This window comes from Paramisgurnus dabryanus, chromosome 1 (assembly GCF_030506205.2).
Source record: "Paramisgurnus dabryanus chromosome 1, PD_genome_1.1, whole genome shotgun sequence".
NCBI lineage: Eukaryota > Metazoa > Chordata > Actinopteri > Cypriniformes > Cobitidae > Paramisgurnus > Paramisgurnus dabryanus.
Genome location: NC_133337.1, coordinates 64,865,858 through 65,010,036, shown reverse-complemented (window position 1 = coordinate 65,010,036; position 144,179 = coordinate 64,865,858). Strand labels below are relative to the sequence as shown.

The following is a 144,179-nucleotide window of genomic DNA, read 5'->3' as shown; positions in this document are numbered from 1 at the left end:
ACAGATAAGCCGTATAGATATATGTTTACATTCTGCATTTATGCATTTGGCAGACGTTTTTATTTAAGGCAGCTTAAGGTGCATTCAAGGTTTTCATTTTATCAGTATGCATGTTCCCTGAAATTGTACCCATGAAAGTTGTGGTGCTAATGCAATGCTCTACCAATTGATCCAAAGGAACATAACTGATGTTTTAAGACTATTGGTATCATAATTCAGTGATAAGCACAAAGTACATTGTGTGTTCGCAAGATTTTCTATTACCCAGTATCTGCTCATAGTACTAAATTCCATAAAAAAATCATTTTTGTGATAAGCTGATCAAATCTGAGAAATTGTCTTACAGCAACCCTCTGAATAAAAGTAACTCTTTGACTGCAAAGCTGTTTTAAAGATATCCTCATAAGATTTTCAGCTGAAAAGACAGCACAAAAATAACTTTGTGTATTACATAGTTTTCTGGAAGACCTGATTCTGAAAATTGTTTTCAGGGGGGGGTGTTTTTATTGTACATTTTTCCTTTAGCAACATGTTCCTATTAAATTATGCTCTTAATTCAAGCTATTGAAGCTTCCTTTTTTTGCTACACTCTTAACTATTAACACAGTTTATCATTCAAACTTCTTTTTTTAAGAAATTATTTTTTGGGGAACTAAAAATTGTGAAGAACCATTTTTATCACATTTGTTTTACAACAAAGATTTTTTCTAAACAGACATAAGACAGATCAAACTAGGGGTGGAACGGTACACAGAAGTCCCGGTTCGGTTCGTACCTCGGTTCAGACGTCACGGTTCGGTTCATTTTTCGGTACAAAGGAGGGAAAAGCAAAACAAAAATGCAGAAAGCACATTTTTTAGTACTTAAGATAATCTTAAAAACATAGGTGTCCTTATCTGTGTTATTTTGAGATGTCATGAATATGAACTGAAAGGCATTTAACATACTATCTCGTTTAACAACAATAACCTTGTACTAATCTTTCATACAAAGATTTCAATGTATTACAAGTTACCTAAATACATTTTTAAATAACATTTAAGCACTTTTATTTAATATTAAATGTACCAACGAACAAAAAAAAATGTAGGCTTGTAGGATGCATTAACAGGTGTGTACGACTTCATGAGGCGCTGCAAGAAACTACAAGTGGATGACGTCAGAGTAACGCGAGATCGATTTGAAATAAGCCTCCTCTGATAGAGCGCATACATAGGCGGAGCTCGGCTGCATCGGCGCCAATCAGAGCTTCAGAGCTAAAGCGGGGCTACAGATTAGCTGTCCCTAAAGAACCCGCGGATCTAACAGTAGTTCCGCATTACATTAATTATTTTGCACGCAAGTTTTTTTATTTTCATACCGTGTATTCTCCGTTTAAATTCATGCACCGAACCGTGACCCCCGTACCGATTCGGTTCGAAACGAATACATGTACCGTTCCACCCCTAGATCAAACCATAATTTTTTTAAATAATGATAAAATTGTTAAGCACTATAGTGTTGCTTACAATGCCGAAATAAGGTATATAATATATATTTACAATCTGAGCTCTCCAAACCTCCACAATAAATATACATATATTAGGAGGTTATAGTAAGTCCATAACTATTGGGACAGAGGCACATTTTGTGTTATTTTAGCCGTTTACCAAAATTTATTCCAGTTACAGTTATATAATGAATATTGGCTTAAAGTGCAGACTCTTTAGACATCTTTATTTAGAGGGTATTTGCTTCCAAATTGGCTGAAGGATTTAGGAATTACAGCTGTTTAATATGTAGCTCTGCTTTTTAAAGGGGCCAAAAGTAATGAGACAGTTGACTTTAAAGCTGTTTTATGGACATGAATTGTTTATTTGTTAAATCATTTTCTCATAAAGGAAAAATGTTAAAGGTCTGGAGTTGATTTTAAGTGTGGAATTTGCATTTGGAAGATGTGGCTGTGAACCCACATCATGTGGTTCAGGGACATCTCCATACAAGTGATACAGACCATAGGTTTCAAAAACGTCCATATAAGATAACAGTGGTGGATTATTGCATAATCCTCCCCATGATAAACGAAAAACTCCTTTACAACATCCAGAAATAAAAAAAATAATCTGTCTTCTGTTACATTACCAACAAACACCAGCGACCCAGTGCCTTAGGATGCATTGAAATGCTATCACACTGCCAGAACACTATTTTAATATTTTGTTTAACAAATAAATAATTAATGTCCATAAAACAGCTTTTAAGTAAACTGTCCCATTACTTTTGGCCCCTTAAAAAGGGGGGGGGGCTACATGTTAAACAGCTGTAATTCCTTAATCCTTCAGCCAATTTGGATGTAAATACCCTCTAAATAAAGCTGGGAGTGCACTTTAAGCCAATCTTTTTATTATATAACTGTAACTGGAATAAATTTTGGTAAACATCAACACAGTCTCACACCCATGGCGTCAATATTTGACGACACTTGACCATGCGTCAATATGTTGACGCGGAGGGTATACCTTTCGCGTCACTTTTTGACGAACTGGGGACTTCAATACTATTAGGTACGCGAAATTAAACAGTTGTCAACTGACATTGGGGTTAGGGATAGGTTTGGGTAGGGATGTCATTATGTAAATCTAACCCTAAACGACGCGAAAATGGTAGAAAATGGTAAGAAAATAGGAAAGAGAATTTCGCGTACCTGATAGTATTGAAGTCCCCAGTTCGTCAAAAAGTGACGCGAAAGGTATACCCTCCGCGTCAACATATTGGGGGCCCTGAGGCAAAAAGTTTGGGAACCACTGCACTACACGATATTGTTTAAAAGAAATATTGATATTCAGTCCAATGTGAAGACTGGGATAATATGAAGATATTTAAGAAAGTTTTCTTATTTTATATGTAGTCTTAACGTGTGTCCTCTATTAACCATTTCTGTAAAATTCTAACCCTAACTGTAGCACTTTTACTGGTCTATTATACCAAATTTCTTGGTTACACTTTATTTTAAGGCATCACTGTTACATTGTAATTATATATTTAAGTACTAAGTAATAATCATCAACAACATGTACTTACTGTAGGGTTGGGGTTAGGATTAGGGTTTGGATTAGGATTAGTTGCATGTAATTATGCATAATTAACTTTTATTACAATAATAATTACATGTAACATGTGTAACCAAGACAATGTAAAATAAAGTGTTACCAATTTCTTTTAACAATTAAGAGAAAGAGGAAAAACCCTTCAATGGGTGTCATTCTTCAAAACGTACACCCATGCATTCAGACAGTAAAATAAGCCACCAGCAAAATTGTTACGTTAAAGTAGACAATATAAAGTTATGTATCATGCATGGAAATTTGCCAAATATTAGATGATGGGTGAACAAAGTTATTATGAAAAAATATTAAGCTCTAAATGTCCAACATGTTAAACGTAAACCCGTAAAACGCCTCTATATAGGTAAACAGTCATTTCCACCTGTCCTGGGATAATATATTGGTATGATTAGGAGAGTTTTAAAGCAAGCAGGCTTTCATCAGCCTGTTCTTCACATGGACTCATGGATGCAGGGCAGGGAAGAGGCTGCAAAGAAAAAGAAGAACAAATGAAAATAGATTACATGGATTCAGCCATTTATCAAGGGCTAGCAGACAGATATCTACTCAGAGATAGCAGAGCGATTCAAAGAGGGGGGAGCGCTTCTAAATCCCAGGCCAACTTCAGCCCACTGGCTGTGCTGCATTGTGCATCTGCAGTTGCATCAACAGTGCATGTTTTTATTTAATTTTTCCATAGGATTTGGGGGAAAACATACTTTAGTGGTTTTGAAGTATCTTTGTTCTTCATGCTATTCTTTCAAGTGGGAAATCACTTTCAGAATGACTATCAAGTTTAAAAAGTGTTACACATTCTCTCTCTATATATATACCACATTTTCTCTCTCTAGGCCTGTCAGACATAATATTCTCTGTGAGATCATTTAATCCTTAAAACAATTTGTCAAGATATAGTAAAAATATAAAGAGATGGTTAATGTGGTGTCACCAAGTAGGACACATTCCTGAATGAAAAATCCTATCAGATTTTAGGATTCTTTCAGGGGTGATGCTAAAGAGCTAGCAGTAAGGGCTTTGGGCAAAGGGTATCAATTGCGCTCGGCACGGTTCAAGGCAAACATTCCTAATGTGAGTGCGCTCTTATGGCCAAAGTATGGTCCACTTTTTACGCATACGTGAGGGTCCGCATACAGTTCACGTACAGGAGAATGTAGTATGTAGCCCAGGAGATGCATTGCATTTTATTGATATAGAGGAATGGTACTGTTGGGATCACTTTATGCGTTTTTTTTTTTTCTTTTTTTATATTTTGAAACATTGACAGCCAATCAAAGTCCAATTAAAAGGGCTTTGTAAAACTGCAGCAAGAGAACGTAGATTACACATAACTTTATCTTCTGTTGGACTGGATGCATGGTTACGTTTATCTGCATAATCATCATTCTTGCTGTAAACTGACCTTTAGTAACACATATTAATGGACACAATCTTAGCAACCATTAAAGTCGCCATGAAACGGAAGTAGCGATTGCCTTATTTTCCCCGTGGTGACGTATATCCGAATGAAACGGCTTTTGAGATGAAATAAGGCAGGGCTGGATTTGAATTTGTCCATCGAGATCTGATTGGATCGTTTGAAGTTGGGTCGTGTTGCTAATTGCTAATCGCTGCGATCTTCTCCCGGACCCCGTCCACCTGCCATACTTTTGACCGGAAGTGAAGAGAGATCATTTTGAGGAGGGGAGGAGATTTGCATTTTTGATTAAAGATTATGAGGACACACAATTTTTTTTAAAATAATGAAGCTCACAAATAAGTCATTTGTTAATAATACCACAATATTAAATATATATATAGTTTTTCATTTTTTTTTATTGTGACTTTAAGCAATTGTCCTAAAATGAGTGTTGTCTTTAGAAGAACAAAAACAACATGATCTTACGCTAAGTTGTGTTACAGTCCATGGCACAAAATTCAGGGTTAGATTTGGGGTTTGGGATAGGATGTACTTTTATGTATTGGTTTCTACATGTTTTTCTTCAGCTTTTAAAACTATTCTCACCTGGAGTTGGGGTTAGAGTTGGGGTTTGGGTTAGGATGTCTAAAAATGTAACAAAAAGTGATTCAAACCCCAACACCAAGTGACAATGGTAAGAAAATAGAAAAAAACAAAACATAAAATGGCAAAAGAACGTTGTGCAACGTACACGAAAAACTATTTATAGAAACTATTTATTTGTGCGAGTGACACGACAAAGACATTTGTGCTCACATACGAAAAAAGCTGAATTTCGAGCCATGGACACAAATAAATTAATTAAAATTTTCCGTGACTATAGCACAACTTTCAGTGAGATCAGTCTGAACAGAATATATTGTATATGTTTATGTTTTCTGTTTCCTGCTTAAATCTTTATTAGGTCTGCATGCATTTTTTGACATGGAAAATGTGAAGGTTTATATTAGTCTGTTTGGTTCAGCTATGAATCACCCATTGATGTTTAATAAAGCTACTTCATAACAGGCATTTTTAGAGGGTTTACACAAATCTACTTTAAGAAGAGCCACAACAAAGGTTTTATAAGGATATTGTTAGACACGCGTACAAAAGGATGTCCTTGAATAAGGTGTTAATAGGCCAGCCTACAAGAGAATGACGCATTGGAGCTTTTTAAGAAGACAGATATGAGAGACAGGAGAAACACAAATACACATACGCACACTGCGAGAGTAAAAGAGCTTCATTAAAGACAGTGTGTTTAAAATGTGGCATCCATTCACATCCCAGCTCATCTCCCCCCTGCCTGTGGATACTAATGGGGAGGTTCACTAGTCTCTGATGAATGCATCGCGAGGTTGGAAACTCTCATATTCACCCTTAACAGCTGTTTATCTGCGTGACTTTCTCATTCATAAGCAGAGATTTATCATTTGGCTTGCCGTCTGTTCTTTTTGCATTTAAAATTATGATAAAGAAAGCATGCCCTGTTGCTATAGTTATTGATGTACTAGTGTAATAAAATGTTTAATAAAAATACAAATGAAACCTTTAAGGCACTCTTAGTTGCTATTTCAAAGGCAGCACAAATTTGGAATTTGTTAAAGCCAATACCGGAGAAATGTTAAGGGACCATGTAAAAAGTTCACATGCATTTTGATAGGTAAGGACTTGATGTCACGCATCACTCAGGGGGGAACAGGGAGCAATTGCCTTGGACCCTGAACTACTAAGGGCCCCCATTTTCCAACATATTCACCTGTCCCTGACAAACGAACAAGCGTTAATGTCAAACCCTGATAACAATAACACTCTCTTAATTCTTATCTTACACACTGCAGTTTTGCGTCACAAAAATGTATATGTAAAACTGATATAAACCCGATCCTATAACATTATCATTCCTTGTATCTTTATTGTCATAGTTGTGGTGTAAATTCCTCTATTCTTTTAATTTAGAGCGATTTATAAAACTATATTTATCATTGTTGTTATATAATTCATGGTGTGAACAGCCTTTAAGGCTTGTCACATATACTAGCAGCAGAGTGAGATAATGGAACAGACAGATTCAGTTGTGGGTGGGTGTATATGACAGCACAATGCCTCATCTTTTGACCTGATGACCTTTGGGAAATTCTTATAGCAAGAGCCTTATAACCCTACCCCTCTCTCCTGTCTTTTCAGATGAAATTAATTGTAAGCAGTCCATCATTCCCTCATGCCCTGGGTCAGGAGTCAAAGACAGTTCAGGTAGGAAATAATTATTCTGAGGAGAACTTTCTTTTTACAGCAAGCTTCACCTAAGCACATGCTGTTCATAAAAAATGACATAGGTATATGTGACCCTGTCTGTAAAGTCCAGGGTAAAGTCTCATAGTTTGATTTCTGTCATTGATATTGATTTTCTTACATGCTAAAACAACAGTATTTTGTGTATTTGGTATAATAAACAATGTGTTTGTGTGGTTTATGGTTAAAAACACATTATTTTCCACATACTGTACATTATTGTTGCTCGTCTAAGCCCTGCCTCCCTTAAACACGTTGATTCCCTTTCAGTCGGTCACTACGACGTCACGTCGTGACCGACGAATTGGGAACCGCTCCGCGGGTGACCTATCTACTTCGAGAAACTATAAAAACGCCAATGAACTTGGCATGCAGGTATTTGCATAATGCCGGCGCCGCCCCGCCAGGTGCGTATATAAGCCGCAGGTGCACAATACCTAATTAGCTTTTATTGCTTCGAAGCCGGCAGACATCTGCTCTCGAGAAGCTTATACTGATCTTCGTAGATCCCTGTTCTTGGAGGAAAAAGATCTCAGCTTGCTGAAGTTGGTTGGGCAAAGACACCTCAGCGGAGGCTCGCAGTGTTTTCTCCACCCTTTCTCTCCCTCTCTATCTCTTTCATTTTAGGATTTGAGTTCGAGTGAGTGCGTTGCCTCTCCCTGTGTGTTTCACCAGCTTGCACAAAGAGTGATTTCTCTAAAAGAGCAGCACGTCTGAGCTTTGTGTCTTTTTAAAGACAGCCACTCTTTCGTGTCACGGTCGGGTGCGTCTTTTTAAAGATGGCATTCCGCCCGTGCTCCGTTTATGGATGTGGTGTGTTCATCGCTCCCCGGGATGGCCACGAGCGTTGTCTTTCGTGTCTGGGGCTCCAGCATGCAGAGGCAGCGTTGCGTGATAGCTCATGCTCCGTCTGCGAGGGCATGACTATGGCGGATTTGCGGAGACGGGTGTCGTTTCTCCGGGAACGGCCCCCGCCTTCCAAGTCTGGTGCTGCTAAGAGCGCAGTTACCAGACGCAGTTACCCACTATCGTGGGTTAGGGAACAGGTAGTGACCGGGCTTCTGCATTTCGCCTTATGTGGAGGGCGAAGGGCTTTTACAGACACTGGAAGGGTTCAGCTGCAGTGGCGTTTTGGTAGGGATTCCCAATTTGTCGGTCACGACGTGACGTCGTAGTGACCGACTGAAAGGGAACGTCTCGGTTACGTATGTAAATCTCGTTCCCTGAAGGAAGGGAACGGAGACGTCACGTCCCGTCGCCACAGTTTGCTGTTCCATTGCTGTTTTCAGGCCGGACACTGTTGCTCGGCTTCTCAGCAATAATATAGCTAAATTGGTATTGTGCACCTGCGGCTTATATACGCACCTGGCGGGGCGGCGCCGGCATTATGCAAATACCTGCTTGCCAAGTTCATTGGCACTTTTATAGTTTCTCGAAGTAGATAGGTCACCCGCGGAGCGGTTCCCAATTCGTCGGTCACGACGTGACGTCTCCGTTCCCTTCCTTCAGAGAACGAGGGTTACAGACGTTTTGTACAAAGCACATCGTTCTGAAAAGTGCAGTGTCCTTCGATTGGCCAGATATCTCTGATGTCAGCTGTAAATGTGACGCTCCTTAACATATTTGGAAAATTAGCTCCCAATGCAATACTCAGGGACGGATTGGCTATCTGTGCATTCTGGAAAAGTCCAGAACGAACGTTCAACCAAGGGCCGTCGCTCAGCTGTCGGCAAAAAAAGTCTAATAACGTAATATGAACAGCCAACAGCAGGGGCACTAATACAATCCCTTATATGCTTATACTTGTAAAAACAAAAACAAGGAAGAAGAGTCAGCCTACGAGCCATGATTGGTCATCGGAATTTGCGAGCATGAGCATCCACAGCCTGGTCATGATGAGGGACAGACAGAGTTAACTTCACACCAGCAAGAGGTCCTGGTAAGTGCCAGTAGTAGCAGGACACATTATAATATACAGTAATACACGATATAAAATAAATAAAACTCGCGTGAAAATTAACGTAATGCGCAACTACTGTTTGAGAGAAACGTGAGTGTGTGTGTGTGTGTGTGTGTGTGAGAGAGAGAGCGAGAGAGAGCGAGAGAGAGAGAGAGAGAGAGAGAGAGAGAGAGAGAGAGAGAGAGAGAGAGGCGCGGACGCAATTGACCAGAGTAAACATAAAAACAGCATACAGTATACTCCGTCATTTTGTTCATAAATTCAAACTGCAAAGTGTTTGCTTATATTTGTGTACAGTCACAATAAAACAAACCATTATGCTTTTGTCAAACTGTAAACTCTTATCACCCCGGATTTCCACCGACTGTGGAACGGCTGTGGATCCGCTGCGGAACGGCGGCGGAGTCAATCGGTTTCCATTCAAGTCAATATGTGTATTTCCACTGACTGCGCTCCGAATCCGTCACAGCTCCGGCCATCCGCAGCCCTTACAAACATTACATACACACAAATAAAGTCATTAATACAGAGACAACAAATAATAGACAAGAACAGAGCCAGGGGGGAGTTTCAAATAAATACATTAAAGATAGAGCATAAATAAATGTTTTAGCAGCCTTCTTATTTTTTGAATTTTGGATGGATTTGATGTACTGCTCTGTCTACGCGAGATCTCGTGTTGTGATCTGGGCTGGTTTGTAAAAACGTCATAATTCAACGGCATAATGGGCAGAGACAGAACTAGGTATCGCGCGATCATCAGGTGAATTTGCGAGACCTCATGGGTCCTCGTCACTTCAGCACGCAGCCGCTCTGCAACAAATACGGATCTGGTGAGTATTGGCGGACGGCGGAGTGCGGAGCCGTAACGCAGCGGAGCTGATCTGCAGCTGCTCCGCAGTCGGTGGAAATCCGGGGTCAGACTGTAACCTACAACTGTCATCTAACCAAAATCACACGCACTCACACACACACACACAGACGTAATGCATTTTATACTGTACAAACTGTATATTATATTCCCTTCCCCTAACCCAAACCCTAACCCCAACCATCACAGAAAACTTTCTGCTACTTCACATTTTCAAGAAACATCTTTCTGTTTGATTTTTACGCTTGTTTCCTCATGGGGACCTCAAAATGTACCCACAAGGTCAAAAAATGCTGGTATTCCTATCTTTGTGGGGACAATTGGTGTACACACACACACACACACACACACACACACACACACACACACACACACACACACACACACACACACACACACACACAGTTTAAAAGCAAAAAATATTTATCCAACCCCATTTAAAAACAATCTGTGGGTGTCAATTTTTTGGACATCCATCGTAATTGCATTGGTTTTCATTTCTTTTATTGACTTTGATATGAGAGGTTTTAGTGAGCTCACAATTTCTGCTACAATGAAGACTAAGGTATTGAATTAAACGTTAACATACAAGAAAGGGGGCTAAATATTTGAAAGAAGTAAAGTGTCAAAGTGTAATATGACATTGACAAAATATTAAATAACCTTGTATGATAGTCTGACAGTATTGTGGCATAGTATCGGGACATCCTAGTGTCTGTTATTATCCTAGGCAAGGATAATAAAACATTAAAACCATGTCTGCATTTATGATCGTAGAATGGACAAACAACAAGTGCAAGAAAGTTGTTTTTGAATCATGATTTAGTCAGTAGTAAATTCTTTAAATATTACAGGCTGTGAGTCAGAAGCAGGTGGGATTATGATAATGACCGTCATGTCCATCTCAAAAGGACGAGGAAGTAAACTGAGATTTGTACCTTTTGCATATCATTAACATTTACTAACACACACTTACACACCAAAGGATGTGTAAAATCATAAATCAGAAAATAGGGGCTTTTGAACATTAAGATATCATGACTGTATGTGGAAAACAGTAATCACAAAAAAAAATGCTGCATTTTAACAGAAAAATTCACCTATTTTGTATGTATGTGATGCAAATGGTACATTGCGTAAATAATAAAGTCTGTGCGTTATTTTTCATTAACGTAAGCAAGGCCGTAGCCAGGATTTTTAAAATACAGAGGACAGTATCCCCGCCACCCCCCAAAAACATTTTTATATTTTTAAAACAACATATTTATTTTAAAATAACAACATGTGCAAACTGTGCACCTTTTTTGTGTTTTCTGGTATCGGAGGGCCCTTCACCTATTATTTCCCTATTATTCTTTCTCCTCCTCAACTGCCTGACTTCTCTCTCCTGTCTCCTTTGTTGAATTTAACACAATAATAATGCAGGCCAGAGTTCAGTTAACAGGTTTATTAACATACACAAAATTAACAAGCACAAAGTGCAGGCCATGCTTATTAAAAGGTAACAAGCTATCCATCACTTCACAACACATTAATTATCCATATAATATTTAGCTTAATTGTCAGTGTAGATTAGCTAGCCACTGGATTTCAGCATTTTAGTAGGATATATGTTTGAATCTCATTGGTAGTCCTGTTCCATCTAATATTGTAGGCTATTTGCTGCATAACCATTAACTTCCTCACCTTCCCTCCTTCTCTTTGTCTGCTCATCTTCTGCTGGCTTTCCAAACGATAATTTTGTTTGTTGCAGCCTTTTCATTTCCGGTCATTTGAATGAAAATTACAGGGAGAAATTATCATGGAGTCAACTTTATGTTGAACAATGGATTTGTGGGTATTGTTTATGTGAGATGAGACACTGCGTTGGGTTCTTTAATTGGTTTAGGAAACAATCCGCTATAGTTGACTACTTTTGTTGTGAGATGACAGTGGTATCTGCAAATGAGTGTGTCATGTGACGGTCCGTAGATGCAAGGATAATTGTCTTATTGGCTATTTTCACATCAAAATTAAATGAAACTTCAAGAAAAAAACTACCGAGGTGTCCTCAATGGTAGCTACGGCCATGAACGTAAGGATAATAAAGCTTTGTGATGTTTATTTTTAGTATAACATGTTCTCTTCAAATACATATATATCAAAAGCTGAATAAAGGGTTAACATCTCTGTGTTATTTTGACTCATTGATAAAAATGGGGTAAACTCACCAAGAACAAAATGTGATTCTGATATCATTGTTTATTAGCGTGTCTTGCCTGTCCATAACACTCTTTACCATTACGAATAACTGTGGGAACCAATAACAAAATGGTAATTTTGTCAAAGAAATACCGCTGACTTGTAAATAAGGTGCATAATAAAATATGCTTAATTGGCATATAACAAAAGGCATGTTTGCACCGCTAAGACTGACATAATTTAAATACAATATTTTAACAGCACCTAGTTTAACAGGATTATATGTGGTTACAGAATAAAACATTGCATTATGAAGAACTATTTATTGAATCGAAGTTTTCAAAACAGCATTCACTAAATCAGATGTCTTAATTTAAAGAAAGGGGGTGTTGCGTTGACTTATTTACAATAACTTTCTAAGAACAAATGTCTTTTAAAAAAAATAGTTTTTCATGTCCGTTGCACGACCTTCTTTTTTGTTTCATTTATGTATTGTTTTTTATTGTTTTTTTCTATTTCCAAACCCCAAATCTAACCCCAAGCAACAATGATTTTAAAAATAGGGGAAAAAATTGTGCAAGTGACTTGAAAAAGATATTCGTGCCATGGACACAAATAAATTAATCACATTTTTCATGACTATAACCAGGGTTCTAAATTAACTTTTTTGACCACCAGCCAAGCATTTCCACTAGCCAAATTTTTTCCGGTGAAAATAAGATAAATTATGAGTGCCACTGAATGCAACAATGATTCGTTTTCTCTTTCGCGTGCATGCGACAATCCTGACAAAACATGACAACATTTTTGTGATGAAACATAAGCTTTCTTCATTTCTCTGTCGATAGACATAAAGCTTTACTGGGGCACAGGCCCCCCATTTTTTGAAAGCCTGCTGTGTGCAAGAAGTGTGCAACACTTCTATACAATGCCCTTTGCTTAACCCACTATTCTACAGTGCAAAAGGTACTGCGAAAGATAAATATGTATTTAAAAATATTTAAGTGTAATCTTCATCATACCTAACATTATTAACATGTTTGGAGGCACACATAGTATAACATGTTTGGTAATAATGACAGCAGAGAAATATTTTCTACAATATACAATGATAGCAATGATTAATAACTTATTTTTACAAGAAATTTTATGACTGCTATACGCAATAATCTCAGTCATAGTTACTGCTAACTGTTTATGTAGTGTCCTAGTGTTAAATATTAGTAAACTAAATATTAATTTCATATCTAAAAAATACAGAACAGTAACACATACATCTGTTGATTTTCTCAGCAACAATGCAATCCTATAGACTTGACAAAAGGTTTTCCTGAGATTTTTCTCTAATGTTTGAGACCTGACAGGGTTAGGATGTAGTTTGTCTTAACTCCCTTAAACTCATCATCTCTCCTTTCTGCTTCCCTTGCCCTGCTTTGCACAAAACATTTCTGATGTCCATTTACAGAAGCCAATAATGATCGAGTCAAAATAAGATTAGCATTATTATTTAGAAACTTACTTCTCGTCATGTTTTCATCATTACTCACTCGCGTTGCGTCCCTTTTTGGATGCAGTTGCGCGCGCGGATGAACGCAAAGACGCGCGTGGACATGCGTGCACGCGTCAGTGCGACTGCTTCGTCCCTTTACAAGCGTAAATTGGGTAACTACATTACATATATATCTGTTTTTGCCGCTATTATCTTTGTAAGGGAATACACTAGTTAACTGCTAAAATTTAAACTTGAGATTTACACCTGGGCACGAAAGATTTACACTGGAGCACATGCCCCAGTAAAGGGGTGTGGCGACACCGCTGTCTTTTAGTCTATCATCCCTGCTCTGCCCGTTCGTTCTCCTTCTCCCTTTAGTTTTCTGGTGGACGCGCTCAGTTCGTTTCCATGGTTTCTCGCGCTGGTTTCGCTGCAAACTGCGCGCAGCCAATTGGTGTATTAAACACCATCACGTAGCATTACGGCACAGTGTTCATGGGAAATGTAGGAAGTACTGCCAGAGGGATAAATGACCGAGAACGGAGCTTTATGTATCTTGCATGCAATGCCTCATGCATCACCTGCCAAACTGGCTAGTAAGTTTTATTAACACCCGCCAAATTTTAACCCGCATTTGGCGGGTTGGCGGGTGTTAATTTAGAACCCTGACTATAACACCACTTTTCATGAGATCATGCTGTACTAAAATAATATCAAATGTTGTATCTTTTAAAATTTGTTGCACAATGAACTAACATGAATGAAGTATACTGCCCTCCAAAGCCTAAGTGCAGTATCTACGCAAACACTGAAACTGAGAAAAATGGCTTTAAAGTTTTTACACTAGCCAGCCAAACATGTTGTAGGTAGATTAGTGGTAATGCATTCATGTAATGCCTTGTTAGGAAGAAATTTTTTAAAGATAAAAACCATGACCACCGATGTGACCTTTGACTCCCAAAATGCAGATACTGCACTCTGCCTTTGAAAGACCTTACACAACTAAAACACTATTGCAAAAGCAAAGTGCAGTATCTACGAACTAAATGTGTTTATTCAACTTTTTCTCATGCTTCTTAATACATTTTGATTGTTTTTAATAACTGTAATAGTTTTATTTATGTTTTTGAATGCTAAAAATGCTCCTTTTACCACAAAGAGAGTATTTAACTGACTTTATTAATTTTTATTTATTAAAAAAATTACATTAGACGAGGTTTACTTTAAAACAGTAGTTAAAAATTATCATAATTTAAAAATAGAAGAACATGTTTGTCCCGAAGACATTATTGTTTCAAATGTACTATAAGTGGTAACTAACAGTATGTACATTTTAGTTAATTTTCATCTCAAAGTAGCACAGTTATGTAAACTTAGATATTTTTAAGATTAGCTTTAGAAGTACTAAACTAAATGTTTTAATATTAAGTAGCCTACAAAATTAGTTCGTGGAGAAAGAGCACTTATTATGGAAGTGTACTTTTTCACATAGTGTGCTTTCTGCTGGTCCGGCTGCGCTCGTCAGGTTGACTGGGCTCCGCTATCTTTGCCTAACAATAAAACTTTACCAGACTCTTATCAAACTTTTGAAGGAGTAACCCCTGTCAATACAATTTGATTAGCTGCCTAAAAAGTGGAGAGATTTTCGAATCAACAAACACCAATGCGCTTGAATCGGATTATATCATTATTGTCAGAGGATATTGCCTTCAATTGACGAGCACAGGTAGGTCAAAACTTGCTAGCAGCTGGCTAGTCAATGTTAACTACTTATAAAGCTGTAATTTGCCTTAGCATGAGTTATTATTTAGCTATCTTCCTTACCAGTATTTGTTTTTTTGCGTTTTAACGCGAGTTCAACCATCATTTGGCCGCGGGATTGTGCCATGGTTTGTTGTTTCTGTGTGTTACGTTCGGGGGAAACCGCAGTATCTGCGGTATCAAAGCCGGAAAAACAAAGCCAGAACGCAGTAACATCACTTACTGCGGTTTGCCTTGGTATTAGCATGGATTTTGTAGTTACTGCAATTTTGACACCCTCATTTCTCTGAAACGGGACAAAATTGAACCAGGAGACTTTGTCACAAGACAGAACAGATGTCATAAAGCTCATTTCAAGCCTTAACTCAATTTCGACCAAGTGTGTAGTTACTGCGCTTTCGCTTTGGACGGCAGTATAATCAACTGTATCTGTATTAATTAAATTTAACAAAAACAAATAAATACCATAAAAATAATTAACTCATTGTTAGTTTGTGATAATGCTTTTCCTAATGCAACCTTAGTGTAGATTGTTACCACAAAAACCTAGTTAGATAAAAAAAGTTTCAGTTCATCAGAGCCATAGAGATTCATACGCTGTCAATTTCCCGAATGACAGCTCCATTCAATTCTCATTAGAACCCTGCATCAGTACAAGGAACATGAGGATGGACACTGATGAGAGAATGGACAGACTCTGTCTCCATGCTGCTGGACATGCCGCTGCTTCCATAGTAACACACAGAGGCCGCCGCAAGCGGTTAAAGGTGAGGGCTGGCACACGTCCACCACTGGCATGTCACAGGGCGAATTGCAGCAGGGGGCTGATCGCTTTTTGATGTAACAGCTGCTGGAGCTTGATAATGGAATATGCATGACATTTTTTTGGAAACAGCTTAGGACAATGGCACATAAAATCACTTGTGGACACTTGCTGCAGGCTACCCACTAACTTCTGGTGGATTGTGATCATTTGTAGTCAGAAGACATGCTTGTTTGTAATGGTTTGTTTAGGCAGTTAATTGTGGTTTGAAAGAGATTTGCCATGGTGGTAAAAGGTGTTTGTGTAAGTCTTTCACAATCTGCAGGGCATCGTCTTAATTTAATTTCTACACAGACGTTTTAAATCATCTTTTATACCTAATCACTTCCTACTTCCCACTGATAAGACAGTTTAGCTCGATAAGGATCAACCTTGGAAGAAGCTACACAGGCTTATTCGTTTTTTCCCACAAATTCGTTTGCTTGTGACAACACTGCAGCTCATGTTCCTGGTTTCTGTTTGTACAGAAGTAGTTTGAAAGTTTTTCATGTTGTCTGTTTTTGACATACTGCATAGTCACAAAACATAAGTGCAGTGAACAACAACAACATCTGAAACTAATGTTGATGAAGGTATTAGATTATGTAGGCGGGGAAACACAGAATACTGGCTCCAGCTCAAATCTGATTGGCCATCAAAGTGATCTTGTCCTCAGCTAATGTAGTAATAAAATCAGTGGTCATTAGCCGCCTGACTCACTTCAAGGCATTTTATTAGCTGCATCTAGAACAGAACAAAGATCTGAAAAACTAAAAAAAGTTTCATTTTCATTTATTTCAATAGTTCGCAACATAGTGCCTTCGAAGTGTGTGATATTGAGGCTTCTACCTTTGCTTATAGGATCTTAGTCCTGGGATTAAGCATCATATAAATTACTGTGGAGTCATGGGAAAATTTACTTTTCAGAAATCATTTTAATAGAAAAATAGCACACATCAACATTTTAATTCAAGAGAAAAATACTATATTACTGTAATTATCTTGCATCAACATGTCTGCCAAATGAATGAATCTAACTTTTTCCATGCTTAAGTGCTATAATCGGGTCCTGAGTGTGAGGAACTGGAGACATGGAACGAGAGAACCCAAGCGCAGGCGATATCGGGGAGTGAACATAGAACATTTATTAAATATAAACATGAAAACCAAAAACCCGCGAGGGGGCAACACAACATAAAACATGAATTAACAACACTGACTTTACATAAACACTCTGATAAAACATTTAACTGAATGAACACGAAAGACTGCATAACATAACATGACATGATTTCAACACAATGATCCAGCACAAGACAAGAGACAAGAGGAGATTAAATAGGGGAAACTAAACAAGATAACAAGGGCAACACAGGTGAGAGGGATGAACTGATAATGAATAATTAACAGGGAGAACAAGGGGGCGGGACTAGAGACGAGACACCAGAGGCACATGCCACAATAAACAAGGCATGGCCTCCACATGAAACAAGAGACTGTCAGAACTCTGCCACCACTATAAAACATAAATATAAAACAGACTCTCGTGGCAGAGTCCTGATAGTGAGTGCTTCTATCAACTTAGAAAATGTGTTATAGATCAACCCAGTAACTTAGTTTTGGTAAACCATTCTCTGCAAGCATGTGAAAAAATAGGTAATTTAAATTTGGCTCCCCTTGTGATGTCAGAATGGGATAGTACCGCCCCTTAATCTGCACCATCCAACCATGACACTGGTATTTAGTGCAGAGATCAGCTCATTTGCATTTAAAAGGACACACCCAAAAATGCCAATGTTTTTTGCTCACACCTCCAAAGTGGCAATTTAAACATGTTATAATAAGTGAAGATTTTGGTTCCAAAATGCAATAAATGCATTTTGACTAAATTCGGTAAAAATATGTTTTCTATACCAAGAAAGTGACAAGATGAAAACCACTATTTTCTGTTACAAACTTACACATAGCATCTTTAGGTTATAAAAACATAAAAATTTCAAATCCATAATTTGATTTTTAAAGATTATAAAAATTGATAATTTTTTCAACAAAATGCTATAAATCTATTGAATAAATCTATAAATTTGCATTCATTTTGCCATGTTATATTCATTAAGTTGACTAGTGGTATCCACTGATTAAAAAAATAAACATTAATCGCATTAATTAAAACACTTATTTTGTCATATTAAGAACACTGTTATTGCTGCTGTCATCCTTGGGACATAGTCACTGAACTTTTTTTAACAGCAATCAGCTGTAAAATGTTTTTGTCCTGCTCGATTTTCTTTGACTTTAAGTAAAATAATGGAAAGTTTTTCATAAGATCCCCTGGGGTTAGTGTGTTAGCATGACAGACGCTTCATGCTGTCATGTGAGAACAAGCAACAGCCGCCATTTTTCCATCGCCCAAGTGCCCAAGTGGCTAACGTTTCTTCCCTGCCACAGAAAACCACCACAGGTTTATAAATGCCATCCAAAGTATTATAATTGTCTTTTTTTTTGTTGATTACAAAGTACAAAGTAGATGAGGAAATCTAGGAGTCTGTGTGTATACAAAGCGCCCCATTGTTGTTTACAATGCGTGGAATGGTGCACCGTGATTTGATGAGAAAATGTATTGCATTCTGCAGAGAAGGAGGACTGGCGTTTATCGTGTTTTGGGAAAGAAGGGAGAAAAGATGACAGAATAACATGGCGGATATCAGATTTTGCGTAAAATTAAGAATTCACTTTTTAACCCTGGAGAACGCACGGGTCAAATTTGGCCAATGTTAATTAATGCTAAGAGAAGGGTTCTTGGGTTCTCCAGGGTTAATACTTACCTGATACTGATTTTGGTGGTAACTCATTTTTTAAAATGACGTTTATTGTGTTTTGGAACCATACTCTTCAAATTATACATATGGTATTTTGAGCTAAAACTTCACATATGTACCCTGGGGACACCAAAGATTTATTTGACATCTTAAAAAAGTCTTGTGAAATCTCCCCTTTACATGTACTGAAACTACACATACTTGCAAGTACATTTGTAAGTTCTGTAAAGTTGTAAAGTTATGCTACAAAAATACTAATTAAAAGTAAAGTTCTACTTTATTAGTTGTTCAGTGCACATAAAAAATCTACAATACTAGTAATAATTAAATAGATTTTTAAGTGTGCTGAAATAAACGGTGTCTCAAAATAGCACAGTTGTGTACAGTTAGATGTTCTTAAGTTAATCTTAATAAGAACTTTAGACACATTTGATATATTGGTATATTAGCTAAAACATTTGTGTGCAAAAATAGTATGCATTACTACCTAAAAAAGTTAATTTTAGTACACCCTTTTCACCTAGGATAGCGTTTGATAACTCTTCGCACCCCATCCTGGACCTCACTTATTTTCAAACCTTGGATAGGGCCATGCAAGTACTATTATTTATATACAATAAATTACTAGTAAACTAATAAAAATATTATAATTTGTTCAATAACATGTGAAGGTGTCTGTGATACCCAGGTTTCATAAGTCTCATATATAAGATTGTAGGAGCATCAGTTTGATGCTTATTCGTTGATTTTGCATTGATTTCCACATTTGACATGACCTTACCCAGTGTACATTAAAGATATCAATATTAAATGTTACTACATTGTGTAGGATGTTTTTATGTAGAAATTAATAAATTACAAAATAAATGGCTTTAGCTGCGTTTCACCAGTTCACATAGTACTTTGAAATAAGTGTAAGCCTTTTTTAAGTGCATAACATAGACCCATTTATGAAAAATGAATACAGTAAATGTTATTACATCATTAAACTGACAATTACCATTTACTAAGTTATATATTTCATAGGTGTTCATTTAGTGATGTCTGTAGGCTATACCACACTTTGTGGAGAGCATAACTCTTCTATATGTCTGAAAAAAAAATAAAGAAACGTCTATTCTGGCGAGTAATCATCGATCTGCACGGACGATTATGTCTTAAGTGAATGTAAACAGACAAGAAAAGTCCGAGATTTTTCAAAATATTGAATTTGTGCATTAGACCTTGCAGCATGAATGCAGCCTAATAGACCTGCTGTTGATATTAATCGGAAAACTAAAGAAAAACAACCACTCGCTGATCTTGAATGAATAACTGAAGTAGCTTTAATAAAGATGCCCACAGAGACAAAACACAACAGCGTTTCCTGTTAACTTCCATAATTGCTGTATATATACCATGCTGCTTTGTCAGTAGAAATGAAAGACACAGCAAATAGTTGCACAAATAATTTAAGTTTTAAGTTTTGTTTGAAGTTTACAAAGTATTTGAATATAAAGAGCTGTAACGTATACATTTACAGATTTCAATTGTGAGTATGAGTATTTTTAAAACCAATGAGTATGTGTATGTGTGAAATGTATATGCATTCATTTGTACAAATGTTATTTTATTATTCTTTAACTTTTGTTAAATTACTTTATGTTTACTTATTATTGCATGTGTAATCTGCAAAATATGTTTAAAAAACTATTTATCCAAAATAAAGGAACTTCAACATGGTAAACAAACACAATTTTGAAGGATATAAAGAAATTTCCTATTAACAAGACAAAATAAAGGCATTCTTGTCCAAATAAGCCAGTATTTGTGTTAACTAATTAACCCATTATGCTGGATTTAATGAACAAGCCAACCTTTTAGATTAGTTTAGCCCAGCATGTGTTCTGTCCTATTTAAATAGCACTTAAGTAGCTTTTTAGCCCAAAGACTTTAGTAAATCATTGCAATATTCTAGAAAGTCTTGCGTTCTCTTGAGTTGCGCATCTCAACTTAAATTGCATCATTTTTATTGCAAATTTCTGGTCAAGAAATAATGATGGGGTTGCTGCTTTCTATAAGTTGATGGTGATAAAAATAACAGTGGGCATTATCCATGCAATAACCAGATCAGAATGATAAAATAATTAATGTTAAAGTACAGTAAATGGACAAATCTCTTTAGTACTGATTATCTGCTGCTATGACAATTACAGAAAAGATGTTGGCCAGTGTAGTATCTCTGATCAGACCCTGCCAGTTGAAATTAAATTTGTCCAATCCGTATGTTGTATATTTTTAAATTGACATCAAATCGTTAATTCACAAGGCTTCGGCATGTCTCACAGAATGATGTAAGGTCCACTGATGTGTCCTTCAGGCACTGTGTAATTATTGAAATTGTCCATGTGTTCAAGAAGTGTGACACATACTGTATAATCGAAAATACTCCCCTGCTTTTTTAAAAATGTCATCCCTTAAGGCCGATTTGACATGCGACAGGCTCATAACCTTGTGTATGTGTAAATCCTGGCCACACACACAAACAAACACACGGTGCATTTGCATTTATCTCATTATAAATTTATTTTCTGATTCATATTAATGGCAGTCGATAAATTATTTAGAGTCTTTTCTTTATTTCTCAAGGGTCATATGAAAGGCCATTTCTGAATCCTTTCTATTATCTATTCAGGAATAAATTGTCTCGGTCCCAGCGGTCACTTTTTGACCTTCCTGCCCTAAAAACTTTGAGAGGGGAAATAATCAAGTATTTTTGGTGCACTTTTTTCTAAATATGAATAGCATTCTTAATGACCTTTCAAAGCTTAAAACGCCACAAAGAATGACAAAAATAAAGGACATCTCAATAAACATCTTAGTGGGTGATGGTCTCGTGGGAACAATAGTGTTGATTCTGCACCAATAAAATGCTGTGGGGTGTGTTTTCTAAAGTAGCTTACTGGTTAACCAACATAGAATGATACCTAATAAAAAAGTAACTAGTCAGGGGTGCATATCCCAAAAGCATCGTAAGCCCACTACCTGTACTGTCATACGTTTTGTCGTTACTGATAAAGTTAAATAATTTGGTGTTTCCCGAAACCATAGCTCAAATGAACATTCGCAAACTGCATCGCAAACTTGTGTGGTTTGAACGTTAGCTATTCACCTGTCGTTAGAAACATATAATAGGGGTGGTGATGGTGCAGTGGATAAGACACACGCCTTTGGTGTGAGAGACCCAGGTTCGAATCCACTGTGACCATTGTGTCCCTGAGCAAGCCACTTAACCCCTGGTTGCTCCAGAGTCGTGCAACCTCTGACATATATAGCAATTGTAAGTCGCTTTGGATAAAGGAGTCAGATGAATGAATGAATATAATATAATATAAATATATAATGATAACAAGGAACTATATGTACACTTACGTTAATCATGCTTTTAACAAAATAAGCAAAAAAAAAAAAAAAATAGTACATTCTATATCCATCATTCTAAATATATAAAAATTGATTTTACGTCTTTGTCCCTCTCTGCTATTATAGTTTATCAATACGGCGGAACGACATGGAAGCCTCCTTGGACTTACCCGTTCAATCTAAGTAAAAAAAAAGAAATTCTAAGCTTACAAAGAAAAGTCAGCTCATTGGCAGAGGTCATTTGACACCAACGAGGACATATTTATGAATAAAGACATTGATTTTGATTAATAAAACACTTAAAATCCTACTTACAGTCCCTTTAAAGTGCTGCATTTGAAAACTGTGCATGTGTGCAGTCCTACAAGCTATAAGACCCAGGGGAATCCCTGGGAATATCTTAAAAAAAAAAAACAGGTAACTAAATCAGGATAACAAAATCAGTTGTCTGGTGCAATATACGTTATTTACAGCAGTAATTAGACATTAAATCGATTTAAACAGAATAATTAGTACTCCACCTCCCACGTGACATCATCCACTATATTGTTGAACCAACATGGTTCAAACGTCGAATGTGCGACAAAGTTACTATGTTTCCGCGGAACAGTCTTGACAAGATAGTTAGTTTCTTCAACAATGCATTTTACCATGGTTCAGCAACGAGTTACGTTGTTGTTCGGGAAACGCACCCCAGAAATGTTTTCCCAAAACTGCAGTTACTTTGATTCAAGTCTGTTGTTCAAACAATATTACTTCAACTATACAGTATGGAAGTGACGGAGTTTGGAGTGGCATGGGAGGTAGCAATTATCAATGGCAATCATTTTGTCTGGGATATGAATTAAATAAAAATAATATAAAAATTTTTTTCATTTATTTGTCTTCAGTGATTTGCTGCACAACCAGACCTCGCAGTTAAAACCCCTATAAAAGCACTATATAAATAAATGCTTTATAGACGGTTTCAGCAGTAACAACATAAACAAGCGGCGTTCGTGGTCAACACATAACTTACGGTAAACTCCACTAAGAATAAATAACAACAAAGTATTTTAAACGTAGTTTGTTTATAAAACAAGCAAAATAAACAACACATAGATTACCTAGGAAACCAAAACATGTTATTTTTGACAAGGTTGTTCAAAAGATTAACTAGTCGGACCATAAAAAAACTGAAACCGGAAGTAAAGTTCGGACAAGATGCGTATTGCGTCACCGCACATGCATCCGATGAAACCGTCTATAATCCATTTTGATTGATTGATTGATTGCACTTAAAACATAAAAGGTGACTTCACAAAAAACTACATTTTACAACAAAAGAACATCAAAAATGCTACAAAGAGTGTAAAACTCCCATCAGCTGTTATTCTTTGACCAAAATTAAATCATTCAAAATTTTCAGTTGCAAGAGCTTATGGCTATTCTTCATTTTGAACTGATAATTTTAAGTTACATTTTACTGGAAGGGTGTTCATAAGACTGACATAATACATTCATAATCATGACATGATACATGCTATGAACATGACGGAGATTTATGTATTACAACTGTCATTAAGTGTCATTTGTTTAATTATGTTATTTTTAATGCAAAGATGACATTGTTTGAGACGTCTTTGTTATGACAATTTGACATAAACTAATACATCATAACTGGTCATGACAACTTAACATTATCAAGAACAGAATTATGAATAACTGACCACATTTTACCAGTGATAAAAATTAAATTTGTCATTAAAATGTCTTTAAGTGGTAATACTCTGTCATATTGTTTTATAACAGTGTCACAAATATTTTTCTTGACCTCAACTACAGTGGTACCAATATATTTAGGCATTAAAATGTCATTAAGTGTTAATACTCTGTCAAATAGTTTTATAACAACATTATGACAATTCTTCAGTTTATAATTTTTTTAAGTTTACACCATGTGTTAACGAATAAAATCAACCATTTAATAATAATAATAATAATAATAATTAAAATCGATAACATAATATTTCATTGCATTTAAGCCATGCAGCATTGGGCGCATATCGCTGCAGTTAATTACATTAAATTAAATTGATTAAATGTTTTGATCGTTTTTTCTTCTATGTTATAAAATTCCAGAACCCTCTGTGTGAGGAAGAACAAGTTATGTTAGTTGTCAGTTTTTTATATATTGTGCACATACATAAAGCTTTTATGACAAGTTATGATTTATTGGTTTATGTCAAGTTGTCATAACATAGACAATTCAAACAATGTCATCTTTGCATTAAAAATGACATAAATGAACAAATGACAATTAAAGGTATAGCGGAAGATTTTCTTTTTCGGGTGGATCTAGACTATTGGTCATCCCAGTTGTCAATTATTCTGATGATATGTTGACGTAAGGCCGTCATAAGTGCTCGTCCCTAGGTTCGCTTTCTGCAAATGCGCACTTTCAGGTGTATGTGTGTTTGTTGAACCTCGCATTTTTTCAAAATGTATGAGGGTCGCAAGAGAAAAAGTGTCTACGAATTGAATGACAAGAAGAGAAAGGACTATGAAGAAAGAAACAAGACCAGAGTGTTTTTGGGAGCCTATTTCACATGCTGGCGTGCGCTAATAGGACAGGTTGGGCTTCCCACGTGAAGTTACTCAACAGGTAAAGTTTGGCATGCTATTTGAAGAAATCAATTTAAAATCACTGCTAGTAAAAGTTGATGTAATCTTTGATTAGCGATTCTAGCCCTGGCACAAGTCACGAACCGCAAAGACACGGTAAACATGACAACAGCAACTTGTAAACAGAGCGGATAGAAGAACTTGGCTCGTGCATGCTCTATTGTGCACGCGTTTAATAGACGTTCCCTCTCAAGAGGAGGTAGAGTGTTGCGCATGTGCATTTTTTTTTTAAGTGGAGGGGCGGTTCTTTTAAATAATTCAGAAAAATCTTCCGCTATATCTTTAATGACAGTTGTCATAAATGTGCATAAAATCTCCTTCATGTTCATGACACGTGTCCTGTCATGATTATGAAGGTCAGTCTTATGAACTAAATCAAGTGTTACCTGAATCCAAAATGCAACATTTGAGTCATGATTGCTTGACTTTTTAAGTACAAACAGCATTAAGGCTTTTAGTATGGTCGTTCTTCCCGCAGCTCATTAAGAGATTCTTTCAAACTCCATATGTTCACAAACTCCATGCGAAACAATGGCATTTGATACCACCGATGTCAAACCTGGAGTGATGCATACTGAGGCAGGCGACAGGTTTGAATAAGCATAAATTAGATTTGACAGCTCTTGCAGAGGCAAAGGTTCTTAGGAAATAACAAACCCCTAGCTGACAGTAAAAATCAGCGTCCACCTTAACGTTAAGGAAAACCAGTCACATTTATACTTAGAAACAAGTAGATAACAGTACAACAATGATGCTTGAAACACTAAAGTTAAAAGTTGGCAGATTGACGTTTTCTTCTAAGAGTATGTCAGTTATTTTCTCAGATCTTCTTTGCTACCTCGCTTTCTCCTGTTCTCAAGAGAGGCAAATACATTGCGACGCATCTTTATGAACTCAACTACAGATTGGAAATGCTTTGGTTTGCTGTTTTGAAACACTCAAATGGAAAGTGCCTGGACCCAAAGTGTTTCATTATTATTGTAATAAATGTAGTAGATTAAATGGATCTGTTGTATTTAAGGGAAGGATTTTTCATATACTTTCTCCCTACCTACAGTAAAAGGGATTTATACTCCAACCGCCCACTCCAATTACAAAACCCATATTTCCTTCATTTCACCTTTATATCTCTAATACTGCACGTCTCTCTCTCTCTCTCTCTCTCTCTCTCTCTCTCTCTCTCTCTCTCTCTCTCTCTCTCTCTCTCTCTCTCTCTCTCTCTCTCTCTCTCTCTCTCTCTCTCTCTCTCTCTCTCTCTCTCTCTCTCTGTGCACTCTTTATATCTACATGTACAGTGATCAGAGCACTCAGTATGTAATCAAGTGTGTGTTCTCTGTACTCAATAGAGATTCACTTGGTAAATGTTGTTGTGCATCTTGGGAGCGTTTTGATTGCTGTTGGAAGAGGAGATTACCCTTAATGAGTCTTCCTGTCATAGAAATAATCAGTAATTATGGACACTGAAGTATGCACTTCATGCTGAATTTGGAAGCATCGGTTATGTTAACCAAAGTGCAAGTAATGGAATTAGTCACTTTCCAATTCACTGGATGAACTTTTCTAATAGATTAACCTAAGGGTATCAAATTGTAAATGCACATGAAGATTAGAGTTACAAATTCATTACAAATGATATAATCAGCATTACAATTTGACTGAAATGTTACCTTAAAAATGTGAATTTCAGAATTTAGTATGTCCCACTTTATTTAAATGACCATGCACACAAGCTTGCATGACCACACAAATTTATGCAAGACCTGATTTGTACTATGAGAACTTTGAAGCTACGTGCACACCACCAGCGACAAGCAATCGCAAATCGATGCAGTCTCGTTTATTTTAATGGAAACTTGCTAACTTCTGTTGTCAGGATGTTGGAGATTCCAGTTATGCGACAAAGTGGAGAACAATTCAACATTATGCAAATGACAAGCAACTTTCAACCTCAATGGGTGTTTCTTAATTGCGAGGACGCGTCCTACACGCAAAAAATTACATGTATAGCATGACTATAGCTCATCATAGCACAATATGGATCTACACAGGTTCTGCAAAGGTGATGGTTCCCTTACTTTACGTTCACACCGCTGCCGGCGAGAGTGTCATAAAACGCTCTGGCTGTCCTACCAAGACGCATGGAAAAAGAGTAGTGGACACTCTGATGCTCAAATGCATTCTCTCAAAACCGGCTCGCAATGAGAGTTAATGACTTCCGGCCACTTTGACGCTCTCGCCAGTGGCAGTGTGAACGCACAGTTATGATTACGAGCCAGTAAACCACTTTTAGTGCTATTTAGCACCATTATTTTAGAGTGTATGAAGGCTTGCATATCTCAGCTGCAACATCATCATGCATAGTCGAAGGACATCTTAATTCAAAGAATGGTTCGGAGGAAGCCTTCGTTTCGTGTCCTTTATTCTGCCTCTTTTGAAGGATGCATAAAGTGTATGAAATCTTTGCACACATTCCAAAAACTTGGCAAGAATCAAGTCAGCACTTACTTTGCCCAATGGGATATATGTCAAACGTCACGTGACCAAAGGGGAACCCTGAGTTAATCACTTCCTCTACCAGCATGTGCTATTGTGCTTGTTACTGTTATTTGTAGTATTATTATTTGTGTTATGTTCTTTTTTTATTCTAATATCTGTATATATGTGAGAAGAAAATGCCTTTGGCAAAAGCTCCATCTTATTTTTGGTGTAAATGCGGGCGCCGCCATCTTTGAGCTCATATGTGTAAAACTTCCGGTGAGCCACTACAGCTTATGGTAGTCCTATAGCGAGGATACGAGTCTGCCGTTTTGACTGGCTTTTTAATGCTTACTATGAATTTGTGTAGTTAGGGGTTGCCGTAATAGCTGATACAAATGAAGTAAATCTCTACAAAACATTTGTTTTAACAATAATATACGCACATCCTCACACTGGCTCATACAGTACATGAAATTATGACCGTAATCATCATGGAAAACGTTGGTTCCAGTTCAGTGACAGTACACAGATTTTCTTTTACTTAGGTTTAAGACGTTAACGAGCATATCCAATAGACATTGGTTATTCTCATCTTTGGTCTTCATGTATAAAAACAGCACCATGGCAGTGTACAGCATACAGATCTACTATGGTTAGCAGGCATATACCACATTTCATTCTGAAATACAAGCCAAAAAATGGTAGCAAACAACTTGGCATCAAGCCCGCCCAATTTTGTTATGACATACAAGGCAAAAACTTATTTTTATAGACAAAGGCATTTATGTTATCTTCCATTTTGTTATTAATTATTCACATAATGAGACCACAAACGATTTAAACGTTTGTACTGCATTAATGTAAAGTTGTAATACCTTTTTGTGTTGATACCTGTACATTGCATTATTTTTAACTTCTCTCTTTAAAGTTTTCATGCCAGGACTATTGGGGCAGAAACCGTGACAACAAAGTAGTTTGTGAGGATGCGAGTCTAAAGACAGTCACACACTGACGGAGAAGCACAGCACCACATCTTGGACAACTGACAGGTACCCGCACTGAACGCGCACATTTTGTATGCTGCAGCCCGAGTCTTTCCCTGATGCAAGATTGGAAAAAATCTTACATTTTATTTGTCTTTAAACTTTGAATGTAACTTAATAAATAGGCTCTATGTGACCTTGATAAATCTGTTACCAGTTTCTTGTATCTGTCAGGATCTTGAACAGCATCCAGAGTCACAGCTGTGTACCGCTGACAAACTATGAATGCCACCACCGGTGTGAATACACTCATAGAAAATGTTAAGACGTGGTGCAACACGATGCGGCACTTCACTTCTTGTCTGGTGTGCGACCCCCTTAATTTATGTAAAATAAATGTTTGAACAATTGTTTAAGAATCTGGCTCATAAGAAATGTTTTAAAATGAATGTGTACATTTCAGTGTTGTACAATAACGCTCATGGTTATCACTTTAACCTGACAACACACTAAAAGCCCACGGGGGCAGTAAACAATATCTCTGCCGCTTCCTACATCTTACAGCTGGGGCATGATGGGAATGCTGTCAGTCACTGGCATTAGAGCCCATGCCTTCATCCTTCCCCTCTAGGACACTGACTTATTCCTCTTCTTCCTGGACCAGAGGACCCTTTGATTTCAGAGGGGTGGTATGCTCATAAGAGAAGCAGTGCATCAAAACGCCTGCACAGGGGCTGCAGATAACAGAGCTCAGCCTGAGGAATAATAGACTTGATTGAATTAGCCATCCATTTCTCGCCATGTCCGTAAATCTGGAATGCCTTGATCTCACTGGCAGCCAAAAGGGGCCTGGATTGAAAGGAGAGGCAGCCTTTCAGCCATGGCAATCACAATGTGCCTGTGCCCACAGAGGGCCTTGTGTCATGGAGTTAATGCATGGCTGCTCTGGCTGTATCTAAAAAGCTTCTCCCTTTAATCTGGAAGAGAGAGGACAGGGACGTTCCCTTGCTCGATTGGGAGACGTCTGGATCATCTGGCCACTGGATGTAAGAGGATATATGTCATTAGAACGTCAATAGAGATTCAGATTAGCACAGATGTAGGAAATGTGATAAACAAACATGCTTGACAACATATCTAGCATAGATCATATCATAAATAACAGGATATGAATAAGTCAAGCAACTTTTAACCAATAGAAATGCCACAATTGAACTTGCATGTTTGTAAACTCTAAAAATTATGGGTTAAAGCCACGCTATATAGATTTTCAGCACTAGAGGTAACTATTATACAATAACAAAGGTGAACCTTAAAGACATCATGAAGATGAGTGCAACGATGGGAGATGTTGTTTTCACTATCCAGAGACGTATAATCGATAATCATGTTCATGGATGAGGTAACGAATTATTGTTTTTTTGCCTTTACGTTTGATCACATTAACCTTCCAAGGCCGTATTTGAAGGCAAATGACATCACAGGGCCGCGACGAAGGCTATCCCAACTTCGAAGGCTCTTTCACATACAAGCTTCCAAATGTGCCCTTTTTTCCCCCTGAAACCAAGGATCCATAGATGAATCCTTCACAGCCTTGGCTATCTCAAGATTCAATGCGCGCCCGTGATGTCTGGGAATTTTTTTAATAAGCATTCAAAACTGTAGTTATATAAAAGTATATTTTGCAAATTAAGGGTCCTTGTGACTGTTTTACTATTATAAATGATGTTTTAGTGATGTGAATTAATATTATTGCTGCAATATTGTGCGGGTTGCGTTTTGCTTTTGTATATTTCTAAGGTTGGTGAATTTTACATACTGTTGGCTAGTTTAATTTGCATCAATGTGTTATATTTTCTAAAATAAAATAAAAAAGTGTACACTGTAAAAAATACTTTGCTGCCTTAAAATTTTTTGTTGAATCAACTTGGATTTACAAGTTATTTCTACTTACTATTATTTATCTTGACTAGAGATGAGTTGTTATAACTACAGATGAGTTGTTATAACTTATAAAATTAAGTTGACTTTTCTCAACTACATTTTATAAGTTGTGACAACTCATCTGTGTTGACATGACTTGTAAATCTGAGTTGATTTAACAAAAAAATTTAAGGCAGCAAAGTATTTTTACACTGTAGTGGGTGGGAACAGCAGGTGACGCAACTCCCGTCATTAAAAGAGCGACAATCACAAGACGACAAGGGATGAGACATTAGTTAAAACAAGTTTTTCTATAGATTTAAAAAAAACTTTTGGGATAATGTAAGTATACAACTGTAAATCACACTATGCTAGTGGCTTATTTTATTACAATAATCTTGCATAATAATGAGTACGTTTACATGCACAGAATAAGCGGATAACTATCAAAAATCTGCTTATTACAGAAAACTGTTTTCATGCGTTTACATGCAAATCAATAAGCCGGCTATGCAGTTATGCAGTCAATTGCGTTTACATGGGACTTGGACAATTATCAGTTTTCTTGCAGGCAGTGACGTCACCGCCTATAGTACATAATAGTCGATCAAAAAGCCGACGGCATATCTGTCTTAAGCTGCACTGTTTTATCTCTTCTCGTGTCTACAGCACCTGCAAATGTAACATGAGCTTCTATTTTCACAGTTTCTCTGCCAACTGCTTTAGTCCAGCAGAGACTTTTATGCGTTACTTTGCTCTTACTTCCGCGTGTGACGTTTATCTTTCCTACGCGGAGACATGCGCACATGGACAAACCGTGAGAAAGCCGGTTAAGGTGTTTACATGCCACGCGAAATCGGCGTAATGAGCAAAAAACTACCTGTGCCGATCGGTTTTTGCTTACGCTGTTTATGGCCTTTCCCTGATAAAGGAAAACCGTTTTACGCGTTTACATGACCCACGTGTTATCAGTTTATTAAGCATAATCGGCGTAAGACTGTGCATGTAAACGCACTCATTGCTTTAAACACCTGGTTGGGCAACTAGGGACAAACACAATCAGTGGTTTAAATTAAGCTAGAAAATGAACATATGTGACCCAACCATGGCTTAAAACATCCCTTATCATTTAATTTAAATGGTTGAGAGTCTTCGTTTTTCACCCAACCATGATGTTATGGGTTAAAAACAACCCAGTCTTTTGTAGAGATGTGTTGCAGAGTGAAGTTTTGATAGGGCCACAGAGCCTTTATAAACTGTCAGAAAAAATGGTCCCTAGCAGTCACTGGGGCAATAACCTTTCAAAAAGTATGCATTTGTACGTAAAAACTTTCATATTGGTATCTCATAGGTACATACTGGTACCAAATGTATACAAACAGTATTTGTAATGGTACATATTAGGATCTTTTAAAGGGGTACTGCCCCAGTGATAGCTTAAGACCATATTTTTGACAATTTTTCTGACAGTGTACAATTATCAATTGTTACTATTTATACTATAATATTTCTCTATGCAAATGACCTGCATAATATAGGAACATCATTTAAATCTAGGATTTATTTGATATTTGGCACTTAATGACAGATGGCCCAAGTTTAAGAATTGTGGTCGGTAATGGTGGCCGCCAAAAAGCTGTGTTTTAAAAAGTAAATGAAAAATGTATGGTCGGAACAACAAATAGCAAAAAAAAATTCTCGCTTGTTTGTCAGCGGTGTTACGGAGTGTCTGATGCAGAGACCAGTGGTGCATGAAGAACTCTGGAGTGCTAAAGAAAGTGGAAATAGTCTGCCTTTTATAAACACACCATAGCTCTAAATCCTGTTGGGCCCTTTAGACTTCGTCTCTGAAACTGTGCAGGCCTATCAATATTCTTGTCTTACTATGCCCTTTCAAGAAGGCCAAGCTGGGGTGGGCTCCACATAACTAAGGTACACGCTGGTGAAATTTTCTGAAACATGACTGGCAAGCTAAGCCAATCGCAACAGTGCCCGGTGAAACAGTGTTTATTACACCAACAAAACTATTCAATAGTTTCAGAGTCTGAGTTTTATTTATTGTATAAATGCAGCAGGACTGAATGTAGAAACATTGCGCTATTGTGCTCTGCTACATTTTAATACATGTCAGCCGGTTTGTCATCCATTTTTGTTGGATTAAAACTGAGACAGTTGTTGTAATGCGTGTTTGCCCCACACTGTGAGGTGGATGGCGTGTATCAGGAAAATGTGTGCTGATAATTACAGGGCCCTGGGATGACAATGATTCAGTTAATTGCTCTAACCTTTTCTTGCCAGGCTGGAGGCTGTGCTAGAGGTGAAATTTGGCTTCTTGTTGTTCAGCGTCATTGATTGCTTTATTTGCTGATTTATGCACTGTGTAATATAATCTGCAGTCAATAGGCCATACTGAGGCATGATGCTCGCAAACAAAATCATATCCTCATAAAACAAGCATACACATTCATACACAAAAAGACTAGGTTGTCTGATTTAGCTCATTTAAATGGTAAGGGGTCATTGATAACAAGCATTATATAATTATAGACATTTCTATCTACAAAGTTATTTCAGTCATGAAAACTCTTGGGATTAATTTGAGCATGTTAATGGTCATGACATGCTGCATGGTTGCAGAGCTAATACACACTGCAGTGAGTCCCTAAGTCAGGGGTGTCAAACTCAAGGCCCGAAAGGCCAAATCCGGCCCACCCCTTCATTTTTTTGTGGCCCGCGGGAGCTTACAAATTATTATACTTATGTAGCCCATGAGAGCTTACAAATTATGTTACTTATGTATTATTTTATTGTTATTATAAGTTTTAGTTCTGGCAGGGTATTTCCTGCATAGATTTTTTCTAGTGGCCGCCAAAAATAAGTCTTTTTTGGTAATTTAATGTAATTAACTCATTCCCTCCCAGCCTTTTTTTTTAAGTTGCCTGCCAGCATTTTTTTTTTTGTGATTTTCACAAATTTTTCAAAAATTCTTTACATAAGCTTATAAACATTCAATATATTTAAAATAAAAGAAAAAACCCTCTGCTTTTAAAGTCGCCATGAAACGGAAGTAGCGATTGCCTTATTTTCCCCGTGGTGACGTATATCCGAATGAAATGGCTTTTGAGATGTTGAGATGACATAAGGCAGGGCTGGATTTAAATTTGTCCATTGAGATCTGATTGGATAGTTTGAAGTTGGGTCGTGTTGCTAATTGCTAATCGCTGCGATCTTCTCCCGGACCCCGCCCACCTGCCATACTTTTGACCGGAAGTGAAGAGAGATCGTTTTGAGGAGATTTACATTTTTAAATAAAATATTAAAAATATAAAATATATTTTTGTAAAGGACTTAGAGATCATATTCAGAACTATGTGCAAAACATGCAGATGTGGTTTCCCAGACAGGGATTAGCTAAAGCCAGGACTAGGCCTTATTTTTATAATGAAATATAACTAGTTTTAACAAACATGCCTTACTAAAAACATTACTTGTGTGCATTTTGAGGCAAAACAAGGGGGAACTAGTGTATTTTTAAGATCAGTGCAAGTTGTTTTCAGTTTGGACAGCTCTTACATTTATTTTAGTCTAGAACTAGTCTAATCCCAGTCCGGGAAACCCGACCCACACTGTGTTTACAATGTTGTAGAAATAATTGATGCTTCAGTTTTGTATAAATTGGGTAAGAGCGCCCCCTAGTGAATAATTGTGGAATTATAGATTAGCGCAAAAACTCGCCAGGGACGCGTCATTGGCAGGGAAATGTTTTCTCTTAATTGGTGAGATAAGTCGTCAATGGCGGGAAAAGAGTTAAGGATCAATGATGTTGATGAGGAGAATGAGTGAATTACAGGTAAGCACAGTATAAGTCTCTCTCTCTCTCTCTCTCTCTCTCTCTCTCTCTCTCTCTCTCTCTCTCTCTCTCTCTCTCTCTCTCTCTCTCTCTCTCTCTCTCTCTCTCTCTCTCTCTCTCTCTCTCTCTCTCTCTCTCTCTCTCTCTCTCTCTCTCTCTCTCTCTCTCTCTCTCTCTCTCTCAATTTTAATGAACGATTGAAACTACTGATCTGTACAACACTGAACTCATGAGACGTTTGTCAATCAAAGCCAGGTGAAAAAAATCACAGCTTTTTTCAAAGAGGGCAAGAAATGATGACAGGTATCCGTTTCTAATAAATGCATGGCCAATGTGGTGGAGGTTGTAAAATTCTTTATCTCAACATGCCTCTCATTGTATTACCTGCACAATGAAGTATCACAGAGAAATCTGAGTGTGTCCTCACATACAACATGTGAAGAGTTTGGTTCCAAAACACGATAAACACCAATTAGTTACCACCAAAATCAGTATTGGATCATGTCAGTATTAAAAAGTCAATTTTTTCTCCCTTTTTTCCAAACCGCGACAAACGCTAGTCCTTATTCTCTGCAGAATGCAATAAATCTGCTTAACCAATCACAGCACACCATTCCACGCACTGTAAAGAATAATGGCGCGCTTTTTAATAGAAAAATGCTGGCTTTTGCTTGTTCTCACACGACAGCTGATGTGGCCTGAGATGAAATTGAGTTTGACATGCCTGGTCTAAGTGAACCTGCTGCAGATCTAGACAGGTGGAGCTGGGGGTGGAGGAGGGTGCTTTTAAGAGTTCTGCACCATTCAGACTATCCACATGTATGCATTGGCATTTACTACGAATATCTGAAAGGCCAATCAATGTGAGTCACAATGATGTGCAAACTGTCTGACAGCCGGATCACAAATATAGAAATCAGCCTACACCACTAGAGTTTCATGACTATACTTGATCAGCAAAGAGTGCAGAACATCCCAATTTTCATTAATTGGCAGTCAGGAGAGCTCTTAAAACACTGTGACATTTTGGAAATAAGGACAAGTCCAAGAATCGGTCTTGGCTTGTCCTGGCGGGGTACGGTAAACACAACAAATCGTGCTTATTCACTGAACCTGCCAAATGCTACAGTCTAGAGTACACGCTAGTCAGAGGACAAATGTGATAGATGATACGTCTGCATTACTGTCAGTGGATTTATTCAACAATTAGACATCTCCAGGTGGTATGTGAGTTTGGTGCAGCAAAACAAAGCAGACTTGTCTTTAGGGGTGAGGCTTGTTTACCACAGGCTCAGGTGAGTATCTGACAGTTAGGTCTCTCATAAGTGTTGGTGGAAATCTCATTATGCCAGACCTTCGCCCCTGTTTCTGATGAGGGTTTTACCACATGTCCTTGGCACACAGATATACACGCACTGATATAGAGTCGCAAAGGAGGGATGTAATTGCATTGGGCGGCAGAAGTTTCAAAGCACAATGCAGCTTATTCAAAACAACTTGATCCTTGGGTAAACTGGAGTATGTGTGAATATGAATACAGGGAGCAAATGCCTTTTATTATTATCATACTTATGAAGTGATTATTCATGCTCAGATTCAGATCCCCTATAGTCCCAGAATAAATGAAAAGAGCTTAATGCGGCATTACACAGACCGCAGCTGAAACAATTCATAACGGATCAATTGTGCAGTTGCTGAGGTTTTTACATGAAAGCAATGGTGAAATGCTTCAGTCTAATTAAATCAACAATGGCATTCAAAGCTAAATAAAATTGTGTTTATCATCTCAGAATATGTGATCTCTCATAAATTCATCTAAACTTATAGGGCATGGCACTAGCCAATGGCATTGCATCGATTCCCAGGACATGCATAATATGTATATTCATAAAAACGTATAGCTTGAATGCACTGTAAGTTGGTTCAGAGCATCCGCCAAATGCATAAAAATGCAATTTCCACATGAAGGAAAATCTTCTTTATGAAAAATACTAAGAGATTTGTGTTCAAGCAGAATCACCAAGATAATTCCAATATCCTTTTGAGTTACGCCAGACCACTCGAAGGTCATCTTGGCATTCCCCTGGGCAGCAATTTTCTATCTCGGCAATAGGGATGAAATAGGTATGCAAGTACAGCTCATATCTTCTTAAATGGGGAAAAATCATGTGCTATCCAAAACTGTAAGTCAAGATTATGTTTCAATATCAGTAATCAGCTTTTTAACCTTAGTGAAAGAGAGAGGCATGCATATCCAAGTAGTTTTAATAGGTGCTTATAGGCAAAGGAAACATATTGAGTAAATTTGAAAGCTCTAAAATCTAGTACAGTTCAATAATTACATTTATTTTCTACCACAAATTAAATTGAGTAGATGTAATTAAAGATCTTAAAGTAATGCAATAGAAATTTTTCAAGTGTATGAAAAAAGTAATTATAATAAAAAAGTTACGTGGATGTAGCTAGAACATTTTTGAATATTATTTAACTAAAGAAATTAGTTGTATGAAAAGATTATAAAAGATATAAAGCCAAGAAATCCAATGTGATATTTCGCTTGAATTTTTAGTTAATGATATTAAAACCATGATTATTAATCACTCTCAAGCATCCCGAAATGCATATGTTGGTCTCTTCAGAAAAACACAATTATGCGATCGCATGATTTAACACATTTTCAGCCAAAGTCTGCATATTTATGCGGGGGATGCATTTTGTCAAATCTGCATAAATTGCAGATTTCCGTGCACAAAATATGTGGGGCTTGCATGATTTCATAATCCCTGCATTTTTGTAGCAAAAGTCACATATATCTTAGCAGAAAGTTAAAAAATGTTGCATTAACCTCACACAAGCGCAGCCATGTCCCCTGTTGCCATGAGTTATGAAGTGACGTGATTATGTGACGTGAACATCACTGAAAAGCTGCAAACAGTTTTTGCAATTTCCCTCAATTTTTGCAAGTTCCTGCAATTTCATTGAATAAAATTGCATAAGTATCCCGCATATATCATCACATTTATAAAGAAAACGTGCTGCAAGATCAAGGCTTTTTGCCCGCAACAATCACAAAAAAACTCAGCGTTTTTCTGGAAGGACTGGTATTCAATTATTTTTGAAAATGTCCTAGATCTTTCAGTTTATAAAGATATGGGGTCAACATCCTTCAAAAAATGTGCATCCATCCTTTACAAAAGTAATCCAACTGGTTCCAGGGGGATAAACAAATGCTTTCTGAAGGTAATCCGTGCGGTTTTGTCATAGTAAAATCCATATTTATAACTTTATAAACTAAAAGAACTAGCTTTTGGGTACGCCGTATGTACGATGTATGACAAATGCTGAGGGCAGAAGCACAGAGCAGCAGCAAAGAACCCTCCGCAAATAGAGGCATTTGCATTGAAAGATCTAAGACATTTTCTAAAATAACTAAAAATGTGTTTGTCTGAAAAATGATGGATATATATATCTCAGATGGCTTGAGTGAGTTAATCATGGGTTTAATATCATTTTGGGCTGAACTATATCTTTAAACGGTCATAAACAGTCAAATGTTTTATTCATCATCATGACTGACGGTCCATGCAGTCATTATCAACATAAACATACACTGTAAAAAGTGAAATGTTGAATCAATTAAAAAAATTACAATTAAAAGTATTTTTTACGTAAAAATATAAGTTTTTTAGGTGTTATCACTTGAAGTTGATCTAACTTTTCACTTTTAACAGTGTAGGTGGCTCATCATACCATACTCGTACCTGTTGTGCATTAATAAAATGATTAGTAATTGATTCTTTTACACACATTTTAAATAGCACAGCTATATTAACACTTTGGTGACCTGTAAAAATACGTAAAAAAAAAAATAGTCACAATTATTCTAGTAGTATGTGCACAAAAAGCTGTTACTGTAGCCTACCCAGGTAACATGATATGGCTACAAAAGTATTAAGATAAATACACTTTAAGTTGTTTACATAAGGACCTAGCCAATATGTTATTAACAAAGTACACACTGTAAGTGTAAATATTCATAAACTCAACACTTCATGAGGTGCTTGTCATCCCACTGGAGGCACAGTTTCCTTTTGCTGATTAAAAACCATTGGCTCTATGATTTTTAAATTAACATGTGATTTGTAAAAAATCTTTGCTGCCTTAATTTTTTTAAACCCTCATAAGCCCCTATTATCCTGTATACGTTAGAGTTCATTGTGGGTAAAATGACCCCAGAAATGAAAAGAGTGATTACAAAAAATATATACATTTTTAAAGATACAAATAATATATTTTTTTTTCCTTCCCATCTTTACATTAAAGCTATGCTTTGTTTTGGGAGATATGAAGTACTTTTGTACCTGTTAACCACTCAATTCCTCAACTACACCTTTAGATTGCCTGTAAAATATCAATTTTTTTAAAGAAATTCATATAAATTACTGTCTAAATTTGAGTTAAATTGTTTTTAGATATTGATCTAGATGTTATGTGTTGAATTCAATCATTTGGTGTTTAGAAAAAAACAGAACTACAGTTTAGGAAATAAATCATTTTGACCAGCAGATGCCCATAGAGACCCATTCATTTTACATGTAAATCTGAGTTTATGTAAATGTAAGGCAGCAATTTTTTTACCGTGTACTTTTTAAGAATGTAAAAATGTTTCACCAAAGAAATTAAGTAAATCATAGTTAAAGTTAGGCTCACGCTTACTCAATTACTCAATTCTTTAAGTTGATGTTAATACAAATGATATTATTTTATCAAATAGGTAAGAATCATAGTTTTTAAAAATTAAATACACTGTAAAGAAAATGCAGCATTTTGTTACTTAATGTAACTTTAACTTAGAAAAAATAAGTTAAACAATTTCATCTTGATTTTATAAGTTATGTCAATCTATATGTATATCTATTAGAAATAAGTTAAATACTTATTTTATTTGATGTATAAACCTAAATAATATATGTACATTTTACACAAAAATATCTGTTCAATGGTTAGTCATTTATTTTGGGTTGTCCGATAAAAAAAAAATCACTTTCATTTTTTATCCACTCAATAATTTTTTTCCTGTATGGTTATTTTGTTTCTTGGGCTGACAAAGATCTTTATTAATGGAAGCATTGCTTTTCTAAATACAATTTCTAAGTAGAAATTGCTTTTCTACTTTTTTAAAATAAAAGAAAAACTAAAGAGTAATACCAGAACTTTAGGCCTTAATCCGAGATGAATAAATGTAAAAAAAGATTTCCTGAAAAATTAGTAAAATTGTGTTTTCCAATCGTTAAGCGGTAACTCATTCTGACATCACAATGCTGATATTATTTTTCCCCAGCACATAAAACCTGCGATGATACAGCAGAGTACAGATATAAACAGGTTTACAAACAGAATGTCCCTTGCCCAAAACCAGAAAACTACATCTGTTTTGGTCCTAAATTTGTTTTATTATTTTTATTTCCTAGCACAGGCACGCTGTCTCTTAAGTTATGCCACAGGCATGTAGTGTTCAAAAGATAAGAAGCTCATAAACGATCTGTACAGAGAAAACAACAACAAAGAAATAAAAGATGATGCAAAAGAGTATATGGTGCAATACTCAAGATGAGAAAGCCTCACTTATTTTTAAAACCTACCCTCTGACAACTGGAAGCCCTTTAACCAAATCACTTGTCTTGCTTCCTGAGGGGAGACATGATTTTAGTTTATAATAAAGATCTCAATGCCATTTTTATAATACATGTCTCATGAGAAACCAGGATCAATTGTGTGTCAAAACAAAAGCTGGAAAATTTGTGATAATTTTTGCACTTAATAAAGTCACATACAATCTATGTAGATATCAAAGAACAATTTAACGCACAGTGTATCAATGCATTCTTTGGCATCTTAAATCTAAAGACACATGCACCTAATGAAGTTCAATGGGCTTTTCAAAAAAAGATGTATGTTGTATTATCAATAATACGTTATCGAATCTTTTGTATGCCCCTCTTTCATAGGTGAAGATGATTTTTTTCCTGTTTTAACAGGATATAAATTGGTTATCATTTCACATGAATGCAGTGGCAACTTATTATTGTCTTATTCAATCAATTACAGTTGGCAACAAAATACAGAATTTCTGTCAGCAGGCAGTCGTCACATCTCTTATGTGTAAGATGTGGCTATATCAAAATAGATCGAGCTAAATGCTTCCTGTAGACCTCATTCACATATATTCCCAGAGCATGAAAAACAATAGGCGAGAATTATGACAAAATCATAATCATCACAGTTGGATGAGTCAAATCATCACATGCGTGTCTGCGACGTTAGATAAACCTGCCGTGTGTGCAGGATCTGTTCAGCGAGATAAGGCTGATCTCGCTTTCTCTCCTCAAGCTACAAGCCTTGTGTTTATCTTCACTAAATCAAAAGCGTGGGGATCAACTTTTGTGTGTGGGTTGGACAGCGTTGCACTTGACGCTGCTCCAGGGTGGAAAGCTATTCTGCTACTCGAGGTGCACTGAACACATGTATTTAATCTGTTTTATAGTCAGCTGATGAAAATATGGGTCCATGCATACCTTTCTATGTCACAGTACACCACCCTATTGTCTTTCAGAGCAGCAAAAACATGTATAAAGTGACATGCATCACACCACCGTCGTATAAGATAAATGGCTTTCGAGCACATGCATCTGTGCGCACAGCAAAACAGCAAATGCAAGCGGACGCGCCCTGACACTTTAGTTATTATTCGAAGGATTGCCTCAGCAGCCACACAAATCCCACGGAGTAAGCCGTCATTGAGAAGGATAATAAAAAAACAAATTAGCCCGCTTGCTGCACCATTTTTTTCCTGAATTATTGCACTGCGCTTGTGAACTGGTATTGAATGCTCATAGGCAGGTGATGAAAAGAAGAATCCTCTTGTGTAAACTGTGATTATTAAAGATGAGAGCTAATTGCTTCATGGTCATCCTAAAAAATAGCATTGGTATTAAAAGACTGCATGTGATCTTCATTATATCAAAATATTAGCAGAACACTAAATACTTTAAAAGACACATAATTGGATTGTTATTATAGATTACATGATGATAACATATGGATTACCTACCAGTAAAATGCAACGAATCGAGCTGTGCCTAAATTCGCCCCCTCCTAGTGCACTACATAGGGTGTCATTTTGTAACTCCTCTTTTCTACATTCCTTCACTCCTTTTTACCCACAATGCACTCTGATTTGAAATGAACATTCAATGTACATTGCTAGTTCACTATTTTGAATGGTATAAAGTATGATGAACATGTGACTAGAATCAGATGGAGAACACTGCCAGTAATGTTGATAAAGTTGTGCTTGTTCTTGTTGATAGTAATTTTCAACTTTTGACAGATTAAAGCCTTTTTCACACAGATATGCCGTAAGATACACGGGACAGGCATCCTTGAATTTTACGGGACCGCTTGATAATTTATTCATTCACACTGCCAAGTTTACACGGCATCTGATGGTCCCGGAAAGACACGTGACCTGTTGAAAGTCCCGCCCTCTCTTCTACGCAGCGTCTGAAGTTTGCAAAGTATTTATTATTCCTCTCTCCAGAAACAACTCGCGTGCATTTTTGTTTATGATAAGACTACAAAGGAGCGCGTGAACGCACAGTTCTATTCTGGTGAATGATCTCAGCTTCAGAGTGGATATTTGACGAGCTCCCCGATTTCTGCTTTGATACAGTTTTCAGACATTTCTCACCGTAACTGTTTATATGCATTTAAAACCCGCATTTTGAGGAGCTGGACGATATATCTTGTTGGGATGACGTGCGGGTATTTTCGTTTATTATGGCTCAAATGAGCAAGTGACGTGATATTCTTTTATGCTGCTGAATGATCTCCTTTTCAACGAAGTAAGTAATGATCTAAATTACCTGATATCTGCTTCAGTCCAGTTTGCTGACATTTCTCGTCGTGAATGTTGTAAATCCCTCATTTTAAAGAGTTGAACCAACTTCATGTTGCCATGACACGCGCGTCCTCACTACGGCACGTGCGTCATTGTTTATGCGTCTCATTTATCATTTCCTGATAACTGCTTCAAACTAGTTTGCACCATTTCTCGTGGTGAATGTTTATATGGATGTTATCTCTCGTTGTAAGGAGCTGAACCATAACTTGTGTTGTGATGATGACGCGCGCGTCCTCACTTCGACACGCCCATTACTGCATTCTTGCGGCTTCTTGTTCACACAGAGGGTTACCCGTGTATCTTACTAGGTCCTCTTTCCGGCAGATTAACGGAACGAGTTTTTGTTCACACAGACGCTTGTCTGGCAATTTTACGGGTATTTTCTGGGACCAGAGGTCTGTGTGAATGGGGTTTTAGAGTGCACAAAACAAAAAACTCTTCCTCCATTACAGAAACCAATAACATTTTAGGTAAGACATGGGAAAAGCATGCAGGAACTCTGCTTTAACCCTTACAGAACAGAAGTGTATTGAACAGCCACAAACATAATTTTATGCATTGCTACACTGCTCCCCCCATAAAGTTCCTTGTCCCCAAGGGAACCTACAAAATCTTGTAACCGCCGCAGCGGCCTCCGATTCCTCTGAGGCCGTGGCTGTTTACCCAGTGCTTCTAGAGCCAGGGTTCCCCCAACTAAAATCTGAGGTGTGCTACCAGATGTAGCCATAGGTGGAACCGCCGCAGAACTGTAAGTGTTCTGCTGAGGTACCCTCTCCCTGCTCACGGGAGGCGTGCTCACAGGGGTGGCCAGTACGGGGTCTGCAATCATACCTCCTCTAAAAGGCGCTAGCCTATTCTGATGTATAGCTACCTTCCTCCCCCTGGGGGGCAGCTGGACACAGTATACAACCTCCCCAATTCTTTCTAACACCCAGCATGGACCACATTATGGGCAGCCTTTAGCGAATATTGCAGCTTCTAGCATAATCAGGGCCAGGAGTTCCTGTTGGCACAACAGGGGGCATACCGAAAACCATTTCCCCAGGTGTCCAAATCTCTGCCCCAGCATAAGAAGGGTGTTTGGAGGTTAAAATAGCCAACTGTTCAGCTACATCTGATTAAACAACTGGGATTCAAAATTCCGGCCTTGGTCATGGGGGGACTACTTTCCAAACCTGAACTGGCTAAACATGCCGTCTACTAACGCATTAACCACTGTCTCAGCCTCTTGGTCCGGTAGCGCGTAAGCTTCAGGTCATTTAGTGAAGTAGTCCATGGCCGTCAGCACAAACCTATTGCCACTCTCAGATTGGGGAAAGGGCCCCATTAAATAAACCCTCACTCTCTCCATTGGGCTCCCTACTGCTGTAGGGGAGCAATGGATTTACCAGGCAGCCTTTTACGGCAAGAAAGGCATCATATCGCAGACAAAAGTCCTCTACATCTCTCCTTACCCGCCCCCAGTAGAAACCCTGTCTGACTTGCTTGAGGGTTTTTAAACAACAAGGTGTCCAGACCCTACCCTACCATGGGCAGTCCGAATGACCCCTTCTCACAAAAGGATTTTGCCACCAATAACTGCCACTTCCCTTCCCCAGAAGCGGGGCCTTAATTTCCCCGCTCTAATACCCCCTCTTTTAAACGCAAGTCCATGAACTTGGCCCTCAAGCCTTTTGTAGAGGGTAAGAGCCTGGCTATTCCCTCCCAAGGAGGCCCCTTCTGGGTTTGAACCCACTGAATATATGATATTCAATAGGGATGTAGGTCCCTATCTTCTCCCTGCAGCCAGCTCCACTCCTATACACTCACAGTGTCCAATAAGGAACACGCAGATGTCTTGTCAGGCTCGCAAGCTGGCGAAACAATGCTGGTATCTGTGCTCCCAACTATCTGTCCTGGGCCTCTCTTTTGTCACAATAGTGACATTTGTCAGCTGCACACGGTCGTCTGGAGAGCACATCGGCATGTCTTGCGCCTGCCCTGTGTATCACTTTCATTTTGTACGACTCCTCAATCCAGCATGCCAGCTGGCCTTCTGGCTCTTTGAATGATATGACATGAGCCACTGCAGAGCTGCATGATCGGTGTACACCGTAAAAGGTAGCCCACACAAATAATACTTGAAATGCCAGACTGCAAAAAGCACTGCCACAAGCTCTCGCCTGGTCACACAGTCTCTGTGCTTGGCTTTGTTAAATGCTTTACTGTTGTAAGCAACGACTTGTTCACCCCCAAACCCCATCTGTGAGAGAATGGCTCCCATCCCCACATTACTGGCGTTGGTGTCTAGAACGAAGAAAAGTGCTGGATCGGAAGGGGCCAAGACAGGGGCTGTCACCAGAGCCTGTATAAGGGCATCAAAAAGTTTTGGCACTCCTCCAACCAACATAATTGTTTTTCTTTATTAGCAGACAGTAGAGTGGGTCTGCATGGTTGGAAAAAACCCACACAAACCTCCAGTAATAGGAGGCTAGCCCCGGAAAGCTTTTGATCTGTTGCATGTTCTCAGGCACGGGTCAGTCATTCACAGCCTGCACCTTTTCCTCCGGTGTGCCCACGCCTTGACTACCAAACTTATGCCCCAAAAAGGTAGCTTCACTCCTAAAAAATGGCTTCAAAAGCTCCTATAAATTTCAGCCTGAACTCACTAATCCACCCAAGCACCCGTTGGAAAGCTTCTAGTGATGCCTGAAAGTAGTTCCCATGGTCCAGGATGTCATCCAGGTAAACCAGACACTCAGCTCGAGGAATGCCAGACAACTCTCTGTCCATGAGCCTGGCAAAAGTGGCAGGTGCATTACAGAGGCCAAAACAGAGCACCTTAAACTGCTATAGCCCCCAACCTGTGCAAAAAGCAGTTTTTGGTCAAGCCTCGGGGGCAAGCGGTAGCCTACCTGCCAATTACCAGTGCAGAGGTCTAGCGAGGTGAACCAGGATGAGCCTGCTACTAAGTCCAGAGATTCATCCAACAGTGGTTACCTCATTAAGGCATATGTGGTCAATGCAAAACCTCCACTGGCTACCCTTTTTAAGGCACCATCACCACTGGTGCAGCCCAAGCACTCTCGGCCGCATCACTGCCTGCCGCATGTCCAATTAAGCCTTGTAGGCAGCATCCTGTTGGGCGAAAGGGAGCCTCTGAGGCCTTAGTTTAACGGGCATGACATCCCCGGTATCAATTTGGTGCTACACCAAGTGTATTCGCCCCACTTCCTTCTCATTAAATGCAAAGCAGTGTTGGAACTCCACCAACACATCCAAAAACTGGCCCTGCTAACTCTCATCCAGTCCCTCACAATTGCTTAACAACAACTCTCTCAGAGCACCCGGGCCCTGCTCGGACGAAGGCGTGTACCTGCTTCCCCCATACCTGACAGAGAGGTCTGTAGTTAATTCAGAAGAGATCTGTGGGACAGCACTGGAGTCAGGGTCAGCAGGGTTGTGAGTCAAAGGGACAGGGGGATCATTTACTGATGGTAGACTGACATCACTGCGGAAAGGGGTTTCCTGATGCAGCGTGTGGTGGTCCAACTTCCCGGGAGCAGTTGCTGCTGCCAGTTGACCTGTAAGAGATACATTTTCATTACATTTATTGGTCATAACAACTTCAGGGCCCCCTCAAAACGAAGGAGACCACCACTTAGGTATAACTTGCACCCCACAGCTCTCAGAAAGTCCAGCCCGAGGATACAAGGATCCTGGACCGCAGCCACCCACACTACATGACGTAATGTCCTTCCCCCTATTTCCAGCCTCATCTCCCCTTTACCTTTCATTGGCGACAGTTCATCTGTCACCATGCAAAGTCGAACAGAGGTGGGTTCCAGCTTGACATTTGCCAGAATGCCATCAGGTCTTAACACTGTTACAGTTGACCCTGTATTTACCAATGCCAAGCAAGGAACCCCAGCTACTAAAATTGGTACATGACAAAAATCATTAACATGTTTGCCCCACAACAACAACAGACATCCCCAACCCACAGTATTTCTTTTTCAAAATCATACGAACCCTTGCACTTTTCAATGGTCCCTGCTAAGTGCATCTGCACGCAACCCCAGCAGATCCTCGTATGAGTGCATTGGACAGGTTGTAGGGCTACACCTCTAACAATTCCGTAATCTCAGAGACCCAAGCAGGTTTGTCACATGACCCCTCCACGACGTCCTTCGACCTCACTGGCACAGCATTTTGTTGTTCCTCATTCACCTTGAAAGTCTCGTAAACAATCTCTCTCTCTAGGGCCATCTCCAACGTGTTCTGTAGGGTTTGTGGGAGGGCCAGTTGTGTGTGTCTGCGGAGCTCCACGGGAGTGAGAGTCTGGATAAACTGGTCTCTGGCAAGCTCTCCTTGACAGCTGGCGGCATACCAGAAGAGTCAAACTCTCTATGTCATTTGCCAATGCGTGTAGTTCCATGCGCACCGCCAATGACTGCTTACATCCCACGGCAACGCTGTTCCATGCCCGCCACCATTACTGTTTACATCTGAGGACCATGTGCCTCCATGGGCGCCGCCATCTTTTTTTTCGACCTCGTTAACATTCGGTGACTCTCAGCAATGTTCGGTTCAAGCCCCGAAAGATCAGCTTTTGCAGCCATCTCCCTAGTGGCTTCTTTTACCTGAGCTTTGTGCAATTCCAAACTGTCCCTCTCCCCCGCAAACAAGTCGAAAGCCGATGCGCTCTGAGCCTTCAGAAACATCTGCCTCTCACCCGTTCAAACTTCGCTGGGGTCTAATTTGTTTACTTCTGACACCAGTGTAGCATCCAAGAAAAATGTCCAGACATTAGTTTAAACAGCTCTTGCTGAAGGTTTTATTCAGTCGAGCAATCGTAGGCCGATGCAAAAAACAAAAAAACCCTCCCTTCATTAAAACAACCAATAAGATTTTTGGTAAGACATGGGAAAACATACGGGAACTCTGCTTAACCCTTACAGAACAGAAGAGTAATGAACAGCCAAGAACAAAATTTTATGCAATGCTACACTACCTATCTTTTTCAATGTGTGTTCTGTGTTGTATCTGCATTTACAGCAAACTACCACCCCACTTCACTGTTTCGTCCAGTCTTATGTAGCCTCAAGACTAGAGGCACCAGGAACGTCCATTTGAGACACACGTGCGATCAGCGGAAGCTCGTTTCCTGGTGGGGAGCAAAGCGTGAGTAACTTATAAACAAAGCTTAGTATAGGTCTGGACATAAGAAACTTAAAGGAACAGTATGTAAGAAATGTATATCAATTAATCATAAAATGGCCCTGATATGTCACTAGACATTAGGAAATCATTTTCATTTCAAATACTTATATCACTCACAACAGTTGTCCGGCCAGGATATTTTCATTTAAAAAGTGGAGTTGCAGCCCTCAACTGATGTTTATGTTGTCATTTTGTGTATTGGCCACTAGTTGTGTGATTGCAGTACCTGTTTTAGCCACAAGTTTTGTGATTGCAATACCAGTTTTGGCCACAAACCTACATATTGTTCCTTTAAAGAGACTGCAGAGGTCAGAGTGAGAGAGAGAAAATGTGCTGGCAATTACACAATATTTTTTAAAGAAAGGTAACTTAACAGTTTATATAACTTATTCACTGAGCTTTCTTTTGCCGTAAGCGTCAGTTATAGCCAACCGCTAACAGTACCTAATGGTCAATTCAATAGGTTACGTTTACACCATTAAAAATGAGAAGGATTTAATTTTTGTTCAGTTATAGATATTGATTTTGTAGCCACTTGCCAGCATTCTCCTTTTAGCAAATACTGTTAGCGGACTTATACACATGTGAGACTGCCTGTGAAAACCAGACTAAAGTCTCAAATCTTATTGTGAGATAAAGAGCATCACAGTTTGATTTCAAGCATTAATTTCACTATGATTTCAATTTCTGACATGACATTACTCAGTCAATATTAAAGATATCAAGTTTATATTTTCACAGAATGTTCATTACATTATGTAGGATAATTTTATGTAGAAAACCGTAAATCAAAAATTAAAACTTCAGCTGGGTTTTCACAGGCAGGCTCAAAATGATAGGAGATTAAGCTAAAGGTTTTTGGGTTAAGGTTCATACCACACACCATATCATGTATGTTTAATCTTTGTTTAAGAATGTTGCATTTTCTCTGAATATGGAAATACTGTACTTTATTTTTCCATTTGCATAATAAATTATCTTATAGCTACAGACATGGTTGGTTTCTGACTTAACACTGATTATAGTGGTCAAAAACAATAGCAAACGTTATAGGTTTGTATTATTAAATTGCAGCCGACAAAGATTTTAGATAGCTAGGTTGGCTTGTTTTTTTGGTGCAAAATGGGAGTGGTAGGGGGCCCAACCTTATATTCTTTCATAGGGCGTAAAATTGCTAGTGGCGCCCCTGGGAAGATCACAGCACATCTTAATTCTCACAAAGATGCTTTCTCTGTCCTCGCGTCCTTCCGAGTTCATTCTTCCAAGGTCGTCTGGCAAGACTATTCTTCAGAAGAGCACAAGTCTTTTCTTTGCGTTCTTGGAAATCAAAAATGGTCATTATGAAATTGTACAAAAATTACTGCTTTAATAGCATATTTTTATGACTTCATCCTTGAAATCTTAGAATTGCTATTTAACTTTGATTAAAATAACTGTTCTAAAAACCTGAAATATTCCCACTAGGTCTTGATGTGATTTATGAAGGAAATAGACAGGCATTACTTATGAAGATAGAGCGTTATCATTCCCTAACTCACTATGTGAAGATATAACATTTAAAGGTGCAGTGTGTAACTTTTAGAAGGATCTACACTCTAAAAAACAAACGGTGCTATATAGCACCAAAACAGTTGCTTTGGATCGTAACGATAGAAGAACCATTTTTAGTGCCATATAGCACCGGTGAAGAACCAGTGAAGCACCAGTGAAGCACCTGTGTAGAACCATATAGTGCTATGTAGAACCATATGTGGTGCTATATGGCCCCTATATGGTTCTACACTGGTGCTTCACTGGTGCTTCACTGGTGCTTCACTGGTGCTTCACTGGTTCTTCACCGGTGCTATATGGCACTAAATGGTTCTTCTATCGTTACGATCCAAAGCAATTGTTTTGGTGCTATATAGCACCGTTTGTTTTTTTAGAGTGTATATCTTATAGGCTAACTTGTGTTGTTTTTGTTACTTTTTATTATAGGTCATATATTAAAATCATTAAAAAAGATGCATACTTCTTGTATCCAGTATTTTGCCTTCTAATGACTCATTTTCTTTTTTAATCTTTTAAAACAATTTCAGTTTAACATTGGAAGTGCCGATTGTTAAGTGCTGTCACAACAAAATAAGATTTAGATGACCTAATAAGTGTTAATGACTAGTAAGTGATTCAGTCTCCAATTTTAGTTGTAACCAGTGTTCCTGTAGCTCTCTTAGTAGAGCATTATGTTAGAAATGCACAATCACAAGAATTAATAAATGCTGTACAAGTATTGTTAATTTATAATTTACACGTAAAGTGTTACCAATAATGCAATGTAAACACTTTAGATAAAATAATCTGCTAACTACATAAATCTTGACGTGAAATGTAAATGCAATCAATACAGTACATACTGTAAGTGATAGAAGTGAAGAAGGCATCTCACTACAAATGGCTGCGCAAAGAAGCTGCAAACTTCGACCCCAGTGCATCTCAAAGATACTCACTAAAACCTGCTTTCTCACTCTTTGCCTGCAGCATCAACAGTCTGATACAGAAATTACAACCTTGCCGTTAAACTCTCCGCGATGCGAGCCATAGACTTACTACGATTTATTGCCGTAGTCTTCCTGGGGACCATCAGATTCTTAAAATTACTTTTTAGAGTCTGTCATTCATTATATAAAACATCCCCAGGTTCTTACCGCAACTTCACTGCAGGTAAGAAGCAGAAAGAAGCAGAAGCGGAAGCAACGGTGCCTTTGATAGCAGAGAACAGGGATGTCTGCTTAAATGCTCGGGGAAGCTCAAGCGTGTCAGGGCTACAGATCCTGTGGGAAATCAAAACTTGGAAGGAGGCAGATTCTCTGGAAAGATCTCCAGCTCTAAGTACTAAGATCTGACATTTCGAAATGTGTCGTTTTCGACCACCTGCCGTAAACGGAGGTCCGTTCTGAAGCATGATTAGAAAGAGCTGTGAAAGACCTCATTTGTCTTGTTACATCTGGCGCCTGGCTCTGTGATTCTTCTATCTGTCTGGTAATGAGCACTGTGTGATTTCTACGTCTTTATTCATCTTCTGACGCTGAATTATTCAGCGCAGATCTGTTCTTCACAAGTTATGGGAAAATAAATATTTGACCTCGTCCTCAATAGGCATTAAACAATGAAGATGCTGAAAAACTGCTACCACCAGATTCAATTTGCTTCAGTAGATATTTCACAGATGTCAAACACAATTTCAAAGACTTATAGGGCTACTTATTTTAAGGGATGCATGGATATATTGACCTATAATCTGTATCGGCGGATATTTTTTCCCACTTAGAAGATTGGCAGATTGTTTAGAATCAGCCGATGATCGAGGCAAATTATATCCTGGCAATCAAAAGGGGCAGGAAAACCCATCTGAATTCAAGCTTTGTGATTATTTAGATTTTTTCTGCGAGCCACACTTCTAGGATTTTACGACATAATAATTCAAGGAGTAGAAAGCAAAACCATCGGTATCTAAGTAACTGAACATCAATATGGGCAGAAAAATGTTGTATCAGTGCATCCACACTGCTTATAACAATTTGAAGTTTTATATAGTATGCTCTTTAAGAAGATTAGTTATCTAGTTATCTCAAAACTAAACAGACAAATCTATTAAAATATTAATAAGACAAAGTACTTTACTTGAAAGATATTATACAATCAGGTATTAAAAAAAATCAATTTGCAGGCTCCAATATTTTTTAAGACTAAAGAATGGTTTACTGTGTCTCTTATCGATTAGTTCACAAGTATAGCTATTGTGATCTTTGTTATGGCATCCAGCAAAATGGACAATCTGACCCTGCAATGCAGTTTTACTAAAAGAGTCAATTTTGGTTTATCTTAAGTTGAAAATCTTCAACATAAAATATGTAGTGGTTCACTTTGAGCACAGAACATATTGTTCCCTTTTTGACCACAGTGCACTAGTGAGGAGAGCCGTATTGTCCTGATTAAGTTTTATAAATATATTTACTTAATGACCAGTTTGTCACAATAATGGTCACACTGTGTCCCTTGCAGATTAAAATTTGTGTTTACCATTTTAATGTTTCTGGGTGAAGCCAAACATCTTTGACTTTGTGCTTCTCGCTATAAGCATCCTTCAAAATGAAGAGCAGCTCTTATACATTTCACAAGAATGCAGTCATTTAAATATATAGTCCCCTGGGACATTATTATCTCCAACTGTTTAAGTTTGGCCCCTTTGTGGCATTTGTGGGAGAACATCTCCACACTGTGGTGAGAAATAAAACGTCACTGAAACTTGATAAAGTTAAGATATACACTAAACCCCATGTTAACCAAATTCATAGTGGCCTTAACCCATTTGTTAGAGCATGCATTTTTTGCCAAACTTTAAAGATAAACTTCTCACTAAAACACACATTTAACATTCCAACGCACTTGTTTTATAAATTCTAAATACAGGCAGGCAAAATGTAAACAACTACATAGTTGTAATCAAGCAAACACAACAACTCAAAGCTGTACACACTTTTATCAAATGGCATATTTTACCAGTTGTGTGGATTGGAAACAGTCTGAGAGGCAGATGAAGAGTATGAGGACACCAGAGACGCTGTAATTGGCAAAATCTGCGGTTGGATTGCTGACTTTATTTTATCAAAATACAAGTGCTGCTTACAGTAATATTGAAAACTCACTATTAAGTGTATAGTATTCACTATTTTCACTGAAATAAACTTGTGATAGGGATTTTTAACTGTATTTGTCAAGTGTGTTGTTATATACAATAAACATGTATTTTTCTGTAAGCAGATGTCCTGGATGTTGTGTTTTCATTTTTAAGGTAGTGTCTAATGGATGCCCTGTAGTGTTTTACATTATAGACTTATGTGTGTGATTTAAAAGCTTATTTTGAGTACAGGTGAAATGGTTTTGAAGTAATTGTTTGATTCTGCTAGAAGAATCAGGGGTTCTGTAAATTTAGTTTGACAATTTGGATTTGTGTTTAAGGTTTTGAGAAAATTAGTGATGGTTTCCAAAAACAACTGCTCGTGCTCGTGCCTTTCAAAGATTAGTAGCGCCATCTGTCGGTTTCATAATACACGACAACACCATAAGCCTGTTGTTCACACCGTCAGTGAACTACTTTGTAGTTACAGAAACATTTTACTTTTTTCGGTCGCTTTGGAGCATTTCTGCTAACTGTCACCACACCTTTTTCAGTGGGTGGGGGGGGGGGGGTGAAAAGTTGATGTGCATCTTCAAATGTTTTAAAGCAAACACAATAGTCTGGAAAAAGTCTGGAAGTCAAAATATTAAACAAAAAATAATTACATTTATTTTAATAAATAAAAATAATGCAACAAAATATTCATTTTGTAAACAAAATTGTAAAAATGTAAATGTTTCACAAAAGAAATACTGTAAACATGAAGTCATAAGTCTCAAGTAGTTGTGATGCCAATTTCAAGATAAAAGGACAAAAAAATGAGGTTTATGTCACACTTTTAGTGGTTTTACCAACGGCCACTAGGTGTCAACGTTTTTTTGCATAATCACAAATCACAAATAAATAAATGACTGTCACTGCTTTAATATTAGTGTCAAAACTTTTGAAATATGAAAACATTCTTAGAGCTTTCCAATGATAGGCTATATAGTTTGTCACGGCATGGGTTACAAATAAGACATTATAATTTTCAAAATAATGTGTGCATGTCTCAGAACAATTCATACAAACTACACAACATCATAGATGTTTGTGATGAGTCTGTGAGTTGCCCGCCAAAGCACATTCTATAGATGGTTTCATTGGACGCACGTGATACACGTCTGGATCCGAACCTTACTTCCGGTTTCGTTTTTTTAATGGTCTGACTGGTTGCTAAACTGATCTCTTGAACAAATGCCTCGTCGAAAATAACAAATGTTTAGTTTCCTATGTAATCTATGTGTTGTTTTGTTTGCTTGTTATATAAATAAACTATGTTTAAAGAATTTGTTGTTATTTATTATTAGCGGAGTTTTCCGGAAGTTACGTGCGGACCGCGCCAGCGGCTTGTTTATGTTGTTACCGCTGAAACGGTCTATATAGCCTCAATTTTACAAGTAAAACAAAAAAAGTTTTGAGTAGACTATATAAAAAAGTAGCCACCAGATTGTTTTATCCATCGTTGCTCACAAAAAGGGTGGAGACCCCTAGTTTATCTCTCAAAAGTAAATTTTTACGTCAAATCAAAATGAAGTCTGTGTCATTGTTCATGAACAAGACATTCAAAATGTTTAGCATGTTGTCAATATAACAAAAGTTCAATAATTTATTTTTCCTAAAAACGTATTTTGTAAAAGGTGTCAAATGTTTGGACTGACTGAGATCTTGTTGCTTAATCACGTTTTCACTAGCATGTGGCACTATATTTAGTTGTTTCGACCGCTTCGAAAACAAAAACAATAAAAAAACAATTGGTTCAATTGATTGGAAACTTCGAAAAGCTTCGTTTCTCCCGTCACTATATTAGCCTAATGAATTTTGTCTCCAAAAATAAAAAGCATTGAATATTTCCCAATAGAAGAGGTATAGTAAGTGTGCAACATAAAACTCACAAGTAGAAGTCAATTTCAACTGTTCAAAACAGAAGCGCATGTCAGTACGCGCATGCTCACTTGATGTCCCTTCTGAAACGCGTCGACACAGGGCGGTGCTACCAACAGGTGTATATCACAGGTGTTAAAAACCAACATGCAGTTGAAGTCACTTTCATGCGGACTCGCGTATACCATGGCCCCAAAGTGCATCGGGGGTTGTGTGGCATTATTTTTTCTTGGCGTTGCGTTTGACATAATCGGTTTTGCAACACTCTTGGTCGGCATTTTTGCCAATCTGCGCACGGATGGCAGATTTTACGGAGACTTTCTCATCTACACTGGGTCATTAATAGTTTTTCTAAGTCTTTTCTGGTGGATTATGTGGTACACGGGAAATATTAAAGTTTCCTCTGACGAACTTGAGACAATTAATTTTGATCATTTTGCGCACTGGGCGCGCAAGCTCTCCGAGCGACTATCCAAAAGCGGAGTGAAGACTCTGGAAGCCGGAGAGAAGTGCATCGGTAAGAAGCCAATGAAAGGCGACGTGACGCCTCACGCTCCGACTCGGATAACTTGGGAAAATTCGGGAACTGCTGGATGTGTCAATGAAGCTTACGACCGGAGTGCAGATACACCGAGAAATGACAAGAATGTGGAGCTGGACATACTGAAGAACTCCGAGATGTTACTGCAGAGCACTGTTCATGGAAAAGCAGAAAGATTTCTCTGACACTGACCAGGTATACATGCATAACAGTTAAAAGTTTTTTATATGTACAATAGTTGTATGGTATTACATATGTAAAATTATTAAATGGCGTTCAATCTGTAAGTTTTTACTTTTGAATTGTTTTTAATGTCAGTTTAATGTAAGTGATTATAGACCGTATGGCATCAGACTTGTAACTTGGGCTTAAATGTGACTTTAAACTTCATGTAACTTTCTAAGTTCATAAACATATTCTTCACACTGTGGTTCTGGTCATTTTTAAAGTTTTAACCAACCTATCCAAATAACAATATTGTAGGATATTTTTCTATATCTTTACGCTTTCTTAGGTAATGTGGCCACTCTTTTAATTAATCTGAAATAATTTTTAATAAAAACACACAAACAAACCTTCCAGAGATACAACACTGTAGTGTTAAATTACCACTGATGATATCTTAGTATCTCCAAAAAAAAAACTTCATAATATTGCTGAGAAATCGTTTCCATAATTATTATTAATGTTATTTTACTTTATTATATTAAGCTTGGCTCTTACAGCTTTTTCATCTTCATCTGGCTCCTATCAAACTGCCAATTTTGTGGTGTTGAAGCCCCGTGCAATTTCTATATTTTTAAAGGTATCATGGGCTACTTTATATGTACTCTGTTATGAATCCAATCCAATACACTCTCAGAAAAAAACATAGGCCTACAAAAAGGTACAAAAGTGGTCACTGGGGGGGGGGGGGTAAAAGTAAAATTTTCTATCAAAAAGGTATATGTTGGTACCTCAAGGTACATACTGTATATCTTTATATTAATTTAGGATCTTTTTTAAAAGTACTGTCCCAATGACAACTTTTGTACCTTATCTTTCTGAGAGTGAATGAGCAGAGAGGTGACAAGAACGCTTTCCTATTTTCTGAAAATCTTTGAAACAGAAACGTGATGTCGTCGTCTTGAAGGGCAGTGTGAATCAAAACTTGTTTATTGTCTTGTCTTAGGCACATTTTGGTTTCGGGAGCCTGACTGAGATAAGAAAAGCACCAGCAAGACTGGATTTTAAACCAAACCTGCATTTCTGGACTGGTTATGATGAAGGAATTAATTAAGCCAGGGCATGGTTATTAAAGGAATAGTTCACCCAAAAATGGAAATACTGACATCATCACTATCATGTTGTTTCAAACTTGTTAATCTCTTTGTTCTGATGAACACGAAGGAAGATATTTTGAGATGTTTGTAACCAAACCGATCATGAGCTCCATTCACTCCCATAAAAAATACTATGGAAGTGAATGGAGCTCATGATCGGTTTGGTTACAAACATTTCTCAAAATATTTTCCATTGTGTTCATCATGATGTGTTCGGGCTCATGAACGGTTTTATTACGAACATTACTCCAAATATCTTCCTTCGTGATAACATTTTTTTTAAACAGGTTTGTAACAACATAAGAGTGAGTAAATGATAAGAGAATTTTTGGGGGAAACTATATCTTTAAGACATACATTTCTAAAGCACTTTGCACATGATTAATGTGAAGCCTACTTTTAAATTGTTACATTTTTTTCAGATTTTATGTATTTTTATTGTTATCAAATAAAAGTTTTCAAAATTAAAACATTGCAATTTCCTAAAGTTTATATTATTTAAAGTTCTGAATATGTTTTGATCTAATTGTAAATTTTATTTGATCGAGGTGATTTCTGCAGCATTGCATATTTTAACACATGGTACATGTGTTAGATGTAAGGTTCACATGTTTATCATTTTTTTGGCAAAATATTTATAAAAAATTTTATGGGCATTCAATTTTAATTTCTGAAATAGAACATTTGTAAGAATTCTACTATTCTAACACTTGTAACTTGTCTGCATTGTTGTCTTCCTTATTTCTGGCTTTGAATTGGTATGCATAAAAATCATGTTTTATTATGTAAACAGTATACTCATCAGTCTTGTGCAACTGCTGTGTGAACACAGCATAATGTAAACACAGAATAATCCTCTACAAATTTTTATTTGGATCAAAGTCTTTTATTCCCCTGTTAAGGAACCAAAAACTTGTTTGCAACCACCTGAAGCGTTACACCCTTTTTCCATTTTGTAAAACCGGAAAGGTTTGATGACCATACAATTATCTCTGAGACACATGTTTACTAAACAAGTCTCAAGACTAGTTGAAAAAAAAAATACAACAGCAAAACCCTTAAGAAAATGGCAAAGTCTGTATTATAAAGTACAAGGTAACAGCATAGTTTTTAATATTCACTTCCAATATGTATACAGGTAAAACCTGCCAGCCCGACTACAATATAACAGGGATGAATGACACGCCCTGTTGTATATGGATATTTGATCCAGCATTGCTCGAGACTTTCGCAACTACATTTAACTGACAATAAGAGAGCGAGTAAGATGAGATGCCATTAGAAGTCCATTGTGGTTGTTTGGTAATAACGTGCATATACGTTTCTCTCAAATCAAAATGCACATTTTAGTATAAACTACACTTGTCAACATTTGAAGTAACCCTTCCCATTCTTGTCTTAGGACAACTTTAATGAACATTTTTTGATCCACTTCAAAGTGTAAGTACTACTATTTGTATTATTATTTTTATCTATAATGAACAAATTCACATCTATCTGGAATCTCATGTAAGGTCATAGCAGAACACCATTATCTTTATCCATCATTGTTTTCAAGGTTGCTGTAAGCATAACAAATGCATTAGGAATTCAGGCTCCTATTAATTATTCATTAAAGGTGTCAAGAAATCAGATAACCTGTACAACAAGCAAAACAGGATGGTCAAGACGGATCCCTAGGTTATGTTTCACATCAACACCTAATGTGTCGGTTAGATCCAGTTAACTGTCTTAACACCTTCAAATGAAATCACACCAAACAACCTATCTTTTAACACACTGCTATTTAAAATAAGAGCAAAACAACCTTCAAACTCTCCCTGCAAACCAGATTACACAAGGTTAAACACATTTTTTAATTAACTGTTGATTGTATCCAATATTCCTTTACCTCTCAGGAATCATTAAAATGTAAAGGGGGTGTGTAAGCATTTAGGAAATTCTTTCTGTACGTACTCCAAGAAAACTAATTAACAAGTATGGCCATTTAGACAACATTCCCTTCTGTAATGTCAAAAATATTTGTAAATTATGAGTTTGTTCTTAGTTTATAAATCGGATCCAATCAGAAAAGGTAAATGTAATAGAATCGGAATATCACAGAGGTGCCAAACGCTCCCTTTAGAATGTTTAATTTTCTAAAGAGAGTCAACAGAGGAGTGTTTTACAATATGACTTGCCCTGAAACTTTACTATTGATACAGTATCACCAGTATAAGCAGTCAGATGATCAAAGGTAGTTAGAGACAGTGCACTCCAAATCTAGTTGTTTTTTGGTCTTAATTTTTTCCAGTTGGTTTAGTTAAAAAAGCCTATTTTTTACTTGGTCTACTTTACAGAAAATACAGCAAGTCCACTGCACTACAACGCCACCTGGAGGCACCCAAGCTACTATGCAGCCTCAGTGATTTTTTTCAAGTTATTAAAGGGGACATTTACAAGACTTTAGGATGTCAAATAAATCTTTGGTGTCCACAGAGTACATATGTGAAGTTCTAGCTCAAAATACCATATAGATAATTTATTATAGCATGATAAAATTACCACTGTAGGTAGGCCTGTCACGATAATGACTAATGACGCTGGTTTTTTTTTTTGAGAGCCAATATTACCATTGTGTTTACATGTGTATTTGTGTGGGAAAAAAAATAATATCATTAACACTTAAGACGATTGCAATTGCCTCTGTTATTTCTGCCTGCTCTGTGTCTCCGAAGAGTGGCACACGCACACCCTTTAACTGTTTGTACACAATGATGACGCGGCAACGTATGATATGAATCATCAGTGTAGCAACACAGACAGAGAAAGTTATTTTAAAAAGTTGACTTTATCAACTTTTTAACTCAGCTACCAGATCTGTTAACTATAGTGGAGTGGATAGAAGACGTTAGCAGATGGCCATACATATATTAGTATATTATATTAATGCAAAAAAAAAAAAAAAAAACCCGCAACAACCACTGATCTATATAAATGACTGGATTGCGCATAGAACGCTTGACGTAACTGCGTGACGTGAAGCCAGCGCAGAGTTCGAGCCGCCATCTTGGTATACCCAACCGGCAGAGAGCGTCATTGTCTTCCATTCAAAATCATGATCAAAATTTACCCCCTTTACAGCGTATCAGTTACACAAGGTTAATTTTTAGGATATGTGTACTTTAATTATTTGTTAATCCTGGTGTTATTTGCAATGTTTATGTTTTAATCGGGCAGGATAATGGATTTATAAAAAACCGTTAAGGTGAGTGTGTCTGTTGCATTTGTTAATGACACGGGTATAAATAAAGTTTTTTGACATTCAGCTACACTGTGACGGTCAGCGTTATTTCTCTAAATAAGTTTAGGTAACTTGTAAGTTTAGATAACATAATTTAAAACTAGCAAATTATTGCATGCACATACGGTACAAAGCATGATTATTTATATAGATTTCAGAATGAGCACGTTTATTGTCATTAATACTAAATATGCTGCGGTCTGTCTGCTGATCTGATACTGTAATAAAGATGAATGTATAGTAACTGATTAAAACGCAAAATGTACAACTTTCAGTAAATAACTATATGCATGCTTTGGACGTTTGTGTTGTAATAATGTACAGGGTAAGTTCACATATAAAAACGAAGACGAGTAAAGTGATGTTTTATCATTAAAATCTGATAACGTCCATTGATTTAATAGAACGTTTGGGTATACCAACATGGCGGCGCGGTGGCTTCACAAGTGTGACGTCATGCGCAATCCAGTCATTTATATAGATCAGTGGCAACAACCAGACATTTTGATGCTGGGAAACCGTTTTAATAAACTTTCTGAGTTGCTAACAAGTTAGATCCACTGGGGAACAACACCACTTCCGTTGCCGAAATGCGTGCGCAGGCTATTTGATCACGTATAGGCTGTAAAATGGTGTGTGTGAGAGAGAGAGAGAGAGACAGACAGACAATGAAAAAGCTAGTTAAGCTGAAATTTTGTGTTTATATACATAAATTCAGTTTGAAAGAATACATCTGAGTGGAATTGGATTTAAAGGACAAAAAGTCACAACCCGCTTCTCCGACGTGAAGTGAGGAAATTAACGTAAACGAGCCAGCATGTCTACTCTGTACAAAAACTGAGGCAGTGAAAATAGCTATATACAAATTAAAAGTCATTTGAAACATAACTATAAATCCAGTGTTCAGATCTATAGCACATATTCACAGATGCGATCAGAGTTAACAATTAACCCTGTGAAGCTGGGATTTACACTGAGCAATCACTATTAGCTGTTTAAAATTAAAATGCATATTTTATAATAGTTATCTTTGTTTTAAATATTTAGATTTTTTTTCTTATATTCCAATTTCATATTAATATTTCATATTTTTTATTTTAATATTCTTTAAAAAAATCAAAGTTGTGTTCTTAGAAAGGATGTTTTTGCATTATTATGCTATTTTATTGTCATATCTAATCAGTGACATAAAAATGGTCTTAAAAAATAATCCTATTGACTATCACCATTATGTCTGGGGCAAATAACCGACCTATGAAAAATAGTTAATGTAACAGGCATTTTTGTAGGTGTGAGCAAAGGTGTGGCGTTTTTAGTTGTGTGCTTTTAAATGCAAACGAGCTGATCTCTGCACTAAATGGCAGTGCCATGGTTGGATAGTGCAGATTAAGGGGCTGTATTATCCCCTTCTGACATCACTTGGGAGCTGAATTTCAATGACCCCTTTTCTAGGTTGATAGAAGCACTGGGTACCCAATTACAGCACTTAAACATGGAAACATGGTCAAATTTGTCCCCTTTAAAATAAATCCACAATGTCAGACTCGTCATCAGCAGTCAAGAAAACAGAACAGAAATTATGGATTTTTTAATTTAATTTATAAAAAAATGCATATACCCACTGAAGCTGAACAACATCTACCACTTATATTTCCTTGTGGAACATGTACTATCTGTGCAGACTCATTCAGTTGTTTGAACAGAATAAAATAATATTAACAGGCAAAGAGACAACTTTAACACAAAGATAACAAACACAGCCAACGACATATTGAATATAAAGGAAAACAACAATGGGGAGGAAAGTAAATAACAGAAACAAAATGTAAGTGCATCAATGATCCCAATCATGAAAAATATTATTTAGCTTTTTTCTCCTTTCATCTTCTGCAGTTCCCCCTTTTCGGAAAAACTAATCAGGTACAGCACATTTTCTCAACACGTTCATGCAAACTGATATATTTTAAAGTACAAATGGAAATATTTCTTATTTCATAGGTTATTGGTTAAAATATGAAAAAAAGAGGATGCGAGTAAACATCATTTTGATTTCACTGTAATAGCAAACAACTCAGACCCTCGATTAATAGTGTTTTTAACAAAACAAATGAAGAAACTACATTCATTTCCATGACCACGAGTCCACGTCTTTTAAAAAAAAAAAGAAAAACCTTTTAAAAAATAAAAATTATTACAAAAAAGAAATGCCAAATGACCTTACTTCAGCACTGCCTGTTTTGGTTGAGTATTTGTGCCTCTGAAAACAAACACACACAAATAAGATCCTAAGGTACACATGTACGACAAAATACTGCATATCTACTAAAGACTGCATTAGGTAGATGGACATGGTAGCTAGCTGCCATGATACAGGAAAGAAAACTCCTTACATTTCCCTTTGCCTAAGAGAAACACTAATTTTCCATTGGTGAATATCAAGCTGAAATGATGAGCGGGTTCACATTTTTAGGAGCTATTCCATTTTAAATGTTTTTGGCAAGTCCACGTTTTGATCCGTCTTAACGTCCCGTCTTCTTCATGTTAATGCATATGTTCAAGACCTCTGACTGGGGAACAAGGGAAGTGTGACCACACATTTGATACACATGCGTGTGTGCATTACATACGTTTATATACGTCATTGGCCGGCTGTTTGTTCGGGTAACACAAAGGGGTTGTCTATTTGCCCATACACCATGCTCTTCTCTCCATTCACATTCAGCCCAGAGGTACTAGTGATGGAGACCTTCTCGTTTGGGTTACACCCAGGTAGGATCTAAAATACATTTCATTTCATAACTTCAAGTAGGCTATATTAATATATGTGTACATATATCTGTGAGTATTTACCTATTTATGTAAAAAGCCCACTGCCCGCCTTTCTTCAGACCTTCAACCGTCTTGTACTCGGTACAACAATATCTCGCTTCCTTATCTCCTTCACATTGTACTCATCTCTAATTCTAATTGTTATACCACTCCAACATCCACTGACGTTTCAGCTCACCTCACTATTTGGCACCTTTGGTTCATTGATAGGTGATGTAGGTTATAGCAGGTGGGTGGCGGGTGGGGAGAAACAAAAAAGTTGAGGTCAAAGGTCATGACACTGCTGCACTAATCAGTGGCGGTCTGCTTGTCTCTCTCTGCTGTGATAGCTCCTGTGTCTCCATCTTCAGTCTTGATCCTTTTGGTGTTGGGCTGCTCCGTTTGGTCTCCATTCTGCCGTTTGGTAGGCAGGGACGCTGAGGCGGAGGCGTGGGTTGCCAGCATGTGGAGAGGACTCGCTGATGTGCATATAACAAAGGATGAGATTGCATTAGCTCAATTGCATTTTTATATCCTAGACATGTTTAGAATCTGCATACAATTTACATTTCAGATGTATATTTCCTGTATTGAGAGTGAGGAGTTGTCGTCATGGTACAGAGCTCCTCCCCCTTTCCGCCATGTTGGCAGGATTCCGGCGGCAGAACATGATTGTTTACGTGTGTTTTTAGCTCGGCAGTAGATGAGGTTTTTCGCAATTCTACACTGTTTTACCATGCCTGGCAGTAACTGCTGCGTTAAAAACTGCTCCAGCACCTCACACAATACATATGGAAAACATTGGAACAGTGGAATACAGTTTTTAGGTTACCGAAATGGAGACACCATTATGCATAACAAAGACATCTCAAACAATGGCATATTTGCTTTAAAAATGTCATAATTGAACGAATGACACTTAATAACAGTTGTCATAAACATGCATAAAACCTCCTTTGTATTCATCATGACATGTGTCATGTCATAAATAATTATGAAGGTTTTATGTCAGTCTTATCCCTTCAAGTAAAGTGTTGGAAACGTTTGTGTATATTGAACCGTTCAATTTGAACGTCTCGTTACAACCTAGTGTTTAGAAACCGTTGCAGTTAATTACTTTGTCATTTTGGGCAAAAAGGGTCTGCTAAATGCAATGTAACTTAATTACAATACACTTAACGCAAGTGAAGAAACGTAAGTTACCTTTGCCAGGTCAATGCTGTTTGTGAGCTTGTTCCTGTAAGGTCTCTTTTCTTTCGCCTTATTTTTTGCATTGCTTTATTCATTTTCTTTATCGTATTTGTAGATCGTCTCCGAAATAATAAATTAAAAGAGGGCTGGAAGTCGCGTCTCTGTGAAGTTGCCCCTGGCAACTAGGGCTGTTAAAATGGCTGAACAAGTACATTCGAAATTCGTCCTTGAAAAATAATAAAATTTGAATTTTATTCGAATTGTAAAGACCTACTTTATCTTGGAGAAAATACTCCTAAAAGCCCACAAGAGGGCGCAGCACAAAGCCCCCCAAAAAAAACAAATCATGCACAGCATATTTTTTGTTAAAACGAATGTTATAAACACTACTAATGAAATCAAAATTAACCAGTATAGTTGTGCACCTGTAAATGTACAAAAAGAATGCCATACATAGACAATGCATATTAATATAGGGCATTTTATATAAGTAGATAAATTAACGTGTTTCTAATAAAGTATGAAAACGAATTAATCTTTATTTAAGCCAAAATAAGTGGGAAAGATCATTAGTCATTTAAATTTTGTCAAGCTTAAACGCTATTCACAAAAACTTATATTATATTTTGTGTGTTCCTTGGTTGAAAATATGTAGAAATATATGCGAGTAATAAAGTACAGAACAGAAATGTTTAACTTACGCGCAGAGTGAAGCCGTTAATAAAGCGTAAAACTCTCCGTAATTAATAGAGGACGTGCTGAAACAGTCGAGTTGGCAGATGATCATCATGTTTATATTTCACGCAGATAATGTTGATGAAAAACTTGCATATAATCAAATGTCCAGGTGAAAGTCAAGTTTCCAGTCAGTTAAAATAAAGCCACCGCGGCGTTACATTGCAACTCTCTCATATGCGTTGTGGACTCTGTAGATGCACATATGGTTTTAATGTTGCTAAACAAGCAGCTGTATTATGGCACTTTCGTGTTGATCAGTTATTTTAAACTTTAAAACTGCATTTAGAAGCAGACGACACTAATTCTGTCATCTCAGCTGGTTTCACTTTGCGGTTGAATTCCAGTTGATGCTCCAAAAACCAAAGCAGCATCACACAGCCCTTTTAATATGTATTCTGTCCGACTCGTAATCCCCACTGTCTTTTCTTGCTATTTTTCAAATGAATAACGCTGGCTTGCTCCGCATTGGCTGAGCCGCTAACGCTCTGTATAACAATCCGCGTCAGTTACGTCATCATCACGTTGCGTGAGCTTCCTGAAACAGGTAAAATTCGAATGCAAAGTTTTACGTTCGAATATGCATATTTTTTTTACATTCGACGAATAGTCGAAATTCGAATTAAAATTTGACAGCCCTACTGGCAACTGATAGCGTCACCTACCATCATGGCCGACCGGCGCAGACCCCGCCCAAATCGGCACGTGACTCCTCACTCTCAATAGAGATGGGCACCCAGAGGTGACATCAACAGTCGATCACGAAAACCATTATAGTCGATTTTATTTTATTTTTTGGCTGATATGTTTGGCAAATTTTCTGTTTGTACATAATAATCAAAATGTCTTTATCATTAGCAAATATTTTGAATGTAAATATGTCACAATTTAAGCCAAAGTATTAAAAAAATGATGACTTTCTGAAGAGTTTTGCAACCTCCTCCACGCCATGCATGCATCAGACACAGATATGACCTCTGCTGTCATAATTTCTTGCTCTTGTTCTGTTTTTGACCGCTATGAGGAACTGATTGAGCTGACAGTGACGTCTTGTGAGATGTGTGTTGGACAGATCTGTTGTTTCAACCGTTCTTTCAAACGAATCTGTTCAACGCAGTCAGTTTGCGAATCGGATGCGTTGTGCGCTAATCTCGACTGGGCATTGCAAAACTTTAAGAAAGTGTTACTGTACCCGTATACATACTGGGAACGATATTCTCAGAAGGCGAAGCACTGCTACTTAAGGGGAGTGATTTGTTTACAACACCCAAGAAGCCCCGTGGTGAGGAGCAGAGAGTTTGCGCAAGTGTTGCGCTAATCACGCCGCCCAAGTAGCAGTGCCTTGGCTTCTGAGAATATAGTTCCCAGTATGTTTACGGTAAAAAGATGGCTTTTTCTTTAATAAAGAATTATATACAAGAGAAAATAATACAGGTCTCTTAAAATTAACTAATTTATTTCATTCTTTTCTAAACATTTAAACTTATAAAATCTTCAGCACAACCCCATTCTTTTCAGTTAATAGAAATTTTACTGTAGAAAATCACTGCACTGGTACTACAGAGGTTTAAAATGTATAAAATAACAACCACAAGTGAAGTTTATAACATAAATAGACAATTCAGGTATCCGAAAAATGTCATCAATGTAATAAATAGTTAAATATATAATTTATTCTTTATAAATTCTGTTTCAGTTTACCTTTTTTTTGGTCAAAAATAGTTATGAATTTGCCCAAATTAAATAATACTGTGGCATAAAAAAAGTGTAGTGTGGTTTATTTATTAAAATTCCTTTGCATATTCATTTATAATTATCCATTTAAAATACTTACATTTTTATGTATATTACATTTTTTCAACTGTTTAATTTAGTAGTAATATGCCATTACAGAACACTAGATTTTAATAGTTTACTTTAATAAATATTAGTGTTTTTTCATTCTGATGTTTAACAGACAGACTTTTATTTTGACACTTTTCCGGATAGACTTTTATCAAAATAAACTCATCAAATAAACTCTTTGAGCAGCTCTGAAGATTAGGTTTAGATGTTCACCTGCTCATATTATAAATCCACACGTGTAGTATGTTAAAGGGATAGTTCGGCCAAAAACTATTTTAAACCCATGATTTACTCACCTCCAAGCTGTCCGAGTTGCATATGTCCATCGTTGTTCAGACAAACACATTTTCGGATATTTTATCAAATGTTTTAGAGCTTTCAGTTGATTAAATGTAATGTTACAGGGTCCAGCCATAGTCCACAACCTTCAAGTCCAAAAAAGTGCGTCCATCCTTCACAAATTAAATCCAAACGGCTCCAGGATGATAAACAAAGGTCTTCTGAGGGTAATCCGCGTGGTGTTGTTGTAGAAATATCCATATTTAAAACTTTATTAACGAAAATAAATACCTTCTGGTAGCGCCGCCATCTTAGTCGCGTCCGCATTCAGGATGAGAGCTTACGCAGCCTACGGAGGCTACTCTGCTGCTGATCTGTGCCCCCGCCCTCCGAATTTGTCATACGTCACTAAGAAAAGTGCGTACACTACGCTAAGTAAGGGATAATGTAGAGGCAGCCGGTAGTTATTGGGAAATAAGCCCCGACAGTGTGATCAGGACCCGACGCGAAGCGGAGGGTCTTGTATCACACTGAAGGGGCTTATTTCCCAATAACTACCGGCTGCCTCTACATTATCCCGCTTATTACACGGCGACTTGCCACATAAGAAAAAAAACTGGACATGAATATGAATTTGAAACATTTTATTGGCATATTTGTTTTAAATTAACATTTTTATCCTTCCGCGAAACTTTGCACAGATGCATAAAATGATCGTAATACCTTATTAAGATTCTCTGCTTCATACTTGTCTGTCTCCATTTTTTTCTCTTTTAGCCAGTCTTTGAGAAGTTTTAATGCCCATTCTGTATTTTTTTGTGTGTTGGCTTCGTAGCTGTCATGCTCTATTTTGTCAAGTTCAGTCTCAGTAAGCTCTCTGTGTCTTGTCGTGGTTGTCGAGTGTTTGTCACAAGATGGCGCCAAACAGACAGTAATCTTTATTGATCTTTATTTGCGCGGAGCGATTTAAATCGTGCAAGTAGTCCGGCTATGCGTTATTATTTTGGAGCGGTTATTATTTGAAAAGAACGAACCTGCAAATGTCTCAACTGACCAATCAGAATCAAGCATTCCAGAGAGCCGTGTAATAATATAGTCTAAGATGGGGGCGCTACCAGAAGGTATTCATTTTCGTTAATAAAGTTTTAAATATGGATATTTCTACAACAACACCGCGCGGATTACCCACAGAAGACCTTTGTTTATCATCTTGGAGCTGTTTGAATTTAATTTGTGAAGGATAGACGCACTTTTTTTGGACTTGAAGGTCGTGGACTATGGGTGGACCCCGTAACATTACATTTAATCAACTGAAAGATCTAAAATATCCGAAAATGTGTTTGTCTGAAAAACGATGGACATATGCAACTCGGACAGCTTGGGGGTGAGTAAATCATGGGTTTAATATCATTTTTGGCCGAACGTGGAGTTTTTCTGTGATAGTTGCGGGCAAAAATCCTTGATTTTGCGGCACGTTTTATTAAAAAATTTGATGGAATATGCGGGATATTTATGCAATTTTATGCGATAAACTTGCAAAAAAACAGCTTTTCAATAATGTTCACATCACTTCTTTATGTTACCATGGCAACAGGGGACATGGCTGCGCGTGTGTGAGATAAATGCAACATTTTTCAACTTTCTGCTAAGATGTATGTGATTTTTGCTACGAAAGGCGAGGATTATGAAATCATGCAAGCCCCGAATATTTTGTGCACGGACATCTGCAATTTATGCTGCGAAAGTGTGATGTATTTTGGCTGATTATGCGTTAAATCATGCGATCTCATAAACATGTTTTTCTGGAGGGACAGGTATTCAATAAGGAGACACACAGCACGAGCAGATGACACATTTTAAAAAGAAGCCTTAAATCAATATTACGACTTATGCCTGAATTTCGCTGCGGATACATGATGAGGTTTTAAATATATGAACTCAAGGCAGTGAGGAAACAAGATTCAAGAGCAAAACAAAGTGAAATAGTGCTGATCCACTGATTGACATAATTTCTCTCACACACGAGAAACACAAGAACACAAGAACAAAGAAGCGGCTCTTGTCTCGAGCGCCTGTCCGGTCTGTAGTGCAGTGCGCGTGTGATAGTGTGCGTCAGTAATAATGTTCTGTGTGGAAACAAAGTGCTCCATCTGTAATTAAATGTACTAAATGAATCCTTGAAGCCTAATAATTTACTTCGATGATTTTTTGTATTCTTATTATTCGAGTTACTAGAGGAATCGTTACAGCCCTACTAAAGTTCCAAAAAGTCGCTGTGTTCCTTTAAAGATCAAAGAACAAATTAAGTCCTAGCAACACACATTACAAATGAAAACGTTTGTTTTAGCGCTCTCTATTGGATTACAGCTGTAATTACGTTGTGGACTGAATTAGGTCATTGACTAAATATCTTAATGGAATATATTTACAATTTAATACTAATGATTTTGGCACAAAAGAAAAATAAATAATTTTCACACATGGAATGCATGATTGGCTTTTTCTACAAATAAACGTGTGCGGCTTCTGACTCCTTTTGTGGTCCAAGGTCATATTTGGAAGAATATTCCTTAGTATTAACTGCTATATTGCCACCTCCTCTTGGAATAACCTACAGAATACCTGTTACGTTCCGTGTGTTTTTGTTTCACTCCCTGCTTTTCTGTTTCTGTCACTCTGTTACATCTTAGGTTCTGTTCATTGGAGCATCTTTCTGCCTTATCTACGACCAATCTGATGGCTTCTGCCGCTTTAAAAGGAGGCGGGATTTTGTTGTCGTAAGCACGAGAACACCTGCAGCAAGCCAGCCTGCAAGTGGACATGTGTCCACTCGCACGAAAGCTTTTGTACTTAGCGTGTTCCAGTTTTTGTGTTTGCTTTGCCCTTTCGATTAATCTTTGATTATTTGCGTTAATGACTATTAGCGTGAATTTCTTCCGAGTTCGATCTTAGTCGCTGTATAACTTACCCATGAGTGTACCTGTTAAAAGGACGAGTAAACACCTGTGTCAATCCATAATTGTTTCCAACTACCAATCCGCTTTTGAGTACTTATACTGGAAGCTGAGCAATCTCGTACATAGACAGAAAGATTACCCATGTGAAGCTACGTAGTTTGTTGATCATTACAGATACTTTGGGAAAAGGCGTAGGTAAGCCTTTGTTATTTTCTAGTATCCTCTGTTAGAATTTAGTTAGGAGTGATTGCCGTTTATGTATTTTTGTTATTAATTAGGGAGTTTAGTTTGGGCGTCGCATACGCCGAAGATTTCGGTTTCTTTTCTACATTTCTTTTGGTAGTGAGTTTAGTTTGGGGGTATTAGTTATTTGGGGTTTTGTTTTGCTTATTGTTTTTTATTTGGCGTCACTCACCGTTTTCCCTTTTCCCGTTTAATTTACCCTGGAGCACGTGTGTGAGTGCTTATAATAAATAGGGCTGGGTATCGATTCAGATTCTCCAGATCGATTCGATTTCGATTCACAAGCTATCAAATCGATTCGATTTCGATTCTCGGTTCAATCTTCAATTCCGGTTCTCAGGGCGGTTTTTATTTGATTAACGTTAATCTTTCATTCAATGTTTGCAGAAATAAATATGAAAGAAAGAAAAAATCGATTCTGCTCTTTGAGAATCGATTCTGAATCGACGTTTAAAAAAAAAAACGATTAATCGAAAAATCGATTTTTTTGCCCAGCCCTAATAAAAAAAAAACAATCTGCAAAGACAAACATCCATATCCTTACCTGTGTTTCCTGATCCTTGGAGAGCAGCAACCACATGAGTTCCATTTTGTGTGATTGCCTTGACAGGGAGCTGATGCTGGCCTAATGGTGCCTGTTGCACTATAGTAACCGTCTGTATTGGGGTGGACTGGGAAGTCTGAAGAATTCGACTTGTTCCACCTATAGAAGTGGCTGTGATAGCAGGCACAGGCTCCACTTTCACTAAAAAATATTATGGAGAAATGCTTTATTTATTTTGACATCTTATACGAGACACAGTAAATTCTAAACTTTATAAAGATTTATGCATCCTCACCTTTGACCTCTTGGTGTTCTCCGTTCTCATGTGGCTCTGCTTTAACGGTCATGGCCTGAGTGACCACAGCCTGGGCCTCGACAAAGTGTGTATTAGTTGTAGAAATGCCGGCTACGGTGGCAACAGAAACGGCGGGGATCTGATGCACCACGTGGACTGTCTGCATGACAGGCTGCTGGGATGTGTTAGTGGACACTGGTGTGGCTACAGTGTAGGTCACGGGTTTCATGGTTTGCGGTAGCTGCCGCTGGACAGCGATGAGAACTGGCTGGGTGTTGAGAGGTGAACCTGTGTGGACATCTAAGTTAGTTTGACTGACCAAGAGCGAGAGCATGTTTGAAAGCATTTTAAAAACAAAACAAAGCTGCGTTAAAGACACCAGTTGAGCAAACATATAATGTATAACCTTGAATGTACTGGAAGTCGCTTCGGACAAAAGCATCGGTCAAATACATTCATGTAAGATTACAAAATAATCTTAATTTCCTGTATTTTTTATTGAAACAGCAGGTTTAGGCAGAACATTTAGAAGGGTTTTGTCGTCTTTTTTTTATTATTGTCACTATGAACAATGTTGTACAAATTAAAAACTTGGCTGTGGATGTTAACAGCGGTGCAAATGTTTTTTATGTATCGCTGCCAATATTTGAAACTACACAAGCACACAGATAGCCTCAAAGAAAACATACATGGGCTAGGTGTCAAATCTTACATCATGGGATATTTTACCTGGTGCATTTTGTGCAAAGCAAGCCTCTTGTATGACTGCTAATTTGGGCTGGACAGTTGGGGCAGGAGCGGAGGCAGGGGTTGGCTCTGGGTCCATAGGAATAGGTGAGCCTTCTCGTGATAAGCTATCAGGTGTCTGTACACCACTGGAGTGAGCCGACAGCGCCCCCGTGTGGTTAGGTGATGCTGGAGCACTCCTGAGGCAAAGAAAAAACAATCATACAAATAAACTCAATACATAAAAAATACACTTTCCATTTATTAAAGCACCTTTGTATTTGAAAAAACCTATTGTAACCCAAAGTATCGCAGCACTTTAACTAACAAAACACTTAACTAAACTGTGTGTGTGTGTATGTTAATACCATCATGATGGACAGTCCAGCTGCATTTTAATAGACTTAATTTCAGAACTGTCCTTGTGTAAAATACATAATGAAAGAAAAATCTAGTTTTCAAACATTGCAATACATTTTATAATTCTTTTCATAGTATATGCATATGCATAGTTTCTCTTAATATGTGGGATAGAGATGTTAACACACACACGGTCTGTCTCATTCTTGAACGTATACCACTGTGGTTCTTGAATGCTTTATTCTGATTGGTTGTGAAACGTTTTTCAGTAAAAGTACATTACGCAAGTCCATATAACTAAGCCAAGTTGAAATGAAAGATTTAGTACCTATTAATAAGGGTGTCACGATTTCGATTTAAAATCGAAATCAATCGAAATTAAGACACAACCTCGAACTTCGAATTAAAAAATGGGATCGACGATGCTGCCACGCCCCCATGTCACGTCCAGTCGACTTGTCAAGCGGGGGAAATAAACCTCTCTGAGGTGCCTTTAAAAACATTGGTCCAGCGTAACGCGATTTATATTTTAAAAACGAGGGATGTATTGCTACAACTCCTTGTTTGCCTCAGCTTGCATGGAACACATAAAACTGAACAAATATGTAAGGATTACTACTTGAGTTTATATTTAAACTTTGGACAGATGCGAGAGCGCGTGCACGTGAGACAGAGAAAAGCGCAGCTGCTTATGACGCACCGTTTTATTTCAGATGCTAAGAGGAGTCCAAGACACGCGCATTAAGTCCATCTGCGTGCAAGAAGGAATCCTCTCTCTACAAGCTCTCTCGCGTAAGTAAAGCCCACAAACCCCCATGCGAGGAAAAGCACGCAATGCGCATGTTAATGTGAAAATAGAATAATAATAATAATAATAATAATAATAATAATAATAATAATAATAAAGGCATATCATTTTTTTGTCTTTCAAAAAAAAAAAAAAAACGAGAATCGAATCGAACCGTGGCCTTAGAATCGAAAATGTAATCGAATCGAGGATTTTGAGAACCGTGACACCCCTACCTATTAACAAATACAATACATGTGTAGTAGCAAAAGAAATAAACTGAAAACAATTAATAAAATAATTAAAGAGACATATAAGTTAATTCAATAAACAAACACAGATTACCTGCTTGTTTAGTTTTGATTTTGCTTCCTTCTTGATAATATAAAACATAGCATGTAGTGACTGTATAAAAAATGTTGTCTTTAATATTGTAGCGCTTGTCTTGTTGCCAGTATTGTTATGAATATTAACATAATAAGCAAGCTGGATGTATTCCCCATTCTTAACATACTGCATGTGTTTACATTATAATTAGGTTTACAAAATATTTTTTCATAAACCTTGAATATTAATAGGTCTCCTCAAATAAATACTTTAACATATATATTTTAATTGAATGACTTAATAAGTATCCCCTATTAACTTATTTCTGAGAATTTTCGAGTATGCAAATTTTCTTTAAGGCATTTAAATGGTAACACTTTACAATACATGTTAGCTGATACATTAACTAATGTTAACAAATTTAACCTTATTGTAAATTGTTTCCAAATGACTTGAGGCTCGACTCAGACATGTGATGAAAGACTCTAACCTCGACTCGGACTTTAGACTTAAGATTAAGAATTGTGAAAATCTCTGGTTAATACGAAGACATAACTTATTTTCAAAATGAGGAAGACACTTGAAAAATGTGCTAAAGCTGAAACATTATCCCACAAATAAAAAAGCTAAACATTTTTTACCCTTATCTCAGATAGTGAAACAAATGAGACTTTACTAGTCCTGAAATATTTTGAACTTGTGCACAAACAGAGACGGTGCAAATATTTGACCAATTATGACCCTGGACCACAAAACCACTCTTGGGTCCCATGGGTATATTTGCAGCAATAGCCAACAATGCATGGTATGGGTCAAAATTATCGATTTTTATGCAAAATATCATTAGGATATTAAGTAATAGATGGTCCATGAAAATATTTTGTACATTTCCTACCCTAGAAATTTTAAAAATGTATTTGCCATAAGTAATGTGTGTTGCGAAGGACTTCATTTGGACCACTTTAAAATTTCAATATTTTTCCTTTTCCATCTCGGTCACATATTGTCCTATGCCAACACACCATGCATCAATGGGAAGCTTATTTATTCCATTTGAAGGAAAATACCCTTATGGTTTTGTGGTCCAGCATAAAAAACAATTTATTGATGGTTAGGCCTTTTGAATGCTTACTCTCAGTTGCGAGAAGAACCACTCAAATATAAAATAAAACTCATCTGATTAAAGAAACAGTCCACCAAAACATTTTCTCCGTTTAGTCACCTAATTGTCATCCCATCCCTACAGTTGAACACCAAGATTTTTATTAAAGGCGGGGTCCAGGATTTCTGAAAAACAGTCGGGCCGAGTACCAAAGCCCACTTGTAGCCAATCAGCAGAAACGATGTTTCGGGCGGGTCTATCAAAAGAAGGTCCAGATTCTATTGGGGTACTGCTGTGTTTGTTTAGGTGATTTTAAATGTCAAAGTTGGCTTTCAGAAATCTTGCACCCCGCCTTTAAAGTATTTGTCGATTTGTTAACGAATAAGTCCTAACTTAAAGCCCCAGAAACACACAGAACCGTCATACAACCGTCTTCTGAAGTGAAATGATGAGTGTGTACAAGAAAACGATTGATATTTTGAGCTTACTCAGCTGAATTAATACCAAAACAAACATATGAGGAGCTCAGATGCAAAAGCCTCTTAATACCACCTCTTTCAAAACTGAGATAATGATGTGACCGAATGCCCTCTGCACATATTATACGTTCATTCAAAACTTTCACTTCAAATGCACTTAATTCCAGTCTCTGGCCATTTAGAAATACTGCTTAGTTTGCAGAATCCATTAAGAGTCTGATAAAAAAGTTTGTTTACAAGAAAACGAAACACATTTACAAGGGTTTTGCATCTGATTTTTTTTTTTTTAAATGGTGACGTGTCAAACTTTAAATCCGAGTGTCTACAACTACTTATGATTTGAATATAAATTATTTGTGCTCTTATAAAGAAAGAAGGCCATATACATCTGAAAAGGCATGAGGATGAAAAAATTACAATATAAGAATTTTCATTTTTGGCTGAACCATTCCTCATCCATCTTTTTTGATGGTGTTTTTCCTTTTGTTATTTTGAATAAGCAACAGCATCATCATATACATGGGTCATCGTACAGTAGATCTGTCAATATTTTACAGCCAAGCTATTAACATAAACACATCTGATTAGACAGAAGACCATTATCCTATTTTTAGTTGCCCATAGCCCAGTGAAGGCATTTGAATAATTGCACATGAGCTTGCTAAAAATTACCTTGAAGACAGGGGGCCGAGTGGGGTCCTAAAACACGGCACACCACGTGGTCTACGCTTACGAAAAGCTTGTTCAATGAGCTTGCCCTCAGACGAGGGGTCTATCCTCCAAAAAGAGCCTTTACCTGGCTCCTCTTGTGATCTGGGCACTTTGATAAAATAGCGGTTTAGGGACAAATTATGGCGAATCGAGTTCTGGAAAGAAGGACAAAAAACATTAAGTTTATCGTACAACCAACGTGTACATCTGCTTGGGTAAAGACATTACGTTTACATTACGTCACTCCTAATGAGACAGCTCTTGATCAGGCCCACATGGAGTCTCTTTAGATATTAGCAGAAATCTAGTGGTTTTATCTTATCTACTTGTGGACCACTTATTATATTTGTAATGTTTTAAATGGTCGAACTCTGAGCCTGTCATGTTTATGGCAACTGTGCCTTTAAAGACAAGTCCCTACGCATGAGAAATGAGAAACTGTTTGCCATGTCAAATATAGCTTTAAAATGCATCATGTTTCTATAACAGCCTCTTTACAATATCTGTATTCCATTGCGAAAGAATTACAAAGCAATCAACACAGAAATATAGCATGCAAACTTCAGACAGATACGCTGTAAAAAATGAACTTGTCTAATATTGTGATTCTTCAGAAAAATACTCAAGAATCATCACAAGACCTGAAACAATTACACTTATATTACTGCAATTATTAGTTCATCTGAAATTTAGCAATACGACATGATTTACCCAGCTTTCTCAACATTGTTGTGACTGGGAGGCCCAATTTTTTTTTATGTAAATGACATGCACATAGCAAGCGCATTCAAAGTAAAAAAATCCCTGTTTATTAAGCTGTTTTTTATTTTTCCTGTGGTTCGGCAGTCATAGCATTGCGTTAGCAGCGCAAAGGTTGTGAGTTTGATTCCCAGAGTGGGCAAATAAATACATGGAAATGTAAAATGTAGCTTACCTTAAAAAAAAAAACAAGTAAAATTGTATTAATCATGATATAAACCAGTTTCATATTTTGGCTTATTTGACAATGCTTTTAACTACTCAAAAAAAAGTGTAGACTTTTCAGCGGCCCATTTGTAACTTCAGGTAGACTTCCGCATAGAACATTAACAACAGACATGCTCTAGAGTACATTATTTTTGATAACAAGCAAATAAATAACAACTAAATTACGCGAGTTCAAATCATAGCTAAAGCATATCAACTACTACACTGAGCTAACATTACTGTTTTTCTAAACCCTAACCCTAACCGACATTTATCCCGGGCTTGCTTATGTGTGGGACGGGTCTATCAAAAAAAGGTCCAGATTCTATTTGCGTGTTTGTTAAGGTGATTTCAAATGTCAACATTGGCTTTCAGAGATCATGCACCCAGTCTTTAAATCTTAATTCAGGCTAAAAAAACTACCATTTCAGACGTACAGTTCTTTTTAGGAACAGTTTCTGTTGTTTCCCTCGCTCGTCTTTACTCATGCCATATTTATTTTCCGCTAAGTATGTAGTGCAGCCCTACATTATGGTGTACTATTAATGTTTCCGATGTTAACTACCGATACTCGAATTATTGCCTGGCTCCCAAATCTTTCAGTGCACAGTGGTGATCCATGCTCGCCGTCTCCTCTTGTCTTAAGGAGACCAAAACATCTTAATTTTTGACAAGGTATTTGTTCCAGAGATCAGATTAGCCAGACCGTTAAACAAACACAGAGCAGAAGTTAACTTTGGGCTAGATGCATAACCAAAGAAATCGTCTATAGTACACACTAAGCTGCCTTTAGCTATGAAGCAGCAGGACTTTCCCAACAATCAGTGTGGAAAATGCTGAAAATACCATAAATCCCATCTGGGCCTGATCGTGAGCCACTGGGTTTACCACAAACAAATACCTAGAAAATCAGACTGCAGAAGACTAAATAAATAAATGCATAAACACAAACAAGATAGATGATTGACACTCACTTGCCAGCCCTTGTCTGCTGTCCTGTAATATGGATAATTCTTAGTAATGTGGGTATATATTCCATTCAGTGTTAGTTGTTTGTCTGGTGCCATTGTGATAGCTTGGACAATAAGCTGCGCATATGAGTAAGGAGGCTTGGAGTCATCCTGTTAAAGACAAAAGACCATTATAAGAGGTTACTGCATATTTGCATATGCGCCCATCCTGTCATATCCGTACTCTTGTTGACAAACAACACATCATAATCAGAAGTAAACCCCCTTCTTTTTAACACTACAATTATAGTAAAATGTCTCATACTTTCGGACTGTCACCCTCTGAAGCGTCCTTGTCATTTTCAGACTGAGAGTTCTCATTGATGAGATCAGCTGTGAGACCGCGACCCATCTTGTAACTTGACAGACCCGCACCCCGAGGACTAGACGGACATGAGTTGGCAGCACTGAAAGAAGAATGACACAAGATATTTTCGAAATGTCCAATAGTTTTGAAAGCAATAGCCAACTGGTTCAAACGCAGAATCATCATCTTACCTGATTGTACCTGTTGGAGATGGAAGTGGACTCATCAGATGAGCGATGTTGTCTGGAATGTTGATGGTCAGCGGTGAGATCTGGGGCTGGACCGCTTTCACAGGAGACTCAGGAGTGTTCCTGCGGTCCCTTTTGTCGTTGGACAGGGCAGTAAACGTAATTTTAATATTTGTGCTAGGGAACCGGAAAGTGCACCTAAAAAGACAGTAAATAAACAATTGAATTTTAACCACAAGTCAACAAGTTGCACATGACAAATTATTTACTGCAGCAAACTGGAGTTTGAAAACATCTGTACAGTAGTAGACTGCCAAGAAGAGAACATAAACCTGGTTTATATACGGAAACCAGCATGCCCCGATTACACGCCAGATATGTATTTTTAATCAGAGATATACTTGAGCCTCAGCCGATGCTTAAAAACAATGACCTCACTGTGTGCTTACCCTCAAAGGGTGTTTTTAATTTGCCATTTGGCCCCTAGTTGCATTACATACACAGAACATGCACGTCAAGTACTTGGCAGTGCACGGTTGTACTAATTTCGAACCGAGTGGGATTAACAACTCTATCTTTATGAATTAACCCTTGATGTAGTTAATTTGACACAAATCTACTCCTCTACACCAATGTGACAAAATCATTTTGCATAATGTAACACTTTACAATTAGGTTGCATTTGTAAACAATTAGGCAATGCATTCGCTAACAATAAACATACAATACTTCTACAGCATTAATTCATCTTAGTTCATATTAATTTCAGTATTTACTTATACATTTATAATCAAGCATTGTTAACATTAATTAATACACCATGAACTAACATGAATAACTCTATTGATATTAGCTAACATTAACAAAGGTTAATAAAAGCTGATAAACTATAATGTTAGTTAATGCATTTACTAATGTTTACTAAAACAATTTTATTCTAAAGTGTTACAGATATAACTCTGAAAAATGTATTATTGATTAAGGCCATATCAAAGACTAAATTAAATCAAACTTTGATGCTCCTTATCTCATAATTAGATTATGAGACTTCAGACTGGATTTCACAGACAGGTTCACAAATAATGCAAAGCCACACCTTCATCTCTACATATGTATGCAGGCATTACAGGTGTACGATTTAATTCAAATATTATTAATTAATTAAACGTTTTGTTACACACTAATTAATTACATTTAAACCTGTCAAATTTAAATTACTGTACCTATGGCAGCTTATCTTAAATTTATTTACCTACATACTCGTAAAAAACATTAAAACTTAAATTAAAATCAGGTGAAGGCATGGGCTTTTAAACACATCATACTGAGCAATGGATGTGTTGTGTAAACAGACTGAGATAAACGGTTAGCCGGCGTGCTAATCAAAGGTTGCAGTGTTAGCAAGCAACACGAGACGGTTGTCATAATCAACACGTGCTGCCTCACGAAACAAAACAAATACAGGGCACTATCGCCGCAAACATTTAGTTCTGCCCACCACAGTGGCGGTGGCGTTTCCTACCGACAAGGATGATCTTACATGCGGGGAAGCTGGAGAGGAGGAGCCCCTCGTCTTTGAAACACCCCGTCAACGAACACCCCGTTTTTGCCGAGGCATCGAAGGTAGAAATCTCCGCCGCCCGTTCCGTCTTCGCCGGCGGAGAAGATCTCGAGGTGCCTCCGTGAAATAAAACTCGAGTGGCCCATGCTCACGTCCACGGAGCCTTGTGACGAATTCCGACCGATGGTGACCGAGCGCTTCTTCATCAGATACTCGAATTCTCGGCCCTCGAGCCGGGCGACAACCGACCCTGACATCCCGCTCACCGCCATCTTTTTACAAGTATTTATCTTGGCGTACTATCAAAAAGAAGGACCAAACGATTTATTTGTCAGTCGGTATGACTGGTTGCAAAATTTTGTGGGGGAGATCGAATCAAATAATGAGAAATAAATACGAAGAAACGTGCCAGTCCAGGGACAGCGGCTCCAACCCACAGCCGCGACAGAGAGAACGAGAAAAGGATAAACTCTACCAAACAAACCGAGGGGGCGGGGCTAGAATGAGCGACAGGGCTGCCAGCCAATGGTGCGCCAACTCAACAAGATGAAAAAACGTAATCCACCAATCAACGGAGAGAAGAACAAGCGTGTAGCGTTGTGTAGGTTGGTTGCACTGTGGACTGGCTGACACGCATGTAATTGGTGTGTTGTAAGAGGCGGATTGGCGATGCTGGGAGTTTGGGGTAGTGATGCTGTTGACAGACACTATTGGAAATGCATGTTATATTTTGGAGTCCTGTCCTGTAAAACCACAACATAAATGCAATGGCAATCTAAAGAATAGTTGAATTTATGTAATGATGTTGCAGTCATATGCTGTCGCTGATGTTGCCCATTTGATATTCGTCGCCTTGGCAATGACTGTGTGATGTCATTCAATTAAAGGCACGTGCCCTTTTGCAGTGATGCTGCTGCTGCTTTGCACACAAGAAATAAACGGTTGTGGTTTCAGGAAAATGGTGGTGGATTAGCATGCTAGTAAAATATTATACGAGACACGGGCAAAAATCACACATTAACACATTGATAAAACAGATCAGCTGACGTATCTAAATAACACGTGTCCATGAATATTAATTTCTTCATGTATGCACGTAAAGGTATGGTTACCTACTGTCATCTGTGATATACATGTCAGTCTGTGAGATAAAAATTATTTTTTATTTTTTAATATGTCATATAATGCTTAAAGCTGAGACCATGAAAGCAGGGCTCACAGAGCATATGAATATCAAGCACAAATTCTTGCACATTATCAGTGACAAAATCAACAAATGAGTAACAAAATAGCATACATATTAATTTCAAAAAACAGTTAAAATAACAAACATAAAATACTACATGATCAGGTAAGAAGACTGGGCACTTTAGTAGAATTTAAGTGGACTGGTCTTTAATACCATTAGTCTGAGGGCATCAGTTGCTTGATAGCAAACTGGTATGAACAATTACTGTTACTAATACCACTGGTAAATGAAAGCAAATCAATTGTGGTTTATTGTGTTAACTTGCAAACATGTTCAAGTAGTATTTAATTTACATCCAAACATTGCTTACATTTAACATAGAAATTCAGTTATTCAAAATTAGCTTTTTGGTGAAAATATACATTTTAACAGCTGCTGATTTTATTTCAATCAATAAAAGGGATAGTTCACCCAAAAATGAAAATTCTGTCATCATTTTCTCACTCTCGTGTTGTTACAAACCTGTATTAATTTCTTTGTTCTGATGATCACAGTGGACGATATTTTAAGTAATGTTTGTAACAAAACTGTATTCTTTATTACTACTATGTATGTGAATGGCCTCATGATCGGTTTGGTTACATACATTCCTCAAAATATCTTTCTTTGTGTTCATCATAACAAAGAGATTTATAAAGGTTTGAAACAACATAAGAGTGAGAAAATTATGACAGAATTTTCATTTTTAGGTGAACTATCCCTTTAAGATAAAAAATGCATACTCTATAGATAACAAAATCATAATTTCTTATCCAGGGGTTATCCTTTGTGCATATTTTTGTGTTTCTTATGTAGTTTAAGCAAAACTATAACAGAGCAGTGAGAAACAGATTTGTTTCTCTTAAATTACAACAAGTACTTGCAAACACAAAAATAAAGAAAACTCCATTGCATGAAATAAGAAGCACACATTTACAATGTCAAATGTTTTTGTTATACTAGTTTATACATTGCAAGTCTATGCAGTTATTTAATTTCTCATTGTATCTTGTGTTCATACATGAAGTAAAACGATATCTAACACTACCAAGTAGTTTATAAATACATACTGTAAATGATGCACCTCTCATCAGAATTACAGAGGCACTCCCTACATTACATTAGGTTTTTGTTAGTGGACAAATACAATCGCTCTTGCTACCTAGCCAAGGACATCCAACGCTTAAAAAAAATCCCAATGGAAGACACTTAAAAAAAACTTGTCCTTTCAAAAAATAACATCTCCCTTTTCTCACTCTGTGTAGTCCTGCAGTACTCTGTAGTCACAGTTTTTCAGTCATCTCTCTGCTTATTCAAAGAAAGGTCTCTTGTGGTTTAAATCAAGAGAGAAGTTTTTTTTTGGCCTCTCCTCTACAGCTTTGACGTGGTGATCTCCCAAAAAGTGAGTCTGTCATTTGAGTGCCACTTGAGTCCTTTGACATCCTGTAACTTGTCAACGCTCAAATCTTCTCGTCGGTCATTTCTAAGAACTGAGCGTAAACATCCCTTGAGCACTCTCCTTTCTGGTTGAACAGAAACTTGTAGTAGCTGCCATCAGCAGAAATAGCTTGAAGAAGAAAAATAAGAAGTTGTTATGGGAAAAAAGCTAATTCATTCAAATAAATACATTTATCATTAAACAGTTCTGTTTGTCATACTTGTTTTGCTCATCTTTTTTTGCACAAAAATACAAAAAGATTTTTATAACCCTATCCATGCAGTGACTGTGCTCACAATACCACTATGAAGTAGCTAATTGTTAAGCTTGTGCTATAAAACATAAACTTGAAAACTTTACCTATAACAGCATTGGGTTCTGTTCCAAAGGCACAGACACACGGAGAGCCAGATGGAACCTGGAACTTGGAGAAACTCCATTTGGAACTGAAATACTTGGGTAGAAAACTGGCTGATGCCAAGCTGTGGTATGAGACAAAACAATATAAAAAAAAAAACAACAACAGCAAGGGGAAAGAAAAAATGGGAGTTTGATGGGTTCTCCAAAAATAATTGCTGTGCTTTTACACAAACCTGGATTGCTTGTTCCTTTTAGGATCCTCTGCAGCAAATATATGGACTGTTCCATGATCACTGGACACGCAGATAAGAGATGCATCCTGATTGAAATTGATGCTGAAAGACAAACGTTATGTTATAGACGTTTTGTAACACAACGGTTACCTAATAGATATGCATATAATGGATTACCAGTATATGTTTGCAGTTTGTGATCCTCTTCTTAGCTCCTGAATAAGTTGACCTGCTGAGGTGTCAAATATTCTGATCAGAGTCCCCTAGGGAGAAAAGACACATTATCCAATCACAATTATATTCCTTGACCAGGCATTATTAGTGCTATCTCCACATAATCAGGGCTGCGTTTCCCAAAGTGTTTAAAGAACACCACAATCTCACAAAATGCAGTGAAGTAGTCCCTGCATAGAGTGAACAATTAATTGTCAAGTGATCGATATCATCCAATTCAGCACCAACACTATGGCCTAGAAAAGGTATACCATTAGTTAAGGTATAATTTTAGAGTCTTCAAAGTGTGCCCAAATTTGTGTAATTAATTTTGTGCTGTTTGATAACGGCATGTTGTGTGATACATTTAAAGGGAACATATTATGAAAATCTGACTTTTTCCTGTTTAAATGCTATAATTGGGTACCCAGTGCTTCTATCAATCTAGAAAATGTGATAAAAGATCAACCCAATAACTTCGTTTTGGTAAACAATTCTCTGCAAGCATGTGAAAGAATAAGTCATTGAAATTTTGCTCCCCTTGTAGTGGCAGAAGGGGATAATTCCATCCCTTAATCTGCACTATCCAACCACGACACTGCCATTTAATGCAGAGATCAGCTCATTTGCATTTAAAATAACAAACCCAAAAACTGCACATTTTTGCTCACACCTACAAAGTGGCAATTTTAACATGCTGTAATTAATTATCTATAGACCAGTTCAAAGGATGTAAACAACACTGGTCCAGAAACACTTCCTGTTACAGTTTGTGAGAGTTATTTTTTTATTTTACATATATTATCTTTAAGATGTTTGTTTAACTTCAGTTAATTCAGGTTTATATGTTCTGTTGGTTTATTTTATCCCAACGTTTATCTAGTGTTAAAAAACGGAAACAGGAAGTGCTTCTGGACCAGTGTTGTTTACATCTGTTGAACTGGTCCATATGGTAATTTGAGATAAAGTACATACATATTCTGGGGACACCAAATATTTATTTTACATTTAAAAATGTCCCCTTTAAGGTATCTGCCTGCCACTTTTAACTCACTTTTTCAGATGCCGTTGCTATCCTCGTGCCCTGAAGGTTGAGAGCGATGCAGCACAGAGCACCTTCATGGGCAGGAATATCAACAGGAGGTTTCTCTGTGTTGGCCAGATCTACTATCTGAACATGTCCAGAGTGAGTAGCTGGGAATGCTAGCAATGAATTGTTGCTATTTGGGCACAAGACACACAAACCTGCAGGGATAATAAGAGTTAAAACTAAAAATATGTTTTACTATTATCTCTGTAAATAAAAAAAAATACAGTTCTAATTTACAGTTGACTCTTGTGGTTCAGTATGTACTGTAAGCAGGTACAGTATAAGACTATGATTTACTTTCATTCAGTAGTTTGTGAATGAGGTGCATACCCTACCTTTAGGGTTATAGCATGTTTCAAAGACATGCAGCTGATGAGGATTATGTGTGAATGTAAAGACTTTAATCATGGAATCCAAGACAACCACAATTCTGGAACAAGAAATCACAGACATTTTTTTTTATCAACTAAACAGATTAAAGGGGACGTATAATGAGGATCTGACTTTTTCCATGTTTAAATGCTATAATTAAGTCCCTGGTGCTTGTATCAACCAGGAAAATGTGAAAAAGATCAACCTAGTAACTTAGTTTTGGCCCCTTAATCTGCACTATCCAACCACAGCATTGCCATTTAGTGCAGAAATCAGCTCATTTGCATTTAACAGGACACACCCAAAAATGGCACATTTTGTTCACACCTACAAAGTGGCAATTTTAACTTGTTATAATAAATTATCTATATGATATTTGAGCTAGAACTTCACATATGTACTCTGGGGACACCAAAGATATATTTGACATCTTAAAAAAGTCCCCTTTAGGTTTGTCAAACTGAAAGACTGAAATGTTTGACACAAAGAGTATCTTCATTTTGAAGCCACGTTTGTATACTTTTTGTCCTTTATTTTTATTGCTGCCATTTATTTAAAGGCTGAAGTCTTTTGTGATACAGTCATTTAAAATGATTTCACGTCTTAAGTAATTATGAACAGCCAGCTAGCCAAGTTTAGGGAGGAAGTGGAAAGCCCAGAAAGAAGTGGACATGGCAATTAGCAGGCTGAAACATCGCGAAGTAGTTGGCAGAGTCCAGGAGGGACGAGCAGGCCTTGGAAGGAGCAAGACCCCCCTCTTCTGGTCAAAGGCCTCCAAAGAAGAGCGGAGAGCCATGGTGGTGGCAGAAGTGACAAGGACCGAGCAGGAGCGCCTTAACATCAAGGCGGTGTCTCAAAGTCGGCAGGCACGTTGGATGTCATGGGAAGGTGTCATGGATAGGCATTTGTCATGGTCTGATCTGTGGAAGATCCCCCAAGCCAGGCTCAGTTTCCTGATTAGATCCACCTATGACACCCTACCTTGTCCCAGAAACCTCCACCAATGGTTCGGCACCGAGGAACTTTGTCCCCTTTGCAGCACCAGCAATGCAAGCCTCCAACACATCCTGTCCGGTTGCAAGACGGCATTGTCTCAAGGCCGCTACAGGTGGCGACACGATCTTGTGTTGAACAAATTAGCAGAGGTAGCAGAGTCATGCAGACAGGAGGCCAATAGGAGACCTTCCGTGCCAACGAGTAGATCCATCCAGTTCGCAAGGGCCGGAGAAAGAATCAACCAACTTTACCAGAGAGCAACATTTGGAGTTCTCTTATCTGGCAGGGAGTGGAACATGAGGGTTGATCTGGGGAGGCAGCTTCAATTCCCCAGAGAGATCACAGAAACTTTGCTCCGGTCAGACCTCATCCTGTGGTCAGAGCCAACTAAAACCATCTTGTTGGTGGAGCTCACCGTCCCATGGGAGGAAGGAATGGAGGCTGCTAATGAGCGGAAACGTGCCAAGTATGCAGACCTGGTAGAAGACTGCAGAGAGGCTGGGTGGAAAGCCACCACATATCCTGTTGAAGTGGGATGTAGGGGCTTTGTAGGGGCCTCAACAGTTCGCCTGCTCCGCGAGATGGGATGTACAGGAGCAGGGTGTCAAAAAGCCATTAAAGAACTGGCAGAGGAGGCAGAAAGGGGCAGCTTTTGGCTGTGGCTAAGGAGGAAGTATAGGAGTTGGGGGCCAAGTGACACCTAGGGCATCAGCAGGGGGTGGCAGGGAGTGATCCCTGCCATCGCTCCGCCACCAGGAGATGTACTGGGGTTAAAGGAGCGAAACATCCATGACTGGTGGTCCCCAGCTGATGACCCGTTTCATGCCCTAAAGAGGTGGAAAACAACTGCACAAAGGCACCGGTGGAGGTGCGTCAGGCAGCAATGCCCAGCAGGTCGACCATCAGCCTGTATTTTGATAAGTTTAATCTGGAGGCATCCAGTGACTACTGTGAAAGGGCAGTTGGCGTCCAGGGAAGACTGGAGGACAGCCAGGAGAGACTGGATGACAGCAGGAAAGTCTGCACCAGGGGTGGCAGGCTAGTTACCTTATCCACCAGTCCTTTAGGGGACACCTTAAACAAACTACGAAGATAAAGAAAGGGAAACAACCCGGTGGCCCTCCGAGAGGCGGGGTGGAAGAAGGGCCAAACTTGACGGACTTCATGGTAATGACCGGAACGGAGAAAGACAATGATTTAAAGATTTTGAGAAGATGCAGGTGCGGATGGGAGAAAGTCACTACCTTCAGAGGTTTAAGGATTCACCAAGGGAAGAAGAAGTGTCAGGTGGGGGAAAAGCAGCAACATTGCTCTGCAACCGCAGGTCAGACAAGTGGAGCCCAAAGCCAGGTCGCTAACCACAGTGCTGAGGGTTCCAGCGTTGCTGAAGGAAGGCAGGTGGAGAACACAGGAGAGTCCTTGGCCAATACATATTCCTCTGAGGGTGGAACAGGAGAAAACACCCTTAGGACACCATTAGCAATTAACCCCAGCAACCAGGAGCCAGGCCAGAGGACAGAGAAAGAACCCGGGCGGAGGCAGCTAATTAAATGGCCAAAGGCAAATGAAGTAGCAGTGTGGCAGCAGCTCGATGATGACCTCAGCATTATTCTGGAGCAGTCACTGCGTGGCCAGGTGGAAACCAAGCTGAATCGCATTGGAGACGTCCTGTACGAGGAATGCAGAAGCAGGTTTGGAGTAGTGGCTGGGAAGCAAAAGGGTTCAAAGCAAAAGGGGAGGAGAGAGAGAGAGATTGAGCAACTTGTGAAAAGGCGTCGCCATCTCCGAAAGCAGTGGAGAAAGGCAAGCAAAGAGGAGAAGGAGGGCCTGAAGCCACTGTGGGAGGAGGTGAAGGAAAACTTAGCCAGCCTTCGGAGGGCAGAGCGTATCCGCAAACGAAGAAGGCGGAAGGAGAAGGAGAGGAGCAACTTCTTCAAAAACCCCTTCAAGCATGCGAGACAGCTACTGGAGGACAAAAGAAATGGGAAGCTGGAAATAACACAATCACAACTGGAGAGTTTCATAAGTAAGCAGTACAGTGACCCAGAAAAGTCATCGCCGCTGGGATCACCAGGTTATGTTCCTCGTCCAGCCCCTCCATCCTTCCTGTTCAACGAAGATCCCCCCAAGCTCAGTGAGGTAGCAGAAGTTGTAAGGAAAGCAAGAGCAGCCTCAGCTCCAGGGCCCAATGGGGTATCGTACAAGCTGTACAAGTACTGCCCAGGGGTCCAGAAATATCTGTGGAATCTCCTGAGAGTGGCCTGGAAGAACAAAGTCATCCCTTCAGAGTGGCAACGAGCTGTTACAGTATTCATCCCGAAGGAAACAAACTCGACCACCATTAGCCAGTTTAGGAGCATTGCACTCTTGAATGTTGAAGGCAAGGTTTTCTTCTCCGTCATGGCCAAGAGGTTGACCACCTATCTCATAAGCAATGGGTACATCGACACAAGCTGCCAGAAGGCAGGTGTACCAGGCTTCCCAGGATGCGTGGAACACTCCGCAGTCATATGGGATCAGATCCAAAGAGCAAAAAGAGACAAAGGTGACCTTCATGTGGTATGGCTGGATCTGGCCAATGCATACGGGTCCGTCCCCCACCAACTCATCGAGTATGCCTTGGACTTTTTCTACATCCCTGTCGGGATTCGTGACCTTGTGGCTAAGTACTTTGAGGACATGAAGATGTGCTGCACCCATCAGGACTTCACAACAGGCTGGCAAAAGCTGGAAGTGGGCATTGCCATGGGATGTTCAATCTCTCCCATCCTGTTTGTAGCAGCCTTTGAGATCATCCTGATTGGAGCAAGGGTGATGGTTGGAGGCATGAAGCTACCATCAGGCCAAAAGCTACCACCAGTGAGAGGCTATATGGATGATATTACCACCATACTACAGACAGCAGCATGTACAAGAAGACTGTTGAAGAGGATTGACGAGCTTGTGGGGTGGGCGAGGATGAAGATCAAACCCTCCAAATCACGCAGCCTATCCCTGAGGAAAGGGGTTAGAAGTGACCAGACTGTCTTTGTCGCAGGTGGGGAAGAAATCCCCTTGCTGGCAAACCAGCCCGTTCGTAGCCTGGGCCGCACTTATACAGCAGACCTCTCTGATAGGCAGATGGGGGAGACAGTGAGGAAGCAGCTCGCAGATGGCCTCGCCAGGATCAATCAGAGTCAGCTCCCCGGCAAGTATAAAGTGTGGAGCTACCAGTTCATACTGTACCCAAGGGTGATGTGGCCTCTGAAGATGAGCGAAGTTCCCTCCTCCGTGGCAGACAAGATGGATGGGCTGGTAAACTCATTCATCAGGAAGTGGTTGGGTCTGCCGAGATGCCTATCAGATGTAGGCCTCTTTGGCAGGAACACACTACAGCTGCCACTGCGATCCATAGGCCTTGGATACAAGCAGGAGAAGGCTAGGATGGTACTGGAGCTGAGGGAATCCACTGACCAACTAGTGAGAGCAGCTGGCCCTACCATACAAACAGGGAGGAAGTGGAAAGCCCAGAAAGAAGTGGACATGGCAATTAGCAGGCTGAAACATCGCGAAGTAGTTGGCAGAGTCCAGGAGGGACGAGCAGGCCTTGGAAGGAGCAAGACCCCCCTCTTCTGGTCAAAGGCCTCCAAAGAAGAGCGGAGAGCCATGGTGGTGGCAGAAGTGACAAGGACCGAGCAGGAGCGCCTTAACATCAAGGCGGTGTCTCAGAGTCGGCAGGCACGTTGGATGTCATGGGAAGGTGTCATGGATAGGCATTTGTCATGGTCTGATCTGTGGAAGATCCCCCAAGCCAGGCTCAGTTTCCTGATTAGATCCACCTATGACACCCTACCTTGTCCCAGAAACCTCCACCAATGGTTCGGCACCGAGGAACTTTGTCCCCTTTGCAGCACCAGCAATGCAAGCCTCCAACACATCCTGTCCGGTTGCAAGACGGCATTGTCTCAAGGCCGCTACAGGTGGCGACACGATCTTGTGTTGAACAAATTAGCAGAGGTAGCAGAGTCATGCAGACAGGAGGCCAATAGGAGACCTTCCGTGCCAACGAGTAGATCCATCCAGTTCGCAAGGGCCGGAGAAAGAATCAACCAACTTTACCAGAGAGCAACATTTGGAGTTCTCTTATCTGGCAGGGAGTGGAACATGAGGGTTGATCTGGGGAGGCAGCTTCAATTCCCCAGAGAGATCACAGAAACTTTGCTCCGGCCAGACCTCATCCTGTGGTCAGAGCCAACTAAAACCATCTTGTTGGTGGAGCTCACCGTCCCATGGGAGGAAGGAATGGAGGCTGCTAATGAGCGGAAACGTGCCAAGTATGCAGACCTGGTAGAAGACTGCAGAGAGGCTGGGTGGAAAGCCACCACATATCCTGTTGAAGTGGGATGTAGGGGCTTTGTAGGGGCCTCAACAGTTCGCCTGCTCCGCGAGATGGGATGTACAGGAGCAGGGTGTCAAAAAGCCATTAAAGAACTGGCAGAGGAGGCAGAAAAGGCAGCTTTTGGCTGTGGCTAAGGAGGAAGTATAGGAGTTGGGGGCCAAGTGACACCTAGGGCATCAGCAGGGGGTGGCAGGGAGTGATCCCTGCCATCGCTCCGCCACCAGGAGATGTACTGGGGTTAAAGGAGCGAAACATCCATGACTGGTGGTCCCCAGCTGATGACCCGTTTCATGCCCTAAAGAGGTGGAAAACAACTGCACAAAGGCACCGGTGGAGGTGCGTCAGGCAGCAATGCCCAGCAGGTCGACCATCAGCCTGTATTTTGATAAGTTAAATCGGCAAAACTTGTCAGAATAATGTCCAAAACATCAAAGAAAACCAGGCATAAAAGTATGGATACAAGATAAGAAAATGTAAAAATTAAATTGAAAACTTAACCAGCTAAGAACTGAACTGCCCTGAAATTCTTTCACATTGGCCCAAAAGACCTGTGCCACCCTCAATGTCGAGCCCTGATCAGCTGTGAAATCTTCCAGAAACAAAATATTACGAGTCATGAATAATGAAAGACCACAACAAGAACATAAGAGGGTAAATTCACATACCTGTCACGGCGAAGCTTAACAGCTTTGACCTCAGTAGAAAACTCAATCTCTATTACAGTCTTTTTCTTGAGGTCATCCCAAATCATCACTAACACAAAGAAGAAATAAAAAAAATGCTTTTACAGGTGTACTTGCCTGATTTTATTTTGCTAAATTATTTCTACAATTAAATTTATAAACACTGACAATGACTATTGAGTATGAGTCACACAGTGCTTTTCTACACATGCCATTTATTAACCGCAGTCTCTGAAAATGTATACCTTTATTAGGAGGGTACTTGGGTTTTTTTCCGCCTCCAACAAGCGCCAGGTAATTGCATCTGAAAAGCATCTCCACGTGACCAACTCCTCCCTCAAGAAACTCTGAGAGGAAAGCAAACATTTTATGAGAGTCAACACCCACAGCGATAAAGCAAACTTAATGTAATTGTCCATAAACTGAAAATGAATGGTAAATGTATAAAACTAACAAAAATCTTCTACAATTAACAAAAGCAGTTTCTGACTAGGTCTGGGGCCGGTTGCATAAAATGTTTAGACTAGTCTTAAAAGCTAGTCATCAATTTCTTTTCTTTAAAACTAATAACCTTTTTAAGTCAGTTACATAAAAATGTATACTGATCTCATGTCAATCTGAAAAGTAAGCGTGACTAGCCCTAACTAACAGCTAGTTGGTCAGACTAGCCTTATTCGCCTTAGTCTTACCGGATATGTTTATGCAACCAGCCCATGGTCTTTATGTCTATAGGTATTTTTGCCCTTTTTCCACATACTATACATTTTTGTAGCTCAGATATACTGCTTTCCTTAAACGCATTGATTTTGTACAAAACTCATTGATCTAAAAGCGCTGTGTTCCTGAAAAATCCGCTCCCCTTCTCCCTCTAATAATGGGAGAGGGAGAGTGTTAGTGCGCTGAGTCGAAGTACTCCCAAAAGTGCTATTCCGCCATACAATATAGTTACCCATTTAAATCCGCTTAGAAAAGCGCTGCGTTATATTTTGTGCCACTATACTTGCTCGTATAACTACTCGTCTTAAATAGGAAAAACGTTGATGTGTTTGGTCACTTCTAACTTTATCTCTGTTTGGTACCATTGAATGAATGGGGCTAAGCTAAATGCTATCGAAGTGTCGCAGCGCGCCCCAGCGCTTACGTGCACGCACTAAGATGATAGAGGGATGTATCAACTCTTCTTAGTTAAGGTAATAACATAGTTTAATATGGAAAATGGATTGACTATTCCTTTAACATGTACTAATACACACCTACATACCAAAGGAAATGTAAAATCGTGAATCGGACCATAGTTGCTCTTTAATCTTTCTTAATCTGTCTGTAGTGATTTTATATTGCATTGTCCCTACAACATTGCTTAATAATGTGCTTCTGAAACTGGGGTCAACAGATGGTGCCATGTTTATGACATTTTATATAATATATTAAATATGAAAATAAAGATACCATTACCAACCAACATAATTGCATTATATAATTTTATATTTTATTGTTAAGTGTTAAGTTTGAGATTGTTTTATGTCATGAATTTTCTTTGGGGGCCCAAAACAGGTCCCCTACACATGCTGCATACTGACAAGTTTGAGCAGAAAGTGGACTCACCCTGTTTTTCCTTTTCTTTAAGGGGATCTGTATTATATACCCTGAATCCATTTTCCATTCCACATGCAAAACACCCTGGTGGAATAAAATTACATATTAAAGCAAACTAAGCACTATGAATAAAAGTCTTCCCTAGCAAGAGATTTCCTGCTGCTCATTAACATACTGCTTTGCCTTTAACAGGGCAGTATGTAAGAAGATGAACAAAATCCTACCTGGCACATACCATTATAAAGGCTAATGGGTGCCAACATTCTACCCTGTTTGTCTTTATTATCATCTAACAAAAACATAATTATTTGCCTTGAATGTCTGCACTTGGCTTGCAAATAGTAATTTGTGCCCAAGGATACAAGATACACAGGATACATATAACAAAACAAAAACATGCAAGAAAGAATATAGAGAACGAATATGAACGCAGTTGTTGATGATAATATACTCATGTATGTAAGTTACAGTATGGATGCGTATTGCTAGCAGTGGCGAATTTTGATGCACGTCTGTTTTATTAAATAAAGTACAGCCGTGCCCGTTTAGCAGCAATGATGTTTATGGTTCTTACCTCCAGTTATTTAAATGTGGTAATACATTGCGTAAATCAAAATATATGACACCTGACTTGAATGAATCACCCTGTTACAATTTTGGTAACTTATGCGTCATTTAATTCTAGTTTTGAACTACATTCAAATTAATTTAATAAATACTGAAATTATGGTATATATATTATGTTATTGTCACATAATGCATGGTTTTTCGTAATCGAAATGATTAGGTGCCTCCCTTTGCATTACAATCTTGAAAGTCACACAAACCAGTTACTGAGCTAGCTAGCATTGGGAGTTAACGTTAGCATGTCAACATCAAGTAGATTACCGACTTCCGTTGTTAATTTGATAATATGGTGAAACATCGTAACTGTCTCGTAGCATTACAGTTTATGATCAAACATGCAGCTGATGATAAAATAAAACAAAAAGCAATTAAACAAAAGAATGCTGACACCAGTCATGTGACATCTTTGTTGCTAACCAGCTGTTAGTTCACTATCTTACTGCGTTAAACAATAATTTAACAGTAACAACCAACTAAATGTTAACGTTACCATTTTGGCAAATAAAATGTGTTTAACTCTGAAAAAATTACAGCTAACTGACCTATGGTGATGTTCATAACGGTAGCTAAATGTGTGGTGTTAGCTTGCTTTCAAAGTCAAGAGTAAACAACTTACCGTGATCCTGGTTAAATCCAGCGTAAAGTAATCCATTACCGTGGGGATTGGATGGCAATAAATTCATAGTGATCGTTGTTCTTTGGGTAATCAAAATGAAAAAAATATACAGGTCTAACTTAGTGACAGCATTCCAATAGCCACCTATGAGAGCTGGAGTTGGAAGGCTAATGCTAGGTACATAGGATTTAATATCATGATTGTCTCCAGCCAGGAAATAAAGTTGGCAAAGCGCCTGTTGTTCCTCCTCTGTCCTGTCCACAGAAAACTTCTGACTGGGAGTATTGCAGTCTATTTGCTATAACAACAGTTTTCAAGGTTGTTATGGTTTGTTTTCTATAAATCATACGTTTTAAAGAAACAAGACATATTACGCTCTTCGTTATAACTGTTACATCACAGATTTTTGCCACCGCTATTGATACCAAGTCTGCGAGGAACGGTTCTTCATACAAAAATAATTGTATAAAGATCACGCCGCTTCAGAAAATATTATACTATAAACGTTATTTAAAATAAACTAATATTTTACGTTACTTATGTTTAAGGATGAACTTGGTCTTGTTTTTGCTGTCATCGCCCCAGTGGCCTAATGGATAAGGCACTGGCCTCCTAAGCCAGGGATTGTGGGTTCGAGTCCCATCTGGGGTGGAAGTTTTTGATCTTTCTTTGTATAAAGTTTAAATATCATTTGTCATTTCAAATATTTGCAATCAACGTAATATCTCTGAGAAAGTTATAAATGCCCTAATTTTAAGAGTTTCGGTATGAAAGTTATATTTCCTAAGATCTCTAAAAAGCAGAATGCAAAATTGTATATTACAAGGTAGAATAAACTCAAAATCATCCAATGTGTATCAAAAACAGTTCAATGCTTTACATACCTATACAGCATGAATATATAACACATTTTCTTTTTTGAAAATTGTGCTCGTTGGCCGCCTAGTGGAGGCATACGGACATTGATTGAAAACACGGGTATTTAAGAGGTTCCATGGTGTAATGGTTAGCACTCTGGACTCTGAATCCAGCGATCCGAGTTCAAATCTCGGTGGAACCTTACTATTGCTTGATTGTATAATAATTCGTGACAACTTCAACATCAAAAAAGTGCGCAGGTTTAAAACAAATATATAATAGGTAAGCGGTTTACTTGCTATCCTTTGCACCTGGAAAAGAAAACACGCAATTAAAAATTGCTTGAATATTAGATAAGAATAAAACATTATAATGAATTTCCCTTTTTTGTAACTGTAACACACAGTTAAAATTAAAAAATGAGGACCATTATTTAAAACATAAATATAAACAACAATTATATAAAAGTTAAGAGGCTTAATAACTTATATACACTACACTGCAAGAAAAAAATACATGGTTAATTTTAGGAAATTTTCTTCATTTCTAAAACACAACACAATTCAATACCTAATTCAAAATACAAGTAAAAACAAAACAGAAAATTCATATGAAGTAAATAGTACATTATGTAATTAATTTATACAAGTTTTGGGTTAAATCCCAGACCCCACCAAGGGTTTTAATGTGGCTGAACCATAGGGCTGAACCATGCGAACCACACCAGGCAATGTTCTAAAAATGATCACATGAGGGCGCTTTTGAAGCGCTGATGTGCAAACATCCGAGGAAGTATTTTCTAATAAGTATCTGATTTGCACACATTTGTCCCGCATCTCCTCCATCGTGATTGGACGACTGGATAAAAGTATCGACCAATACATGAGCAATATTTGATAAATACAAATATTATTACCAGATTAACAATTGTTTCACAAAGTAAATTTACAAAGTAACGTTTTAAAATGTATAAGAACATACACTAATATTTATATATGTAAATTATTGTGGAAAATAATGTATTTTATAATAATCATTTTAGCCAATGTCTGCAAAAACTAGCGTTAATTGCCCATTTAGAAGAATTATATTAAAGTTAACGGGCTTTATGCCGTATTACCCACAATATACACTGCAAAAAAACGAAATTCACATGGTTTGTTAATTTTCTTCAATTCTAAAACACAACACAATTTTGCTTAATTCAAAATACAAGAAAAACTATTCATATGCAATGATCATCAAAGTTTTTGAACACGCATCTAAAACCCGCGTTTAACTTCCACACAGGAATACTAGTACATATAGAAGAATCATAACAGTATGTGTTTTCGACTTCAGTGCCGCAAGAACTGACAGCGATTGACGTAAAGGTACCGCGAGAGCAAGTCGAATTTAGACTTCTCGGTAGGTTTCGTATCGGTCTCGCGGTACTTTGACGTCATCCAGCTGTCGTTTCTTGCGGAACCGCATAAAGTCGAACAAGTATGTGTGATCCGGATGTTTGTTTCTTCCTGAAACCCATGCAGTGTGGTTTAAGCTAGAACGGTACAGCAAACGACGAAATCTCGCGAGATATTGGGTTTATGGTTAGCTTTGGGAGTAGGAACAAATCTGCAGTTATGGCTAGATGGAGTACAGCTACCGCATAAATCCCATGAAATGTTGGATTTAGGTTTGGGTTTGGTGCTAGGATTAGGATTAAAACAGCGCACATACGGCGAGATTTCACGAGATTTTGGTGTTTGTTGTATCCCTTCTAGCCACAACCCCATACAGTCTGTATTTCAACATGGCGGCTTGCATAATAAAGAGTGTGTGTTTCTTACAATTGACTAAACTACCGTGTTTTAGGGGTATATGCAGTCGTTTTGTTAACGTATTTAATATTGACAAATTACGATTGAAGCGTTATATAGGCAGCAGTTATTTACACATGAACAAAGTCCCACATTTAACACAGGTAAACATTCATCTTAACAAGCTTTATTTTACTCTTATCAGTGATGTGCAAATTCGCACTGCCAATGTAAACAAATCTTGTTTTATGTTAGGACGGTCAGCTCTCTCACATCCCAGTCGGTAAGAGAAATTTAAGATGGACGGGTTAATAATGTATAAGTGGTGTATTCTAGCAAATTGCTACTAAAACTTTATTCTTCCAGATAAACTGAAGATAACGTATAGTCGGAGCAGTGGACCAGGGGGTCAACATGTAAACAAGGGTAAATATTCTTCAAAAGTCAAGTCAGCAAAACAGTCATAAACCCCCAGAATAGAAAAGCCGGAGAACATCTTTACAGTCAAACCAGTTCTGTCCCCTTTCCCAACCTGTACCAAAATGACAGGAAGAAAAAGTATGGCTATGGCTTGGAACAGCTCGCGATCCAAAGCATACAACATCATCTGTAAAACATGCTGGAGGCAATTTGATGGCATAAACATACATGCCTTCCAGTGGCACCTGATCACTGCTGTTTATTGATGATGTGGTTGAAGACCAAAGCACCTGGATGAATTCTGAAGTGTAGGGATTAAATGTCTGCCCAGATTCGCAGACATGCAGTAAAGTTAACTGGAAGGCCTTTCACTGTACAAATGGACAATGGCCCAAAACACACTACAAAACCAAATCAAGAGGTTTTGGAGCTATAAAGTATCATATAAAGGTTGACACAGCCACAGCCGAAGACAGTTGCAATAAAGGCCAGGCAAATAATCACAAAGGAAGAAACCCCTTCTTTGGTGATGCCCATGGGTTCCAGACTTCAGGCAGTGATTGTATACAAAGGATTCTCAACAAAATCTTAAAAATTAACACAATTAAAAAATTGTCTACATACATTTGAGCCCTTGATATGATAGTGTACAAAAGTGGTGGCAATTTCCGAAACCTTTCACATATTTGTGCTAAAAATCTGCACTTCAGTTTAATCTCGTTTGTTTCATCTTATTACTATTGTGGCATATAGAGCCAAAACTAAGACATTTATATTTTATCCGAAGCGACTTACAAAGAAAATTGTGTCATTGTCCAAATATTTATGGATCTGACTGTATGTGTCTTGGCTGTTATTGATTACATAGTTAGATGTGTATTAAGCATCAGGCAGTAAATTGCAATCATTTATTTAATAATTTTATATCTATCTGCAGTCAGTACAAAAGCAGAAGTCCGTTTCCACGTGCAAACAGCCCATTGGATTCCAGAAGAAGTACGGAGAGAGATTCTCTTGAAGGTAAGAGTAACAATATATTTCTAGCAATGCTACAATAATATGCATTATTATTACACAAGGTGCACATGAATGTCTGTAATTATATTTGGTGTATCCACGGCTGAAATACAGAATGCAACTCGTGTCAACAAAGCAGGGGAGTTAATTGTGACTTCAGAAATTAGCAGAAGCCAACAGAGAAACTTGGAAGACTGCCTACAGAAAATCTCAGACATTATTACTGAAGCCAGTCAGCGACCACCAGAGCCATCTGCAGAAGATATCACTCTGAGGGCCCACAGGTTAGAATGTATAAATGAAATATGTTGTCAGTCAGCTAGAAATGTAAAACAGTAATGTGTCAGTAGGTATATATATACATACACACACAATTTGTTCACTCTATGGGGAAAAATGGCCCTTTTTCCTTTATTAACAAAGAGGGGTCAAATTTTTGATCTATTGTTAGAAATTAAGCAGCAGATATATTTTATAAGTATAATGAGCTGTTCCAAACATTGCTCAGAGGAACAACATAATTTGATTAAAAAGTTGATTTGAGAGGTGAAAGTGTATAAAGAAATGCAGCAAGTTTTGGAAGCTTTGCTAAAATGATCTCAAATGCTTTAAAGGTCCTGTTTTCCCAATTTACATATCTCTATACCGCTGTTTTCCCTGTTCTAAAAATGGGCTGATGTCTTCCTTGTCCCTCCTTCAGAAATACGTAATGAGTTCTGATTGTGTAGCTGGTTTATTGTGTTGTGATTCGACAGCAGCTTAGCTACTGGCGTATTCCTGTGGAGGGAAGTTAGGCAAAAACTTTTACATCATTTAACCAGGAAGTAGAGCGCTGTAGTACAAACCGGCTGTTTCTTTCGTTTTTGAAAAGCCAATTCTGTTAAAGAAAATATACCGCTCCATTATCATACACAAACAAATATATAAATAAATTTATTTATTTATATATCAATTTGTTTTATTTATATATAATATAAAATATATAAACGTACTCGTAAATGTTGTATACATATGTTTCCTAAATATACACAAATGTTTGTGTGATTATATATACGTAATATACATAGTACACACAAATATATTAAGCAAACACAAACTTTTATTTTGTATGCAATTAATCACTATTAAAGGGACACTTCACCCATTTGCATTAAGCTTTGTATAGTTAGAACCCCAGTCATGTTTTTGAATGGTCATGCATCATTTCCTCAGTTGCCACTGAGACAGGTGAAATACAGATTTCAGTGTTGCACTTCCTTCTTTCAATGATGTAAAAATCATCATTTTGCATCATTGAAAGAAGGAAGTGCAATATCTTTGGTGAGGGAGTGAGAATACAAACACCCATTTTCTCGGTCAAATAGGCACCAAATTCTAAATGTATGTTAAATTTCACCTACAAATATAACACACTTTCAATAAAGATGAATGTTTCTACGGGTGAAATGCTCCTTTAATCATTTGATTAATTGGCATTGAACTTTGATTGGCATTTAACTTTGAGCTTTATAATTTTGAGGGTAGTATTTATGCTATAACAGCAACTTTACACACCAACTAAAGTAAAAAAAAAAACGGGTCAGGAAAAATGGCCGCTTTAAAGTCAGGATGGCAAAGATTCATTCTTTCATCAACTCAGAAAGATCAAAGATGATTTAAAATGATTTAAACTTAAATGTCATGTTCTTCCTGATCCCATTTTTTAAACTTTAGTTAGTGTGTAATGTTGCTGTTAGAGCATAAATAATACCTGCAAAATGATAAAGCTCAAAGTTTACTTAGTTTTTCTTTAATAGAATTTCCTCTTTCAAAGCCTAAGGCGAACGGCCGGTTTGGACTCAGCCCTCTACTTCCCGATTTAATTATGTCAATAAAAGAGTTTTTGACTAACCTCTGCCCACAGGAATATGTCAGTCGCCAGCTTTGGCTCAAACGGCTCTGCTAAGCTAAGCTGCTGTCAAATCACAACACACTGAACAAACTACACAATCAGAACTCGTTACTCGTTACGTTATGCAACTAAATATTAGTAAAAAAAAAACAACTAAATATTAGTAATTTAATAGATTAAAGTGAAGTTAAATCTTAAGAAATTTCTTCAGTTTATAAAGAGATTGTTGACTGCTATATTTTTGAACAGCTGAATATTTATTTTCTTTGCTTCCCTTTAAAAGTATAAGACAGATTTGTTACATTTTGTTAATGCATTGATTTGGAATTGCATGTGTAATGTTTTTAATACATTAGAAATAAGGAAATTCACTCTATTTATACATTTTTTGCACTTTATCCACTTTAACTAGTACACTTTTTTGAACACAACTGTATTAATTTTTTTTCTTTATCCAGATTAGAGAAAAGAAATCTGATGAGACTCAAACAGAAAAGGATAAATGCCTCAACAAAGCAAGCAAGACGGGTTGAATTTGACTAAACCTTACATTGCATGAAATTATGTTTATTCATTTATTTATTCAATAAACGTTGTAAAATTAAACAAAAACTAAAGATGTTTGTGTTCATTTCATTGATTATCTTGTGTTAACTTGTGTAATACATGGACAATTAACGATTAAGATACCTGGAAAAATAAACACAATTTGAAATAAAGAACACAGTATAGTAATAATAGCATTTAAAATTGGTATATTGACTGAGGCGTGTGCGAATGTTGCATGTCACGTCTTTTGTTAAAAAAGAAAAACTAGCAGAGGATGGTTTCGATCCATCGACCTCTGGGTTATGGGCCCAGCACGCTTCCGCTGCGCCACTCTGCTACTGTGTATAAGGAGTGCACAAGTATCTTTATATTCGACATGTACATGTCGTGTTCTATACTCAAAATATATTTCGTATCATTACACGTTTAGTAAAATTAGTAAATTTTTAATAATACTTCTAACATCTACGGTATGTGTGTACTATTCAGCTAACATTTTCTACATTTATTTTGATAAGAAAAAAGAACGACCACGAAGGGACTCGAACCCTCAATCTTCTGATCCGAAGTCAGACGCCTTATCCATTAGGCCACGCGGTCGACATAGCAAGTATAATAGTATCAAAGTCTTTTAAGTGAGTTTCTGCAACGCTAACCCTAACCCTTAACCCTAACGTTAACCGTTTCAATTATTTAAGACGTTCTTGTATCATGAGGTGAAATAACTTTTATCATTAGTAATTAGTGCTACATTGTTGAATGGCCCACTCAAGTGCAACTTCTGGAGCACACTAGTTCTTCTGCTTCTTGGCTGTGTTGCAATTGTGTAATTTTCTGCAATATTCTGGTTGTTTATAAACTGATAAAAGATTACTGTAATTAATAATTTGGTAAAAAACATAGTACATGTTTTGCACGACGATTTAAGTGTCGTCGAGTGTAATACGCGTCTGCGAGGGTGCAAAGACTGCGTGTGACGTAAGCGTTAAGCAACCAATAGCAAGAGACATATACGCAGCAGAGTTGCGCAGTTGTAATGTGACCAGCGCAGCCATTACACTTAGACTTGAATCTTTATAAACAGTCGGCGAGATTGAATCGTCCTAGCAGTTTTCTAATCAAAAATAGCCCCAATATACCTTTGGTGGCTAAAACAGTTGGCAAAGATTTAAAAGATTTTTGTTCTGGAAAGTTACAAGTTAAACTTCACAACCCGGGTTACCGCGCAAAGTTTAGCGTGTTTGCTAGGCACAGCTTTGACGGATATTGCATACGCGGTTTAATTTAAATTTAAGTGTAGTATAAAGATGGGCACACCTCTCAGAAATGAGTCGTCTGCAGGAAACTCCGCGCCTTTATGCGATGACCTCACAACTGCAACCGACTCGACTGCGAGCTTATCTTCTGCACGAGTAGTACAGCAGGGAGAACAACTAAAGGCCCAGGCTCCTGTTTTACTCTGTGAGTGTTATTGCTTACTATCTTTAAAGAGTTTTCATGCAAAGTTTTTGAGCTAAAGCAGGTTTTATCAGATGCACAGCTGCAGCATTTGTCTAATATTTTGTCATGTTCTCCATATTAATCTTCATCTTTTCCATTTATCACAGATGTTAACAGTCCTATATCATCATCGCCATTAGTTACCAACAAAGTCGCTCATGGTAAGTGTATAAAATCATACACTTTTCGAGTTATACAGCTGTAATGTTTTCTAGATGTGATCGTATTGTAATTTCTAAAAATGTCTGAAAAATTCACAGGTGGTCGAGGAACAGAGGCAGTTTCTACATCATCTGAGTTTACCCATGATGCCATCGTACACCTCATTGAAGCAATGCAAAGGTGCCGAGATATTTATTGCTCACGTGAGCGTGCCCTTCTCTTCCAGAGTGTTCAGAAAGAGCTGGAGAACCTTGGTCACTCCATACCTGTAGAGAAGATTCGCCGTAAATGGAATAACCTCCTTGTTACATACAAGAGGGTTAAAGATCGAAGCTCATTGTGTGGAGCCCCCACAAAGACCTCATGGGAGTACTTTGATGTATGTATGATTTTGCAGACAGATTGTTAATTGTTTTATTACATTGCTTTACTTTCATTTCTTTTTTTGACAATAATGAAACATTATATAACAGTATTCTGCTTCTGTGGTGTATACAGGGTTCCCGCGGGGTCTTAAAAAGCCTTAAAAGCATTGAATTTATGAATTTGGAAATAATACCTTAAAAAGACTTAAAAAAGTCTTATATTTTGATGTCTGGGTCTTAAAAATTGTGCTGTATGTAACTTCTCCATATTGTATTTTTCCTTAAAAGTTTCTTTGTCAACCACATTTTGATTAAATCAGGGATGCAAACACATCGCTTTTCAGCGCCTGCGCCTTTTTATTATTAATGGCATTTTGGTTGCGAGCACATCGTGTCTCTCCCGATGAGTCTGCTGTACGTTCACATGCTCTCTGTTTCTCGATGAATTGGGTGCGACATGAAGCGAGTTCAGCGTAACATGTTTCTGAACTTGAGCAGAGTTGTATGCATAGAGGTTTTCACGGAGGACCGGGTCCGATTAACATTATGTGTAAAACCCGAGTCGATAGGAAAACGGCCGTGATCAGAGTCAGTCAGCGCTAATGTTCACGTGCAGTTTCAAGCTGCGTGCCTCCGTTTCTATTGCAATAACAACTGGCTTGGTTTGAAAGTCACGACCACGCGCTGCACTTTCTTTCTCTGTCCCTTTGTTTAATAATATTCTTATTAATGAACCATCTTTTTATATCTAAAAAGTTTGCTCAAAGATCACAAAGATGGTAGCAAAAAAGCAATGTGAATGTTAATTAAGCCCATTGCACGAGCAAAGCTCAAGCTGACTCTAGATATAAAAAACGCAAAGCTCTAATATAAAGTCACCAGTCACTGGGACAGCAAGTAGACTTTTGAATCTAAAATAATAAGTGGATTAAGCTCTTTTAATCTGCAAGAGAGGAATTAAAAGAGGCACTTTTACTGCTTCTGCTCTATCTAAAAAAGGAAAGAAATCTACATAAACCATAACACACCGATTACATTTATAATCTAGACCTGCACTTTCTATCATTAATATACTATACATATTATTGTATTCAAAAGAGTTTGATAAAAGGGGTCATCTACACAAATATTGCTTCATATGTCAGTGCAAAAACAGTAAAGTGTTTTGTGATGCTTTGACAAACATTGTCAGCTTTGTTCATTTATGGTTGGATTTATGAAATATAATGTGAAATTAATATAAATGAATGCAGCCAGATGGAAGGCCCTGGATACGTTGCAGGAGGTGGTCAGGAAGAAGAGGAAGAAGGAGTAAAGCAAGAAGAAGTGCTAGATAGTTCAATAAGAGTTTTGGTTTAACATAAAAAATGAAATTGAATATTCCAAATTAATGTCGGCGTCTTTTGATTTTCGAATTTCATTTTTCTCTATATACCTAGGTTGGTAGGGATGGCAGGGGTCTGTGGCAATGTAGCCTAAGTATCTGGATATTTGCCTGGGTGTGAGGGCTTAGATTACCTTTCTCTTTTTTGAACATACATGTGTTTGCATCTCTGTTTGTTTAATAAAGTAGTATAAATAAAGAGTGGCGGATCCAATAATTGAGAACGCAACACAGTCCCGGGTCACAGTACAAAATACTGCGAACACGTGATACCTTCAGTAAATGAAGATCACCACAATCATAGACTGCAACACAACACAGCAACAGGCAAAGGAGAAGTGGGAAAAATCAAAGAAAATCTCAGAAATTCCTTAACAACTTAACATTGTTTGGCAAACTTTCTTGTGGCCTACTGAAAAAATTTTTTCACACTTGCTTGGCTTATAATCTTTTTAGCCATTTCACATCGGAAAAATAAATGAACACAAGTTTAAGTATTTTAGTTTTTCTTTGCTGGTAGGGACGTGAAATGGGTATTAATTTTTTATATAAATGGTCTTAAAAAGGTCTTAAAAAGACTTGAATTTAACTTGAAGAAACCTGTAGGAACCCTGTGTATAAATCTTAACAATCAACCCCGCACAAGTATTGGAAAAAGACCGTATGGTCAATAATCAGAAAAAACAAAGATCCCACACACTATTGTCTTGCAACAATATCAAAATCAATTAATTACTTATTTGATCCCATGACCGTCATCAGCTATACCAACCCTATTTAAACACAAACTCATTTAAAAACAGCTCATAACTAATCATCACAATGACACATCATTCCTATCACAATCACTGACGTAATGCATGATTAGTATTGTCCTATTAAGGAATAACCTCAAATATTTTTCATGGGACTGAAAAAATATATATTTTTTTATATTGTTGCAATAATGTGTGTTTTTTCTTAAATTTTAAATTAAATGTGGTCACCATTATTACTAAAAATACTTAAGTGTAGATATTAGCCTGCCCTAACAGCAATACTGATACTAGGATCATCAGTATAATTTATTGAATAATCTTTTCTGTTTTTTTTTTTTTACCACAGATGATGGATAATGTTTTAGGGCAGAGCAATATTTTTCAGGAAAGCCCTGCTTCAGCCACTCTTATTGGATATGCAACCCCAGCTAAAGCAGGTGCAAAGTCGGATGTTTGTCCATCTATTACAATGACCACCCCATGTCTGCTTCCCCCTGGCATCATGACTTCACCATCCCAGATTCCTACACTGGTGACGTCGCCAATGCTGTGCAAAGTTACCCCTAAAATAAACCCTAATCCCTCTTGTAGCACAGACACAGCCTCCATCTCATCTAAGCCTGCTTCACTGATAAACCGTCAGCCACTGAAACAGAAATTGAAGCGTCTTCGGCTCAACTCATTGGCTACACGTGCGGCCCAACAGCAAGGGCAGGCTGGGGAACGCACTTCACTTCTTCGTAATTTTCTCACCAGTCAAGAAGAGCGTACGCGTTTACAGGAGCAACGTCAGCGCAAGATAGATGCACGAGAGCGACGCAAGGAGAAAACCGCACGTGCCATGGCCGATGCAATAGGAACGATGGCAACGGCAGTGGAGTTGATCTCATCCAAGCAGGATACCATTATTGCTCTACTTCAGAGACTGGCTGATAAGCATTAAGGGGGGAAATGACCCTCCTGTTTCTCTTTTGCTAATATTATCTTTATAACAGAATTAAATTAAATTTCATTTTAATTTTACTTAGTGTATAAATGCTGTCTAATTCTTAAGTATACATAGTTGATTTGTAATCTTGTTTCTAAAGTTTGAGGTACTACTGTTAAACAAATCTTATTACATATCCTTTCTATTTCATTAACAATACATCATCTGGAAAACACGATTAGAATTGAAACTCAACACATTCTCAGTAATACAGTCATTATTGCTCACTTTTCAGTATACAATTTCAAATAAAGAACAAGATGACGTTTGAAGTGTATGAATCTTTGCCATCCATTTTATTCAGCCCATGTGAAACAGTGCAGGGCTCAACGCAAATATTTTTTTATACTGGCCCAGTTGGGCCAGTGGTTCAGGTTTTCACTTGCCCTGCCAAAATCTTCATTGGCCCCAATAAAAAAATGTCAGTGTCACATATTTAAAAAAGATTAATCAAAAGTCAAATATAATTGTATACATATACAACAGATATGTTTAGACGAAAACAGGCTCCCAACTTTTCTGCTTTCCCTGTAAACTGACAGCAAACTGTGCAAAATATTGCATAATTAGTAAATGTCTGCTTCGAAGAGGTTAAATAATATACATAGATGAAAATGTATTTTAGTGACTGAGGGTGAAGCACTGGGCCGATCGGGCAAGTGACAATACTTTTTACTGGCCTGAACGTCTCTCACACTTGCCCCGGGACACCGGGGGGTCCTTTATGTTGAGTCCTGCAGTGATGTAACAGGTGTCATTAGCCTATATGATGTCTACATATAATGATTTAAGGAGTATCTGACTAATATTATATATATATATATATATATATATATATATATATATATATATATATATATATAATGCTATATATATAATGCTTGCTATATTAAACTATATTAGTAATCAATTTTAATACGTTTAAGTGGGTAGCACTGTTGCCTCACAGCAAGAAAGTCCCCGGTTTGAGCCCCACCTATGTCAGGTGGCCATTCTGTGTGGGGTTTGCATGTTCTCCCTGTGTCAGCGTGGGTTTATTCCGGTTTCCTTCCACAGGCCAAAAATATGCAAGTTAGGCAAAATTGGAGATGCCAAATTGTCCCTCCCCCAACCTGTGTCTGAATAAATATGTGTATTAACTAGTTCTAGCCATGCTTTTGGCCTAAAGAATAAAGAAATAAAAGGAAGGAATTACATCAGTAGCAAATGGCAGAGGACTGGAAACACATTTTTTGAAACCATCACTCATTTTCTCAAAACCTTAACACAAATCCAAATTGTCAAACTATATTCACAGAACCCCTGATTCTTCTAGCAAAATCAAACAGTTCCTTCAAAACCATTTCACCTCAAAATCAAACTAAGCTTTCAAATCATACACACATAAGTCTATAATATAAAACACCACAGAACATCCTTTAGACACTACCTTAAAAAACACAACATCCCGGCCATCTGCTTACAGAAAAATACATATTTATGGCATAAAACAACACACTTGACAAATACTGTAAACAGTCTGTATTACTGTAATCACAAGTTTATTTCAGTGAATATAATGAATACTGCAAGTAATGGTAAGTTTTCAATTTTACTGTAAGCAGCACTTGTATTTTGTAAAAAGTCAGCAATCCAGCTGCAAATTTTGTCAAATGCATCGTCTCGGGTGTCCTTCTCTTCCTCATACTCTTCATCTGCCTCTCAGACTGTTTCCAATCCACACAACTGGTAAAAATACTATAAGACAAAAGTGTGTACAATTTTGAGTTGTTGTGTTTGCTCGATGACAACTGTGTTGTAGTTGTGTTCATCTTTTGCCTGCCTGTATTTAGCATTTATAAAACAAGTGCATTGCATATGTTAAATTTTTGTTTTAGTGAGAAGTTTGTGTTTAGAGTTGCAAAAAGAGGACATGATTTGACAAATGGGTTTATGCCACCATGAATTTTATGCAGAGATTGGGGTTTAGTGTTTTAGTAATTCAGAAAAACTGTAATATAGAGAATTATAGTGAATCAAAAAAAATTTGGCCTGTGGGAGGAATCCAGAGTAAACCCAGACTAAAACAGGAAGAACATGCAAACTCCACACAGAAAGGCCAACCAAAGTACATAAATAAATATGTATTGTAATAAAGTACATGCTACAAAAAAAGCATTACATCAAGGGAATGTGTGATTTAACTAGTTCTACAGTACCTCTTTCCTGTAAAAATGAGAATCAGGTGGTGTGGTGCATGTTGATAAAGACTTAACTACCTCTCATACAAACATCTTATGATGGGCAGAGGCAAAGACCTCCCCAAACCTTACCAACAAGACTTGTTTATCTCCTTCAAACATGATTAGACTAGGGGCCTATTGCACAAAACTAGGATAAGGGATTAAGCCGGGATATCTTGGTGATCCTGGCTCAATTGATCCGTGATCCGGTTGCACTAAAGTTGGATAGGGGGCAGGAGGATATGTTATGGTATAAATTTCCATGGAGATCTATTCTGTGGAGCTAGCCTGCTCCGGACCAGGCTTAATTCCAGGATCTATTTAATCTCATCCCTTATGTCAGTCAGCAATCACCACAAATGGAAACCAATAGTTATTTCACTTCCCAATATACATTGTTATCACATATAAGTAGACCCACTGTAATTTTATTAAATGTTTGTGATCATTAATTTTTATAATTTTGGATAAATTATGATTTTAGATGATGTTGCTATCATTAGATAATTTACAGTTTCCTAAAGACTATAAGGTTATATATAAAATGATAGAACATTAGGGCCACAGAGAAAAAAAACAGACAGAGAATGAAGTCGTAATATTGTAACTTGTTGTTTTAGAGGAGCACAGTTGTTACAATAACAGTTTGTGGGGCATTTCGTGGAATTGTACTTCAGTATGGTTTCAGAAACAAGGAAATACTTAATCAAATTGTTATACAGTAAGTATCAGGACTGTAAAAACAATATGCATCTTTCCACAGAAAGAACCAGCCTCAAATGTATGACTTTCTCCTTTCCTCGGTGTGGCCCTTATACCATACACATTTCATATAAATATAAAAGCACAAAGTGTAACATTATGTTTCTTTATTGAATAAGGACAAAACAAAGCAGGTAAACCATCAGCTCCTTTCGAAACTGAAGTCACACAGTGACTCTCTACAAAATGGAAAGCACAGAATCAAAGCATATTATACAACCAAAGGATAAAAACACATTCAAAGGTCTGTATATAACACACCCTGCATGTCTGCACACTGAAATAAATGCAGGACAAATTCATACACATTAACTGAACAGACAATTTCAGACAACTGAAAACAAGACAATTAACGGATGCAGTAGCCTCCCTGCAAGCTTGTATACACAAACAGTATACACACAGTATACAGCACAAACATAAAAAAAATTTGAAAGCACACATACTGACTAAAATAATTCAACACATATTGGTCCCTCAGCAGCCGACCACTGTTGTCATCAGGGAAGATTTCCGGATTGTCCCAGTCCATGGCTGGCAGCACTCTGGGTGCGCTCTCCTTCCTCAGGCAGGCCACATTGTGGAGGACACCACAAGCCACAGTAATGTCACATGCCCTCACAGGGCTGACCCTTAATTTGTGAAGGCAGTGAGAGCGTGCCTTCAGGAGGCCAAAGGTCATTTCAACTCTGGCCCTAGCATGGGCATAGTTGTAGGCCTGCTGTGCTTCCTGGGGGTCTGTGAAAGGTGTCAGGAAAAACGGCTGGCAGCCTTACCCCCTGTCTACCAGCAACACACCAGAGAATTCACCTGTCAACAAAAAATCTCATCATTACTAATAAAACACAGTGATATTGTTGACACAGCCATTATGTAAAAAGTGGTTATATATGGGTTGTGTGGCTCACCTTGTGATAGGCGCTGATAGATTTCAGAGGTCCAAAAGATTCTGGAGTCATGGACTGAGCCAGGCCATTTTGCCAGTGTTCAATGGAAAAGATCAAAAAGTTATGTTCACCTGAACATTAATGCTGTAAAAAGATTTCATATTAACAAAATCTGCCTCATGGGCACCTGAGGGGGCTTTTATCCTTATGTTTGTGCAGTCCAGTGCACCAATGACTCTGGGTCCTGTAAAAGAAATGAGATTTTGTGATGGCTCCAAATGATGACTCCTCACCATTGTAGACTGAATAGTACTTTCACAAGTTTGACATGATACCTTATGCCTTTTGGAATCCAGCGAGATGGTCTCCTCATCATCATCGCCGTTATGTGCTGATGAAATGGGGCCTTGACCCCATCACATTTAATCGGATTCATATTGAAGCTAGTAGACAAGACATGCCAGGCCTACAGTGTGCCTTTGATGGAGTACTCACTGGATCAGCATCGTCAGGTGCTCGTGCTGGTGGCTTTAACAGTAACACAGTGCTGCCAGACACTGCAAGGCAATAGGCAAACCAAAGTCAGACAGTCCAAATAGAGTCAATATGAATGTGATTGTGTCCCATGTAGAGATGGAAGAACATACCTTGTATGAAGCGGGTGGCATCTTGTGAGGGACCTATGCTTGTCTCTTTTCCCCCAGGGATCCCCTCCAACAGGCCTGCCTTTATTTAGCTCCAAAGCTGGCCTCTGCTGGGGTGAGGTCAGCTTTTGGTGACCCACCACCCGTGCCTTGTCTCTGGGTATTCTTTTCCACTGCTAAAACAGTACAGACAATGTGTGAGCAGGCACCTTCTGGGTACAATCTATGCTTGTGCATTATTAAGTATTAGTCAGGGCCCTTACCATTCTGCAGATTTTGATTTTGACCTGCTGCCATGTCCGTTTTGGCCCGGTCATATTTAATCTACATCACACAACACCACACACAAAAAGAGAGACTTTCTTTAACACACAAGAACATTCAATGGAGTCACACTGCAAAAAATGACTTGTTTTCAGTAAAAATATCAAAAACTTCTTCAATTAAGATGCATTTTCTTGATGAGCAAAATGACCTAGGAAAATAAGCAAAAATATCAGCCAATGGAATAAAATTTTTTTTTAAATTAAGTGTTTATGAAAAAGTATATTTCAAGAAAACTTTTAATACATCTTAATTGAAGAATTTTTTGATATTTGTACTGAAAACAAGACAAAAACACGAAGAAAGTCATTTTTTGGCAGTGCAAGGAGCAAGTGACCTTGGGTCCTTTGAAAGGCGCTTTATAAATTAAATTGATTATTATCAATAGCTCATCTATTTATTCAATTGTTTCATTGTTTCAAAGCAGCTTTACATTAATAAAAGCAGAAAAAAAAGAAAAAGAAAAAAAAAACGGTGGACAACATAAGAAGCAGAGTACATAATGAGCGTAGTAATAATGTAAGGCTTTCATAATAATTTATTGAAGCCTTATCCAGTGTGATGGAGTTACTTTACACAATTTCACTCATATTTGCAGTCTATTTCAATAAAAAAATTAACTGTTTTATAATCAGAGTACAATTGCGTTTTTGGAGATGTGAATTAAATCTTTTAATTGTAATTGTGATGTTTCAGCGGAGCGGTGAGTGTGTAATTGTGCACTACTTACGCATTCAGGCGGTCTGCAATACTTTGCCACGCTTTGTCTCTCTGCTTTACCACTGTGGCGGTGTTGCCTTTCTTCTTAATTATGTCTTTTACCTCCTCGTATGGATTTGTGCCTCTGACGGGGAAAAGAACGCCGCTAGTTGCCATGGTGAATCGGTGAATCTGTGATCGGTGGCGGGGTCTAGTTGAGTGAGCCGTGAGCGCGCACCTATCCAGGATTGGTTTCACCTGGCTTGATGAATCCGTGTCTGATCATCCTGGCTTCGTCTTTGTGCAACCAATTAAGCGTGGACGCACTTGTTTTGGCTTCATTGAGCTCAGCTCAGTCATTTAGCCTGGATGTCTTAATTCTACTTTTGTGCAACAGGCCCTAGGTTTTTTCAGTAATTCACAGGCTTCTCCAAATGTTGTTTAGCAAACTTTAATGTTTCTGTTAGCACCACTAGGGGCCGTTACCTGCAAGAGGAAGATACAACACATTTAACCGGCCACGAACAGGGGCTCCTCTGAAGATTACTGTCCCAGAAGTCAAAATGTTAGTCATGTAGCCAAGAGCTCCAGAAAGACTTGGAGGCAGCAGGATGGATTATCTCAGAAAAGGAAACGTGCTCACTAACACAGATTTAGTCAAATTTGTGACAATATTTAGGAGAAATAGGACTTTTGTGTACGTAGGAATAAGTCTTAGATCATGGAAAATGGAGGCAAAAACAAAAAGTGTTGTGTTTATAATTTTGGTCAGTATATAATGTGCAATAATTGTATTTGTATGCCATAATTTTATAAGTGCAATAATCCATTTATCTATGCTGCCTATCACCATGTGTCTTTATGTAAATTCATTGAACCGAGGACAAGACAGGGAAACAAAAGCATAATTACCTTCACACTTATTCGCCTGCACATTTAGTCTTAATGATAAATGGTATACGAACTTGGCTTGCTCTCCTCGAAGGAACCTCTGAACCTGAGCTTTGAATCTGCTTAAGGCCAGGGCTCTTGCCCCAAGTTCAACCCCTCCCCAATAACATCAGCTGTGTGTTAACCATGGAGAGGAACCGAGGAGCACAATCGTAAAATTCTTTACGTATTCTTTACAATTTTTTGTACCATTAGGTCACATACGTAAACTGAATTGACTTAATCAAATTGAACTGTTTAATATAGCAAGCTTTGGATTTATTTTAACATTCTTTACGTCATAATATATAAAGACGTTCCATAATGAGATCTACAGTATTACACCAATTATTTTTACATAAGCCAGTAAATGGATAGCAAAAAGTCATACACTTTACTTTCTTTTAAGAAAATACTTGCTTTATTTGAAATTGTATGCTGAAAACTGAGAAGCATTGTTGTTAATTAAAAAATGAAAATAATTATTTTTGCAGAATTTTTGCAGATTGAACTACCTTAAGCATTTTAAATAGGAAACAGAATTTCAAATCAACTATGTAGACTTAATGATTACTCAAGAACGAGATAGCAATGAAATTAAATAAAATTCAAATCTGTTATAAAGATAATATTAGTAAAAGAGAAACAGGAAGGTAAAGTTTTCCCCTAATGCTTATCAGCCAGTCTCTGAAGTAGAGCAATAATGGTATCCTGCTTGGATGAGATCAATTCCAGTGCCGTTGCCATCGTTCCTATTGCATCGGCCATGGCGCGTGCGGTTTTCTCCTTGCGTCGCTCTCGTGCATCTATCTTGCGCTGACGCTGCTCCTGTAAACGCGTACGCTCTTCTTGACTGGTGAGAAAATTACGCAGAAGTGAAGTGCGTTCCCCAGCCTGCCCTTGCTGTTGGGCCGCACGTGTAGCCAATGAGTTGAGCCGAAGACGCTTCAATTTCTGTTTCAGTGGCTGACGGTTTATCAGTGAAGCAGGCTTAGATGAGATGGAGGCTGTGTCTGTGCTACAAGAGGGATTAGGGTTTATTTTAGGGGTAACTTTGCACAGCATTGGAGACGTCATCATTGTAGGGATCTGGGAAGGCGTTGTGATGAGGCCAGTGGAAAGCAGACATGGGGTGGTCATCGCAGCCACGCTGTTAGATGGACGTACATCTGACTTTGCACCTGCTTTAGCTGGGGTTGCAAATCCAACAAGAGTGGCTGAAGTAGGGCTTCCCTGAAAAATATTGCTCTGCCCTAAAACATTATCCATAATCTATGGTGAAAAAAAACAGAAAACAACCAAGATTATGATAATGATCATGGAGGCACCTAAATATAATTAAAAAGTTTACAATGAAAGTTAACATCTAATGGATCTAATAAAATACAGAAGGTAAATGTTTTACTGTTACCACGTCAGTTTGATTTGGGATGTTAAAATAAAAATGCACAGGACTTCTCTTGAAGTCATACAAATGTACTTTCAGACTATGAAATGAGAGTAAAGCAATGTGATAAAACAACTAACAATGTGTTTGCAAAATCATACATACATCAAAGTACTCCCATGAGGTCTTTGTAGAGGCTCCACACAATGAGCTTCGATCTTTAACCCTCTTGTATGTAACAAGGAGGTTATTCCATTTACGGCGAATCTTCTCTACAGGTATGGAGTGACCAAGGTTCTCAAGCTCTTTCTGAACACTCTGGAAGAGAAGTGCACGCTCACGTGAGCTATATATATCACTGCATCTTTGCATTGCTTCAATGAGGTGTACGATGGCATCATGAGTAAACTCAGATGATGTAGAAACTGCCTCTGTTCCTCGACCACCTGTAAAGTTTTCAAACATTTTTAGAAGTTACAATACGATCACATCAAGAAACATTACAGCTGTAAAAAGTAACTTTTATAACTTGAAAAGTGGTGAGTATGATTTTATACACTTACCATGTGGGACTTTGTTGGTAACTAATGGTGATGATGATATAGGACTGTTAACATCTGTGATAAATGGAAAAGGTGAAAGTTAATTCTCATGACATGACAAAATATTATTGCTGCAGCTGTTAACCAGATAAAACTTACAATAGCTCAATAACTTTAAAAACACGTTTTTCAATATTTTACTATGTTCTTACCTCAACTTAGACAAATTAATGCATACCTATCTTTTTTCAATATGTGTACTTAATCTTTGTACAGCGCATCGTGACTACTAGCCCAATTCATTCGTTAGGATCCAAACAGGGATGAATTTAGAAGCCACCAAACACTTCCATGTTTTCCCTATTTAAAGACTGTCACATGAGTAGTTAGTTACACGAGTAAGTATTGTGGCAAAAAATGAAACGGATAAAAAATGAGAACTACATTGGTAGGGGGTGGTCTGTGAGACGGTGGGCGAGTCTCTCCGCTGTCATTCAAACCTGAGCGGGAGTAATTATGAGTTTATATGGACGCAAACTAATATTATATCGGAGTACACTGCTTGTTTAGCAAGTAAACGTGCTGCACAGGGTTTTGTACGTGTGTATGTTAGAGTTTCTCTGAATTTTCAGCGCAATGGATGAAATAGGATCGCGCAACTTTCACACGCTTTCAAAACGAAACTACGGAGATCCTCCGCTTTAGTTTTATCAATAAAAGGCTAAAAATAGCGCTGTTCACGTCAGAAGACAAAAAAAGACGTAAAACTTGTGTTTAGTACCTCAGATTAGATAAATGGGCGGAGAGAAGGCGGTCGCGTGTGGCTGTTGGAACGCATTCAACCACATATGCGTTCCGCAACTCCAAAGCGATCCGATCGAAAGTGGTTTCGACTACCTCTGGATGTGGTTGAAAGTGGTCGAAAGTGGACGAGCTCAAAACGTTTTGAACACTGTTTACACCTGGCATTAACGTCGTCCACTTGTGATCCGATTGACGAAAACGCATGTTAATGCCAAGTGTAAACAGCCTCTTAGTTTGCAACACTTCATAAAATATAGCTCTCAATATAGTTCGTGGCATTTAAAAAAAACACAATGTTTTTTTTTGTGCCACCATACTTACTCGTGTAACTACTCATGTAACAGTCTTTAAATACGGAAAACATGGAAGTGTTTGGTGGCTTCTAAATTCATTCCTGTTTGGATCCTATCGAATGAATGGGGCTAGGCTAAGTGCTAACACATTGATGATGTGCTGTACAAAGATTAAGTGCACGCACTGAAAAAATATAGGTATGCATTCATTCGTCTAAGTTGAGGTAAGAACATAGAAAATATTGAAAAACGGTGGTGTTTTCCTTTAAGGTAGTATCGTTTTCAATGGGACTCGTTTTGCATTTTAGGAAGTGTTGCGGAAACAAACTACCACAAAAGCAAACTGAGTGTCATAATACTGTCAAACAATTAAATTAAATAAGGGGGGGAAACAATCAAAATACATGAAAACTCCTAAAAATAGCAAGCGATAACACTCACAGAGTAAAATGGGTGCCTGGGCCTTTAGTTGCTCTCCCTGCTGTAACGTTACTACTGCTCGTGCAGAAGATAAGCTCGCAGTCGAGTCGGTTGCAGTTGTGAGGTCATCGCATAAAGACGCGGAGCTTCCTGCAGACGACTCATTTCTAAGAGGTGTGCCCATCTTTAAACTACACTTTAATTAAACCGTTTATGTCATTAAAAACAAACTCGATAACAATTCGGTTAGCCTATACTGGGATTAGCAAACAAGCGAGACCTTGCGTGTTAACTTAGTCTGTGTAGTTTTACAAATTTACTGAGCGGATATCGTCACCAGCGGTTTACTATAACAATATGTCGACAGAAAATTGCTTGGTCGACTTAACTAATCTAACTGTTAGTAAAGATTTAGGAAAACTGTAATGGCTGCGCTGCTCACAGTGCAACTGCGCAACTCTGCTGCGAGGTTGTGTGTTTCTATTGGTTGCTTATCGCCTACGTCACACGCAGTCCGTGCACCCTTGCAGGCGCATATGGCAGACTGTAATATTGCTGTAGAAAGTGCAACGTTTAACTCTGGTGCCTTGAATGTTTTGTCATATATTATGTACTTAAACATTTTATTAAATTATTCACAACCATTTATTGCAAAAAATAAAGTTTTAAAGTTAATGGGATTGATTTTTAATTATTTTATTTTTGTATGATTGTTTGTATAATTAACTGTATAATTGTATGTCAATAATTTGTATATATATCATTTAATTAGCCTATATATAAAACTGGGGGAAAAAATTCTCTATATATCATGCTGTATATACTGTCAGGTCCATAAATATTTGGACACAGGCAGTTTTTTTATAGCTTTGGCTCTGTATGCCACCTTACTAAAACTAAAATGAAAGAAAAATCAGTATTTAACTGATTTAGCTTTAACTTTTAGCGTTATTTCCAGGCGTTAAACAAAAGCATGTCAAAGATTTAGGAATTGCCACCACTTTTATACACAATCCACCTTTGAGGGGTTAATTTTTAATAGCCTATTTTGTTGAGAATCCTTTGCATACAATGAGTACTGCTAATGAATAATTGCATACTGCCTGAAGTCTGGAACCCATGGGCATTAACAAGACTGGGTATATTCCTATCCAGAAAATCTAGTGAGCGAATACCAAGGTATGCAGAATACCATTTATGAACGCATTTCTGAACGCACAACACACCGAACCTTGAAGCACATTGGCACCAGGCCACACCGAGTGCTCCTTCGGTCACATTAAATATGCACCCCCTGTTCTTATTTGGCTGTATATCTAATTAACTTGGTAAATTAAGAATGAGTGTAAGTAATGACCCATAGACATACAATGATAAACCAAAACCTTATGATGACCTTCCTAAAATGCTGTTGGTCCTGTGTGCTGCCAAAACAGTGGTAGCCCGCTAAGACATGAACTCTATAAGATCCCTGATGGTGTCCTGTTTGTGATATCTGGGACTGAGGAATTAGCAGCATATCCTTCAAGTTCTGTTGGTTTGCGAGGTGAAGCAACCGTGGATCGAACCTATTGGTCCACCACATCACACATGCTCAGTAGGATTGGGATCTGTGTAATCTGGATGCTTAAAGCAACATCTTGAACTCTTCATCTTGTTCCTCAAAATGTTTAGCACATGTCAGATTTACATCTACATGAATGGGCGGACTCTGGGTTTTTCAGCTGATCGTTGCTCAGACCATCACACTCCCTCCACCAGCTTGTTGGCATCCAACAGTGTAACCTGATGCTATCACCCAGAATCTGGAAGATGCTAAGTTCTTCTTTTTATATTGTGGACAATCAAGAGACTAATATGCAATTATTACAATAAATAGAAACATTCAGTGATGCACCATCAATTTAAAAGTCAGATATATGTCATTTAGTATTGTCATTCAGAAGCTATAAAACATAGGCTACATATTTCCAAGAAGACAAAATGGTAACAATTTATCATTTTTAAAGGTTTACACCCACCTGATTTAATGAATCATGCTGACTTATTGTATTTATTGAATCTATTGTAATAGTTGTGCATTAGTCTCTTTTGTCAGTTTGAAAAAGATGAATCTTAACATCATACAATCTAATATTTCACAGGACATGGAGGCCTTTTCTGAAGATAAGTGAATAGTGTAATGGCTATAAATAACTGAAAACATAATCAGAAAACATACAAACTGTTGATTGTCTAGGTAACATCATGCAATGTTATGTATATGTTTATATATATATATATATATATATATATATATAGCAGGATTTTATTGACCATTTCGCAAGATGTAAACAACACTGGTCCAAAAACACTTCCTGTTTTAGTAACTTCCTATTTTTGTAACTGTTTTCTTTATTCCATATATATCTTGAAGATGTTTAACTTTTTGATTCAGTTCTATTTTCTCTTGGTTGTATTTTATCCCAATGTTTATGTAGTGTTAAAAAACTGAAACATGAAGTGATTCTGGATCAGTGTTGTTTACATCTTGCAAAAACCAGCACAATCACACATTCTTGAGTGTGAATTTTGCTCAATGTTATTTTTTCCTTTTTTTCCCCCAAAAGTTTGTTTATATGACCTATTTCGAAAAACAAATATTTACTATTATTTGCCCTAGTGTTTTCAGTTTTCCTTAAGGTATCAGAAATTTGTTAGCAAATGGTGTAAGTATATTGTGAGCTTTGTATTTATTTTGATAGTCCTCAAATCTATATATAATCCCAAATACGGGACACCGTATTTCAATCTATCACTACAAACTATATATTTTTGGAAAGGCCTAATCCTCTTGAATAGACATTTCAACAGTGTTTAATAAAATAAATGATGTAGGGAGAGTAGATGATTCATTTATGAAAAGAGTGTGCCTCAAAACATTTATATCCTGCTAAATGTCACTGTCTCGCCAGCAGGACGCCTACATTTACTTAAGTGTTTGCATGTGAATTCTTATCTAATCATGACAAACTGTATTTCGTTTGAAAGCTACAAGAGTGTAGATTTAACTCAATAGGGTGGGGTGACGCCTAAGGGGTTAAAGACCTTAATAAATTGCTGCAAGGAGTCATACTAAGAAAAACACTTTTTAATTTGGAAAAACAAACCAACAAACATGTGAAATGTATTTTAAAATACAAGAAGCAGTAATGTAGTTAATAAAGACAATTACCTAAAATTAATTTCAGTTTTTCTAACCTTCTTCTTCTAAATACATAATGTTATTGAATTAAAAACATACGATTTTTAAGGTTTTGCTTAACCATTTGAAACGGGCAACATGATTTCAAATCAACTATGCAGATTTGATTATTACTTAAAAATTAGACAGCATTTATACACTTCAAATCCTATTAAAATTAAATGAAATTAAATTCAGTTATCAAGGTAATGAGTAAAAGAAAAACAGGAGCGTCATTTGTCCCCTAATGCTTATCAGCCAGTCTCTGAAGTAAAGCAATAATGGTATCCTGCTTGGATGAGATCAACTCCACTGCCGCTGCCATCGTTCCTATTGCATCGGCCATGGCACGTGCGGTTTTCTCCTTGCGTCGCTCTCGTGCATCTATCTTGCGCTGACGTTGCTCCTGTAAACCCGTACGCTCTTCTTGACTGGTGAGAAAATTACGAAGAAGTGAAGTGCGTTCCCCAGCCTGCCCTTGCTGCTGGGCCGCACGATTAGCCAATGAGTTGAGCCGAAGATGCTTCAGTTTCCGTTTCAGTGGCTGGCGGCTGACCAGTGAAGCAGGCTTAGATGAGATGGAGGATGTGTCTGTGCTACAAGAGGGATTCGGGTTTATTTTAGGGGTAACTTTGCACAGCATTGGAGACGTCATCATTGTAGGGATCTGGGAAGATGTTGTGATGAGGCCAGTGGGAAGCAGACATGGGGTGGTCATTGCAGCCACGCTGTTAGATGGACGTACATCTGACTTTGCACCTGCTTTAGCTGGGGTTGCAAATCCAACAAGAGTGGCTGAAGTAGGGCTTTCCTGTAAAACATTGCTCTGCCCTAAGACATTATCCATCATCTGTGGTGAAGAAGAAAAAAAACAGCAAAGATTAGGGTGATAATGGCTGCACCTAAAATAAGTGAAACTTCACTTTTGTTTAGATTTATGAACCATGGAAGCAAAGTTACTGTTAAACTATTGTCACGTCAATTTGTCACATAACATTCACTTAAAAATAAACAAAAATCAGTGTTCTAAATTGTCTGCTTACTAGGGCTGTGACGGTTAGGATTTTTTTCTCACCGAGAAGCATCAAAAAATCACGCGGTTATGCGGTTAACCGCACAACAGTAACCCCCCAAAGCCCAAGCGACCCCAAACTAAAAAAACTAGACAGAACATGTCGAGCTTAACATTGTTTCTTGTAAGCAAAACCGTGATTCCAATTTCTTTAGACATTTTTAGAGTGTTTTTCAGGTAACACTCCGTGCATATAACGCATTCCTCCAAACGCAACTGGTTGAATGTTAAATAATTTATTGCACAATGAAATGGGTTACAACTAGCCTGGTTAGCCAGACCTACATCAAGATGTAAGGTCTGGCAACTCTTCACACAAACGGCTCAATGCAAGGGGCGGGATATAAGGTTGTCCCTCAAAATGCCTCTGCACGCAATAGGATAGCGCTATGACCAATCAGAGCAACGAAGAACGAAGTTTTCAAGTAGGAACCGTCGCAGCTCTGTCGTCATCATGTTAAGCCCGCCCCACAGACGCTACACACGATGTGATTGGCCTGACCAAATTTTGGTTTTTGGAGCTGTTAAGTGTATTGTGAGTGCCTAGACTAAACCCTGGCAGCAAATATATTTTGCGGCCGCTAGGGTGCGTCTAGATTTCTAGGCTAGGTTACAACCAATGACAAAAACTGTTCCATAATTCATATTAAACTCAAAATATATCGAAAATAAATAGTATTTCATGTTACTATAGTTAATATGTTTCATTAGAATTTTTCAAAGCAGATACGAAACGAAATAGCCTATTGCATCATCCCCGTAAATAACTGCGCAAAACTTATAGATACTCCAATCAATGCTTTAAATTTCTGCTGCCCATTTACATAATCAAGAACGTAATAAGAGTTTTTTGATCCCGAGCTGGAGAAATTAGTTTAAACCATTAGCGAGTCACGCTGTCGGTATGTTAGCGCTCACCTGCCTGACTGCTGTGCTGTCCCTTTGGTACTTCGCTCATCTCGCAAAAGTCTTGGAGATTTCCAACTGTCGTGGCTGGGCTGAAGTTTTATGCTTTACTAAAGGTATGTTTGGTGCTCCCAAGTCCGACAAACGCCACATGATAGTTAATCATCAAAAGATGTGATTTTAGATAGTGGCATTTCCTCACTACGATAGTCAGACATATAGGTCTACAGCCGATCGCGCTAGCCTTCATAACTATAGTTGGCATGTTTGCCCATTATAGTTTTAAATAATTATGCTATTCTTATCATCACCAACGCCCATTTCATTCTGCCCGGACACCTTCCTGCATCTGAATAATGTAATGCGCGTGGCTGTGAGATGCACTTGAGATTTAGTTATTCGTGCAGTGAGTGAGTTGGTACGGTTCCATGACATGCAATTAATATCAGAGCACCTGGGCATGACGCGCTTAAAGTAATGGCTTCATGTTTAAGAAGATTGCGCCCGTGACAGTAGGCTATTTGTGTGTATTTAATTGAACATTTTCTGTAGACACCAAGTACTGAAACTAAGTGATTAAATAACAATAATCAGACACGCGCACATAATAAACCCCTATATATGTTTAATCCCTCCCCCTTGCGCGGAAAGCTGTTTTTTTTCTCTAGAAGCCCTGAACACAGGATGGAAGACAGTAAATTATGATTAACAATGACTTTTGTGTATAGTTCATATCATACAGAATATGACTTCTGTAACTTTCACCAGCAAAATAAATAAATAATGAAAATATAAAAAAGTGCGGTGATGACGATGACCTCAGCACCTCGGTAGTCATCTCATTACTGCGGTGATGCGGTTATCGTCACAGCCCTACTGCTTACCTTACCCAAAAGTTTATAATAATGGTGGTGTATAATTTTTAGTGGTCAGATTTTGCACTAACTTATTAGTTGCATGTGTGTGCAACTGTGCTTGATAGCGCTGACATTTATTTTTGTTTGTTTACATGTATCAAATACTGCATTATTTAGCATGATATGTGATTTCAAGTGTAAATGAATTCAGTCATACATACTTCAAAGTACTCCCATGAAGTCTTTGTGGAGGCTCCACACAATGAGCTTCGATCTTTAACCCTCTTGTACGTAACAAGGAGGTTATTCCATTTACGGCGAATCTTCTCTACAGGTATGGTGTGACCAAGGTTCTCAAGCTCTTTCTGAACACCCTGGAAGAGAAGTGCGCGCTCACGTGAGCTATAAATATCTCGGCACCTTTGCATTGCTTCAATGAGGTGTACGATGGCATCATGGCTAAACTCGTACGATGTTGAAACTGCCTCTGTTCCTCGCCCACCTGTGAAGTTTTCAGACATTTTTAGAAATGACAATACAATTACAACTGAAACACATCTAGAAACATTACTGTTACACTCCTTGGAATCTATCCACTATGATCTTCTATACACTTACCATGTGGGACTTTGTTGGAGACTTTGTTGACTAAAGGTGATGATATAGGACTGTTAACATCTGTGATAAATGGAAAAATTGCAGATTAATTCTCAGAACATGACAAAATATTATTGCTGCTGCTGTTACCCGAGAATAAAACCTGCTTCAGCTCAATTACTTTGAGGTAGCATTATTTTCGATGGGACCCAAGTTGTGCATTATAACAAAGATTATAGCGATTAAAAATTTTTGCGATTCTATTACTATAAATGAGGGACAGCGACGGAAGTCTCGCCTTTCACTAAAAAGAACCAATCATCAATCGTTATTAAGAACGAATCTCTTGAGGGCTCTAAAGAGAGAGTTGTGAACCTGTGTGCACGCGGTGTTGTTGTTTTTTTCAATCGCATATCAATTTTAAGAAACAAAACTTGAAGTAAAGTTAAATGTCACTTAATATTTGGTCGGAAACATGTTTTATTTTGACCTTAGCAAGTGAGTTTAAAAATACAAGTTTCCCCCTATTCAAGTAAGTTAGATAAGAGTCAACATGTTCTCGTGTAAATAAAGTAACGTTGGCTGCATGGAGGTTTTTCAAATATGGCCGCGGAATGTGGAGACTTCCCTTAAAGGGACTTGATTATACACAGTGTTTCAGCCCAAACAACGTGAGCTTTTGGGGGGAATGTGCAGTAATACAAATACATAAATAAGTGAAAAGCAATCAAAATGCATGAAAACGCTTAAAGATAGAAAGCAATAACACTCACAGAGTAAAACAGGAGTCTGGGCCTTTAGTTGCTCTCCCTGCTGTACAGCTCGCGCAGTCGAGTCGGTTGCAGTTGTGAGGTCATCGCATAAAGGCGCGGAGTTTCCTGCAGACGACTCATTTCTAAGAGGTGTGCCCATCTTTATACTAACTAATCTTAAATGAAAATTAAACCGTGAATGCGATTTCAAAATTAATTCGATAAAGATGAGATGCTGGCACTAGCAAACACGCTAAACCTTGCGCGGTAACTCGGTTTGTAAAGTTTTGCAACGTTCCTCAGCGCAGATATCGTTAACAATGACCATTCAAATGTTTTGCTAATATCTGTATACTAGAATAATATTTTATCTAAAAAAAATTCCTGTTTGGTCGATTTAATCCGCCCGACGGTTTGTAAAGATTTTAGGACAAAGTGTAATGGCTGCGCTGCTCACCCTACAACTGCGCATCTCTGCTGCGTGTATGTGTGTTGCTATTGGTTGCTTAACGCCTACGTCACACGCAGTCCGTGCACATTCGCAGACGACACTAAAATTGCCGTGCAAAATAGATGCTACGTTTAACTTTTGTGCCTTCAAGTTTTTGTAGGTCTTCTGGATTGATGTGGAATATTTATTTAACATGTTAAGTGGAATCCAAATTAAAATAGAGAACAGAGATGTTATTTTTTATTATGACATAAAATGTATAGATAAGTCATGTGTTTATGTTGATTCTTATAATATTAACTTACTTGGTAAATTTCACATACACAAATGTAAATGGTCTCAAATGATAACCAATATCACCCACTTCAAGGCTGATATAGAGATTTATTTTGAAACCTTACAATTTCTGAAAATAGTTTTCTAATATCTTTGATATGAATGTTATTGTTCGCAATATATAGGATGACTAAGGCTAAAAGGATTACTTATTCATGATGGTATGAAACTTATCAAAGCATTATATGTGAAACATTTATATATGTTGAATATGTGAAATTTACACAATTAATAAAGTTTTTTTGTAAAGCACAGTACCTCGAATACAAAAGATAAAACATGATAAAGAAGCACTTGGCACAAGTTTCTCAATTTCCTACACATTTAGTTCTGTGTTGTATGTAAATATATATATACATGCTAGGTTTACCTTGCTTATATTATCCTTGTATAATTGACCGTATACCAGCACCAGATGGAGCTGTGGACCACTGTGTCAAATGAGTGAGCAACGGTTTTGTGGATTTGATTGTCTGATTTAAGATGTAATCCATTAATAACATTTTAATTGAACAGCATGTATCATTTCTGATTATGTGAAATCAATCATATGCAAGTGGGGTTCATGTTTTCACTAGGAATGTACATTAAAAGTATGCTATTGTGTTTGCTGCATTGAATGTTAATAAAAGTGTCATCCCTTGTTCTATGCAGTAATGTGTTGTCTCTCTCATTTCCAGAGCACATAAGTCGCTATTTAGTTCTATCCCATTGTCATAGCTCAATTGGTAGAGATTTGTGCTATAGCAACCCAAAGGTCAGTGGTTTGATTCCTAGGTAAGATGCATACTGCTGAAATGTATTGCTTAAATGGAATGTAAGTTGCTTAGATAAAAGTGTCTAAATGCTTAAATATAGCAAATTTTAAACTCCATCAGGAAACTTGCAGATGTTCAACTTTGGTTGCAAATTTAATCTACATCTCTGTCTCCATGACGACAGTGACATAGTCGGCACTGCCTTTATGACATGGTAACCCTCATAATAATGTTGATTTGCCTTGCTCCACTTTCCAAAATAATCTATATTACATAGAGTCTGAATTGTGCTTGTTTTTGGTCTCTCGTATTGGTGCACTTAACTTTATTGGCTAAATCCGATCTACTGAACTTAATATTTGATTTCAAATAAAGCATTGAGCATCATGTGTGTGGGCAGATTGTGTTATACATAGTATGGCTCAGTTACCACAGAGATATCTTGCTATTATTAATGACATATGTGGACTTGTTTAAAAATCCCATAAGATCCATCATAATTCAATTCCTTATGAATACATTCATATTAATACAATAAACTAAATTACCAACTGTAATATTTAAAAAAAGGTCCGAATAACATTTAGGTACAGATACACCTTTGAGGTACAAAAGCGTACCAGCCCAGTGACAACATTTGTACCTTCTGCTACTTTTTTCTGAGGGTTAAACAGTGCTGTTTAAATGGTTATGGTTATGGCTTAGTGCTCAGTGACATAAATGTGCATAAATTATGATAGATTTTTCATTTTGGGGTGAATCACAACTTCTTGCAGATTCTCTGGGGAGTTCAGACTTTATTAACCCTTTCCGCACCAGCGTTTTTTTTTAAGTTGCCTGCCACCATTTTTTTGTGATTTTTACAAAAGTTTCACAAAATGCCTGAAAATGTTCTCTAAATCTATAAACATACAATATATCAAATGAAAGAACAGAACCTCTGATTTCAAACAAATAAACAAAAGTTTCATCCTATTTGTTCTCTTTTCATCACCTCTCAAATATATGGGTAGGTTTCTCCAAAAAAAAGGAAAAAAAAGCATTTTTGTTAAGGAATTTTGTTAGAGATCAGATTCAGAACGATGATCAAAGCATACATGGAGTTTTCTATGTTTTTGAATTAGTGGATGCTTTAGTGTTTTATAAAGTCCAATTTATAGTTGTGTGTAAGGTCTACACCTGAACTTCAACAGTTAATGATGACATAGAGCGAGAACACAAGGACGCAAGATCGCTGAAGAACGCATATTGAGAAACAGCCATTCACAACAACACTGTAAAAAATCCAATTAATGAAATGTTGGAAGAGCAAAAATATATAAGTTGAACCAATTTTCTTGTTTGGGCTTAGTTGAGTAGACATATTATTTTAAGTCTAGATAAATCTGTGTTTAAAACATTAAGTGAATGGTTATTTCCAAATTCAGTCAACATTCAGAATGGCTATATTGACTGAACTAATTAAGACAAATCTGGTCAATATGTGGACTTATGACAGCTATGTTTCCTGACAACAAAATGCTCATAATATTACTGTTATTTGGTAACAAAATGTAATTTTAAGATTTGTTCAGGCGTGAATGTATGTGCTTTAAGTTTAAATATGCGGTCGGTTAATATAGATAGCGTCTATTTAAAAATGTGCTCGGAACATTTCGGACGGAGAAGAGCTCCAGATGAGCTCCAGAAAATCACAGACACTTAAGCGCTCACACCCCGCCCAGCGCAGCCTCGCCTCGGCAAGCCCATCAGAAATCGACTGCTGGCTCTGATATCTCTGTGGCGTTTAAACATGCGATTTAATTCATTTTAATTTCTTATACTTAATAATAAAAGGTTTACCGGTATGTTTTAAATCATATTTTAGGATTGCACTTAAATGATATCGCTGTTGAATGATATTTCATATCTTTCACATTTGTTATAACTGGGCTGGGTACTGCCTGCGAATTTGAACTTCAGAGCTGAAGGTGCGAGTGGAGAAATAGTCCCAATATCATAACAATCTTAAAACTTCTAAATATACCCGTGTGTGTACCCGTGTGCGTGCGTGTGTGCGCGCGCGCGCGCGCGTGCTCGCGCGTGTACATGTGTGTATGTATGTATGCAGGGCCGGCCCTGTATGAGGTGTGGCTTATGCATCTGCTTTGCAAACTAAGCAATCAGTCGTGCCGATGGTCGCATACTTTTCCGTGAGCAGACGTCGTGATCAATGAACGTGTGATACTACGTACGTGTGAAGATACGTACGTCCGGGTCAATTTTTTTATTATAATTATATGTTAAAAGCTGTTACACTTTTAATGACAAATAAGTTAAAATAATCAGTTGAGAAATATCTTACCCAAAGGCACATTTATTTAATAGTATAGCAACACATGGCATAAACAGTACAATCTTACAGATTCTCTTCACGTATTAAGTCACATGATGTAAATGAAAAAATGCCTTGCATAAAATCAGTGTATGGCCTCTGTTATGTGTTGTCTATAAAGTATTTTTTGTCCAATTTCTTTACATAATCCATTGTTTGGCACTGACGAAACAAGGTGGATCACAGCGCCACCTTGTGGCTATTCAAAGTCAATATATTTCTGTAGCACCATTAAACACAACAATGTTCACCAATGTGCTGTTCGGCTTACACAATAAAATTAATATAAAAATAAACACAGTAAAAAGAATAGTTGAAACCATACATCATCATCATTTAAAAACAATATGACATCTAGATTTAAAGTGTATTTACCAAATAGAGGAAAAACTGTTAAACATATCCAGACTCACACTCCATTTCGGTAGGTGGCGGTAATGCTTCCAAAAGTTGTTTGCCATCCGCCATAAAAAGGGAAGAAGAAGAAGAAGAAGAAGAAGAAGTAGAGGAAAAACTTCATACCTGAAAGACATCAAAGATGTACTTACTAATTGAAGAACAGCAGGGTCCTTGCACCTCGGTGCTTGGCCCCTATTAACTTGGTTCAATGATTCAGGGGAAATATCATTTTGTTTATAGCTTTTGTGGTTTAAGGGTCATAAACAGACATACAAATACTTTAAAGTAGGCCTTCCAAATCTTACCCAAACATTTTACAGTAGACCTACACAACAGAAATTTGATTACTGTACTATACGTTAAACTCACTTTGCACTCCTTTTAAATCATGATTGTCATACTTATTTGTACACATTTTTACTGTATTTTACAAAACAAAAAGGCACAGTCAATGTTCCCCAAATTATGTTCCTGAAGGCACACCAAACACTACATATTTTCCAGCACTTCTAACCTCATCCCAATCAACTCATCACATCTTCAGAATAATATTAAATACATTTACACAATATTAAATAATATTAAATACGAAACAACCTTTTTTCTTTTTAGGTTTCTTCTGTTTTAGACCTACCTATTTCACTACCACCGTAACCATCTTCCACTTTATATAGAAATATTGTATATATCCAGCTTTGGGTAGATTACATAAGAATTGTAATCAGTTACTGATTACAAACTACATGCCAAAATTTGTAGTCAGTAACCTAAATCTGTTAGATTACACATTTTGTGTTATGTAATATGAGTACTTTTTGATTACATCTACATTTGACCTATGTATATTTGATATCACATATTTAAGTAAGATAGTATTGTACTATTGACACAGCACAAAGAGCAAGAAAATATATGCCAATTTTAAACAAGACATGTTTGTAAGTGCATTTGACATGTATGCAAAAATAAACAAACATTATATCAGCCATAAAATATGTATTTAGATCAGATTTCACCACAGTTAACACCACGTTGCAAGCACATTTTGTTAGAAAACATCAATGATGGGAATGACTCAATGAAACTTTACAATGCTTTATATACAGTATGTGAAGATTAATAGAATACACATATATTTTAAAATGTAATGTAATTTAAATACAAGTTCTTGATTTTTGGGATCTGATTACATGTACTACCCTCTATATATATACATATACTGCTCAAAAAATTAAGAAAATCATCACAGCTTTACACCAAGTCAGATAACCTTCAGGAATATCAATCAACCCCGGTACGGAAGCACAAGTGATTGTAAAACTTTATACATATTTTGGTGCAAATACAATTGAAAACAGATAAATTGGACAGGCAACAGCAAGAGTGGTTTAGGGAGGAAGAGGACCATTCTCAGAGGGTCTCACGACCTCTACGTGCTATGAAACATCGAGATTAAATCTTCAGATCTATTGTCAGATGTTATGCTGGTGCAGTGCAGAGACCTCCTGATACATGATGCACAACCTCATTTGGCCAGAGTCTGAGTTTTTAGACGATGAAGGCATTGACGCCATTGACTGGCCTTCACATTCTCCAGACCCTAATCCAACTGAGAACCTCTGGGATCTCATGTATATGAAGCCATCAAGTAGCACCATATAGACAGGAGCTCACTTATGGGCTGATCCAGGTCTAGGAGGAGATACACCATGTGCCATCAGGAGTAATTCTGTAATTCCTGTCCTAAATGTGTTTATGATTTTGGCTTTCACTGACTATTGTCACACTATTTTGTTTTCACAACATTAGGCAACATATTAAAGTGAAGAGTTTATCTATAGTCTATATAAACAAACAAACAAACAAACACATTTTTCATTATTTGCTAGTGTCTACTAGTGGTTTTACAGCCCTCAAAAGTGGATGAAAACTAAACCTTTTAAATAGTAGGTCTACATAGTTTGATATTCATTCTTAATGCATGAATGTTTTATTAAGCACTTGTTTCTTTGCATCTTTTCAAACTTGGTTTTATATCTCGAATTAAGAACTCGTAAAGATGATGATGGTATTTAATATCCGGACGTTCAACCGCACGTACGTTATCCGGACGTTCAACCGCACGTACGTTATCCGTTCGTTCAACCGCACGTACGTTATCCGGACGCAAAGTAAAAAAAAATATCAATTTCAATACGTCCGCCCGCGACGCCCGCGCCAAATTTAGCGCAGCTCCGACACGTGACCGTGACGTCTGACGTCTCATACCTTACGTCTGACGCCTGAATAGTATGGGATTTTGGCCAGACGGCAGGCGAGCGTATACACGTTTGTTCGCTTGTCTGTTTGCTTAGTGAGTTGCAAAACTTGCACAAATCACACCTCATAGCCCTGGGCATAGGCGGAATAGGCAAATGCTAAGGGCGCCGCCGACCCCTTGGGGCGTCCGTGCGCCCAAATTATTATTTTTTTAAATATATGTATATAAACATTTAACTATAAATATTTATATATTTTATTATATAAATATTTTGCACAAGAAAACAGCAGTTAATAATGAATTATTAGTAGCATAGTATCTCGGAAGATCGTGCTTGTTAAATAGCTCTGTGGCTACTGCACTGAAGCGGCAGTTTAAAATATAAACCCAGAATTCAGCGAACGTCAAGAACAAGAAAACGGAAACAACAATCAGACAGAGACGCGGAATTTACATAATGTTACACAGACCATGTTTAAATTTCAATGTTTCTGCACAGAAATACCAACTTGTTCACTTTGTTTGGTATTAATAAGCTGCGCATTGGAGTGCTGGCCGCGGTGCTGAAGACGCGCTCGGACGGAGTACTGGTGGCAGCACAGATATTTACGTGCAACCTATTGGAAACTATTATTCGTTATTATATAATTAATATTCGTTATTTTACTTTATTACTTCCTCTTAAGAAGAGTTCTGCAATTTTATTTCAATATTTCTCTTTATATAAATACTATTTTGTACTTAAATCTATAATTTCATTATTTTACTAACCCAACTAACTCATCTGAAAAAAAATATATCTCTTTACAAAAAACTTTTTTTCTTCTATTTAAAAGCTGTAATTTCGTTATTTTACTAACCCAACTAATGACTCCTCCACTTTCCAATAGATTGCACGTAGATATCTGTGTATATGTGCCATCACGCGTCTTCAGCACCGCGGGGAGCAGCCAGCACTCCAATGTGCAGCTTATTAATACCAGACAAAGTTGGTATTTCTGTCCAGAAACATTGAAATTTATACATAGTCCGTGTAACGTATAAATCCCGCGTCTTGGCCTTATTGTTTTTTTCTTGTTCTTGACGTTCGCTGAATTCTGGGTTTATATTTTAAACTGCCGCTCCAGTGCAATAGCCACAAAGCTATTTAACAATGAGCACAATCTCCCGAGACACTACAACATGCTACTAATAATTCATTAATAAGAGCTGTTTTCTTGTACACAATTAAATATTTTAAGTTAAATGTACAGTGTTAAAACATGTAAAAAAGACAAGATTTTAACAATGTCAAGATCAAATGCCTGAGTAACAGGGTATTGTGTGTATGTGTTTGTGTGTTTGTGTGTGTTTCCAAAATATTTTCAAAATAAAGAAAAACAAGACAAAGCTGTGCAGTTTGTTTCTGTGTAAGTTATGAACAAAATGATTGGAACACAATTGTGATTCTAAAGGGCACCAGGTGAAATCTTGCCTAGGGCAGCAAATTGGCCAGGGCCGGCCCTGTATGTATGTATGCAGCCCCGCCGCTCCCATAACGCGCATCACGCGCTGTGCGTAGGGCACCAGGTCCTGAGAGGGCACCAAAATAATAGCCTAATGAAAAAAAATTATAATGCTGATAGAATTTCATTAGCCTGTAGAAATATTATTTGGCACTTTTTATCCATGTATATGTTACAAAAAAGGGGGAACGAGATAATTTAATTGCTCTAGTATAGAAAGTATGCCCCCCAGCCTTTGATGGTCCGTGCAGGTTGATCGCGCGGGCGCCTGACGAAGTTTGACAGGGACCGTTTCTCAATCTGAAGGCTGCAGCCTCCAGAGTTCGCATTTCCAGGCTGCATACGTCATCAAAACGTTTCTATTTCGTAATATTAACAATTATAAAATTGACTATTATTCTTAGTTCATCGTAATTTGTTGTAATATGCTTATGACTTGCTAATGTAATGTTCAGTTAACTGAAATAAACCAGGCTTGATGACGTATGCAGCCTGCATATGCGACCTCGCGCACGCTGCAGCCTTCGGATTGAGAAACGGCCAGACAGTAAACTATTGGAAATGGCCCCGAAAAGACAGCAGGAGTCATGAGCGGAAAAAAGAAGAAACTGCGGGATGATGCCCGTGCATCACTTGCAGGTAAATCCATCATGTTTTATCATTCACTCCTAAATAAGGGAATTGCGCATGTGCTGCAGCTGCTGCTAATCGTAATGCGCCTCGAACTTGCTGTGCTGGCATTAATGTTAGCAAACTATGTTGTTATAATTTATAACTTCAGTGCAAGCTAAATTGAGATTTTACTGTAAAACATTACCTATGCATATGCATTTTACAAATAACTGACGGCAGCTGTTACTTTCTTAACTACGTTTCTTTAGATATTGAGCAGTAGTTTATTTTGTGGTTTAAAATTTTGAAGTGATGCTGGTTAAAACTTTCTCAGTAGCAGTCAATGCACATGGTAGGCTAACAATTCCTGACTGTTAAATATATAAAAATATAAAATGTCACCATGTATGATATGAAGCAAACATTACTGTGACACTAAATCTTTGTTTTATTTAAGAATATTGAGCATTCTTGTTTACTTATTGGTGTTTATTTAATGTAATTTATTTAAAGTGACATTGTACTTGGGAAAAACATGTCTGGATTATTTTTATTTTGCTATTCTATTTAAGTTTGGTAATTTTTTTCTATTTTGCTATTCTATAAAAGTTTGCACTTTCAAATGTGTAGTGTAGTGTTTATTGACTAAAGCTGTGAAGATTTTACTTTCTGCTATTAATTTATATGTTTGGTAATAAAAAGTTAAACTGGCAAAAAAAAAAATTCTCAAGGTCGGGGGGCATTTTAAAGGAATTATGCTTAGGGCACCAAAATGGCTAGCAGAGGCACTGTATGTATGCGCGTGCGTCTGTGTATTTTAAATTTAAAATGTTTTATCTCGGAAGGATCTGGATCACAGGTCATTTCATCTGAGATCAATCCGCACGCAACAGCTGGAATCACTTACTGATTCACACAAGGGAGGACACAAGTCAGCCGTTTCCTCAAGTTCACGTCAGGTAAGTGTTTGTAATTAAATGTTAATTTTAGAATATATTAATTGACAAAGACGCAAATACTCGACGTTTTTGTAATTATATTTTTGTAAAGATATATTAGAAGTGTGTTATGTTATGTGACCGAAGTAAAGTGGAGCTATTTTAGTTAAGATAAAAAGCCTGGATAACGTTATAGGGTTGGTTTACCGGACAGAGTTTAGAACTCGGTCTTTATTATAATTGGGACATTTTTACAAACAAACCTTATATAATACAATACTGGCGTGCATTTTGAGATAAAACAATAGCACTCATATGTTAAGAGATGTCAGTAAGTTATTTTAGTCAGTGAAAAGCCCTGTCCGAGAAAACCGCCCAATAGTGTTTAATGTGTGATGTCTGAGGGAAATTTGGCCTAAAATTAACGTTATTTAGGGAATAAAGTCTTTCACCGTCAAACTTTATTATATTAAACATGTTATTTATGTATGTGTGTGTGTGTGTTTATATTCCTCTGTTTATCAAACCAGAGCGGAGATGATGTGAGAGGCAGACCCGAGCAGAGGTGGAAAGAGTACTGAAAATTTGTACTCAAGTACAAGTACAAGTAGTTGCTAAAAAAATACTCAATTACAAGTAAAAGTACTGGTGTTAAAAATGTACTTAAGTAAAAGTACAAAGTACCCCTCTTAAAAACTACTCAAGTACAAATTACTTTTTAGCCGGTGATATTTATTGAATAAACATTAAATCCATTGAATGAAATCAGAGATATGAATGGATTAAAAACAGGCAATTTGTGTTTTATACGAATAAACACATAGTACAGGAATTTTGTCTGTTTAAAGAATGTTATATGATTTTAACAGCAGCTATATTATTTCATATTGTTTCTTCATATAATTTTTATCAAGTTATAAAAATGGTCTAATGTTATTATTATTAATGAATTATGATACAACATAAATAAGCTTGTTGGGTTATTTTATTTAAAAACAGATTTTTTTACATTAACTCATTCCCCGCCAGCCATTTTTCGAAAAGTTGCCCGCCAGCATTTTTTATGATTTTCACAAAAGTTTTACAAAATGCTTCCAGGAAATTTTTCTTCTAAAAATATATATATCAAATGAAAGAACAGACCCTCTACTTTCAAACAAACAATAAAAAAGTGAAAAACCGTTTCATCCTTTTTTTCCCTGCTTATAAACTCTTAAATATTGGTGTTTTTCTTTACAAATACACATTTTTTTTGCAAAAAGCTGAAACAATTGCATTTTTGTGAAGGAATTAAGTTAGAGATCAGATTCAGAACGAATATCAAACATAAAATTAGTAAATAACGTTTTGGCTTCAGTTTATCCATAAATTGGTTAAGTCCGCTATCTAGTGGACAATCGCGGTATTGCACATTAACATAAATTCTTCAGAAACACGTTTTATGCAAATGTTTTTTTTTTCTTAATTGACAAGATAACTCGTCAATGGCGGGGAAAAGAGTTAAAAATATTATTGGACAAGAAAGCTCTCCAAAAGTACACTACTAATATTTCAAAAGTTATCAGCATTTATGATTTAGCACTGACATTTGTGTAATTTAGACAGGCTGTCAGTGCAGTTACACTGCTACGCCAGTGGGACGCGGCAACAGACGAATTTGATAAAAAGAGTCCTTATTAGACTGTTTATTATTATAAGCTTAAAACACTGATTCAATATGAATAATACAATGTTGACAATGACATGAAATTTAACTTTGAGCACCATTTTACAATGTTAAATCTTTTTTTACGGTCTACGTGCTCAGTGCCGGTCCTAGATGCTGGGGGGCCCTAAGCAAAGCTTTGTGAGGGGCCCTCTGTCAGTGCATTCAGACCCTTATAGCATAGCACACATACATCTCGGAGACGTCTATTTGATGTCTGCGTTTACATCTGCAAGATGTCTTATTTAAATTGTTTTTTCATCTGCAATACGTCTGTGAGACGTCTCCTAAAAGATGTCATATAGACATATTGAAGATGTCTGCAAGACGTTTTTGATTTAGAATGTATGTAAAGCAGCTCTTTTCCTTTATAAGATGTTTTTACACACCAGATGTATTCCAGATCTCCAGATCTTTACCAGACATCTCACAGACGTACCTGTGCTATCTGGGTAAAACCCAGTCAATGTTGCTGTTAGTTAGTTGTTAACTAACCACATAGTGTATTATCTTATAGCTGTATAATATTCCCATATGCACATTACTATGAAACCCTGACTGATAAACTTGCTGATTATAACATGAAACATGTATTTGCTGATAAGTTGTTTTGATTTAAAATGTGTTGTGAGAAGCACTAAAAAATTAACCTGATCTAAATGAATGTAATGAATCAAATTAAATTACATATAAATACATACTGTTAATACACAGGGGTTAAATTGGGATTTGTTATGTGGGGGGGGGGGGGCTCTGTGGGGAGGGGTACTTCGAGGGGTAACATGTTTAATACTGATGACAGCAAAGCCACTGGTGTGTTTCAATGACATTCTGGACCTCTGATAGGATTTGATAAGTTTCAGCTTTAAAAGAGCATTTCACCCGTAGAAACATTAATCTTTATTGAAAGTGTTATATTTGTAGTCGAAATGTAACATACATTTAGAATTTGGTGCCTATTTTACAGAGAAAAGGGGTGTTTGTAGTCTCATTCCCTCAACAAAGACATTGCACTTCCTTCTTTCAATGATGCAAAATGATGATTTTTACATCATTGAAAGAAGGATGTGCAACACTGAAATCTGTATTTCTCCAGTCTCAGCGGCAACTGAGGAAATGATGCATGACCATTCAAAAACATGACTGGAGTTCTAACTATACAAAGCTTAATGCAAATGGGTGAAGTGTCCCTTTAAAGCTGTCACAGAGGTTGACCCCAAATATTTTAAAAATAGTGTCTGATTTTAAATATTGCAAATCTATGAGTTTGACACCCTATATCCATTTGTTGCACATGTCATTATGCACAACTGATCAAACTTTAAAGGAAGTTAAAAGAATCAATCTCCTTGAATAATTCTAGGCATAAGATGCCCAAAAAGACTCAATTAACAAGATAAGGTACAACACACAGTACTGTATCAGCAACATGTCTTAGAAATTAGCCATAGAGATTCCCTATGCTGGTCAGCAGCTACAATCATATAGTTAGGTTTGATTTGTGTAATCAAAATACATTATTTTATTATCTATACAATGAGTTATATCCAGTGTTATCCAGTTAAAATACTGTAATTAAACGAGTGACATATACTTTAATCCTTTACAAATTTCAAGTCTTCTATTAAGTTTTCTCGACGTGGGCACCATTCTTACCTCTCTCTCTCTCTCTCTCTCTCTCTCTCTCGTCAAATTATCCTGCACGAGAGCGCGTTCTTGAAGTTCAAAGGAAAAAGCGCGTGTTTTCGCGGCAATTGCGTCACCCAATTCGCGTCATTTGAATCGCCCCATGCTAGGACGCGTGTCTTTACATTGACTTAATCTGCTCGCGCAAATCCTTTATCTTGTTCCCTTGCTTCACGTTTTTTTCCCTTTATTCTGCTCCAGACGGATAGCTTTGTCTTTGTTTTAAATCAATGGTGGGCATATAATATGCGCATCGTTACCAAATCACTCTTCTGCGTCATGCACGCGGCCGTTTCTAAATTTGAAGGCTGCAACCTCCGGATCATGTCGCATATGCGCGCTGCATACGTCATCAAGCCTGATTTATTTAAGTTAAATAAGCATTTCATTTGCAAGTCATAAGCACAATATAACAATTAACCATTAACTAAGAATAATAGTCAACATTATAATTGTTAATATTCTAAAATACGTTTTTATGACGCATATGCAGCCTACAAATGTGACCTCTGAAGGCTGCAGCCTTCGGATTGAGAAACTGCCTGCATGTTGTCCGAGTACATATCAGTGATTTAAGAAATCATTAAGTATTTTTAAAAACCCGCACAAATTCGGAAGTTTGCAAATTATTTAAATTATAGCGTCTTGTTTTCATTAAACATAATAATAATTTTTCTTTGATATAATGGTTTTAAATAATTCTGAGATCAAGGGGGCCCTCTAGTGGTGCGGGGCCCTATGCAAATTGCGTACTTTGCGTATAGGAAAGACCGGCACTGTACGTGCTCGTCACCTAGGTAACTGAAGCTCATGTTTTAGGTATGTGACAAAAAATATAAATACATATATAATTATAACCATATGATAGATAATAAAAAGAACTTTAACATGGTTTTTAAATTATTAAAATCGGATAATTATTAAGAAAGTTATGGAATTTTTTAACTCGAAAATTAGGGGGCATTTTTGTACCCAATTAAAACTATAAAACTATGAAAAACTTCCGCTTGACCAAACACTTTAAAATATCATAACATCAAAACTAATTAAAAGCCCAAGATTAAGATGACATCTTTTTAAAAGATATATATATAAATGTTATTATTTTTGATTAACCACTAATTAATGAAACCGAGAGCATCAATCCACGCATATCTTTCCATATGAAATCAAAGCCCTCTCAAATAAAAGCTGTATTTTTATACATTAAAGAAACATTTCATTGTTTCTTTAATATTTCTTAATTGACTAATAATGCTGGCGAGCAATTTAAATGGTCAGATATTATTAATACATTAATTGATGATTATGTTATTTATCATTAATAATAATTCAATAAATGCATGCATGTTGCATGCATGTATTTATTTATATGTTTGACAAAATTATGCCAATAATGTAATCTAGAGATTCTAATCCTTCGTTCTGTATGATTACTTTAAAAAATAATGCACGGATTGATGAAAACATAGAAGTTTTGGAAGCCAATATGATTGAATGGGCGATTCTGCTTTTGACAACAACGTCACTTGCGGATCTTAAAAAAGCACATGCGAATGTTACAATCAATCCCAAACTTCACCTAATTCAAGTTAAATGTATATTCTATCAAAAGTATTTGGTTTGAAACAAAAAATACTCGCCTTCATAGAGGATTTCAATGCCAAACACGAGAGAAATTTTGCTTCGCTTATAACTTTCTTCTTACGACAGCAATCTTGGATATTCGAACGTGAGAATCAACGTGAGGAAGTAATTTATGTCACTAGTATATGGGCTTTAGAGGTTTTCACAAAGCAAAGATATGACAGATTTCCTAAGTCACCAACGTGTCTGGCGCTGAATACCTGCTGGGAACACAGCCGTGGGAACAAAGCGCTCGTGCGTATTACGTCATTTTGTCACATACCTACATGTTTCAAGTGATGTTTTCTGGCAAATTATCGTGAGGTCTACCCAACATTAAAAACGAAGACGATCAAATAAATATGGTTATAAGTCTTCTTACCATAATGTGCTTTTTGAGATTAGAGGCTGAAGTATTGTAAGCCGAAATCACTGCAGATGGCAAACAAAGTTTGCATTACATTTACACGCTGTCTCCTTTCCTTCCTCTGTTTGAACAACTCCCAGGTGCGGCCATGGGCACTCATCATCCGGTATTTCTTCTGAATTTTTAATTAATTCAGCGTCCATAACGCCAAAGTTCTTTGACATTAAAGCACTAAATACAACGTCACAGTGAAGGACGCAGAGACCGGGCTTTTTTCCGGTTCAAATACAAGGGTTTTTATTGGCCCGCCCACGATCAATTATTTCTATTGGATATCCAAATGCTGTCAAAGATTTGAATATTAATTTGATTCAAATTCTACAAGTACTTAGTAACGAATGTGATTTTCAAAGTAGCGAAGTACATTACTTACCTTAATTTGTACTTAAGTACAAGGGAAATTACAGACTTAAAAATGTACTCATAAAAGTACAAATACACGAAAAAACTACTTAATTACAGTAACGTGAGTAGTTGTAATTCGTTACTTCCACCTCTGGACCCGAGACATAGCGAGTCAGTCTCCGCTTGGACTGGCTGAGGAAAGTCTCCTAAATGGCCCTGGAGATGTTCTGACTGACTTTGGAGGCTTTTTGGACTGTTTTATGCCCTCTATTTAAAGAAGACTTAATTCTGTATGTTCAGTCTGTATGATAAGTGAATAAAAAGCTTTTGTTTTTATGTGACTGAAGTTAATTATTTTGTTTACAACACCAGCATAAATTATTTGATAAATAATTTAAAAATGTTATTAAAAAAATCCCAAATAATAAATATTAATTGAAGTAACACATAAAACATTGAGTGAATACTTAAATTTTAATTGACAGAGTCTTTGCTGTAAGTTTTTAAAGATTCAACTGATTAAAACATTTTAGTTGAATGAACTATAAAGCTAATTGAGCAAACATACTTTTTTATATTTGAGCCAAATTTGGGCCAACTAAAAAACATCAATCCAGGTAACACTTTGGTGACAGAAATTGAGTGAACGTAAAATTTCTGTGGAACTAGTTACTAAAAAATAATTCATTGAGCTAACAATTTATTTTTTACAGTGAAGTTGCTGTTTCTTCTTTGCTTGTGGGTTAAACTTGCCAAGCTGTTTCTTCACAATGAATAGATGGAACACCAATGTTTTTTTTTTTTTGCAAATAGCTGTATGTAAAAGTCATTGCGTTTAAACGTAAATGCTGCTTCATAACGTATTGTATTTTAGATTAATTCTGCTTTGTTCTGTGCGATTTTTATTTTTTTAAAGAATGGTTATCATGAAATAATGTTTAATGTATTTAAAATCATATCCACATACAGTACGACATTTAACAAAATCAAAATAATTTTATGGTATGATTTAATTGTCACTGTGCATGTATGAGGTAACATCAATGAAATAGATACGTTATTGAGAAGAACATACAGCGGTGAATTGCTGCAGGGTACATGCTTTTGATGTATTATTTAGCAGTTGAAATATCCGCCCTACAAGAGATAGACGTAGTTGTGCAAGTAGTCCATTCTGGTTTTGGTATAAATGAAAGGGTTCCTGAGCCCTTACCAGTTGGCCTGTGAGGGTGCAGAAAATAAAATGGGTTGAAAACCAAGTTAGACAATGGCTCAGACTTTGGCACAAACCTTCAGAAGGCTTCCTCTGACTTCCCATAGGTTCTGACTAATGTATTTTATTTATTCTATTCTATCTCAGCTCAGGCTTATACACTTTTTAAAAAGATGCAAGAAAAAAGATAATCTCAAATCAAGGCATTTCTCATCCACATGCTGCTGCAGAACTGAGTTAATTAACCATCAACAGTGTCCAAGCATGTAGATCGTGACTGGTGTTTGAAGAACCTGGCCAATTTACCCTCAGTCTGTTCACATACAGTTCACACGTGTGCTATGACTTCATAAATGCGTGAGCAGATAAAAGCTAAGGTTCCTGTAGGCTTGCTTACTGGCAAAGATATAATGGTGACTTGATCATTTGGCACAAGTGGCACCAGACCGGGTAACAGGTGGAGCTGTCCACCCCCGAATGTGCTCTTGTGGTTTATCTCAGAGCACCAAGCCTAGCAGTTGCATCTCCCTGGGCTCCATGAGTCACCATTTTGAGGTCAGGTAGACATATGGCATCTTCTTGCTTCAGTAGTGCGCATATAATATCGTCCATCAATTTCCTATTTATCAGTAGTGGTATTGTGGACATCAAGTAAATAGTTTTTTATATATAATTGAAATATATGTGTGTGTGTGTGTGTGTATATATATATCCGGGAGTGTCAGCTTCCCGTATGTCCCTCACTTCACTTAACCCATGTCGGGTCACATACAACATTCATTACATGGAAATTTTCTTTGATATTAGAGTAAACCCTGTAGGCTGCATGTGGCTTCCTATGGTACTGTATCCTACATAATAAGTACGGGAATTACACTGTTGTTGATGTAAATGTGTGCAAGTTATGCATGGAGACTCAATATGTCTTGATATCACATGTGACCAGCTGCTCTATTTCTTATGCACACAACGCTTCCACAAGACAATTAGTGTTTGTAGAGAAAAATACACATCACAGCTATTTCAAGATATATAAAATGTTCCTAGTACTCTCTGTAATTTCTCTAATTGTTCAAAATTGTGAGAAAATCAGGATCACATTCTTCCTACTCTGCTTGTTATGTCAAGTCCCTTGGTTTGGTACTCAATGCAGTATAAATAGTAACAAGGATACAATTAGCCACATGGGCTGCAGATGTAAAACATCTCTAATAAATTCTACATCATTCTGGCAGTGTGTTTGAAATTTCTATGCTCCTATAAAGTAAAGGCTCCCAAAAAGTTATTTGTCAGGCTGGATGGTTTTATAAAGAAACTTTAGTATTCACAAAAGCTTTCTGTTGCACAAAAGGTTTTTTGTAGTTGACTATATCATTGGTTCATATACTGTGGAAAGAGCCCCACTTGGTGGGCACTGCATTGTATTATTGAATGTATTTAATTCAAATTCATAAATTTCATGAATATATTTTCTTTTGGAGGGGCACAAAGGGATGCACGCTACACAAGGGGGGGTATATCCCAAAAAGTTTGAGAACCACTGGACTGTATAAAGGTAAAGCCCGGAGTATATATTTTTTTTACTTGTACGTAAATGTACCCGCACAGTCAATTTATTTGTCTGCTGAATGCAAAAGCAAGGTGAAGGATAGACCTTAGCTCTGCATATCATGTCATAGATGAGAAGAGGAATGACGAATAGTGTCAACAGTATGTAATAAAAACTTCCTAGACCCAGTAAAGTCCTACAATGACAAACAAACTTATATTAAAGGAGAAATAAAACGTTTATTAACAAAAGCTTTTTGTTAGACAGAAGCACTTTGTTTAATAATGTCTTTTCTTTTGTCTTGCTCCTGTCAATCTTGCTGCTGTCTCCCCCCTCTCTCTTTCTCTCTCTCTCTCCCTCTCTCTCTGCTCGTGCTTAACTGTGCATGCAGACGCTCAACATACAGTGCTGCACAAGCCTTGCAAGTTTCTTAAGGCAGAGTAATGAATAGGTTATTTGCATTTTGTGCGGGAATGGAAGATGGGATTAATATCTGTTTATCCAACACTCATTTATGTGGTTGAATGTAAATGGAACAGTTTTAACAAGTCAGATATCTGTCTGATCAGAGAAGGGACCAGATGTAAAAAGGCCCTAAAATGACTGCTGGAATGTTACAAAAGTGTTAAAGGTGACAGAGAATGAAAAAACTTTTAACCGGGTCTACCCGCATTCACGAACATACAAAAAGTGCTAGACATTCTGAACATCTCCGTTTCATAGAAATTCCTCCTTTAGAAATGTCTGCCAGAAAATGGCCTGAACAACGGAAACATATTACGTAAAATGCATCTCACTCCCCCCACTCTCATTCAGTTCCCTCCCCTTCAAAATCATTTGCATACATCCGTCCTCTCGCCTTCAACGGGAAATAAATTGCAGCAGGCTCTTTGTAGGCCAGAGGCCGGATTTATGCAAATTAGTGTTGGTGAAGTTTAAGGCAAAATGGTGAGTCGCGTTCTGAGGTGTGCTCTTCTATCTGTAAAATTTTGGTCAGTCCGTGTTCTGAAGATGGCAAAGTTTACATTCTTTTGAGTGGCAGCAAAGGTGCTTGCATTTCATAATGAGATTGCCAGTTAAGCCCAAAGGGATGCTAAATAGGTGCAAAACCACACGTTTAAAATCCCCCACCCTAATATAGCTTTCTAAGTGACGTTTTTAGGAATCTTCTAAGGCATTATAGACCCAACCAAAATGTAGGTGTCTACATGTCACATCACAGAATAAGGATAAATTCCCCGTTCAATCATTCTATGTCACCTTTAAATAGTTTAAAAATAAATATAGTAAAAATTACATTCTTAAAACTAACTTGTGCAATGGTGAGAAAATGGGCAAAATAATTAGGAAAATGAAAAATACAAAACATGTTCAGTTGTTTGGTATTCGGCCTTCAGCTGAGTGTTTCATTTTATTCGGCTTCAGCCAAGAATTTTCCTTTTGGTGAATCACTACTAAAAATGGTTCCCCTATAATAACAAGCCAGTGAACCACTTTTAGTGCTATTTAGAGCAGTGGGTCTAAAACTGGGGGCACCTGAGATGATGCCAGGGGCCCCAGTTTTCTGACAGTTTTAGAAAAATATATTAATTTATAATAAGTTCTGTGTACTCAAAACCAATGTAATATTTTTTGTTAAGCTTAAGCTTTTAAGCTTAAGAATGTTTTATGTCATAAATTTCCTTTGGGGGGGCCACGAACAGGTGCACCGTACACAGGGTGGGGGGGGGGGGGGTTGCTTGCAGAAAAAGTTTGAGAAACACTGATTTAGGGTGTACACAGATATTCGATGTATGCCCATTGTGACAAAATGCAATGCATCTCCTGTGCTAAATACTACGCTTCTGATGATGGAAATTGCATTTGCCAAGGTATGTTGCATTTTTTATGCGTACGTACTGTATGTGCACCGCCTGATTTTTGAAACCTTACGTGCCTACAGGAGAATGTATGTAGGCCAGGACGTGTATTGCATTTTGTCGCAATTCACATGTTGTGAACGTCTGCGTACACGTGCGAGTCAGAGAAACTACTTGCATTCGACTGTGCATGTACGTTCGTGTACATAAAAAATTTTTTTATTGGTGACCCACAAAATGATTATGGCATGCAGAGGAAAAACATTTATAGAACCTGTATTTTTAAGAATTGTAGTACAAAAAAAGATGTGGCATGAGCACACTACTACTACTACTAAATAAAAATAACAATAGCTATTATTATTATTATTATTATTACAGAGTAAAATGTAAAAATACATTTTCAAGTTATATACACTCACACAGGGATACAGAAATAAATGGTCAGGTTTTATCCTTTCATACCAATTAATTTAATTACATTAGCAAGGAAAAAGCTTCCAGTCATTAGACCATGTATTAATAGAAAAAAACAGAATGTGTGAGAGGCGAGAGATGGGCGTGATTGTAGGTGGATTTTGCTTTGGGTATCAGCATCATCAATCACACTTGTGTTTGGAGCTCTCTCAACAATCTGTGATGTCACCAGAGAAAGGCAGCCAATCAGATGTCTCCAACCAACCCCTCTGTTCTCATTGGCTTCAGCCTGGCCCTCAGCTTTGTATACTCCAGTCATCTCTGCTAGCAAAACAGACAATGTGCTGCTGTTACAAGCAGGGCACGCACACCAATGTAACGGAGCGAGGAATCCATCACAGCCCGAGAGAGGAAGTGAGTAAATTTTTCTTTTCATCTGTATGACTCTTCCTCTCCTCATCCAGTTCTATAAATAGATCGCTGCCAGAAATATCCCTTCCCCTAAGTAAATGCTTACTCTTGACAGGGCCAGCAAAAGAAGAAACTGCAACCAAAAGAGCACAAGAAGTTACCATCGGAGGTCTTTGTCTCCATCATCTCGCTCTACCCTGGTTTGCAGCTCTGAGATGGGCTGCACTGCCGGCCACTTGCCCTGCCAGCCTCCGACCTTAGCACAGCTGGCCGTGCTGGACCCTGACAGCAGTCAGCCTCAGGATGCTTTGGCACCAATGCCTTTATCCAGATCTCATGAAGATCTCTCCACTCTAGAGCGGCTGGCCCAGGCCACAGGTGGCACTGAGAAATCATGGTACCGTTGCGTGTTTCCATTCGGGGTCATCTCACTGGTGATTGGCATGGCAGGAACCGGCGTCACCTTTACTTTTAACACGCCGCCCCAAACTAAAGCGGTCTCTCTGGTGCTTCTGGTGCTGGGATTTGTCATGCTGTTGATAGCGGTCGCTTGCTGGAAGGTGCACAGGTCCAGGAGAAGAGAAAAGAAGGAAGGGGGAATCTTCACTTCAGAGCAGTACACTTTGTGAAGAGCATATTCGTTCATCCCAGACATGTGAAGCACTTAACAATGAAAGAACATGTTTAATGGTGCTTTTGTTTTTACTAGTTAGAGGGTAAGTGCTGTAACACCATGTGTACTTTTCACTAGTGGCCTGTGTACTTTGTAGCCTATGTAAACAGACAAATGTGTCTGCATTGCAGTAGCATTGCTTTAGCACCGCAAACGGGTTCGATCCCAGGAAAGACACATACTGATAAGATGTGTAGCTCGTAATGCACTGTAACTTGCTTTGGATAAAAGTGTCGTAAACTTTTCCCCATGCACTTCATAAATCTTCATTATACTGGGTAAAACAGAAAGAAGTGTGTAACCAGAACTGCAAAGAAACCCTTTATTTTTATTTGTTTACTTAAATCCTGACCGGGAGAAATGCTGGCAGATGAGAAACAAGAGTAGGGATTTTACGTTCCCTGACAATGCTGCAAATTTCACAGCTTAAGAAGATTAAGATGTGTTTCCTGGCCCACCTCTTTCCTCGCTGTGTCTTTATAGTCAACACGTTTTTGTTTTCAATATAGAATTCAAGAAACACTTGAGTCAATGAGAACTGCAGAAGAATAAACTCATAGATTTCTTCTGTGTTGGAGAACACTTATCAGAGATTTGGAAAAAATGTACAAAAATTTTACCTTTTCTGTCACTTGGGTGGTACACTAAGGGTCCATTTTGTACCTTTACAGGTACAAAACAAAATACAATGTTGTACCTTTTTTTGTACATTACTGTACCTTAAGGGATCTTTTGTGTACCTTTTAAAAGTACAGTTAAGTGTTTAGTACCCCTAAAATTTGACTAGTAAAAAATTGTTCCTTAAGGTACACAATAGGTCCTTACGGTTATTGTACCCCAAAAAGTACAACATTTCAATGTGTTGCATATCTTCTGACAGGGTGCAGGTTAGTAAATGAAGGTTTATGTTTTATAATGTGTTATCATATATATCTATTTTTAATGTATAATCCAGTCATCCAGTTTATCACAAGTGTAAAGCAGAATTATAAGATTTATTTATTTATAGTTTGTTCTTGTCAATGTATTTCAGAGAAAATATTTTCATTATAAATGCGAGTGGAAACTATATGTTTTGCATGACATATTGGCGGTCAGTTTTTGATATTTAACTAAGACTTGTGTGCGTGTGTACACTTACATTCTTGTGCACGATTTGTGCGGCATCAAACAGTTTGTTTATTACACATTTCAGACTGTTATTTTGCTATTACTTTAGTATTGCTGTCAAGTGACTTCTAAAAAGTTAATTCTGATATTTAGATAGTAGAGGGACAATGTATGTGCACATGAAAATATTACATTTATTTCTCTAAAACATTTAAGTGTGTGTGTGTGTGTGCGTGCGTGCGTGCGTGCGTGTACATGTATGTGTTGCTGCACATTGTAGCTAACACTAGCACACAAAGTAGAGCAATGCATAGCACATCATTACATATCTACTGACATTATAGCAGTAAA

General features: G+C 37.6%; 6 protein-coding genes and 3 non-coding genes across 11 annotated transcripts; 4 read left to right on the top strand and 5 right to left on the bottom strand.

Annotated features, from left to right (window-relative positions):
* Positions 1 to 61,070: 61,070 nt before the first annotated feature.
* On the bottom strand, positions 61,071 to 79,324 carry foxk2a (forkhead box K2a). Of its 3 annotated transcripts, none has more exons than XR_010527449.2 (10): positions 78,312 to 79,324; positions 76,775 to 76,969; positions 76,542 to 76,683; positions 76,241 to 76,387; positions 74,262 to 74,455; positions 70,538 to 70,734; positions 69,809 to 70,096; positions 69,514 to 69,714; positions 61,539 to 62,198; positions 61,071 to 61,168 (listed from the first exon to the last, which is right to left on the bottom strand). XR_010527449.2 is itself a non-coding variant. In XM_065253568.2 (9 exons), the coding sequence occupies exons 1-9, from the start codon at positions 78,602 to 78,604 to the stop codon at positions 62,029 to 62,031; spliced, it is 1,827 nt and encodes a 608-aa protein (XP_065109640.1). In that variant the 5' UTR covers positions 78,605 to 79,324; the 3' UTR covers positions 61,071 to 62,028. The 3 variants fall into 3 exon arrangements, 1 of the variants encoding a protein (XP_065109640.1); XR_010527448.2 differs by having other exon boundaries at positions 61,071 to 61,687; positions 61,762 to 62,198; XM_065253568.2 differs by having other exon boundaries at positions 61,071 to 62,198.
* Positions 79,325 to 79,476: 152 nt separating this feature from the next.
* On the bottom strand, positions 79,477 to 92,519 carry wdr45b (WD repeat domain 45B). The gene is made up of 10 exons (XM_065257701.2): positions 92,163 to 92,519; positions 90,929 to 91,003; positions 89,569 to 89,670; positions 89,306 to 89,393; positions 83,230 to 83,324; positions 82,859 to 83,049; positions 81,769 to 81,854; positions 81,592 to 81,693; positions 81,359 to 81,480; positions 79,477 to 81,127 (listed from the first exon to the last, which is right to left on the bottom strand). Exons 1-10 carry the CDS (start codon positions 92,227 to 92,229, stop codon positions 81,021 to 81,023), a joined length of 1,035 nt encoding a protein of 344 aa, XP_065113773.1. The 5' UTR covers positions 92,230 to 92,519; the 3' UTR covers positions 79,477 to 81,020.
* A 221-nt stretch (positions 92,520 to 92,740) lies between these two features.
* Positions 92,741 to 92,813, top strand: trnar-ccu (transfer RNA arginine (anticodon CCU)). Its single transcript has one exon. It is a non-coding gene; the product is annotated as a tRNA-Arg (tRNA).
* Positions 92,814 to 93,150: 337 nt separating this feature from the next.
* Positions 93,151 to 93,222, top strand: trnaq-cug (transfer RNA glutamine (anticodon CUG)). The gene has a single exon. It is a non-coding gene; the product is annotated as a tRNA-Gln (tRNA).
* A 1,448-nt stretch (positions 93,223 to 94,670) lies between these two features.
* On the top strand, positions 94,671 to 98,745 carry mrpl58 (mitochondrial ribosomal protein L58). The gene is made up of 6 exons (XM_065253570.2): positions 94,671 to 94,983; positions 95,075 to 95,102; positions 95,186 to 95,245; positions 96,177 to 96,259; positions 96,371 to 96,540; positions 98,606 to 98,745. Exons 1-6 carry the CDS (start codon positions 94,813 to 94,815, stop codon positions 98,688 to 98,690), a joined length of 597 nt encoding a protein of 198 aa, XP_065109642.1. The 5' UTR covers positions 94,671 to 94,812; the 3' UTR covers positions 98,691 to 98,745.
* Positions 98,746 to 99,223: 478 nt separating this feature from the next.
* Positions 99,224 to 99,296, bottom strand: trnar-ucg (transfer RNA arginine (anticodon UCG)). The gene has a single exon. It is a non-coding gene; the product is annotated as a tRNA-Arg (tRNA).
* Positions 99,297 to 99,707: 411 nt separating this feature from the next.
* LOC135734684 (uncharacterized) lies at positions 99,708 to 104,125 on the top strand. The gene is made up of 4 exons (XM_065253571.2): positions 99,708 to 100,157; positions 100,304 to 100,357; positions 100,457 to 100,737; positions 103,212 to 104,125. The coding sequence occupies exons 1-4, from the start codon at positions 100,004 to 100,006 to the stop codon at positions 103,806 to 103,808; spliced, it is 1,086 nt and encodes a 361-aa protein (XP_065109643.1). The 5' UTR covers positions 99,708 to 100,003; the 3' UTR covers positions 103,809 to 104,125.
* A 6,626-nt stretch (positions 104,126 to 110,751) lies between these two features.
* On the bottom strand, positions 110,752 to 114,294 carry LOC135734685 (uncharacterized). The gene is made up of 4 exons (XM_065253573.2): positions 113,789 to 114,294; positions 112,272 to 112,325; positions 111,874 to 112,154; positions 110,752 to 111,593 (listed from the first exon to the last, which is right to left on the bottom strand). The coding sequence occupies exons 1-4, from the start codon at positions 113,949 to 113,951 to the stop codon at positions 110,988 to 110,990; spliced, it is 1,104 nt and encodes a 367-aa protein (XP_065109645.1). The 5' UTR covers positions 113,952 to 114,294; the 3' UTR covers positions 110,752 to 110,987.
* A 2,588-nt stretch (positions 114,295 to 116,882) lies between these two features.
* On the bottom strand, positions 116,883 to 121,661 carry LOC135739431 (uncharacterized). Its single transcript, XM_065257703.2, has 4 exons — positions 121,196 to 121,661; positions 120,444 to 120,503; positions 120,047 to 120,327; positions 116,883 to 117,840 (listed from the first exon to the last, which is right to left on the bottom strand). The coding sequence occupies exons 1-4, from the start codon at positions 121,332 to 121,334 to the stop codon at positions 117,235 to 117,237; spliced, it is 1,086 nt and encodes a 361-aa protein (XP_065113775.1). The 5' UTR covers positions 121,335 to 121,661; the 3' UTR covers positions 116,883 to 117,234.
* Positions 121,662 to 144,179: the final 22,518 nt, after the last annotated feature.

Coding starts and splice junctions, on each gene's coding strand:
- foxk2a (XM_065253568.2), bottom strand. CDS start 78,604: ATGGCGGTGAGCGGGATGTCAGGGTCGGTTGTCGCCCGGCTCGAGGGC. Junction 76,684..76,774: donor TCTCCAACAGGTACAATCAG/GTAAGATGATGA, acceptor TTCTTCTTTCAG/TGCTGCCAACTCATGTCCGT. Junction 76,388..76,541: donor CAGAGGGTGACAGTCCGAAA/GTATGAGACATT, acceptor TGTCTTTAACAG/GATGACTCCAAGCCTCCTTA.
- wdr45b (XM_065257701.2), bottom strand. CDS start 92,229: ATGAATTTATTGCCATCCAATCCCCACGGTAATGGATTACTTTACGCT. Junction 81,481..81,591: donor AAAAGGAACAAGCAATCCAG/GTTTGTGTAAAA, acceptor CTCATACCACAG/CTTGGCATCAGCCAGTTTTC. Junction 81,128..81,358: donor AGAACCCAATGCTGTTATAG/GTAAAGTTTTCA, acceptor TTCTTCTTCAAG/CTATTTCTGCTGATGGCAGC.
- mrpl58 (XM_065253570.2), top strand. CDS start 94,813: ATGGCGGCTTGCATAATAAAGAGTGTGTGTTTCTTACAATTGACTAAA. Junction 95,103..95,185: donor GCTCTCTCACATCCCAGTCG/GTAAGAGAAATT, acceptor TTATTCTTCCAG/ATAAACTGAAGATAACGTAT. Junction 96,260..96,370: donor GGAGAGAGATTCTCTTGAAG/GTAAGAGTAACA, acceptor GCTGAAATACAG/AATGCAACTCGTGTCAACAA.
- LOC135734684 (XM_065253571.2), top strand. CDS start 100,004: ATGGGCACACCTCTCAGAAATGAGTCGTCTGCAGGAAACTCCGCGCCT. Junction 100,158..100,303: donor CCAGGCTCCTGTTTTACTCT/GTGAGTGTTATT, acceptor CATTTATCACAG/ATGTTAACAGTCCTATATCA. Junction 100,358..100,456: donor TACCAACAAAGTCGCTCATG/GTAAGTGTATAA, acceptor AAAAATTCACAG/GTGGTCGAGGAACAGAGGCA.
- LOC135734685 (XM_065253573.2), bottom strand. CDS start 113,951: ATGGGCACACCTCTTAGAAATGAGTCGTCTGCAGGAAGCTCCGCGTCT. Junction 112,326..113,788: donor CCAGGCACCCATTTTACTCT/GTGAGTGTTATC, acceptor CATTTATCACAG/ATGTTAACAGTCCTATATCA. Junction 112,155..112,271: donor TACCAACAAAGTCCCACATG/GTAAGTGTATAA, acceptor AAAACTTTACAG/GTGGTCGAGGAACAGAGGCA.
- LOC135739431 (XM_065257703.2), bottom strand. CDS start 121,334: ATGGGCACACCTCTTAGAAATGAGTCGTCTGCAGGAAACTCCGCGCCT. Junction 120,504..121,195: donor CCAGACTCCTGTTTTACTCT/GTGAGTGTTATT, acceptor CATTTATCACAG/ATGTTAACAGTCCTATATCA. Junction 117,841..120,046: donor CTTCATGGGAGTACTTTGAA/GTATGTATGACT, acceptor TCTTCACCACAG/ATGATGGATAATGTCTTAGG.